We start from the raw sequence: 144179 nt of genomic DNA, 5'->3' as shown, positions 1-144179 counted from the left end.
TGGTGGATCCGGAAAAAAATGGATCCAACGGATGGCCATCCGTCGGTAATGCAACTCAATGGGAAAAAAAAAAGGATCTGCCAAGAAAAATGGCGGATCCGTTTTTTTTTTTTTTTTTTTTTGCAAAACGGCAGATTTTGACTGATGGACACAAATGGATGTGTGAAACAGGCCTTACCTGGTTATTGTTTTTTTTTTTAAAAGTATTTTTTTTTTTTAAGCCACGGGTGAAATTTAGATTATTATTTTTTTTTTTTAAACAACCACTTTCACCATCAATACCCAGTAAGGTCCCTGTATAAATCAACGCATGCTTTGTCTTAATTATGTTGCCCTTAGAACTATTGTAGAACACAATCACACTTATTAAAAGGTGGCTTCCATAGGTTTTCCATAATTTACTCGTACCTGAAAAATACTGCTCTAGATTGTATAAGGAGGTCTAGGAAACTAAGGATTTACTAAAACAACCAAAGCTTAATATATAGAGTATTATCAGCTTGTGACGGGAATATTCCATTCTCAGAATAGGCTGCAGCTCGTTGGAATCTGTTCGGAGGCTTCCTTCTGTGCCGATTGTGATGTGACTCTCGTAATTCATCCTGCGAGCCAGGAAATCCCCCCTTCCCGACTGATGCAGATTTCTACAGCTTCTATAGATTGGTATAAAAGAGCCATTCATTAAACAGGACTAAGCCTCTGAGGATGTAGGAACAATGGGGCATCCTTCCTTCTCAGTCCTCTTCCCCTACTCTCTTTTGGGCACTCACTATCAAGCACACGTATCCTGTGTATGTATGGATGGCTGCAGTTCTACTCCTGCTAGATCATTTATCCATACACTCAATGAGAGCGGACATGGCCTTATTGCGGAAATTCATTGTGGTTTGTCCTGATGAAGCTTTGCAGGCTTCGAAACGAGCTGACAAATAAACCCGAATATATTTTATTGTTCTTTCATCGCCTGATGGATCCACTTTTCCAACTAGTTTGCACTGTGGAGATTTAGGAAATCAATGACAATTTTTTTCAACTCACTGCCCACATAAGTACACACATGCTAGATTATCAGAAACAAAACATGTGTATAATGAAGAAAAATATCATCCTGGACAACAGGTGAATATAAATCACATTTGTTTTTTTTATTGATCGATACAAGGAATTTCTAAATCCAGAGTCATTGCTCAGTAAGAGATATGAAACTCTTCACATATAATTTTTGCAGTCAGTCTTTTTTCCATTAATTCAGCCATTCCTACACAGTTGCTTAATTACAAATGATAGAAAATTATTGCTGGAGCAATCAACATCAAAACAACGCATCCGTATAATTGCTGTGTGTTTGGGTTGGCTACGCGGGGCTTTCCCATTCCAGCCTTCAATACAACAGACAAAAAGCCAAAAATAGTGGCTGAAACATATCACAGCGCTTAAAATATGCCACCGAGCCGGTGCAGCAAGATACCGAGCCGAAAGTTCACGAGAGTGTGTCAGGGCTTGTTCAGCGAGGACAGAATTCTTCCATTCCCTCTCTTCTTACAGCGAGGATCTACAAATCATATCAGTACCTACACCACAGGAGCAACAGGAGGGTAAAGCCTTTATCAGATAAATGGAGAGCTGACCCTTAAGGGGGTTTTACACATAGCGATATCGCTATAACGTCACCGGTTTTGTGACGTTATAGCGATATTGCTAGCGATATCGCTATGTGTGATACTTACCTCTGACGAGGAAGCGTTCATTCATCAGCCACAGGTATTTCAGTCCCACGAACAGTCTACAAGGCTATCAGCACTCACTATGGCTTGTCTACCCGCATTTCCCGCTTTTGATGTGCATCAGTCCCAAGCAAACCTGGCAGTATCTTGGGATAAATGGCTAAAGCGATTCGAAATATTTCTGCAAGCCATGAATGTCTCTGATGATACCCGGAAAAAAGCCATGCTGTTACACTACGCAGGGGAGCAGGTTTACGATATATTCATTACTCTGCCGAATACAGGGGAGGACAAGGACTATGAGCTCAGCAAAGCTGCGTTAAGCAAGCACTTCTCCCCTCACAGAAATCCGGCATTTGAAATTTTTAAGTTCAGGCAGTCAAAGCAGTCGCCAACAGAAAGCATGGCTGAGTATCATGTCCGGCTACAACACCTTGCAGCGCACTGTGAATTTGCGGAAGTAGACAAAGAAATCCAAATGCAGATCGTACAAGGATGTATTTCCTCCAAGTTAAGGAGACAAGCACTCAGAGACCCCACCATGACGTTAGCGAAGTTGCTAGATACAGCGCGTATAAATGATGCTGCAGACAAACAAGCTAAACTGATAGAGAACATCGAGCATGAGCCAGACGCGACATCTTCTATAGCAAAGCTTACACAGAAACCAAATGTGCCTCACACGCAGGCAGCCACATGTTACAACTGCGGTGGATCGTATCCTCACCAGAATGTCTGCCCAGCAAAGGGAGGAACTTGTCATAATTGCGGAAAGCAAAATCATTTTGCAAAGGTGTGTAGATCCAAGCCACAATCTCCTCATACCACCGCACAACCTAGGCCACCGAAGATCCAAACACTGCAGATTAATGACGAGTCCCACAGCACCTATTTATTCTCCGTGACGGAAGAGGGATCTAATACTGTGCACGCAGCTACTAATCCAAAACGAGTAATCCTAGTGAATGGCAATCCAATAGAAGCCGTGGTGGACACGGGGGCATCAGTCAACGTCATCAGTCATACAGTCTACAACCAGCTCCTAAACAAACCTACTCTACAAAGTACTAATATAAAGATTTTTCCTTATGGCTCAGCAGCTGCACTGCCCCTGTGTGGAAAATTTCAGTCAGAAGTTGCAGCTGAAGGAAAGTCCATCACTGACACCTTTTATGTGGTAGAATGCTCTGCGGACACACTTCTCAGCTGTACCAGTGCAATATCTCTGGGCCTTGTGAACCTTGTCAACAGCATTACAGGTCCTTCGGCCCACCACATTATGCAGAAGTACCCAAATCTCTTTAAAGGCCTAGGTAAGCTAAAGGATGTTCAAATAAAATTGCATATAGATCCGTCAGTACAGCCCTCTATTCAGCCCCACAGGCGCATTCCATTCCATGTCCGCAAGCTTGTGGAGCAAGAACTGCAAGACCTGGAGGCGTCCGATGTCGACGAACGCGTTGAAGGCCCGACCCCCTGGGCTTCACCAATCGTTGTTGCACCTAAACCGAAGCAGCCAGGTAAAATCCGACTATGTGTGGATATGCGCCACGCCAATCGGGCGATCCAGAGAGAAAGGCACATCACGCCCACTATTGATGACATTCTCGCAGACCTGAATGGTGCGAAGGTATTTTCAAAAATTGACCTAAACTCAGGCTATCATCAACTTGAATTGCATCCAGACTCCAGGTACATTACAACTTTTAGCACGCATGTGGGCCTGCGCAGATTTAAGAGATCGAACTTTGGCATCTCATCGGCCGCAGAAATTTTTCAGAATATCGTCAGCCAGGTTCTGTCTGGCATTGCAGGAGTCCTCAACGTCAGTGATGACATTCTCATTTATGGCACAACCCAAGAGGAACATGACAATCGCCTAGAACAAGTGTTTCAAAGACTCCAAGCCTGCAATCTCACTGTCAATCCGTCGAAATGTGAATTTAACCAAAAATCATTAACTTTTTTTGGATACATCTTTTCTGAACAAGGAGTTTCAGCTGACCCACAGAAAGTGGCTGCCATAAAATCGGCTAGCCCACCGCAAAATGTGTCAGATGTTCGCAGCTTCCTAGGACTGGTCACATACTGTGGGCGATTTATACCTGACCTAGCCACTGTTTCAGAACCTCTGCGAAAGCTCACAAAGAAAGACTCTCTGTGGACATGGGGTACTGAGCAGCAAGCAGCTTTTGACGCATTGAAAACCAACCTAACCAGCGACACGGTCATGGCCTATTTTGACCCGTCAAAACCCACACAGCTACTGGTGGATGCTAGTCCAGTAGGCCTAGGGGCAATTCCTCAGGCCAACGGTGAAGTCGAACGATTCATGCAATCGCTCAACAAGACCCTAAGGATTGCTACCATGGAGCACAAGGACTTGCAGCAAGAGTTGAACGCATTCCTCAGACAGTACAGGGCTACACCCCACTCTACAACGGGAATACCACCTGCAACGGCACTGTTCAACAGGCCCTTACGGGTCAAACTTCCAAGCATTCCAGCAATCTCCGTCCAGACCCTGATTTCTATCAATGACTCCATATCAAAGGAAAAGATGAAACGGTATGCAGATAAGCGCAACCATCGAGGCAGACAGCCGGCAATACAGGTGGGCGATTGGGTCCTGGCACAAAGGTTAAAAGCGACTAGCAAGTTTGTGTCACCGTACTATCCGGAACCCTTTCAAGTTATAGACGTTAAGGGCACCATGGTTACTGCCCGGAATCAAAGTCGTCAGGTCACACGGAATGTGTCCCACTTTAAAAAACTCCGGGGCCACGTCCCAAAAACCACGCCTAGTGAGGAAGCGGAGAGCGACGACTCCCTGCCAGAGACTGGAGATGTCGTAAGCCTAACAGGGGATGTCTCCGGGGATACTCAGGGCTCATCTGGTGATGGGCTGTCTCACCGCTATCCGACTAGGACCTATCGAAGACCACCTGCCCACCTTACAGACTATGTTCTGCAGTGAGACTTAATGTTTGAACGACAATATTCTTCAAATGTTTGTTTTTTTTTTGTTATGAGAAAAGAAGAGGTGTGATGTTGTCACATCTCCTGCTGTTTGTGGGCTGTTGCCCTTGTTTGCATTCTTTGCCTAGTAACAGTGATGTAGGGGAGAGGAGGAGTCGGGGGAGGGACGAGGAGAGGAAGGAGGAAGTAAAGAAAAGAAAAGCACGGCCTGGCAGCCAAGCACTAGCACATCCGTGTATGTCTCTGAATTCTTTATCACCGACATCACGACACTACAACCGGCTCCCCCGCTGTCCATCGCTGATCGCGCGAGAATGTCTGGCTCCGTTTCTCGTCGTCAGCTTCCTGCTGGGGCTTCCTGCTGTGACGACGAGCGACACGTGCGGGAGGACGCAGGATCGCTGTGTGTGAAAGGTGAGTATCGTGCGCTGCGTCCCTGCTGCATCGCTGTGAGGTCTGCCTGTGTGACAGCTCACTAGCGATCATTTAGAGATGCACCAGTGATCCTGACCGGGTCGGATCGCTGGTGCATCGCTAAATGTAAAGGGGCCTTTAGGGCCCCGTCACACATAGCGACTCACCAGCGATCCCGACAACGATATCAACGTGTCAGGATCGCTGGTGAGTCGCTACATGATTGCTGGTGAGCTGTCACACAGACCGCTTCACCAGCGATCAGGACCAGCGACGCCAAGCGTGCGGCATTGCTGTGTACTCTAGTTACCAGCGCGCTGATGCAGGGAGCTGGTAACTAAGGTACACATCGGGTTTCTAAGGGGCATGCATCACTTAGAAACCCGATGTGTACCTTAGCTACCAGCTCCCTGCATCAGCGTGCTGGTAACTAAGGTACACATCGGATAACAATACTCCTGGGGTTTGGGCCCTTGATTTGCCAAAATGGACTGTAGTCTCTTAACATGCAGATTAAATTTCAAAAGTTGCTGCAGAAATTAGATACTGCTTACACTGCCAACTAATAGTTGGCATAGATGAAAAAATGGTGCTCAGAAAACTATTAGAGCCAACTCAGATGTGGTCACTGTAGGAAAAACCTAATGTTGGTTAAATCAGTGTTTTCTAAGCATGCAGTGTATGTTCACACTCTTTCCAATAGCAACAAAAAGACCAACAATGCCACATTTCAAATGTGACAAAAAACGCTGCATGATGTTGCCCAAAAGAACTTATAACCCCATCATTAACCACGTGTATAAAATGGAAGTGGTTTCTAAGCATGCAGACTGTGGTCAAAAAACTGCTGCAATAGATACTGCTTTTTAATGCCAATTGTTAATAACACAGATGAGTAACAATGCTAAACCAACTTATAACTACAATGAGGTCAATGAAGGACCCGAAATACAGCACATTCATGGCAAGGAAAAAAAAAAAAAAAAAAAAAAAAAAAAAAAAGAGTGGTTTGCATACATAGATATAATTAGCAGGTTTTTACTGCAGACTGTGATCCAATCTATACTCTGTATTGTAGTGGCACAGATACCAACATATCCTGACACGGTGTGTAACCCCACAACTGATAATCAGGAAAGAAAAACAGCCACATATAACCAGGGCTGTGGCGTCAGTAAGCCAAACCTGCGACTCCGACTCCTCAATTTCCCTTACACCAACTCCGACTCCACGACTCCCACATATATTGCTTATATTTAAGTGAAAAATTTATTGTGGTACAATGTGAACATCAGACATTTAATCATTTCTATGATCCAATAATCAAGATATTTAGATAGAACATAATATCTATTTATTGGAATACAACTTTAGAACACAAAAACTGTAATAAATTGTAAATATGTAATACAATGTATAATATCGATTACATATATACAGTACAGACCAAAGTTTGGACACACCTTCTCATTCAAAGAGTTTTCTTTATTTTCATGACTATGAAAATTGTAGATTCACTCTGAAGGCATCAAAACTATGAATTAACACATGTGGAATTATATAATTAACAAAAAAGTGTGAAACAACTGAAAACACGGGTATTACATACCTGGTAATGTGTTTTTTCATGAGACATGACGGCACCACGAGAGAGGGGATCCGCCCAGCAAGGACAGGAAACCTTCAAGATAAAAGGGGCGGCTCCTCTCTCCGCATCAGTTGTTTTACAGAGCACGAGAGGAACTCCGCAGGTTAGTGTACACATAAATAATACAACTTTAATACTGTTAAATTTCCGACACCAAGGGAGTGTATAATACTAATAATGCACCCAAATAATGACGTGATCAATAGGGCGGGAATATAAGGGTGCCGTCATGTCTCATGAAAAAACACATTACCAGGTATGTAATACCCGTGTTTTTCCATTCTACATGACGGCACCACGAGAGAGTTACAGAGATTTGTATTCTCTTTAGGGGGGGATCACTGCTTGTAACACTCTTCTCCCGAATGTGAGATCAGAGGTAGCAGATAGGTCTAATCTGTAATGTCTGAAAAAGGTAGATGGAGAGGACCAAGTGGCCGCCTTACAGATTTGGTCGATGGAGGCGTCTGCTCTCTCCGCCCAGGATGTTGCCATGGCCCTCGTGGAATGGGCTTTTAGGCCCTCTGGAACAGCCCTGCCTGCACTACTATATGCTAGTATGATGGCCTCTCTCACCCATCTAGCTATAGTTTGCTTAGAGGCTTGAAGGCCCTTCCTTGCCCCCTGATATGAAACAAACAGGGCCCTCTGTTTCCTCCAGGGTTTTGTCATCTCTAAATATTGTAGGATACATCTCCTAACATCTAAGCAATGTAGCCTCTCCTCTTTCTTGTTACCGGGGTTAGGACAAAAGGATGGCAAGACTATTTCCTGAGCTCTGTGGAATTTCGACACTACCTTAGGGAGGTATGCTGGGTCTAATCCTAAGACAACTCTATCGTCCATAACCTGAGTGTATGGCGGGTCTGCTGACAGTGCGTGTAAGTCCCCCACCCTACGTGCCGATGTAAGTGCCACTAATAAGGCTGTTTTTAAAGTTAACACTTTATCTGATGTCACGTCTAGTGGTTCAAATGGACTTTCTGTTAGAGATGATAGGACTAAGTTTAGATCCCAGGGAGGAGGTTTAGGAGATGGGACAGAGTTAGCTCTAGTACAGGCCTGGATAAACCTGGCCACCCATCTATCATTTGCTAGGTCATAGTTGAATAATGCTGCCAGGGCTGAAACGTGTACTTTGAGGGTGCTGACAGCTAAGCCCAAGTCTAAACCCCTTTGCAGAAACTCTAGCACTGCCCTCACCGGTACTTCTCCCTCCCGTATTGGGCCTGAGGTGGACAAAAATTTTCTCCATATTCTCCCGTATATTTTTGTAGTCACTGGCTTTCTGCTGCTGATTAGGGTGGAAATTAACCTTTGTGAAAACCCTTTTTTCTCTAACAGTGACCTTTCAAATTCCAGGCTGTCAAATGCAACCTGGAGTTCGGAGGGTGATTGAAGGGACCCTGTGTTAGGAGGTCGTAGTCCTCTGGGAGTACCCATGGGTCCGTCACTGACATCACTCTTAGGCCTGTTTCACACTTCCGTTTTTTCAAATCCGTCAAAATCCGTTGTTTTCCGTAAAAAAACGGATCCGCCATTTTTTGCAGGATCCGTTTTTTTTGTCCCATAGACTTCCATTACGGTTACCGCGGATCCGTCAAAAAAACGGATCCGTTTTTAAAAAACGGATCCGTTTGCATCAGTTTCCGTCAAAAAAACGGAAACGGATCCGTTTGGCGGACACAAAAACGGAAGTGTGAAACAGGCCTTAGCCAGTAGAACCACGGCCTTTTTGGCCAAAAGGGAGCTATCATAATTACTCTGGCTCGGTCCTCCCTGATCTTCTCCAGGACTAATGGAATGAGGCATATCGGAGGGAAGGCGTACAGGAGACCTGATGTCCATTTTATCCTGAAGGCGTCTACCGCCAGTGGCATGTCTGCTGGACTTAGAGAGCAGAACTTTTGAACCTTTGTTGGTTTTTGAGGCGAAGAGATCTATTATGGGTTTCCCCCACATAAGCATAATCTGTTGAAAAATGGACTCTTTTAGGCACCATTCGCCTTGCTTCAACCGGTTCCTGCTCAGAAAGTCTGCCTTCAGGTTGTCCACACCTCGGATATGCAGGGCCGATAATAAGAGAAACTGACGTTCCGCTAGAGTCAGGATTCTTCCCGCTATTTTCATTAATGACCGAGAATGGGTGCCCCCCTGATGGTTCACATATGCTACTGCTGTACGATTGTCTGATAGGACTTTCACGTGATGTCCTGTCAGGTGTGTCAGTAAACCTTCCAGCGCCCTTTCGATGGCTAGCAGCTCCCACTCGTTTGAGGATAGATCTTTTTCGTCCTGAGCCCAAGGATCTTGAAGCCATAGGGTGTCTAGATGGGCTCCCCAGCCCCAAGGGCTGGCATCTGTCGTGACTACTCTTGAGGCTGTATATGTCCAGGGTACTCCCCTTGGAGAGGACTCTATCTGTAACCACCACCTGAGTGACTGGAGTACAGGGTCCGGGATGGTGAGTTTTTGCTCTAACTGCCCCTGTAGCCTCAGATCGTTTTGTAACACACACCACTGAAGTTCCCTTGTGTGAAACTGAGCCCATTTTATTGCTGGTATGCAGGAAGTTAGGGATCCCAACACTGACATGGCTTTCCTCAGAGTCATTACTGGCTTTCTTAATGTTGTCCTGATTAGGTTTTTGATTTTTTCTTCTTTTTCCTCTGGGAGGCGACATTCCTGCACCACTGAGTCTATTGTTAGGCCCAAAAAATTCTGGATCATTGTTGGTTCCAATTTGGATTTTTTGAGGTTCAGTTGCCAACCCAGAGTCTGAAGTGTCTCCATCACTATCTTGACTTGTTCCTGACAGTGAGAGAAATCTCTCCCCACTATCAGGAAGTCGTCCAGATATGGTATTACCAGAGCATCTTTTTCCCTGAGATGTGCCGAGACCTCCGCAATTAATTTCGTGAAGACCCGGGGGGGGGGCTATTGCTACCCCAAAGGGCAGAGCCCTGTATTGAAAGTGATGCCACTGAGATTTTATCTGGACTGCCACCCTGAGATATTTGCGGTCTTGCTGCCGGATCAGGACATGATAGTAAGCATCCTTGAGATCCAGGACCGCCATGTAACACCGAGGAAAGAGGAGTTTCACTGCAGATCTTATGGTTTCCATCTTGAATGATGGGACTATCAAATATCTGTTGAGGCCTTTCAGATTTATAATTGTCCTCCAGGAATTGTCTGGTTTCTTTATTAGAAATAGGGGGGAGTAAAAGCCTTCCTTTTTTTCTTTTTCTGGAACTTCTTCCAGTACGAGTTTCTGTATGAATGACAATACCTCCTCTTCCAGACTCTCTTGTCTTTCTTGAGAAGATTGCACTGGAGTCTGAATGAATTTTTGTGGTGGCCAATGGTGGAACTTTAATTCCAGACCTGACCCTACTATCTGTCGGATCCAGGTGGTGGATGAGATTCTCTCCCAGGCTGGGAGGAAGTGAGAGAGCCTTCCCCCCACCTGAGAAGGACCGTCACTGGGAGGGTTCTTTGGCTTCCCTGGAGGGCTTGCAGAAATAGAAGCCTCTCCCTCCTCTGTATCGCCTGTCAGAATTGTTTTTGTCTCGATCTCTGAATTGTTGCTTTCTGAATTTTCGGCCCCTCTGAAAGGAGCGCCGAAACGCTTGAAATGGTTGTTTTGGAAAATTTTTCTTTGTATCACCCGCTTTTTCCAACACGTCATCCAATGCTGGTCCGAACAAGAAATTTCCCTCACATGGCAGAGAGCACAGTTTCATCTTTGCCTGAGTGTCCCCCGGCCAGCATTTTAGCCATACTGCGCGCCGTCCTACATTGGTTAAGGCTGCTGACTTTGCTGCTAGTCTGGCCGAGTCTGCAGAAGCCTCTGCGAGAAAGTCTGCCGCCGCTCTAATAGCCGGTAATGCTTCCAGAATTGACTCTCTGGGAACTCCATGTTCTAGTTGATCCTCCAAGTTGTCTACCCATATCTTTAGAGACCTAGCCACACACGTAGCCGAGATAGCCGGTCTTAGTGCCCCAGCCGAGGTTTCCCAGGCTGTCTTAAGGCAATTGTCCGTCTTCCGGTCCAGCGGTTCTTTCAGAAACCCCAGATCCTCAAAGGGTAGGGAGGTTTTCCTGGCCACTTTTGATATCGCTACATCGATTTTGGAAGCCCTATCCCAGGATGAGGATGCCTCTTCCTCAAAGGGATACCTCCTCTTCAGAGAATTAGATATCTGGGACTTTTTCTCTGGTTTTTCCCATTCGCGTTTTATGAGCTCTTCTATTTGCGCATTAATAGGGAAGGTCTTACGCTTTTTCTTTTGTAGTCCACTGAACATGAGTTCTTGGGCTGTCTTTTTTGCTCGCTCCTCTACCAGCCCCATGGTAGATCTGATTGCTTTAATAAGTTCATCCGTAGATTCTACTGGGAACGTATCTTCCCCATCTGAGCTACTATCTGAATAGTGCGTTTTATCCGAGTCCTCCTCTGATCCTGTATAGTCTTCTTGAGAGACCCCTGAGGGGCTGGATCTATCCCTAGTTTTCCTATCTGCATCCGCAGATTGTAATGCACTTACTGACTTACAAACCTCTGTTTGAATTAGGGACCTCAGACTATCCGAGAATGAGGGAGTCTCCTCCGCTATTGTTTTGTTAATACACTCCTGGCATAACTTTTTATTCCAGGCTGTTCCTACGGGACTTTTGCATAAAGCACATTCTTTATTCTTAGATTTTCCCCTACTTTTCTTAGGGACTTCCTATACTCCACCCCGCCAATGTATGTAAGAGAGGGAGGAGAGGGAAGAGAGGAGACAAGAGAAAGAGAACAGACATTAGAGTACTGGACTTTCTCGTAGTTCACTCACCACTCGGACGCTTTCACAAAACGGGTACCGGATCTGGAGGCTGACTGGTCTTCTCAGTCTCCTAAGGAGACTAGGGACCCCTCCTTCTTGCGTTGACGATCCGCCCGTGCGCTGCCCGAGCGGCTTCCACTGCTGCTGCGGCGTGTCTGGCTCTTTTCGTGTGAGCGTGACCGCCTTTCCTTCGCTTCCTGGCGTGGTTGTATATGCTCTGGCGAGGGGCTCTCCATCCTGCCGTATATGTCTGCTGCTATCCTGTGCTGAGAGCAGTCACACCTGACCATGTAATGGAGTAGTGACGCCAGCCACTACCGGTTTAAATAGCAGCCCCCAGCTTCCAGCTGCTTAGCAGGAGCCTAATGAGAGCGTTTTTTTTTTTTTTAAATTGGACCGCCTGGGCCCCGTACCCCGCTTGCGCCACTACCTGTGTCCGCGCGCCCCCTAGTGACTGCGCACACCCTCCTGTGTCTCTGCTGTGCGCGCCACCTCTACTTCCGGGTCGCCGCTTACCACTTCCGGTTTAGCGTCGGCTTCCTCCCAGCAAGGCCCCGCCATGCGCGCTCCAATGCGCGTGTCCTTGCCGCCCTGGTGTGCTCAGCGGCGCGAACCCGGGTCTTCCGGTGAGCGCCTGGGCCCCATACCGGTCACCTGCGCTCTCCCTCTTACCTGAGGAGAAAGGATGGACGATCCACTATACCACCAACGTATACACAAGGTAAACCTTCCAGAGCCGGATTCTGCGGGGACTGGCGTCTGGTCTCAACAGGGCGGGTACACCAATGTGGCACCCCCGAGGAGCAATATCTTCGCCCAGGCACCGATGTGTCACATGGGCTGCATGGCCACCATACGTCGACCGGGAGGGAGCACTGAAAGTGGCCTCCGTGGACGTTTTACAGGGTACATTTACATCTTGGAGGGTACACCGCCTGTGGTCTCCAAGGTATCCAGCTTCACCCGGGCATCTGCCCCCTGGGCTGTGGCCATGCACTCGCTCAGGGGGGACATAGGAATATATGACCCCCGAGGCGACTACCGGTACCTGGTATCAGGTGTAGCAGACCGGTGCCTGCTATTTGATCACCCGACCCAGGCCTCCTCTTCTTTCTTCCAATCATCAAGAGGTTTTCATCTTGAGGGTTTCCCATCGAGGACAGGAAACCAACTGATGCGGAGAGAGGAGCCGCCCCTTTTATCTTGAAGGTTTCCTGTCCTCGCTGGGCGGATCCCCTCTCTCGTGGTGCCGTCATGTAGAATGGAAAAATATATGTCTTATATTCTAGGTTCTTCAAAGTAGCCACCTTTTGCTTTGATTACTGCTTTGTACACTCTTGGCATTCTCTTGATGAGCTTCAAGAGGTAGTCACTGGAAATGGTCTTCCAACAGTCTTGAAGGAGTTCCCAGAGATGCTTAGCACTTGTTGGCTCTTTTGCCTTCACTCTGCGGTCCAGCTCACCCCAAACCATCTCGATTGGGTTCAGGTCTGGTGACTGTGGAGGCCAGGTCATCTGGCATAGCACCCCATCACTCTCCTTCTTGGTCAAATAGCCCTTACACAGCCTGGAGGTGTGTTTGGGGTCATTGTCCTGTTGAAAAATAAATGAGACGGTCCAACTAAACACAAACCGGATGGAATAGCATGCCGCTGCAAGATGCTGTGGTAGCCATGCTGGTTCAGTATGCCTTCAATTTTGAATAAATCTCCAACAGTGTCACCAGCAAAGCACCCCCACCCCATCACACCACCTCCTCCATGCTTCACGGTGGGAACCAGGCATGCAGAGTCCATCCGTTCACCTTTTCTGTGTCACACAAAGACATGGTGGTTGGAGCCAAAGATCTCAAATTTGGACTCATCAGACCAAAGCACAGATTTCCACTGGTCTAATGTCCATTCCTTGTGTTCTTTAGCCCAAACAAGTCTCTTCTGCTTGTTGCCTGTCGTTAGCAGTGGTTTCCTAGCAGCTATTTTACCATGAAGGCCTGCTGCACAAAGTCTCCTCTTAACAGTTGTTGTAGAGATGTGTCTGCTGCTAGAACTCTGTGTGGCATTGACCTGGTCTCTAATCTGAGCTGCTGTTAACCTGCAATTTCTGAGGCTGGTGACTCGGATGAACTTATCCTCCGCAGCAGAGGTGACTCTTGGTCTTCCTTTCCTGGGGCGGTCCTCATGTGAGCCAGTTTCTTTGTAGCGCTTGATGCTTTTTGCCACTGCACTTGGGGACACTTTCAAAGTTTTCCCAATTTTTTGGACTGACTGACCTTCATTTCTTAAAGTAATGATGGCCACTCGTTTTTCTTTACTCAGCTGCTTTTTTTCTTGCCATAATACAAATTCTAACAGTCTATTCAGTAGGACTATCACCTGTGTATCCACCAGACTTCAGCACAACACAACTGATGGTCCCAACCCCATTTATAAGGCAAGAAATCCAACTTATTAAACCTGACAGGGCACACCTGTGAAGTGAAAACCATTTCCGGTGACTACCTCTTGAAGCTCATCAAGAGAATGCCAAGAGTGTGCAAAGCAGAAATCAACGCAAAAGGTGGCTACTTTGAAGAACCTAGAATATAAGACACACAGAATTTTCAGTTGCTTCACACTTTTTTGTTAATTATATAATTCCACATGTGATAATTCATAGTTATGATGCCTTGAGAGTGAATCTACAATTTTCATAGTCATGAAAATAAAGAAAACGCTTTGATTGAGGAGGTGTGTCCAAACTTTTGGTCTATACTGTGTATATATATATATATATATATATATATATATATATATATATATATATACATACACACACATATACACTGTGACTTATCTCGGCTAAGTTACAGCCTAGATCCTCAGGCTACATTCACACTATGGGCGTAGCCAGGATAAAACCTAGAGGGGGGGGGGGGGGCAGAATCTCATACTGTTCCGCAGAATTTCATACTGCACACCTCAGCTGCTGCAGAACCTCATACTGTACACCCCTACACTTGAAAATAAAGCCTGCACCTTAAGAAGATGTGGTGATGTATGCAGTTTATTTATTCCAACTATCAATTGATGTGTTACTGAAGACAAGCAATGCCTGTCCTGGGCGTCCTTTTGGGCAGCTATGAGGTGTACCTGACTGGTGCTAAAAAAAAAAAAAAAAAAAAAAAAAAAAAAGTTTGTGTGCTATCCGGCTTTCATTCTTTTTGGTACAGATAAGATATGGATAGACAGATATGGATAAATGGATATATAGATAGAGCAGATTTCTAATCTGCTTTTGCTATTGAAAACATTATCTATGAGCTCAAAAATCTTTCAGGTGATGCGTTTTTTAAAAAGCTGATCTGCTTTTGCAACTGAAAAACGTATCCTCAAAAAACGCAGGAAAAACGCTGTGTGTGAATGTAGCCTTAGATCAGGAATAGAACAGTCATTTATAGGACATTTCATAACATTCCCAAATTCCTATGAAAAAATATTCAGCACATTCTGCATTGAACTACTGTACCCAATTTATTATATATTTTAGTTGTCGGAGTCGGTCCATTTTATACCAACTCCACCAAAATGAGCACCGACTGACTCCACGACTCCGACTCCACAGCCCTGCATATAACCGATATGATAAAGAATGCTGCATATTGCTGCCAAAAGAATGATGGTATTGGAAGTGGTTTCTAAGCATACAGACTGTGTTCAAAAAACTGCTGCAATAGATACTGCTTTTTAATGCCAATTGTTAACACCACAGATGAGTAACAATGCTAAACCAACTTCAAACTACAATCAGGTCAATGAAGGACCCGAGATGCAACACATTCATGGCAGGAGAAAAAAAAATGGTTTGCATATATATAGATATAATTAGCAGGTTTACTGCAGACTATGATCCAATCTATACTCTGTATTGTAGTGGCACAGATACCAACATATCCTGACACGGTATATAACCCCACAACTGATAATCAGGAAAGAGAAACAGCCACATATAACAGATATGATGAGGAATGCTGCATATTGTTGCCACAAGAATGATGGTACTCATCTGGTTAACTGCCACCAGCCATAGAGAATTAAACGCCTTGACGCGTTTCACCCATTAGGGCTTAAATATTGTTTAAAAACAGTCAGTGAAATATTTTACCTCACAAAATGTATCCTCTGTGATCTCCTGCTGTAATGTCAGTCTTGTCTTTTGCTTCTTCCCCTGCCTAGGAGATGTGGTATGCTCCGTACACGGTCAGACACAGAAAATGTTTAAAAGGAACTTTCGTTCGTGGGATAACCCCTTTAATGTGACTGGCTTCCTCTGCCTGTAGACACGTTGCGCATCTGCCGCCGGGATCAGTCGAATGACTTACTGCGCCTGCGTGGAATTCGCACAGGCGCAGCGTGACGGTGTTCTGATGGTGGTAGTTCGCAAAAGGCAACGTGAGTGTGAGAGTGTGTGTGAGTGTGGTGCGTACGGCGTATAGAGTGTGTGTGTGTGTGGTGCGACAGTGTTCCGCTGGTGGTACTGCGCAATAGGTTGTGTCCAGCAGCAGTTTCCATATTGAGACACCCATCACTTGGGTGTCCCAAAATGGCGGTCGGTGAACTTCCTCCGCTTGGAATTCTGAGATACGGTGACATCTGGACAGAACAGGAAATGAAAACATTACAAGGCAATGATATAAATGGATTATACATGTGCATGTGCCACTGACAACACCTGCCTGTTTCAGGTGATTATTTTTTTTTTTTTTTTACAATATATGAGGGATCAGTGACCTGTCATAAGCCATACAGATGAATACCTAATCAGAGCACCACATGAAGACCCCCCAACAGGCTGCCTTGGAGCATGAGCTTATCATTAACCCAAAACTGAAATTAAAGATTAAACAACAACCACAAGACGGATTTCATTATCCAAGGTATCATTGTAATCAGTATAACGGCGCCGACCTGACAGTGTCTGTAGGTTACTGTGCACAATCCTGCTGACAGGTTCCCTTTAACTAGCCTTGTCACTGAGGTGGCATAATGGATGGAAATACAATTAGGACAATGAAATATTCCAGTGAAATTCAATCTTAAAAATTATAAAACTATGAAGGTAGCCTTCAGTCCATCAAGTTCAACCAATAGCCCAACATACTGTACATGTTGATAAAGAAGAAGGCAAAAACCCCATAGGGCAAACGCCAATTGCCCCATATTAGGGGAACCTTTCTTCCAGACTCCACATAAAGCAATCAGAATAAGTCCCATCACAGAATCTAGTGCCCATAACCTGAAATATCATTTTTCAAGAAAGGCGTCCATGTCTCTCTAGAATTTTAGTTGTGAACCAAATAAAAAACATAATTTATGTTATAGCAGGGCCGATTCCTGTACAGCTACTTTTTCTATAAGGGACTGATGCCAAATCTCTATATATGGCGTTACAGTGGTGGGCTCCATAACAGCACTATTATATTTGTGTATGAGATGGAGCTGTAATAAGGTCATGTGAATGAAACCCAAACATTTCTTAGGGTCTGTTCACACTGACTTTTCGTTGTGTTTATCAAATGCATGCAAAGCTTCTGGCACATTGGTTACACGGGTATTCCAACTCCACTCCCTTCCACATTGGGAGGCGTATAGAGCCGAATACACACATCTTTCGTACCTGCAATGTCACATATACAATTGGGAAGTATTGTGTTACTATTCATCAGGAGAATAAGACGGCCCCTAATAACTGAAGAATTGGACCACCAGCAAATATGTACTTAGCATAGCTTTAATCTGGTTGTATAGCAAAATGTACATGTTCCCATCGGCTGGGAGAATGGCACCGGTGAAGATATACGTATGCATGGATTGTTGGAAATATAGCCAACCAAACTTAAACTACATATAATGTGCTTTCTGGTTGACTACAGATACACAGGGGAGTTACTGATTACTCATATGAGGAGACTAAACCACGGTACCAGAATATGGCACAAAACTGGTGGTCAAGATTCTATCATCGTCTTCTGCTGTCAGCGTCTGCTACAGACAGCAAAGATGATGTGACAGAGAAGTTACCTTGACTCTTGCAATGCCCAGACAAAGATGACAGCTACGTGGGACAAACAAAAGCACCAGAATCAAAGCTTTTTTGATAAAAAGCCGCCACTCCTAACCGGGAAATTCATTGCTCTCTGTCTGATATACGACACTACACTATTGCTTTCTTTCTGCATAATTACATATGAACATGGTAACGTGATATTTATTTAATAATTTGTACACAATTAGAATAAACCACATGTGAGCAACCTTCATAGATGGGAAAGGGGAGAGGGGGAAAGGGGAGAGGGGGAAAGGGGAGAGGGGGAAAGGGGAGAGGGGGAAAGGGGAGAGGGGGAAAGGGGAGAGGGGGAGAGGGGGAAAGGGGAGAGGGGGAAAGGGGAGAGGGGGAAAGGGGAGAGGGGGAAAGGGGAGAGGGGGAAAGGGGAGAGGGGGAGAGGGGAGAGGGGGAGAGGGGAGAGGGGGAGAGGGGAGAGGGGGAGAGGGGGAAAGGGGAGAGGGGGAAAGGGGAGAGGGGGAAAGGGGAGAGGGGGAAAGGGGAGAGGGGGAAAGGGGGAAAGGGGGAAAGGGGGAGAGGGGGAAAGGGGAAAGGGGAGAGGAAATAAAAAAAAAAATAAAATGGTGAAAAACAAAATCCACACCTGCTCGTCGATGCAAGGCTACCTATTTTAAAGTAAAAATGGGCTGAAGTCTTCCTTGCATTCATACAATAAGATCAGTCTAGCAACACATAAAAAAACCAGTAAACCAGCTCAATAGCCCATCTGAAAAGTAATCATCATTAATTGAGGAGTCACACTGTGTCTTCAGTCAGTTTCTCCAGGAGTGCAGCAGGCGCAATGCTAATATGAAGATAATGCCAGAGCTAGCAAGAATGTTACCAATGAAGACAAGTGTATTAAAATGTCATTGGAGAGAAGTGCTTAACAACCAATATACTGGGAGCGACGTAAACACCAATGTAAAGCGCAAGGAAGACTGGGGGGAGGTCAAGTGCTACCTTTAGAGGTTGTTAGAGAGCTGAAGTGACAGCTAATATCCTCTATTTTACAATATGTCTTCGGCTCCTTCCCTGAATTACAGCAGCATTATTCTAGAGAAATTTGATGCCGACATGAGGACACTATTGAATGAGAGTGTGATATAATCCTGTTATGTAGGCCATTGACTTCAGCTTCACTGCTGACTCTTCTCGTTCATTTCGATAGGTCTGGATGACTTCTGTTACAATGTTACTTTCCATAAGAAAACAGCGAGTCACACAATTATGTACTGTTCAATCCGACAGCAGCTGCGATAAACTGAACAGAGCCGTAGAGCTTGTGTGATCCAGAAAGTCAATCACAACGACCGGGCACTGACATTCATGCCACATTTACCAGCTTGACCAACCCTTAAAGTGAGAAATATTAAGAAGAAACTGTAAGCCCGATAGGGGGTGAGCTGGAAAAGGGAGAAATGTGCAGTATGGGCAATTCTAACAATAAGCTTTCATGTTGTAGATTTTTCTTTGCATTGCCCACAGCGCTAACTCACAACTCTAGTGACAAGAATAGAATATATAATATTTCAGCATTGCTGGCGACATTCCTGACTGATGACATCCACTGACTGTCAGGGATTCTGTCTCCATACCGCCCATAAATACAGAGGAGCAGATATAGCGCCTTTAAAAGGTCGTTGTCGGCACCCTGCAACATATCCAGTCCATGTCCTAAGGCCCCATTCACATGCAGGTCTGTCACGTTCGTGTTCTTCATGGTTCGAACACAAACTCATGGAAGCCTATGGGCATGTTCACATGTCAAGTCTTCTTTTATGGACTAATTTTTTGCAAAACAAAATAAACATGAAAAAACGAAGACATGGCTGTTTACAATCTAATTTGTGGAACAAAAATGATCCATCAGAAAAACACATCACATTGAGGAAAAGCCTTTTTTACTCTTCTGCAAAATAAAAAATAAAAATAAAACAGGACGTCTAATTGAGACACAACGGGTAGATTACCAGATGTTCACTGTAGGTAAAGGAACACTCCGGAAACAATTGGCATGGTGGTTCGCCCAGTGCAACACCTGAGAGGCCGATACGTGGGAATTGTATGCGTGCTCTGAATAACCCAAACGTTCCACACTTGGCGAAACAGTAGTAGTTTTGCCTGAACTGTTTCTACACAGGGGTTGTCCGGGGCTTTTATACTGTTGGCCTATCCTCGGGATGTGTCATCAATCTCTGACCGGTGGGAGAGCGACCCATACATTTTTTTGTACTTATTTTTCCGTTTTTATAGAGGATGTTAACCTGTGATTCCTTTGATTAGTCATACTATGTAATGATATGCTCAGTATTGCAGGATATAGTAAAATGATGGTCCTCTATGAAAGCCACAGGCTAGGAATCACAGCAGGACTAACATGGCAGCGATGTGAGCCTTCAGCAGGCCCCTCCAGCTGACAGGGCACCCATCTGCACTCAGAGGATGCGTGGCTGATGGGCGCTTGGGACAGATGCCCGGGAAGAGGACATCATCACATGAAGATGGGAGGCGCCGGACCTGCGATACCCATCGGACCAGACCGCACCAGACCGCCCCCCCAGGTGAGAATAATCTAACGTGATTTTCTTATATTTTAGGTTACATCAGGGGCTTATCTACAGCATTACAGAATGCTGTAGATAAGTTCCTAATGGCTGTGGCCGCAGCTTATATGCGAAAAATGAGGTGACAGATTTCCTTTAGTCAATGGGTGTGGAAACGCTTCAGAAAAGCAAAAAGAATTGACATGCTGCAGAAAAAAAAAAAAAAACGCACTGCAAATACGCACGGAAATTTACTGATCATGTGCACAACACTTCAGGATTGTCATTGAATTACCTTGCATAAGGATTCCATTTTTGTTTCTGGATCATTTCCGTGCGGAAAAGAATGCTGCGAAAACACATCAAAGATGCACTGTGTGCACATAGCCTAACAGTTTCTCCCAAAAAGTAAAGTATACTGAAATGCAGGCAAAAAAACCCTAAACATGGAGATAAAAGACAAGGGCTGCAGTTGCCTTATAGAACTTCCAGCATTATAAATGGTGTTACGGTACATAGTGACCAATCCCCATTACCCAGAGGAATGCTTGGCTCGGTCTCACACCCTGAGTCATTTCCAATGATGATATAATTGGTGTTGGGAACGCTTTCTTTCCAAGAGGCCGACGTGCTTTCTATTGCAGTGTTCATTTTTGAGCGAGTCTCACAGTATTTGCATATTCCTTTCTAATAGCCTTAAGGGCCCGTCACACTAAGGCCTGTTTCACACTTCCGTTTTTTCAAATCCGTCAAAATCCGTTGGCTTCCGTAATAAAACGGATCCGCCATTTTTTGCAGGATCCGTTTTTTTTGTCCCATAGACTTCCATTACGGTTACCGCAGATCCGTCAAAAAAACGGATCCGTTTTTTTTAAAACGGATCCGTTTGCATCCGTTTCCGTCAAAAAAACGGAAACGGATCCGTTTGGCGGACACAAAAACGGAAGTGTGAAACAGGCCTAAGCGATATCGCTAGCAATATCGCTATAACGTCACTGTTTTTTGTGATGTTATAGCGATATTGCTAGCGATATCGCTGTGTGTCTGATACTTACCTCCGACCGCTCCCCCGCTGGTTATCGCTGATCGCGAGAGAACGTCCTGGACTGTTTCTCGTCGTCAGCTTCCTGCTGTGACGACGAGCGACGCGTGGAGCCGGGCGGGAGGACGCAGGATCGCCTAGCTTGACAGGTAAGTAGCGACCCCCGACCCCTGCGATGTCGCTGGTGAGAGCTGCCTGTGTGGCAGCTCACTAGCGACCACTTAGCGATGTACCAGCGATCCTGACCGCGTCATATCGCTAGTCGGGATCGCTGGTACATCGCTAAGTGTGACAGAACCCTTAAACACTGAGCAATGAATTATTTAGCCCTATTTAAATCAACTACGTCCCCCTGGAACAATTTTGCAAGGCATAGCAGATAAGTACAATTGTGAGCTATAAACACTTAACTATTGCTAGAACTTGTAACAAACTAGTACCAAGTGCATATTACATCTATGCTAACAATAATGCACTGACCGCAGAAGAAGAGTGGACTCCCGACTGGCTTGGAGTCCACAACAAAGATTTGTTCCGTTGATTCTCATTGTCGGCAACCATGACCCAAGTGCCAAAAAGCATGAACCTGAAGACTGAATGACCATTACAGCTTAAAATGTCATGATGCCACTCGGACTGGTGTTAGTCAATGATTCTGTGTTCATCTGCTATTTTTTTTTTTTATCAGATCGGATCAGACTGCCACGAGTGGCCATGTATATCGGCCAAAACTAAGCAATGCAAGTCAATGGGTGCAAGAAAAAAAAATTGCATATCACATGGACCATGCGTGCGACGTACGATTTTTAAGCAACATTTCATAGGAAACCAAACATTTCATCAGCAGAGTACAGTAAATTCACAGCCTGAAATGTCAGACTAGAATAGATACATAGACAGAACAAAAAAAAAAAAAGTTTGTGTGGGGTCCCCCATATTTGTTCTTAACCAGCTTAGGGAAAGGAGACAGCTGGGGGCTGATGTTTATGGTCTGGGAGGGGGTAATAAATATGCAGCTTCCCAAGGTCACCGCTGTCTACTTCGCCTTTACTAATTATTAACAAGGGATGACCCCTGGGAGGAGAAAACATTAAAAAAAAAAACACACACTGAAAATCGCCAGTGGGTGAAGGGGTTAAAAAATAAATTATTCTTGTGCTGAGATAATCCTATAAATCAGGGTCCCCCAACTCCAGTCCTCAAGGCCCACCAACAGATCATGTTTTCAGGATTTCCTTTGTATTGCCCAGGTGAACCAATTATCACCGGAGCAATACTAAGGAAATCCTGAAAACATGACCTGTTGGTGGGCCTTGAGGACTGGAGTTGGGGAACCCTGCTATAAATGTTCCCCTGCTGTGCACTGTGTAATGGCTGTGTCTGACCGTACGGGAACATGGTCTGATTGTACCACATCTCCTGGCCAGAAAGCAGCCTTAGATACTTATCAGACTACCAAGTATAAGGTTGCACAAAAATGCCAGTCAAAAAAAATATATATATATATATATATATACAATCTGCTCTCACCTATAACACTATCTAGGAGGTGCAAATGTAACAATATTCATGGACTGTTATCTTCTTATAGGTTTGTTTTCTATTGATCCCAGCTTTCATCTCATTCTCCAACCTCTACCTCTATTGAGCCATATTCCCTGACGTTGCATTGATGAAGTCTGTCAGCCTGAATCAGTGTTACTCACACGGTACATAATGGCCCAATATTTCTTAGGCTGCAGCTATGCATGTGCACTAGTCATTAATTTCTGGGTGCACAGTTGGCCACTAGATGTGGCAAAAAGATTTTCTTTTCTCCACCCATTCAGAATATGAAATTACCTTGTTGTTTGAATACGTTTAGGATATGAGCAAGTAATTCATTTCTGTTTTAAGACGGTCTTGTAGTATGCTTACTAGTATAGAAAAAAAAGTTAACCAGTTTGGTAGCTACATAGAACATGGCAAATCTATACTGGTAAGTTTCAAGTCAGGCAGTACATACATACTAAATGTTCATTTACTGTTTGTACAACTTATGAATTAAGTTGATTCAGGGTTGAGGAACTAATTTTACATTAAAATGTCTTTTGCAAGGCCGTCCTCCCCGCCCAGGCACGGCAAGGCCGTCCTCCCCGCCCAGGCACGGCAAGGCCGTCCTCCTATCAGCGCAAGACTATCCTCATACCATAATGTTTCCAATAATTTCTTAAATACTTTATTCATTAAAACAATGTTTCGCACTTGAATAAGTCTACGAAAGTGTTGTGCAGGAATGCTGGACTTCTTACTTACATTCTTGCTAATTAAGTTTTTGACCCTTTCATGTACATTCATATTTTGAAATAAATTTCCCCCTCTTGTGTAGATTGTAACCAAGTATATCAGGAATGAGGCAATTTTTCACTTTTGCACCCTTCAAGGTGCTTCTTGAAAGGTCTGTGCAAGGCTACAATGTATCAGCAAAGCTAGAAGTGATTACAACTCCTGTTGTTAACCATGACACCATGATCTGATTAAGCGGAGCAGGGGATATACATCACGATGGAAAGAAAATAGCCTTGAGCGAGAAGAGTGTTCATCCACCAACTGTGAAGGTCATTGAGGAAGCTACGTCTGAGTGGGTCCAAATGGAAAGCAGCAGACTAGTCGCTAATGATCAGCAAGTGGCAGGGGCATGTCAGGTACTAAATCTTAAAATATCAAAATGTTAATAGAGAACAGTACTCCTTTATAGAACGGAGACGAAAGAGGGAAAAAAAATTCAGACAGGGCACGGAGTATTTTTGTCATGATGTTTGAGGTTGCTATATCATTTAGGAAAAAGGTACAACTGTATCTAGAGTCCTAACAGGAAAGTTGTGAACCCAAAACTCTACGGGCACATGTCTGATGATGGTGACCTCATAACACGCGCCTTGTCCCCGAGAACTGGCTACTGTCATGGGCATTACAGCACTTGGCGACAGTCCGACGAACGCTACTCCTGGAGGAAATGACTCCTATTGGTGTCTATGAGAACATCTGTGACTGCTTCTGCTATAAACAGTCCATCGGGATATTGTAACACAACAGACGCGTGTCCCTGAGTGAGTGACTGTTGTGTATGGCCCTGTTTTCTAGAGACGTTGGGATATATGAACATACTGTATATACACTGTCACATCCACTGCAGTCCTGGCGTCTGCAAATCCCAAGTATGAAAATCCTGCGGTTCTCGGAAGCCGCCCAGTATTATTAGAACTATAGCAATAATTATTAATGACGGCGAAAATGGAAAATGTCCAACATAAAGGGATCAGGGCTATGCCGGGTTCACACTAGAGTTCTGTCTGTGGGAAAATTCTACACTGGACATTATAATTCCATAGCCTTTCAATTCACGCTGTGGATTGTCCCAACTTAGGGTGAAAGCCAAATTCAGGGCAAGTCATCATGTAGATTTTGCGCTATGCTAATTAAAAGAATCTATCAGGTTTTTCCACCTAATTTACGAGCTAGAGACCCCGATTCCAGCGATGTGTCACGTACTGAGCTGTTTGCTGTAGTTTTGATAAATTCACTGTTGTATCAGCAGGAGATTATCAGTAAACCTGCTGCCATGTAGTGCTCCATATTAATAAGCACTGTATAAACTAGCCCCCATCACTGATTGGCAACTTTGTGTACACTCTGCATAGGCAGAAAGCGGCCAATCAGTGGTGTGAGCATCCGTGCGTCTATTTTTTTTTACATCCATGTGACATGCATGTGGGAAACATTTTCATGCAACCAAGTTAAAAAACGTACTTGACCAAATACAGTTTCCTAGCTTTACAGTAGAAATAAATCCGTAAAAATTGGATAACACTCAGATGCACCATGTTGGATCCGTTTTTTCTTTTTATGCACCCATAGACCGGAATGGGTGAGTTTCATCCGAGACTCAGACGTAGTGCATGCTGTGATTTTTTTCCTATGGACTGAAAGAAAAATTTGGCTCATCTTAACAGCCCTACTGAAAAGCATGGGTCAGTGCTGTCCGTGTGCGATCCAATCAGAAATCAAGCACCACATGTCCCATTTCTAATAAGCACCAGGGGTGTGCACACGCGTTTAGTATTTGCAGCAAAATTTTCTGCTGCATAAGCCAGAGTAATGGCAGTAAGAATGCTGAGCACAATGAGAACGTGTATGTGCGTTTTTTCCCTTTCTTTTGAATAGCTGAACTATGCTTGAAGAATTGACAGGTTGCAGACTTGAAGAAAAAAAAAAAAAAAAAAACACACTTTGAGGCTGTGTGCCCACGATGCGATTTTTAAGAGATTTTGCTGTGATTTTCGGCGTGAAAACGCTGCGAAAACGTTTAAAAATCGTGTACAGAACGCCCCCATGCATTCCTATGGTATTCCGCACATGCTGTGCTAATGCTGCGCTTTTTTCCGCGGCAGAATCGCATCGTGGAAAAAAAATCGCAGCATGCTCATTCTTTTGTGCGGAATCGCAAAGAATTGCCGCGATTCCGCACCCATAGGAATGCATGAGAATCGCTTACTTCCCGCATGTGGCTATGCCCACCATGTGCGAAGTAAGCGTCTCATCTGCGGTTGGTACCCACGGTGTGGAGGAGAGGAGACTGTCCTCCATGCACTGGGTACCATACCCCTGTAAAAAAAAGAATAAAAAATAAAAAAATCGGGGTATATTTACCTTCCGACGTCCCGCGCTGCATTCTCGGCCTAAGCGTTCCCAGTAATGCCTTGCGGCACGGTCCTGTGATGACGCGATCTCGCGAGATCGCTACAGTAACGCGAGACCAACGTCATCACAGGTCTTGCAAGGCATTACTGGGAACGCTGAGGCCTGGGATGGCAGCGCGGGACGTCGGAAGGTAAATATACCCCGATTTTTTATTTTTTTCTCTTTTTTAACATTCTATCTTTTACTACTGATGCCGCATAGGCGGCCTCAATAGTAAAAAGTTAGTCACACTTGTCAAAGACTATGTTTGACGAGTGTGACCAACCTGTCAATCACTTTCCAAGCGATGCTTCAAATCGCTTGGAAAGTGCTTGAATATCGCACACTAAAATCGCGGCAAAATCGCTAACATAATCGCGGTGAAATCGCGCAGAAAAAAACGCGCGATTTCTGGGAAGGAGTCCGGTTTTTAGTGTCCGGAATAAAACGCTACGTGGGCACATGGCCTGAAGGTTCATTTTTCAAGACAAATTGGCAGCATGTGCATGAGATTTCAGAAAAAAACATAAGAAAACAGCAACATGTGAACCAGCTCTAAGGAAACGGGAAAGGAGACGTCAACGAGGATCTACCTTGGAATTTTTATGCAATTTCACTGCACTTGGATTTTTTCCTCATTTTTCAGTGCACTATATGAGAAAATCAATGGTGTCATTCAAAAGTACAACTTGTCCGGCAAAAAACAAGCCCTCACTATAGGGATTATTGACAGAAATATAAAAACGTTATGGCTTAGGGATGAAGGGGAGGGAAAAAAAGAAAAACTAAAAAACGGAAAGTGGATGGGGAGTGAAGGGGCGGTCCGATCAGTGTGCATGCAGACATAGCTGTCAATCCCTGATCGCACCGCCCACTGGACCGACAATCCCAGAAAGAGCAGAGGCTTAAATGAATAACACACAGGTTATACTGAATCGTTTCTAGCAGAGTTATATATAAATATATTCCGTCCCCCGCTCTATAACATGGTGCCTGCAAATCCGGCTGCATTTTCACGGTGACAGGTTCCCTTTAATCTCTCACCAGTGTGGAGTAACAATTCTGGAGCAGCTATACACTCTTCTATATTATGAGGTTCCTCTATTATGCCTCCGGAATGCTTTTTAATAAACAGTGTGTAATTATTTGTGAAAAGGGTGTCTCCATACCCTGACAATAGCAGAATTGGCTGGGCACGGTGAAATTGTGCAGGACCACCAAGTTGTCAATTTATTTATACGTTTCACGTAGGAATGATGGAGGAACGGGACAATGCAGAGTTATATGAATATATTAGTATCTTAAAGAGAATAAGTACTACTAAACTAAATCCTTCTATTCCAGAAAAATTACCCCAAATTCTAATTATTACATTACACATAGGAGATACATATCAAAACCATCCAGCATCAGTTATCACAATGTTCTCCATTCCTTAAAATAAAAAAATCCAATTTCTTTTAGTAGATAATTTTTAGCGTTGGAATTAGTTGTCTGCAGGGTTCACGCTCACAAGTGCTTAAAGCCAACCGACTCTATAAAGCAAGCCTGCCGTCATTGCAGATGTGCGTCTCAATGCTTTCCATTAAAGTAGCAGAATGCAGGGAAATCGCCATCTCAGGCTATTTCATAGGAGCAAGAGGAGCCATCCCTTCCAGCATAACCTAAGAAGAAAGCTCAGACTCCGCTCACTAGGTATCTTACAATTGGGCTGCGAGTGCAAGAGATGAATAAATGGAAAAGGTTCCTTCACTTCTCCATCTCGCCACAATGAATCTCACTCTAGTTTAGAAATGAACAAGATGCCATCGGGACTCTGTGCCAGAAGAGAGCGAGAAGAGTCTCCGGCTGGCGCAGAAGCAGCCATGCTTAACTGGGATGGATATTTACTTGTGGCCTCCATGTAAGCAGGGCTGTGGAGTCGGAGTCCATTTTGGTGGAGTCAGAGTCATGGAAATTAAGGAGTCGGAGGTTTGGCTTACCAACTCCACAGCCCTGGTGGTGCTGTGGAGTCAGAGTCCATTTTGGTGGAGTTGATGTCACGGAAATTAAGGAGTCGGAGGTTTGGCTTACCGACTCCACAGCCCTGGTGGTGCTGTGGAGTCAGAGTCCATTTTGGTGAAGTCAGAGTCATGGAAATTAAGGAGTCGGAGGTTTGGCTTACCAACTCCACAGCCCTGGTGGTGCTGTGGAGTCAGAGTCCATTTTGGTGGAGTCAGAGTCATGGAAATTAAGGAGTCGGAGGTTTGGCTTACCAACTCCACAGCCCTGGTGGTGCTGTGGAGTCAGAGTCCATTTTGGTGGAGTCAGAGTCATGGAAATTAAGGAGTCGGAGGTTTGGCTTACCAACTCCACAGCCCTGGTGGTGCTGTGGAGTCAGAGTCCATTTTGGTGGAGTTGATGTCACGGAAATTAAGGAGTCGGAGGTTTGGCTTACCGACTCCACAGCCCTGGTGGTGCTGTGGAGTCAGAGTCCATTTTGGTGGAGTCAGAGTCATGGAAATTAAGGAGTCGGAGGTTTGGCTTACCAACTCCACAGCCCTGGTGGTGCTGTGGAGTCAGAGTCCATTTTGGTGGAGTTGATGTCACGGAAATTAAGGAGTCGGAGGTTTGGCTTACCGACTCCACAGCCCTGGTGGTGCTGTGGAGTCAGAGTCCATTTTGGTGGAGTCAGAGTCATGGAAATTAAGGAGTCGGAGGTTTGGCTTACCAACTCCACAGCCCTGGTGGTGCTGTGGAGTCAGAGTCCATTTTGGTGGAGTCAGAGTCATGGAAATTAAGGAGTCGGAGGTTTGGCTTACCAACTCCACAGCCCTGGTGGTGCTGTGGAGTCAGAGTCCATTTTGGTGGAGTTGATGTCACGGAAATTAAGGAGTCGGAGGTTTGGCTTACCGACTCCACAGCCCTGGTGGTGCTGTGGAGTCAGAGTCCATTTTGGTGGAGTCAGAGTCATGGAAATTAAGGAGTCGGAGGTTTGGCTTACCAACTCCACAGCCCTGGTGGTGCTGTGGAGTCAGAGTCCATTTTGGTGGAGTGAGAGTCATGGAAATTAAGGAGTCGGAGGTTTGGCTTACCAACTCCACAGCCCTGGTGGTGCTGTGGAGTCAGAGTCATGGAGTCAGAGTCCATTTTGGTGGAGTTGGTGTCACGGAAATTAAGGAGTCGGAGGTTTGGCTTACCGACTCCACAGCCCTGCATGTAAGGGAATGTTCACACTACAGCTTTTGTTTCTGGATGGGATATGGCCCATATTAGGTACTGTCCAATAAAAAGGCTGCAGAGAAAATGCTTCAGAAAAATTAACTTCGAAAATGCTTAAACCTGCTCCAAAAATTCACCAAATTAGGAGCGGTTTCCATTGGGTAACTTCACAGCTTCAAAAAAACTGGCGAGCGCGTACCTTAGAGCTGATCCCCACAACGGCTCCCATGTAAACAGGTTTGGTCTTCAAGAGACAACTGGGAATCCTGAAAAAATCTAAGATTTCATGACACAGACTGACCAGCGGCACAGTAAACGCCAGCCGGCGGTCGTATAATGGCCCGGTCACACAGGCAGACCGTGCTAGTGATGCACACTATGCAATCTCTAATAGATTGCTCAATTCGCATAGGCCGCCATTGTTGTCCTGTTTACACAGGGCGATGCACCGCCAAGAATAAGGATCTTTTTGCCCTGCACAAAAATGTTACCTGATGAATGAGTGTTTTGTTCATTCATCAGATTGGCAGCTTGTGTACACCAATAGATTGTTAACAATGCCCTTTCACAATAATCTATCAGTGTAAATGAAGCTTCATGCGCTCAGTGACAAAAACACGGCATTAATTTTTCCACTGGAACTTTACCCTATGAGATAGTCCAAAAAAGAATCTATAAACCGGTTTTATGTAGAGTTGTATGTAATCTGAGAGCAGGAAGACATAGGGGCAGAGAGCCTGACTGCACTGATGTATTACTTACTAGGCAGTGTTGCGGTTTCAATAAAATCTTAGTTTTATGAACAGGAGATTATGACTACAGGATTAGGAGTCAACTGCTCTGTGTTACCCCGCCCCTTGCACTGATTAGGAGCTCTCTGTCACTATACAGTGTACACAGAGAGCTGCCAATCAGTGGTGGGGTTGTATAGGGCTCAGCAGTCTGAGCACTGCTAGTTCTGTAGACGAGAAAACACTGATTGTATCAAAATGACAGTATGCAGACCAGAAAGTAACATCACTGGAATCAGGGTCTCAGCCCCTACATCATGCTGAGCTCAGATTACACAGAAAGAAAACCTGATTATGGATTTCCTTTAAAGTTTCGAAGCATGATAAAGACATTAGGAAACAGAAGTACAAGATCTTAATATAAACAGGACCCACACTGAATTTGCCTCTGAACGGAATCCTCCACTTTCAAGATCCAGAGAAATCAGTTACATTTAAAAAAAATAAATAATGTAACACACCAAGCCTAAATGGTTTTGTTTGCTGGTTTGCTTTCAGTTTTTCTCTCATAAGCCAAAAATGAGTAAAGACGAGTTTTCAAAGAGCTCATCTTCAGTCTCCAGATTAACCTCTGAACATGTGCGGGCAGGACTCCCAAATAGCTGACATCAAACAACGAAAAAGCAAAACAAGCGTCAAACAGAAATGTAACTCCTCTCTTCCAAACAATTCTCTATAGTGTCACCATTAGCAAAAAGTCACAAAAGTAAAACACGCAATATTTCACGCAATAACAAAAACTTAAAATCGATCGATGAGTAATGTACCAAAGAGCAGTAATCTTGTTATTGGTGCATAAAGGAATGCATATTTCATATCCTGGAAGTCATCCTGTGCACAAAGCAGAAAACTGAAGAGGTTGCCCACTACTTTTTAATTGAGGACCAAGCCTCAAAATGGGTCAATGTCCGATCAGCCAGGGTCCGACATCAGACACCCCCGCCGATCAGCTGTTATTGGTGTTAGCGGCTGCAGCCGCCGACTGGAAGTACTCACTTGCGGAGCTGGACTGGAAGTACGGTACTCATTTGAGGAGCTGCTCAGTCTTCTGGTAGTGGCCACAGCAGGTGCTACACATCCGCCCTCCCACTGATTTGAATAGTAGGCGGATGTATAGTGTAACGGGGTCTTCTGTGCTGTAATACCTCTTATATTACCACCCCGTGTTTCAGGAGGTCCACTCTGCTTTTCCTCACTTCTGGATGAAGGACGCTGGCTCAAAAGGCTTTCTAACATGGGAACATATAAAAGATCACTGCTTCTCCACGTATTTACAGTGTGACAACATTTTACTCACTGGTCTCAGAATGAATATTATATTTATATATATATATATATATATATATATATATATATATATATATATATATATATATATATATATATATATATATATATTACACATATACACACACACACACACACACACACACACAGAGGACAGGACAATCAATATGTGTCGGGCCAGTAGATAACAGGCTCCAATTAAGAAGCCAGACGTACATTACAATAGTTGCAGGTGGCCGGCGACCCCCGATCATTTACCGTGGGATTTACAAAGGTGGGGGGAGGTCAGAAGTGGGATATCTCGTTTACCTCTGCCCAGGGGTCGCAGCCGGTCGGTTGCTGCATTAGGGGTATGCATCTCACATTGCACCTATCATACATGCATCTCCTATTCGGGGTGCTGGGGGGGTTCTGTAACATATAGTACCAAGCCTATCGAAAGACAGCCAGCTCTGTAAGCAAGTAGCCACCGATAGAAGTTGATCGGCTGGGGTGACGGACCCTGGGCAATCAGACAACGATGACCTACCCTAAAGATAGGACACCAATCAAAAAGTAGTGGACAACTTCTTTAAAGAGATTATCCAGGATTCTGATATTGATACCCTAACCTTAGAATAGGCCATCAATATCAAGTTGATGGTGGTCTAACACCCAGCATCTCCACCAGTCAGACATTACCAGGTTCAGCAACCAGTAGATTTAACCATTAAATCTACGGAGGCAGAGCACCACAGCTCAGTATAGTCTCTAGTGGCCTATCTCAGATACTTTAGAATGGTTCCTAAAGAAGTGAATGACAGCTGAACTGCAGTAACCAAGAACGACCAATGCACACTCTACAAAGCTTTGATGTTCTAGCTTCACAGATTATGTATTTCTAGAGGCCATAAGATAAGAATACCAGCGAATCAGTGGGTGAGTGCCAGGTGTAGGACATTCTCCGTCATGGACAAATTCTTTAAAGTGTCAACCATTGATCACCATCTAAAAGGTCCAAATTCTAGTGCTGATAAATGTTCTCTACCGGAGAGGAGCATTTCAAATTCACGCTGTCGTGGTCTGGCGTCCAGTCCTCCGTGGCATCCTGGTGTGGACGCCGGACCAGGCAGGGCATTGAGAATTGTAATGCTCATCTCAAGTCTTTATATATATTTTTGTTGCAGTCAGAGTTCCACTTCTCTGATCTTCTAGAATGATAAAAGTTAATTCAACTTTTAGAAACGTTAGGATACGTTATAGCCACATTTTCAAGTACTGAGACCCTGACTAATTGCTCAAACTAATGGACACATGAGCTCAGATGATCTCTGGAGCACATGGAAAGTGAGGCATCGGCCCATACATGCCGATACCCTGTCCACCGAAAATGTGCAAAAACAAAAGAAATAAAGTTTCCTACGACGCATCAGCTCCAGCGGTCAGTGTGGGATCCACATTTTAACACATAGATGGAGGTTAAGTAGATTTTAACAGAAAGCTTTTGGAGCTGGTGAAAGCTGCGAGATATAAAGCGATCACAAGTGTTTAGTCTCTACGAGGTAATAGGTTACATTCACACAGAGGTCTCAGAAGCCTGGTTGTATAATTGCCTATTAATTACTACAGAAAACATGTACTGGACGAGCAATTAGATTAAAACTACAAGAAATTGGCTTAATAAGTAACCCAAAAGGTTATTTCAATGTATGACTGCAGAAGTCCTGAGACTCACATGAATGAGAGCGTGTCGAAATCAAAGCTTTTGCAATGTTACTCTGAAAACTGGTACTTAAAAATAAAGACCAGAGGATAAATCTTCTCTGGTCAAAAGAATTAAAAAAATAAAAATCTTTATGGCATAGAAAATAAAAAAGTCAATTAACATCATGCATAACACTCTGGTATGTTGATTGTATACCTAGGAGCCTTCAATTGTGAGACTATATCAGGAATTGTTCCTGACTTACGCCTACTATAGAAGGGTCTAATGTGATGTGGACAAAGCCTTAAAAAGTGCAAAATCAGATAAAAAAAAAAAAAAAAAAAGCAACGGTAGATTAGTTTACTATTCTTTTACTCATCTTCCTGTTATTGTCTACATAAAAAAAAACTCAACTATCTTTGGAAGTGTTCAAAATATTAAAGAGGTTTTCCATTATACAATTACTTTATTATATAATAGCTGAAGAGCCCGGCATTTAATTTGAGTGCTGCCTATTTTTTTACTTTTGTTAATTTGGCTGTTTGGACACTGCTGAATAGGTTTTGCACCAACTATTTAATTTTGGTAGTGCTGCCCTTTTTTTGATTTATATATATATATATATATATATATATATATATATATATATATATATATATATATATTCGCCCACGCCACATTCACTATAATATTCCACCTCATCCCGTCAGCCAGAGCCACCGGACTTCTACCCCTAATATCCCACATCATCCCGTCACAGCCGCCGGACTACTCCCCCTAATATCCCACATCATCCCGTCACAGCCGCTGGACTACTACCCCTAATATCCCACATCATCCTGTCAGCCAGAGCCACCAGACTACTACCCCTAATATCCCACATCATCCCATCAGCCAGAGCCACCAAACTACTAATATCCCACATCATCCCGTCAAAACCACTGGACTACTCCCCCTAATATCCCACATCATCCCGTCACAGCCGCTGGACTGCTACCCCTAATATCCCACATCATCCTGTCAGCCAAAGCCACCGGACTACTACCCCTAATATCCCACATCGTCCCATCAGCCAGAGCCACCGAACTACTAATATCCCACATCATCCCGTCAAAACCACCGGACTACTACCCCTAATATCCCACATCATCCCATCACAGCCGCCGGACTACTAACCCTAATACCAGGGATCCCTTTAATAGAAGCCTGGGGTGAGAATCAGAGCGCTGAGGGATTTTCCCTATCTTCCATACCAGAGATCCCTTTAAGAGAGGCCTGGGGTCTGTACCAAAGCGCAGAGTGGATTTTCCCTCACTTCCGTACCGGAGATCCCTTTAAGAGGGGCCTGGGATCAGAACCAGAGCGCTGAGTGGATTTGCCCTGACTTCCATACCAATGATCCCTTTAATAGAACCCTGGGGAGAGAATCAGAGCGCTGAGGGATTTGCCCTAACTTCCGTACAGGAGATCCCTTTAAGAGAGCTTGGGGTCAGAACCAGAACGTTGAGTGGAACTGCCCTAACTTCCATACTGGGGATCCCTTTAAGAGAGGCCCAGGGTCAGAATCAGAGCACTGAGGGATTTGCCCTGACTTCCATACCGGAGATCCCTTTAAGAGAGGCCTGGGGTCACTACCAAAGCGAAGGATGGATTTGCCCTGACTTCCATACCAATTCTCCCTTTAAGAGGGAAGATGTGCCTATTGGATGGAGGATGTGTGATGTGTATATGGGCACGGGAGGAGGTGGGATTCATATCTGTCATGTGCTCTGTGCTCCTTTCTGGGGGGCAGACAGTGGCTGGGAGCTTATGTTCCCAGGGATGCTAGATTTCTCTCACCATGTCAGTGTCTGCTGAGGTGTTGTCAAGTGGGAAAACTGTTGCTCATAGCAACCAATCACCGCTCATCATCTTGAAATGAAATGAAAGTTGCTTCGTGATTGGTTGGTGATACACACACACATTCATTTTTATCTATAGAGATGTTTTGGGGCAAATAAATAACATTTGCTCTGCTCACTTATTGCTGATTAACAATACCATTCTGGTGATTCTTAGAACTTTGTTGACGGGCTGCAGCAGTGACGTCACACCTACTGCTTATGTAACCACTGCAGCCAATCACTGGCCTTAGCGGTCTCTTCCCGTCTACATCAGTGTGACTACCAAATCTTAAGATTGGCTGAAGCCGTTACATACACTGTAGTCTTCATGTCACCACTGCAGAAACTCAAAGGCTAGAGACATCTCAGTATAGTTCATTTTGGCATTTTTAACCTCCCCAACCCTATATAATGAAAATCACTGAAATCTCCTTTAATACATGAAATGTAATAACATACTTATATTATCAAAAAAGTGTCATGATCCATAGATATTACAGGGGTACAAGCCCCAACCGTTCCGGCTCCTGTGAAGACCAGTCTGAAGCGGAGCTCCCGGGACCAACATTCATATTTGGAGAATGGTACACCTTTGTTAATTATTTTTATCCAAGTATATGATAAACGCATCTAAACCATTTTATTTAGGTGGACAACCTATTTGAAGACCATATGGCCCCAACAATGGAGAAAAATAAAACTTCCTTGCAACTTTTCAATCGGAGTTTGTAAGTAGGCTTTAGATGTAGGGATATGCTTGTACGCAGCTTTGTGTGGGTTCTGTAGTTAGGCGTTTTGCATGTGAATCAGATAAAACATTTCCATCATACTTAATAAAAATGCTCTCATTCAGACACTACCATCATGTACAGAAATATACTTCAGTAGTCACAACAAAGCCTTAGCAAAAGAATTAAGGAGTGTGCAAATTCATACACAAGAATATTTCATCCAGATAAAATGGATTTTGATGAAATAACCTGGTCCCAAATAGGACAGAAGCTTCTTCTAGATGCAGGTCACTAGGTCCTTCACTGTTCCTGTTCCGTAGCATGAATATTCCAGGATAACACAGTTTCATTCTCCAGATAATGACATACCTCACTTATTCTTTCAACCCAGCGGAGGATCTTTACTTTCTTTAGGGTGCCTTCTGTCTGCATTCGCTACGCTAAATTGACATGCCACATTACAAGGCTTTTATCCCAAGTCATATGGCAAGGCTCGTTAAAAGGATCGATATTGACTTTTAGGATTGCTACTTCTAATAGATGGCGCTAGGGTTCTAGCTTTCCTCTCTGTAGAGGCAATATGCATATTTAATTTCCCAGAGGATTATTCATGGTGTATAAAGGGCATGTCACACTAAGAGATATCGCTAGCAATATCGCTGTAACTAGTGACGTTATAGCGATATTGCTAGCGATATCGCTGTGTCTGATACTTACCTACGACCGCTCCCCCGCTGGTTATCGCTGATCGCGCGAGAACGTTCAGGACTGTTTCTCGTCGTCAGCTTCCTGTGGCGCTTCCTGCTGTGAGGACGAGCGACGCGTGGAGTCGGGCGGGAGGACGCAGGATCGCCTGGTGTGACTGGTAAGTAGCGACCCCCGACCCCTGCGATGTCGCTGGTGAGATCTGCCTGTGTGGCAGCTCACTAGCGACCACTTAGCGATGTACCAGCGATCCTGACCAGGTCATATCGCTGGTCGGGATCGCTGGTACATCGCTAAGTGTGACAGTACCTTAAGTCTCCTCACTCTGACATGCCAGGCCTGGCTTGTCAGGCTCCACAAGGAGAAATGTTACCCCCTTAGATTACCGGAGAGTGACACAAAATTCCTCCCTCCAATGAAAGAATAAAGGAACATTCTAAATCTGAAAAGTTCATAAACTGCAGCCCCTATGAGAACCAGTGGAAATGTTAGCACAAGGGAGCATTAATTTAACAGGGCTATTTTTACTATACATACACAACATTTACAGCTCACAAATATACAACATACAAAATGACTTATTGTATGGAACAATTCAGCTGTAGTTTTCAATATTCCAAATCAATAGGTTTAAAAAAAAAAAATTCAGGCCAGAAATTAATGAAGATTTTCAGACGCAGTTCCAAAATTTGTCATTAAACTTTCGAAGCATCTTCTAAGCACAACAGTCATAAGTGTGATACCAACTCACCTCTGGATAGGCAGTGTGGGGGAAGAGCAATACAGCAGACCCAACAGAGCTGAGAGAAGAGACTATAGAAAGGTATGTATTATGACGCAGCTAAACCTAGCTGTGCCTGCCATCTGTGCTCTAATCGCTCAACATTTTCTAATCATGCAGGAGGTTAGACCAGGAGATTAGATCTGTATCATTACATCATGCATACTAAGAAATGTAAGTTATGGTGGGGTCTTTTTCTGCTGTGTTGCAATCTGTTTATGACTGGGTAACACATACAGGAGGAAGAAGTGCACACCGCAGTGAAGACTATCTGGTAACACATACTTGGACTTCGCAATCAAATCAAAGAGTTTGGCACTTAAAGAGTTAACATATCTGCAAAGGAGGGGCAAAAAAAAGGAAAAAAACTATTCGGCAGCCAATGAAAAATACTGTGTCCAGTTCAACATGAAACATTTGGTGAAAGGTGGAAGGCAGGTGTAAGGAGCTGGCTCATGGTGTGAGCTTGCTCCGTACCTGGTGCCAGGCAATGGCTGTGTTACAGTCAGGACCTGCCTCCTGCATCGAAGGGTGGACTGAAGCTTCACCCTATTAACCTGCTAAATGCCACTGTCAAACTGACAGCGACAGTAACAGCTCTCCAACATGGAGACACGTCATTCTACATTCACGGGGACATTGTTTACCCATCGGTGCTCCCGTCACATAATTGCAGGGTGCAGATCGGTTGCTATGACAGGCGGCGGGAGGGGGATCTGTTCAAGACCTCCACATCTGTCATTAGGGAGCGCCCTTGAAATCCAGCTTCAAAGGAGACCATGATTCTTATTATGAGCAGCAATACTGAGGTAGTACAAACGATCAGGCGATCACAAATTCTGAACCCCTAAGAGGACAAATGAACACAAAAAAAAAAAAATATATTATATATATATATATATATATATATATATATATATATATATATATATATATATATATATATATATATTATATCTCTTGATCAAAATCTACAAATAATTCACCTGATAGGTAACCAGTAACCACCATAAAACAGAAAAAAAGTAAAAACCCCAAAACTGCAGATTTTTTAACTGCCATAAAACCACCAAAAATTATGTAAGAAGCAATTAAAATGTCATGTTTATTTCAAGATGCCAATAAAAATGTGCTCTCACTCTACCAAAAATAAGCCATCACACGGTTTTTCACGACTAAAATAAAAAAAAACAAAACAGGAAAAATATAGCATCACCATAATGGTACTCATGAGGGACATTATATTGGCAAGTCAGTTTTACCACAAAAAGTAAGCAGAATTTTTTTACCAAACAAAAAAAAAAAAAATAGAAAAGAAAAGCTGTTTCTTTTTTTGTTGTTTTTTTTGTTAAATTTCACACAGACGATAGAAGTACCCTGCTCCTTTAGGACAACCACAAATAAAATCTATATGAACAGAAACATAAAAAGGTTAGAGGAAAGAATAAAAAGGAAAAAAAAAAAAAATGTTAATTGGCCAGGTTGGGAAGGGGTTAGCAGCTACAAGTGTTTAGTGTCTTTATAATTTTGCTGCACATGCATAATTTTTCCTTATAAAAGGTTCAATGATTCCGGTCACACTTTCCTTAAACTAAACCATTATATTATGCTCTTTTTTTCCGTCAAGGTTGAGATCCTGAATCATTAAATGAAAAACAGTAATGAAGCAGCTGAGGAAGCCGTGGCACTGGCTGTACTCCGGGATAATGCAGCTATGCTTGTTAATGGTAATGCCAACGCTCTGTGTGCAAACACACTAATGTCACTTCCGCAGCAGCCTACCTGGGACACGTGGACTTTGGGGGGAAAAAAGAAATCAACTGGCAATTAGGCTGACGACAAAAAGGAAGCTAAGGAAATCTGGTGCTTAACACTGCACAAATGGCGACTCAAAAATACCATTTAGGCAAATCTTCAGAGAGAAAATCAAGTAGGTTAGAAAGTATTTAAAGCCTAGAGAAAATTCTGATTTATTCATATGTACTAAAAGTTCTAAAATACTGAAGCCTTGGACATTCCATGCTTTAAGATCTGTGGTATAAACTATATATATGTACATCTAGCAGGGCTGTAGAGTCGGTAAGCCAAACCTCCGACTCCTCAATTTCCATGACACGGACTCCGACATCTCGGCGCAAGAGCGTTTTCCACTAAATACATTAATCAGCATTTCCAGGTCCGGTGATATAGTTCTGATCACTAGGAGCCCAACAGATTACGAAAGAGGGAGTGATCAAAAATTACGAAAAGTGGGGGTGATCAAGTCCTCTGTGTAAAAAGAGCAGTGGTCAGGCATGCGCACCCTCTCCCCATTCATCCAGGGGAAGGACCGCAGAACCCCTTGTCCTTGGTGTTTGTCCATCTGGTAGGACTTTGAGCCATCGTGCGACAAGCAGTGTTGGCTTAAAGGGAATCTGTCACCCCATTTTTTGAGTATCAGCTGCCAGAACCGATATCAGGGGCTTATCTACAGCATTCTGTAATGCTGTAGATAAGCCCCTGATGTAACCTGAAAGAAAAAGGAGTTAGATTATAGTCACCGGGGAAGGGGCGCTCCGGTCTTGATCCGATGGGTGTCGCGGTCCGGCGCCTCCCATCTTCTAACGGTGACGTCCTCTTCTTTGCTGCCTGTCGTGGCTCCTGCGCGGGCGCACTGCTCTGCCCTGTTGAGGGCAGAGCAGAATACTGCAGTGAGCAGGGGGGGGGGCTTATCTACAGCATTACAGAATGCTGTAGATAAGCCTCTGATGGCGGTGCCGGCAGCTGATAGTCGAAAAAATAGGTGACAGATTCCCTGTAATACACTTTTCCTACGTTTCAGGAAATGTGTGGTGTTCCCAGGCATGATTTCTTCTATACATGTAACATCTCCCAAATTTAAAAAAAAAAAAAATTCAGATTTTAAGTAAAATTCAGCAGTTTCTCTCTATATTTTGAAAAAAATATATATATACATAATTACTAAAGCCATTATTTCTAAACGGCTAATATAGGAGACACAATCTCTGCTCTGAATCCACTCCTGTGTCTCCATTCAATGTCAGCAAGCAGTTAATCCTGAATGCTATCTATGTGTTTTCAACTCTGCAAGCTTATATCTGGTAACCAGCTTTTCCAATCTCTGCTCTGAATCCACTCCTGTGTCTCCATTCAATGTCAGCAAGCAGTTAATCCTGAATGCTATCTATGTGTTTTCAACTCTGCAAGCTTATATCTGGTAACCAGCTTTTCCAATCTCTGCTCTGAATCCACTCCTGTGTCTCCATTCAATGTCAGCAAGCAGTTAATCCTGAATGCTATCTATGTGTTTTCAACTCTGCAAGCTTATATCTGGTATATAGTTTTTTTCAACTTAATCTGCTTGTCCCCTTATGTTGTGAGGTCAAGAAACTTTTCAAAGTGCTTTATGATCCATGTAGTGCTGGACATGTGTTTATTTGACCACAACATTTTATTGGGTCCTGGTGTCTCAATTTAGTGTGATTGATTAACGAGCAGAGAGAGACACAAAAAAAAAAAAACAAAAAAAAAAACTTAGCCTTAACCTCCTATATATTCAGACCTAGCTAGGGGGAGCATTTATGCAGGGGTGGCATTTATGCACATGTAATCTAAGTACATGTATCAAAGTACTTCTGGCAGTTATAACATGGCAGTTGGGCAGGAGACAGGTAAGACATTTATATACATCTACTCTCTGTACATTTGGAGTACAACAAATATATACCATATGCATTTGTGTAATTTTTATCCTGGCCGCTGCATTCACACACATCCACCGCCCTGGCATTAACTCTCCACACTCCATCCATATTGGCCCCTCGCTTCTTTCCTCTCCTATGTATAGCACTCATGCTCTTTTCACATTGTTAAATTGCACAGATCCAGCCAGTCCCACCATTCAACACCAGAGACGCTCTCACAAATCACTTAACCATCTGCTCACTTTTTCTATCCTCCTTCTCCTAGTTGCAGGAGACATTGCTCCCAACCCTGGTCCTCCATGTTATAGAAAGTCAAACCCCCCCACTGCTACACTCTGAAACCCCTCTAATCTTATTAATATTCCCTGCATGCCATCTGTCTCTCTTAATTGTGCACTTTGGAATTCTCGCTCAGTGTGTAACAAACTCTCCTTCATTCATGACTTCTTCCTTTCTAATTCTCTTAACCTCCTGGCTCTTACTGAAACCTGGATCCAGCAGTCAGACACTACCGCTGCTGCTGCTCTTTCATACGGGGGGCTACACTTCTCTCATACCCCAAGATCAGACAATAGAGCTGGTGGAGGCGTTGGTCTGCTCCTATCACCAAAATGTACCTTTCAGGTTATCCCTCAAGTACCCTCACTTGTCTTCCCTTCTTTTGAGGTCCATGCCGTCAGACTCTACACCCCCTTCTCCATGCGAGTGGCGGTGGTGTATCGTCCTCCCGGCCCCTCCCATCAGTTCCTGGATCATTTTGCCACTTGGCTTCCACATTTTCTCTCCTGTGACATCCCTACCCTCATCATGGGAGATTTCAACATCCCCATTGCTCTTCCCCTCTCCCCATCTGCTACTCACCTTTTATCTCTAACCTCCTCATTTGGCCTTTCGCAGCTTACTAATTCTCCAACGCATGAAGACGGAAACTCCCTCGACTTGGTCTTCTCTCGGCTTTGTGCAGTGGATGATTTTGCAAACTCCCCTCTCCCGCTCTCTGACCACAATCTTCTTTCATTCTCTATAAAGAACTGCCAGGCTGCTCAGGTCACCCCCACTGTCCAGACTTATAGAAACATACAGGCCATTAACACCCAGAAACTTCTGAAGAACTTGCAGTCTTCATTGGCCCCTATCTCCTCCCTCTCATGTCCTGATTCTGCATTGAAGCATTACAATGAAACACTTCAAAGTGCCCTGGATGAATTTGCACCCCCTATAAATAGAACACCACAATGCAGACGGCGACAACCCTGGCACACGGTGCAAACACGTTTCCTGCAGCGGTGCTCCAGGTGCGCCGAACGTCTGTGGAGAAAATCCAATCTACACGAAGATTTCATCCATTTTAAGTTTATGCTTAGAACATACAACACTGCCCTTCACCTCTCCAAACAAACCTATTTCAACACCCTCATCATCTCACTGTCCAATAACCCGAAACGTCTCTTTGACACTTTTCATTCTCTACTCAATCCAAGAGTACAGGCCCCAACCACGGAGCTCCGAGCTGACGATCTGGCCAATTACTTCAAAGAAAAAATTGACCAGATCCGACAGGAAATTATCTCCAAATCCCCTCATACCATGCACTGTCCTCCCTCCCCCACTGCATCTAACTCACTCTCTGATTTTGAACCAGTCACAGAAGAAGAAGTAAGCAGGCTTCTTGCATCTTCTCGCCCAACTACTTGCACCAGTGACCCATTTCCGTCACATCTCCTCCAGTCCCTTTCCCCTGCTGTCACCCCTCACCTAACTAAAATATTTAACCTCTCTCTCTCTTCTGGTATTTTTCCCTCCTCATTTAAGCATGCCATCATACATCCACTACTTAAAAAACCATCCCTCGACCAAAACTGTGCCGCTAACTATAGACCTGTCTCTAATCTTCCCTTCATCTCTAAACTCCTGGAACGCCTGGTCCACTCCCGTCTTATCCGCTATCTCTCAGAAAACTCTGTTCTCGACCCTCTCCAATCCGGTTTCCGCTCTTTACACTCCACTGAAACTGCCCTCACTAAAGTCTCTAATGATCTGCTAACAGCTAAATCAAATGGTCATTACTCCATGCTAATTCTCTTGGATCTCTCTGCAGCATTCGACACTGTGGATCATCAGCTCCTCCTCACTATGCTCCATTCCATTGGCCTCAAGGACACCGTTCTCTCCTGGTTCTCCTCCTATCTCTCCGACCGCTCCTTTACTGTTTCTTTTGCCGGTTCCTCCTCCTCTCACCTTCCCCTTACTGTTGGGGTTCCTCAAGGATCGGTTCTAGGCCCCCTCCTCTTCTCCTTGTACACTGCCCCTATTGGTCAAACAATCAGTAGATTTGGTTTCCAGTACCATCTCTATGCTGATGACACCCAATTATACGCTTCTTCTCCTGACATCACAACAGCCTTTCTAGAAAACACTGGCGATTGTCTAAACGCTGTGTCTAATATCATGTCCTCACTATATCTGAAACTGAACCTGTCAAAGACTGAACTCCTTGTGTTTCCTCCCGCTACTAATGTACCTACACCCGACATTGCCATTTCCGTGTGTGGTTCCACTATTACTCCCCAGCAACATGCCCGCTGTCTTGGGGTCATACTTGATTCCGAGCTTTCCTTTGCCCCCCACATTCGATCACTGGCTCGCTCTTGTCATCTGCACCTCAAAAACATTTCTAGAATTCGACCTTTTCTTACTTTTGACTCTGCAAAAACTCTTACTGTTTCTCTTATTCATTCTCGTCTCGACTATTGTAACTCTCTTCTAATCGGTCTCCCTCTTACCAAACCCTCCCCTCTCCAATCTGTCTTGAATGCTGCAGCCAGGATCATATTCCTCACCAATCGTTACACCGATGCCTCTACCTTGTGCCAGTCATTACACTGGCTACCCATCCACTCCAGAATTCAGTATAAACTTATTACCCTCACCCACAAAGCCCTCCATGGCTCAGCACCACCCTACATCTCCTCCCTTGTTTCAGTATACCACCCTACCCGCGCCCTCCGTTCTGCTGATGACCTGAGGTTAGTATCCTCAATAGTCAGAACCTCCCACTCCCGTCTCCAAGACTTTACACGTGCCGCGTCAATTCTTTGGAATGCACTTCCCAGGTCAATACGATTAGTCCCCAATCCCCACAATTTTAAGCGTGTCCTGAAAACGCATTTATTCAGACTGGCCTATCGCCTCAACACATTAACCTAACCTATCCCTGTGTGGCAGAGCCAAAAGTTTTACCATAACCAGGTTCCCAGCATCATGTTCCCACATGCTTTATGCATCCATTAGCCCTCTGTGTCTGTACTGTTACACACTTAACATTATGGCTGGTCCATACAATCAGGGCAACTGTTACCACCCACCTTTCGTGTCTACCTCTTTCCTCATAGACTGTAAGCTTGCGAGCAGGGCCCTCACTCCTCTTGGTATTTGTTATAATCTACTGTATGTGATTATTGTTATGCTGTAATGTCTATTGTCTGTACAAATCCCCTCTGAAATGTAAAGTGCTGCGGAATATGTCGGCGCTATAAAAATAAAAATTATTATTATTATTATTAAAGCATATTCTACACTGTCTTCATTATACAACATGCTAAAAGTAGGACAACAGAAAAAAAAAAAGTTGTTCTTAGGCTAGTTTCACACTAGCGTTTTTTAGCTCTGCGCTTCGTGCGCAATAGAATCGCATGTAAAAAACGCATCATGCCTTTTGTATGCGTTCGCTTTTTTAGGCGTATGCGTTTTAACAAGTTTCTAGCCATGTTAACTATTAAAACGCATGCGATGTTAAACGCAGGCATGCGCATGTCCATGCGCACGCCTGCGTTCCCATAGACTGTAATGTGATTTTTTTTTTTGCGCATTCCGTGCGCAAGCGTGAGCATGCGTTTTTTAAAGACAAGTCGGACGGACCAAAAATGCAACAGGTTGCATCCGGCGCGCCAAGGCGCACACTACAAAAAAATGCATGCGCACGAAAACGCATACGAACGCGTGCACACGCAAGACCATGCACCCCCATGACGCATGGACGCGCACAAAGCACAGTGCTAAAAAAACGCTAGTGTGAAACCAGCCTAAGGGTGTGTGCACACGTTGTGGATTCTGCTGTGGAATTTTCCACGCGGATTTGTCTAAGGGTGTGTGCACACACTGCCGATTCTGCTGCGGATTCGCAGCAGTTTTTGCTGCGGTGTACAGTAGCATTATAACCTATGGAAAACGAAAACCGCTGTGCAGACGGTGCTGATTTTTCCGCGCGGTTTTCAATCCACAGAAAGAAATGACATGTCAATTCTTTCTGCGGATTCCGCTGCGATTTGCCATCTGCTCCGTTGTAGAGATGATAAACCGCAGGGCAAAACTGCAGGGTAATCCGCAGATAAACCGCAGGTCTTCTGACCTGCGGATTTTACTAAATCCACGTGGACAAATCCGCAGAACATTCCGCAGCGTGTGCACACACCCTTAAGGGTATGTGCACACGGTGCGGATTCTTCTGCAGTTCTGCAGCAGATTTGGCCCTGCAGAACTGCAGCAGAACTGCAAGTGATGTACATTACCATTTAGGGCTATGTAAAACAAAAAACGCTGTGCATATGCTGTATATTTTTCCGCGCAGATTTGGTGCGGATTTAAGTTCTGCTGCACATCTGCTCCATTTTAGAAATCCGCAGGTGTAAAACTGCAGGGGAAATCCGCACTAAAACTGCACTAAATCTGCAGGTATAACGCAGGTCATTTTACCTGCAGATTTAGAAAACTCTGCGTGGAAAATTCCACAGCAGAATCTGCAACGTGTGCACACACCCAAATCCGCAGGTCAAAAGACCTGTGGATTTCCTGCGGTTTTCCCCTGCGGTTTGACACCTGTCATGGAGCAGGTGCCAAACCGCTGCGGAATCCGCACAAAGAAGTGACATGCTGCGGATTTAAAACAGCAGCAAATACGCGCGGAAAATTCTGCACCGTGGGCACTGCGGTTTTCATTTTACATTGCTTAAATGGTACTGTAGACTACAGCAGAAACTGCTGCAGATCCGCAGGGACAATTCCAGCAGCAGAGTCCGCAACGTGTGCACACACCCCAACAGTTTTTGAGCCTCTTGGTAGTTTGCATGTACCCAAAATGTGACGTAATGTACATTAAACTATGGCTACCCTTACGGGTGTGAATGATGTGACTCACCCTCCATCTGCTTCTCGTTCCCTAGTATTTATATATCTTGTAGCCTCTCTCCCATGAATCACAAAGGCCTACATGACGCCCTGCTTCCACACGCTCACGTCCCCCTGCTGCCATAATTCATACGGCATTCCCAAATGGAAATCTCATAGCAGATACCAGCAATTTCTGAACTAATTGGCCATGACGAGTGCTCCACCACCATGAGCCATTTACATTTCATTTTCTATTAGAACCCAACGACAGTAATTGCAAGAACACCACAAACGCTTCCATAAAAGGTCTCCAGGCCATTGAAATAGATGTATGCAATTGAAAATATTATTAAACTGGCAGAACAGATTTCAGATATTACCTGGAAAGAAATGCACAAACTCATAAGGCTAAATTCATGCTCTACATAATAATGATAATCTTACTAGAAACACAAGCAGACATTAAACTCATCTGTGGTGTAAAGACATGGTTTGGGAGAACATACACGTTGGAATGTGTGTAGAATTAGGGATTTGTCACGGGAGAGGAATTGCTATACATGGATATAGAAAAAACTGCAAATACAGATGCAGACGTTTGGAGATGGTTTTATAGCCTTTATCTTTATCGTGTTTGTTTGTCTATAACGTCCTTTCTAATCTCCTGAGACAACGCTCTCCTTACGTTTCTTTTGTCCATTTTAAGTGTGGAACACATGATATCAAACAGCACAATAACTACTTTTCACTACTTAGAATAGACAATTTTCATCTTTGTAGACACCTGTGATGGTAATTACAGGACACACCTTGGTTTAATATGCCTCTATGCTCAAATTATTTACAATCTTTTCCAGGGGTGCTATCACTTTTGACCAGGCCATTTGCATTAGGGTTTTTTCTAACTTTTTTACGATCGTACAATTCAACATCAATTTCTCATTGTAAATATAAATTGAAAACTTTCTTTTGACAGTTTCAAGTTATTTCAGAGACCATTATAGTTTTGTTTTTTCTTTTTACTTTAACAGTAGTGTACTAAAAATGTTGCACACGTCTGTGCATGACAGAGGGATATACTCACTCAGTGCATATAGACAAAGGAATATCCCGGCAAGACAGAAGCCTTCAAAAAACCTGAGAGTGCTGAACATTGTGACGTTAACTGAAAGTGCCACGGAAAATCCAAAAATCAGATTGAAGATTACAGAAAACAGCAGCACAAGACGTCGGCCGATCCTACAAAAAAAACAAAAAAGACAAAGAAATAAATTGTAATAAAAGTGCACATATTCCAAAACGGCACAATTGAAGCTCCATAAATCAAAGATCAGCTTGAGCATATGCAATGCATTGTAACATAATAGCTCCATATATCCATCTGCTCTTCCTCTATTCCTACTTAAACCCATTCCTGGTGACAAAGTTAGGGTATGATGTGAAAATATTAAATTGGCGCACTGCTAATCATACAGAGTAATTACATGGGTGCAAGTCAATGGTCAAACGTAGTAACAACCAGAACAAGGAAAAAGAAGACCACTATGATGAATGCACACCACAATTGTAATTTGTGGATAGAAAAAGCTTTATTGACAACGCTGCATAAAAACATCTAAACAGTGGTAAGGAACAAACCCCATGTGCCCTGCTCCTATATACAATAGAGAATATACAAAATATGTAGCAGCCCTGTATAGACCAGCAACCTGCAAGAAAACATGTGCTAGAAGTTCATATATATACCCACAATAGGAATAGGGTCTAAACCAGAGAAACCATGTGATAACCTGGATATACAAAAAATTGTATATACAAGTACAATAGTCAAGCAAAATTAATTACATTGCAGTAGACCCAAGAATACAATATACCGCACATGTTGTCTGCAGTAATCGAGCGCTCCTGAAAGAACCAACACAGACTCAGTGTGGCAAGAAGTGCCATGTATACAGAAAATATGTGCACTAAATAGCGCCAATAATACCATGTCAAAAGTATACTAACATGGTGACAACAGCACAAGGAAAAAAATAAATAAACAAACACATGATACAACCCGCATGCATCAAGGGTAATCTGGTAGACAAAGATGAAAAGTAAAAGCACAGCAGTGCTTAAGGAGATGATGCGAGGTAGTCTGTGGGGCTCATGCGGAGTGCACCTCACATGTAAAGGAGTGAGTCACCAAGGTTCCATGCTGGAGGACCCAGATGAAGGAGACAGAAGCGGAAGGACCCAACGCGTGTCGCCGTTACACGGACGGCTTTGTCAGGGGAAGTATCAAAGTTAGGGTATGTGCACACGTTGTGGATTCCTGTGCGGATTTTTCTGCGCAGAATCCGCAGGTAAAATGACCTGTGTTTTACCTGCGGATTTACTGCAGATTGCGTCTGCGTTTTTACACCTGCGGATTCCTACAATGAAATAGGTGTAAAAACGCAGCGGAATCCGCACAAAGAATTGACATGCTGCGGAAAATAAACCGCTGCGTTTCCGCGCGGAATTTTCGGTAGCATGAGCACAGCGTTTTTTTTTTCCATAGGTTTACATGGTACTGTACATTCCTTGGAAAACTGCTGCGGATCCGCAGGGCCAAATCCGCTATGGATCTGCAGCCAAATACGCAACGTGTGCACATACCCTACCTCCGTTCAGCTAGAGTTGCAGACTACAGATATTTAGAAGAGTGTTCTGGTGGTTCATAGATAAATTACAGTGAAGTAAAAAGCGGCTTTCACACTCCATATTCTTTATCTGCAGGTGTAGGATGTAGTCACCAGACTGGTCGTCTCATCTGTACTGATGCACTTACAGTGCCTTGCGAAAGTATTTGGCCCCATGGAACTTTTCAACCTTTTCCCACATATCATGCTACAAACAAAGATACCAAATATAAATTTTTGTGATTTTTTTGCCAAGGAAGAATGTGCAAGAATTTCAGTCTCTTGATGTACAAAACTGATAGAGACATACCCCAAGCGACTTGCAGCTGTAATCGCAGCAAAAGGTGGCGCAACAAAGTATTAAGTTAAAGGGGCCGAATAATATTGAACGCCCCACTTTTCAGTTTTTGTATTTCCCAAAAAATATAAAATAACCAATAAATTTCAATGAACTTCACAACTGTGTCCCACTTGTTGCTGATTCTTCACCAAAAATTTACATTTGGTATCTTTATGTTTGAAGCATGATATGTGGGAAAAGGTTGAAGAGTTCCAGGGGGCCGAATACTTTCGCAAGGCACTGTATGGTGTCCCTTTAGGACCAGGATTAATGCAGTCAATTAAAACCACAACAGGGTGTGATCACCAGTACAAGGTACGACTTCATAATCGGGAGCCACTTTCATGTACAGTATTTAACAGTGTTCCGTCGCATTATCACTATATAATGATACAGCTTTTACCCAAGCTCTAATACTGTGGTCTAGAAATGGGACATCCTTGGTGTCAATTCTGTACACTTGTATCTGCAGGGAGCCATATGAAGCTCCCTATCTAATTGTTGTGCGACACAGACATCAACCCTGTAGGTAAGCTGTAACATAGCATTCTAGTTTATCACTACCATAATTTAATTACCAGATTAGACAAAGTATAAGTGAATTAGTTATATGTACTTTTTCTATTGCGCTAATTTTTCATCAGAAAAAGTCAATCTTGTAGTCATCGTTACACCAACGTCATGGTCCTTTCTGGACATTCAAGAACGGATGTAAATGTGTCCTCCGATTTTACAGCTTTCAAGGTTCTGGTGTTTGAAAGATTTATTTTACATTAAAGATGCTTTCTCTTGCGGTTATACAAGATATATGTAGTGCCTTGAATAAGTATTTATACCACATGAAGTATTTATACCACATGAAGTTTTCCACATTACTCCCACAAACTTCAAGGGAATCTGTCACCCTTTTTTTCCACTATGAGCTGCCGCCACTGACATCAGGGGCTTATCTATAGCATTCTGTAATGTTGTAGGATAAGCCCCCGATATAACCTGAAAGAGAAGAAAAAAAAGAGTTAAGGCCCCGTTACACATAACGATGTCCCAGCTATCCCACCAACGATCCGACATGGATGGGATCGCTGGGACATCGTTAGACAGCCCCTTCAGCGATCAGGACCAGTGAGCAAGCTGGTATCCAATGCAAACATCGGGTTTCTAAGAGCCGCGCGGCTCTTAGAAACCCGATGTTTACGTTGGATACCAGCGTGCAGCATCGGTGAACGCTCGCTCCCGCTGCCACACGCAGCGATGCGTGCTGGCCAGCGGGAGACCAGCGATGAAAAACCGGCCCAGCACGATCAGCGATACCCGGCAGGGGGGCTGGTCGCTGCTGGATGTCACACACAGCAATATCGCTGATGTGTCACAAAATCAGCGAGATCGCTGTGTGTAACGGGGCCTTTAGATTTTACTCACCCCGGCGTTCGGTCCGGTCCGATGGGTGTCGCCGTCCGGTACGGTGCTTCCCATCTTCTAACAGCGACGTCCTCTTCTTTCCTGCCCGTCGCGGCTCCTGTGCAGGCACACTGCTCTGCCCTGTTGAGGGCAGAGCAGAGTCCTGCAGTGACGCCATCTTGGTGGAGGAAAGTTTTTTCTCCTCTCTACAAAGATGGTGCCACCGACGCCTGCACAACAGCAGCTATTGGATCACCTCTATATACATGGAAAGCTGCTATCTTTGTAGAGAAAAAAAAATAAAAATCCTCCTCCAAGAAGACGCTGCCTGCAGAAGGGGATTTTTTTTCCCCAAGAGATAAATATGCATGTAAAGGGCTGAAAACTAATGCAAGTCACAATTTTCAGATTTAGGTTTTAAAAATAATTTAAAAACCATGTATCATTTCTTTTACACTTCCCAAACACCTGCTACTTTGCGCTGACCCATCACATAAAATCCATTTAAGTTTGTGGCTGTAACGTGAAAAACATGTGGAAAAGTTCCCAAGGCACTTGCGCGTTATACAGCTATATAAATACAAATGAACAGCCTTAGAGATGGCTACTGATCAGTGGACCTGCCCATGCCAACAACTATGAAACCAGGCGTTGTTTACCATGCTGGCCCGTATTCAAAGAGCTGAAAAATGATGCACAATGGAAAATGCCTATTACAAAGATACTTTTATATCTACTAGTCAAACAAACAGCAAAGCCAAAATGATTCGGAGGCCGCTTCCTACAAGCTTTGTCTTTTGTTTGTAAGGTTGGAGGAGGCACGTGCATCTCCTCAATGAACCATATGTTGGATCCTTTTTCCCCCACAAGGTAAGCATTCAATGGAGTCTGTCCTGGTCACAATGTCACTTCTCTAAGTGCACCGCACCATCCTGTGCGGCGTGATGCTCCGGCACGCTCACCATTGTAATGGCCGGACGACACTCAGACGGTATCATGCATGGGCTCAATAAGATAGAAATGGACCAGTGCACAGTACTCTGCTGCCTATGGTTAGTAGTGTAACTAAAATACAAAGTATTCCTAAAGAAACAGGTCTAACATATAGGAAAAACATGAAAACTAAGACTGCCGCCGTTCCCAAGTTAACCAAAGGTTTAGTCCGGTTCTTGGAAAAGTCATAGGAGTCATTGTTTCCAAGAAGATCCAGCGATGACACTGAACACAAGTCTTCACCTCTTTCATTATCTTCATGTTGCGCTCCTACACAATTACAATGCTTGACATTATAATTTTAAATAAAATTATGGGCTTCTTGGTAAAAAAAAAAAAAGCCTACAATCATGTTGTCCGGTGACATTTCTTAAGTGTTACTTAACGTGACTATTCCTTTAAGCGTCTTGTGGAAGAATGTGTTTATTTGCATCTTTAACTTAAAAGCTATCTTATGTTCTTGTTAAATCCGGTGTTTTTCCTAGGTCGAGTCATTTTCTGGTTGCCTAGTAACCGTTAGAATACTGTACATGCGTACTGCGGAACAACTGCAGTCCTGCTTCCCTTCATCTCCGGGCAGCAAGGCGATGCTAGGATTACGAAGAACATCTTCAAGGTCAAAGGGAACAGGGACATGACCCCAGTGAGGACCTGATGCCCAGTTCCCAAACAATGCTAATTTATGTAACCAATCACTAAAATCTGTCACACTGAAGCACTGAGCAATGTGCCTGGAGATTCGGGGCTAGAAAACCTCCTCTGTAGCAGCAACAACAATCTGGACCACAGCAGGATTTGGGACAATGCTGGCGAGCATTTGGATGGTTAAGACAATGAAAGTGGCCTTCGATTACTACAGTGGTGCTCCAGATGTGCCGAACATCTGGAGAAAATCAGACTTCATCCACTAGAACTTTATGCTCAAGACACATCTCTGCCCTTCACCTTGTTAAACAAGCCTATTCCCCCGTTTCACCACCTTTGTCTCCTTACTACCTGACAAGCCAAAATGACTGACACTTCACTTGCTCCTCAGTCCTGAAGTACAGGTCCCCCATCTCCAGCCTCAGCGCTGATGATCTGACCACCTATTGTATAGAACAAAAGTAACCATACAAAACAGTAAATTCCCCTCCCACCCACCCCCTCGTCCTCTAATAGCATGGATGCCCTTCCCTCCCACATCAACCACTTCAGTTTCTACCTTTTGAATCAGTCACTGAAGTAGTTACCAGGCTCCTCGCATCTTCTCAGCTTACAACCTGCACCAGTGACCCTTTTCTCAGATAAATTCCAGTATCCAGAGTTGTAAGCATACCCTAAAAACAAATCTCTTTACACTGACCTATCACCTCACATATAGAATTTTTCCATTTTCCCCCTTCCTAGATTTTCCTCAAAATCTGGTCCTTCAATCATCTGTTCCCAGACCCTCCATTCACTCACTCAATAGAACTATGTATCGGTGCTTCTACAGATACCGGCTGATGGCAGATCTAATTGAATGCCCTGATTTATTAGAGATTGACCATATACTGGCAGGCATTTTCACCTTGGGCGTGTCTCCATATTTCCTTATAGATTGTAAGCTCTTCTGAGAAGCGCCCTCACTCCCTCTTATTAAAACTGTACTGTAGTATGTGTTACTCAGTATGTTCTGATGAAGGGATTGACAAGTCTGCAGTCTCTCTATGTGACTGCAGACTTGCGAGTCCTCACATTGCACGCACTGTGCGTTGCGGGGGCTAGTCAGTGTCAGTAATGACGGTTACGTAACCACAAGTATACGATATGCATACTCCCGGACAGACTGATTCCGGCACACCAGGGCTGTGGAGTCGGTAAGCCAAACCTCTGACTCAGACTCCTCAATTTCCATGACACCGACTCCACGACTCCAACTCCACAGCCCTGCGGCACACTCAATACGAGGCTGGAAACAGTCTGACCGGGTTCTGGCATATCGCATATTTGCATCGACGCAAGTGTAATTCATGGCGAACGACAAATTCTCACAGCACACAGTGTCCGCTACGTGAGAATTCACAAGTCTGCAGTCATATAGAGCGAATGCAGAATTGCATTTTAGACCGGATAAGCTCTTTAAGTGCTGCGGAATATATTAGAATTATGTAAATAAAATTACTATTTATTATTAAACAGGACTCTCTGGATATGTGCATGTTAGGAAATAATAGTAATTCACATAAGCCAATAATTCAGGATAATTTTTTCTTTATATTCCGTGTTAAACTGTTGCTTTGTTCCTTCAAGAAATGCATCAATAAATTGACAATTGGGTGTGACACACCCCTTTGGCAAAGAGAGAAAAATACCACCCAGTTGTCAATTTATTTATATAATTCTTGCAGCAACATAGAAACAACACAATGCAGATTCCTAATAGAAGATTATTAATTTATGGGGAGTGTAAACATTTATTAATACAGAAATGATGAGAGCTAAAGTCTTTCAATAAGTCATCTGATTGATACATCTGGTCTACGACCTGAGGTCACAGTGTACATTTATGTAAGTGTCATGGTGACCATGTACAATCAGACACGCTGCTCACAAAAGAAATCCTCAATTTATCCTCTTGTTTTAGGGTTCATTAGATTCCAAATATTAAAGGCAACCTGTCAGGTCCCCTGTGCTCCCTGAAGCACAGGCAGTTGTGTCTACATATGTAAATTCCCTGCCCAACAGTCCCTGTATTACATTACACACACAAACAGATCTTTAGAAAAAGTATTTCTAAAGTTTGTTTATGATATGTAAATGAGGTCTTTGACTAGTTGAGGGGGCGTTAGCATACCCAAACTAATCGACCCACTTAGGCTACGTTCACATTTCTGGCTTTTTTAATCTGGCGGCCTGCGGCGAAAATGTGCAAAACTGGATCCGGCGATATGTGATGCTGGATCCGTTTTTTTTTTTCCCATTGACATACATTAGTGCCACATGGATACGCGGAGGGTCCGGCTTTTGCCGAAAACGGCAACAAGTGACGGGGCGGCGTCCTGAAAAAACATTCCATGCAACGCCTTTTTCCTGTGCCGGATCGGTTTTTTCCACTGTGCATGGCCGGCAAATTTCCTCTGGCCTGAATGATAACCATAGAATATCTCTCTCTCTCCTGCAGCGCAAGGTCTCCGGATCACTGTTCCTTTAAATTTCTAGTGCGCCATATCCATCCAAACACCGATTGTTGCAACAATGAAATGGATCCGTTATTTCACACTCTGCCGGCAAAAACCTGAAGTGTGAAAGTAGCCATAGAGACTTCCGATCATGTGCAGTGCCCCTCTCTGAAGCCGGGACACATACAGGTACTTCTCACTAAATGTTAATATCATCAAAAAGTTAATTTATTTCAGTTCAAAACGTGTATTATATAAAGTCACAGAGTGATCTATTTCAAGTGTTTACACTCAACTTTCCATTACTATGCTTGGATACAGCACTGTGAACAGCCAGCTTCTTTAGCAATGACCTTTTGTGCCTTACCCTCCTTGTGGAGTGTGTCAATGACTGCCTTCTGGACACCTGTCACGTCAGCAGTCTTCCCCATGATTGTGGAGCCTACTGAAACAGACTAAGGGACCTTTTAAATGCTTAGGAAGCCTTTGAAGGTGTTTTTTGTTAATTAATCTAGTTTACTGAGATGACTTTTGGGTTTTCATTGGCAGTAAGCCATAATCATCAACATTAACAGAAATAAACACCTGAAATGGATCACTGTTTGTAATGACTATATAATATGAGCTTTATTTTTGTATTGAAGAACTGAAATAAATTAACTTTTTGATGATATTCTAGTTTAGTGAGAAGCACCTGTACACACGGCTTCAGAGGATCAATGACGAGCGGCGAAGGCAAGTATAGTGCTTGCGATGTCACTGGCGCTTGTAAGTTAGGTTATGATGCCCACAGGGGTGTGATGACATGTTTAGTCAGTCAATTAGTCTGGGGACACTAACGCCCTATTGACTAGTCAAAGGCCTCATTTGCATATGATAAACAGATCCTTAGAAATACTTTTCCTAAAAATCTGTATATGTGCCTTAATGTAATAAAGGGACTGTTAGGCGGGGACACCACTGCTGGTGGTTGTAGGGGCACAGGGGACCTGACAGGTTCCCTTTAATGTTATTGGTATAGTGAGTGGACTTAGGTGTACAGTCAGTAAACCTTGACGTCCTGGGTGACGAAAAGCAATATGGACCAATCCTGGCTCACTGTAAAAGGTTAGGGGATTATTTCAGAAGGTACAGAGAACAGTCATTATCTCAATCACAAGCAGGATATATTGAGGACATTGTCAATGGATTTGCATTTAACACGGAAGACTTCACAGCTACCACTTAGCATGATACAAAACCCATTGCCTAAGGGCCCCGTTACATTTAGCAATACACCAGCGATCCCGACAAGGATATGACCCGGTCAGGATCGCTGGTGCATCGCTAAATGGTCACTAGTGAGCTGCCAAACAGGGAGATCTCACCAGCGACATAGCAGCGGTCGTTACTTACCTGTCAGACGCGGCGATGATGACGTCCTCCGCCCGCGTCCACGCGTCGCTAGTCGGCGCCAGCTGGAAGCCGCCAATGAGAAATGGCCCAGGACATTCTCGCGCGATCAGAGGTAGCCAGCGGGGGAGCCAGTCGGAGGTATCACACATAGCGATATCGCTAGCAATATCGCTGCTGTGTCACAAAATCGGTGACGCTTTAGCGATACTGCTAGTGATATCGCTATGTGTAAAGCCCCCTTTACGGTACTGTCACACTTGGCGATGCACCAGCGATCCCGACCAGCAATATGACGCGGTCAGGATCGCTGGTGCATCGCTAAGTGGTTGCTAGTGAGCTGCCAAACAGGCAGATCTCACCAGCGACATAGCAGGGGTCACTACTTACCTGTCAGACGCGGTGATCCTGACATCCTCCCGCCCGCGTCCACGCGTCGCTCGTCTCCACAGCAGGAAGCCCCAGCAGGAAGCTGACGACGAGAAACGGTCCAGGACGTTCTTGCGCGATCAGCGATAACCAGCGGGGGAGCGGTCGGAGGTGAGTATCAGACATAGTGATATCGCTATAACGTCACAAAAACCAGTGACGTTATAGCGATATTGCTAGCGATATCGCTTAGTGTGACAGGCCCTTTATACTGTTTGGCCACTCATATCTATTAGGGGGATTAGTCTTCACTAATGTAAAACAATTGTATCTAAGTGGCTCCTAAACTGTTTTTTTCCCCAATCTGTTTGCCTACCATTTAGCTGCATTGATATCAGATTTGGAGTACAGATAATGGCAGTGAAAGGGGGTAGTACCTGGGCCTTCTCCCTAGGCTGCGTTCCCACGATGAGCATTTGGTGAATTTTTGATATTGCAGATATTCTGCAGTATTAAATAAACTAGTTTTTTTCATTGCACTTTTGAGTAATATATATCCTTTAATCGGGTTTTAACGGTGTGGTTTTGGTCTTTTTTTGTGTCCGGCTTTAAATAAAGCCGCTTTGTTTCGGAACCTTCCTGGTATTTGGCTTTAACAGAACTATTGCTAGTCATATGTGGTTTACATGCGTTTTTAACCTGCAGGTTTTCTGTATCTAATGTAATTCTATGACGAAAATCTGCACTTACAGCGTCCTCGCAAGAGAAATAGACAGGTTGTGGATGTGAAACACGCACCGAAGGTCAGTTTATGCTGCACAGTGGGCGTGACATTTGTATAAATCCCATCCGTGTTGCTGAAACTGCAAGATGCTGCGTTTTAGAAGCAGCAAAAACATGCAACATAAAAAAAAAAAATGTACTTCTCCTCAGCACTCAGAGGTACTGACGCATGCATCCAAATGCTGATGTATGCATCCAAACAACTACATTCTGATATCAATGCAGGGGAAAACCGGTTTTAGGAGCCAGTCAAATACAATTTTTTTTAATATATATAAAAGTTTAGTTAAAGGAATCTTTTAAAGGGAAACTGTCAGCATGTTTTTGCTACGTAATCTGAAGACAGCACAGATTAGGGGTTAAAACACAGATGTCAGCGATGGCTCTCTTACCAAGCTCAGTTTTGTTTTCTTACAATGATTGTTTTAGCACCAGTAACTTATTGCTGTGACCAGCCGCCTCCTGTTGACAGGCAGTTCACTGTCTATGGACTTGGTACATGGAGAGCCTGGTGTGGGCTGCGAGCAGCTCTGATGTGGGGCGGGGCAGCTCTGATGTGGGGCGGGGTTAGCTTTCTCAGCTCTGCTTAATTGTTAAATCTAAAAACTCTGATTGTGCGAGAATGGCTACACTCAGTAATCTAAGTGATACATTGTTGGATTCAGATTTTCTTTGCCTACATAATGCTGCTCTCAGATGAGGTAGCAAAAACCTGCTGACAGATTCCCTTTAAGTACAGCTCTAGGCTTGGCGTCTGAATCTTGCGGCAAATTATTGCACATTTTTGGACAAGGTTGGAGTAGCACTAGGTGGCAACAAGGCGTACAAAATTAAATTGTTCAGAAAGGGATAAACAATTTTACATAAATATCTAAAAAGATAATTTAAACATTGTTAGATTTTTCATAAAGTTAACTCTTACCAGTCAGCAATACATCCTGTAATCAAGTATCCAAAAATCAAGCCCACAACCAGAGAGAACTTGGCTATATGAACTTTCCAGGACGAGTCACAAACCAGATCCCACTGCAAGACAAAAGCAGAAGCAGCATGGTAAGCGGGGCAGGGTGCAGCCATTGTGTTACGGCAGACGGCGTCCTACACGGTCTTATACCTGATAGGAGGGAACATACAGTTTGTACAGTATGTGGGACATATGAATCAGACATAAAACCAAAAGGTTAGATACAATACAGTTGGTGTGCGAGCTTAGATTGATTAGGAAAGTGTTTCATGCCGTACAGTGGGTGGCGTCCAGAAGGGATATTAAGAGACCATAAAAGCTAGAAACCCTCCCACAATTAAAGGGCAGGCTGAGCATGCTGCAATGTGGCCTATGAACAAAGTATAATTCAGCCCAGGCAGGTCCATTGTGCTGCCGACAGCCTCGACCATCATGAGTCACAGCTCCATAATGCTTTACAGTCTCTCTGTGAGAAGAGACAATACCTGATGGTATACTAAATCCATGATGGCACAAATGGAACCAAAAAGGAAAATCTATGCATAAAGAATGACTTTTAGGCTGATTATTAATATTTTAGAAGGAAAAAGAGCTGATAACATGAACCTATCCATTATCACCAATAGTAAAAGGAACTGACGAAGCAGTATACGAAAATCCCAAATAAGCCTCCTCTCACTGTGTCATGCAGTATGGGTACCAGGTTCCCATCAGGTGAATTTCCAGAAAGAAAAAAAAAAAAAAAAAAAATCAGCCGTATGCAGCTACTGGTTGCCAATGTCATATATAGCCTTTAGGGTTTTTTTTTGTTTTTAAATCGACTGCTGAAAAAAAAAGGGACACTCAAAACATCCCGACAGAAAAACTAACATACAGTAAATGGAAATCTGCATCTTCACCTATTCTGATTCCTTCTTCCCTTTATAAGATGAATGACACTTAGCTGTGATCGTGCACATTGGACCTTTCGGCATATGAACAATTTGGACATGCATTTAAATTGATTTTTTTTACTGCATTGTTTGAAATCAAGCTTAGGAAGTGAACAGAAGACAGCACTCAGTCTTTTTCTGTCAGACCGAGGGGGCCGCGAAATGACGTACTAATGGGAAGTGAACAGGTGCCGCTAAAAGGCAATCACTGTCCGCTATATCCGGGCCATAAGACGCTCACGAGAGAAGGGGGCCACATAGCTTTCATACTATTTACATGCACATACTAGCGACCACTCCTTTTTCAAATAACCATTGAAAATTTTATGTCAATAAAATAGGATAAATGGGGTAGGGAAGGGCAGCGACCACTCCTGACACTGGTATAGGTACAATAACTGGACAACAAGCCATAATTTATTATAGAGGTTGTGTCACGAGGATTCTTCAGGAGCATACCACTCCTCAGCCTCTTGGCTTCCTGCTCGCTGGAGACCGTGCGCTCCTGAGTGATTGGCAACACTGCAGTTCCCCCTGGAACTTTTCCACCTTTTCCCACGTATCATGCTTCAAACAAAGATACCAAATGTAACTTTTTGGTGAAGAATCAACAAGTGGGACACAATTGTGAAGTTGAATGAAATTTATTGGTTATTTAAAATTTTTGTGGAAATTTAAAAACTGAAAAGTGGGGCGTGCAACATTATTCGGCCCCTTTACTTTCAGTGCAGCAAACTCACTCCAGAAGTTCATTGTGGATCTCTGAATGATCCAATGTTGTCCTAAATGACTAATGATGATAAATATCCCCCTGTGTGTAATCAAGTCTCCGTATAAATGCACCTGCTCTGTGATAGTCTCAGGGTTCTGTTTGATGCACAGAGAGCATCATAAAGACCAAGGAACACAACAGGCAGGTCCGTGATACTGTTGTGGAGAAGTTTAAAGCCGGATTTGGATACAAAATGATTTCCAAAACTTTTGTTTTGATTGACTATTGTTAACATACATCATAAACCTACATGGTTACTTTCTTGCACCGTTGTGCCTTTTTTCATCATCTTCTGCTGCTCTGTGCATCCAACGTCAGAGCTTAATGGGTAGCATTATTATTATCTGATAAAAATGTAATTTCCCTGCATTACGCGGCTTCTTCTCAGTGCTTCAGGTCCCTCCCTCTGCTCTCCTGTGTGCATCTTGACAGTGTCTGGGAGATGTTTTATTTGACAAGGTGGTTAGGTGCAATTGCAGCTTCAGTGTCGGACATTGACTTGGGGGGGCACTTTTCACCTGCATACAAATATTACACTGCCCTCAGTCGCAAATTTACCTATATCTCTATATAATGAACTGGGTAGTTTGGTTAATGAATGTAATGAATGATGAGATGCTGCTTTTTTTCGAATCAAGTGGATTATGTCAAGTACTAACCATATAGTAGGGTTGCAGGCCCAGATCTGCTGAACAGGGGCCCATCGTGGGATTTCCCTGTTCCTCTATGGATCAGTCTGAGCCTATGCAGCTTGTATCAGTGGGATCCCTAGCATTTCATAGCTAAGGCCTGTTTCACACATCCGTTTTTTGGCGTCCGCCAAAGTGTGAAAAAACGGATCCGTTTCCGTTTTGCCACAAACGGATGCTAACGGATCCATCTTTTGGATGGATCCGCTTTAGCCACTAATGCAAGTCTATGGGGGGGGGAAAAAACGGATCCGCCCAAAAAAATGTCGGATCCGTTTTGTTTGCAAAACGGCGGCTTTTGACAGACGTCTAAAAACGGGTGTGTGATCCAGGCCTAAGATAAATATTTTATTAAACAGTCATTAGGTCCCTCTGAGCCTGCTTGACCAACAGCATTAGCATTACCGGAGGACAGTATGACTTTTCCTTGAAGCAGTAAAACTTTGGCTATTTATATAAGTGCAGTGAAGAAAAAAAAGGAACTTGGGATTTAACGTTATATGTATTTTTTTCTCCATTTTTAATACACAAATCTGTAAACACTGAAATCAGTTGGTCTGACCTTTCCGCTTTCCAAACCTCTCACAGATAAACTAAGGACAATTTAATAAGAATTAAACTAAATTCTTATTATTTTTTTAGGCAGAGTAGATGGCTGCTGAGAAGCTCGATTAAGGGAGGTCACAAGTTATGAATTAGAAAACAAAAAATGATCTTTATGAAGTTCTCTCACTGAATAGTCCAAATATGATCTAAATCTAGAATACAATACAGTACGATATGTCAAGGAAGATTAATCTGAAATTGTAAGCAGCTGCACCATTCAGGACTGGCAGCCATTACCTGGTAGGCGGTGAGATGATACCGCAGTATATTAAGCTTTAGATTAGTTACAATAAAATTCTACCCGACTGATATTTATTGGTGTAGCATTGCCATCGACTGATAAAACTACTCCGGCTTTGCCAATTCTTTGTGGTTAGAATTATATAGTGCGAATAGATGCTTCCAAGAGGATTTGTCTTGAACAGTCAATATCCCATGCGAGGCATCATTAAATTACAAGCCATTCTGTTATCCAGCTATTAAGTATTTAACATAAGTTGAAGTTTCAGTAAATCCAGCACAATCCAATTCTCACATAAATGCTCCCAATACCAATTAGAGTCATCACCATAAATTAACATTTGCCAGGATGACCGTGGACTAGACATGCCTTCCCCTTCAGACTTTTATGACATAAAGCCATAAATTTTTTTAATTTATTTTACGGGATTATATAGCTCCACTAATTCCACCATTTTTTACTGACATCAGCATCGCTGTCCCCGATGGGGCTCACAATCTAGATTCCCTATCAGTATGCCTTTGGCATGTTGGAGGAAACCGGAGAACCCGGAGGAATCCCACACAAACACGGCGAGAACATTCAAACTCCGTGCAGATGTTGTCCCTGGTGGAATTTGACGCACAACATAATTCAACAAAGTCAGAATATTATTGCATGCTTTTATCCCTATTCACAGCATGTTTTCTGATTTATTTTTTTTTTTTTTTAAGTACAGGATAGTAAAACCTCCTGTTGGATATGTTAAACCGTGGTTGTGCTGGATGTCACCCATAGACTACAATGGTGTTTTTATTCTAGGCTATGGCCGTTGTCATTGTGGGGTTTTTTTTTTGTTTTTTTTTTTACAATTACTACTACTGACTATTTACTTACATTCTAGGTTGTTTGTCAGTTTGTGCACCTACACATTATAAACTTATACCAACAGGTGTTCTGCCCCATGTTTTTGGTTTTGCTACAATAGTATTCATCTGATGGCACATCATGACTTTTTTTTATATATATATACACACACACACACACAAAGGATGTCATAACCTGTGGGTGACATATCACAGTTAGGCTACATTCCCAAGAATAATCTTTGATTCTATTTTTTATTCTGCATATTTGCGTTGCGCAATAAAATGTAGTGTCTTACCGTATCAGCAATTGCTCATTTTGCCTTTCTACCCAGCTCATTGTTCTCTTTATTGTAGAAGCAGGAAGTCTCTTGTCCCTGCAAAAATCATCCCACTCTTCAACTCCTGACCAAGCTGCTCCGCCCCTCACCCCAGAACGTTTGCAGTGACTCATGACTCACACCCCTAGGGAAAATTGACCTTCTGTGTCTACATAGAGCTTCGAAGGATTCAGCTAGTCAGTTTTTAATCACGTGAGGTCATAGACCTAATGGAAAAAATAGGAATTACCTGGGTAGAAAGGCAAAATGAGCTATTGTAAGTACACAGTGCTGTATAATATGATGACTGCAATATAGTAAGAGGATAAAAATGTTGATGTGATGGCTTCGTTAAGGGAAAAGTCATGACTAGCTCATTACAGTTCTGTAGATGGCAGCTCCTAGAGCATGCTGTGAAGCGGTGCTTACATTCCCAGCTCCATAGGTGCAGTGCATATCTACGCAAGGCTCTGGAAGCAGAGGCAATTGACGTCCTCCTACCCAGCGGCACTGTGCATGCTGTGGGAGCCTGCAGCCATCGCACCTGCGAAAGATTAGCATAGAAATCTATGTGATGTCAGAAACTGTTGGGTCTAGCAATCAATCCATGATGGACGTCATTAGAGCCTCTGAAGCATGACAGTTTTGGGATTCAGCATCTCCCACTTGACTGGAAACCAGATATCACAGTAAACATTTTGTAGCATAACTGGACGAGTACTTTAGCGCTTTGTTAGCATGTCAAGAACACCATTTACAGTTAATAGCTTAAGTCTTGGAGAAGTTCAGGTGAAAACCCAAGAAGAAAAACAAAATGAACAAATAGTAATAGCAAATAAGTGAATAGTCATAGTACATGTAAATAACAGTGTACTCTGTTAAAGGGAACCTGTCACCTCTGCCCCCGGAAGAAGCCATTGCGAAACGCGCGTTGGGGTGGAGAAGGAGGACACGCAGCTCTTGTGATCTGGACCCCGCCGACTTAGGTGAATAATATATTTGTGTGGTCCTTTTCCCCTTTGGTAATAGTCCAGTTACGGGTAATCGGTATGTGCACAGCAGTCACTTTAGAAGGTAATTTTGTTATATTTGCACATTAGCGGTATTAACCCTTTATACATATGGCAATCATCCTGAAAATACTGCAGTCTTTTGTTCACATTGTTTATTTTGCACATTGTCCGTTTATGATTAATTGATATAAAAAAAAAAAAATTGTATACAAGCCGTATTATAATGGTTTTGGACTATTACAATAATTGTGAATTGGATGTTCCTAACCTTATGAGGAATTAGACACATTGTGTCATTTTCGGTCCAGTATTTTTATTTTATATATAATTTTTGTCAGCGTGTCTTATTCTTCTACTGGGTTATTTTGTTGTTTTATCAAATGTTTTTTAAAAAAATGTAATAAATATATATTTTAATTATTTTTCTGGATCTCTATCGGCAACTATATGATGTAAGTCCGTTTTTGGCAGGTATTTCTATATGTAGATTGGTAATACAATAATTTGTTTTGATAAGTAGAGGCCAAAAAATGTCTTCCGGTTGAAGTGCCACCTGTAGGTCATTGTGTAATTCTGCAGGTTTATGAAAATGAATGTTTAGACTGTATTTTGTGATCAAATCGTGGATGTGTGGTTTATTTGGCTGTTTTCTTGCTGAAGGGAGCAAATTTACCTTTCAAATGGTGTATCGTGTGTGTGTGGGTGCAGTATGAACGGGGATACAAAGGAATCACCGAAACACAGTATTTAGAAATTACAGAATAGATTATACTCACCCGGAGGGCAGTCCGATCAGATGGATGTCGCAGGTCCGGCGCCTCCCATCTTCTTGCGGCACCGGCCTCCTGCTTCTTTATCGCTCCCCAGCAGCTTACTTCTCTGCCTTGTTGAGGGCAAAGCAAATTCCCGCAGTGCGCAGGCGCTCTCTGACCTTTCCCGATGCCTGAGCACTGCAGTACTTTCCTTTTCCCTCAACAGGGCAGGGAAGTACGCCTGCACAGGAGCGCGATGCCTTGGAGTGATGAAGCAAGCAGAAGGCCGGCATCACAAGAAGATAGGAGGTGACGGACCCGGACCTGCGACACCCATCGGACCGGACTGCCCCCCAGGTGAGTACAATGAAACTTATTTTTCTTATCTTTCAGGTCGGATTGGGGACTTATCTACAACATTATAGAATGGCTGTAGATAAGCCCTGAAAGGCAGTGGCCGCATCTTATAGTGGCCAAAACAGCTGACTGGTTCACTTTAAAACTATTTTAATAAAAAATGTGCAAATGCCATATTTACTTATATGCCAATTTTTTTTTTTTGTCTTGCATTTTGTCTGAAATGCCCAGTGTGAACATACACGTCCACATTGCACGTATAACAACTTATGCTCCGGCTCATTTCTTTGGTATTGAGAAGTTTAGGGCAGGGGTCCCCAACCACCGGTCCGCGGCCCAGCACCGGGCCGTTGCAGTGCCCTTGCCGGTCCGCGGACAGAAGAGGAGCCGGCGGCGGTGCAGCAGCGCCTGATACTCACCCTGCATCCCGCGGCGGCTTCATCCAGCGCTGAGCGGTCACGTGTACCGCTCATCTAAGGTCATGAATATGGACGCCACTCATCTCCCACAGGCGTGGCGTCCATATTCATAGACCTTAATGAGCGGTAGCACGTGACCGCTCCGCACAGGAGCTGAAGAACCGCGAGATGCAGGGACGTGCAGCGACGGGAAGGAAGGTCAGCGATGTGAGGGTAAGTATGATGGGGGAGCCATATATACAAGGGAGGGAGAGTGGGAGCGGAGCCATATATACAAGGGAGGGAGAGTGGGAGCGGAGCCATAAATACAAGGGAGGGAGAGTGGGAGCGGAGCCATATATACAGGGGAGGGAGAGTGGGAGCGGAGCCATATATACAAGGGAGGAAGAGTGGGAGCGGAGCCATAAATACAAGGGAGGGAGAGTGGGAGCGGAGCCATATATACAAGGGAGGGAGAGTGGGAGCGGAGCCACAAATGCAAGGGAGGCCGGGAGACTGGGAGCGGAGCCATAAATGCAAGGGAGGCCGGGAGAGTGGGAGCGGAGCCATATATACAGGGGAGGGAGAGTGGGAGCAGAGCCATATATACAAGGGAGGGAGAGTGGGAGCGGAGCCATATATACAGGGGAGGGAGAGTGGGAGCGGAGCCATATATACAAGGGAGGGAGAGTGGGAGCGGAGCCATATATACAAGGGAGGGAGAGTGGGAGCGGAGCCATATATACAAGGGAGGGAGAGTGGGAGGGGAGCCATGCATACAGGGGAGAAAGAGTGGGAGCAGAGCCATGTATACAGGATGGGACAGGGGAGCCATGCATACAACAGGGGGAGCCACACAGAGCTGGACAGGACGGGGGGAACCACACATACATTTTCTGATGATTAGAAAATAATCAGCAAGTACAGAACTCCAGTACAATTTTTCTTAAGTGCTCAATGCTCCATTTCCGTGTAGGTTCCAATCATCATTAGCAGTGACGGTCATCAGTAGAAGTAGCCCAGTGCTCCCACTGAAACAGAGAAACAAGCCAGGTGCTCCCACTCATTCAAAACCTATGGTGAGCTGAGTCACATTAAAAATGTTATAATTATAAGTATGCACTGCTAAACTACAACCACGTCCATAGCCCTGCCCCCTTATGACCAAAGCCCCACCCCTGTCACACCTCCATCCCCGCCCTGCCGGGCCATGGAAGAATGGTCTTGCTTCAAGCCGGTCCCTGGTGCAAAAAAGGTTGGGGACCACTGGTTTAGGGGGCCAAATTAGGCGACAGGCTCCTTTCAAGAACTTATAATACATCTGCATAACTACGGTAAGTCTTTGTAATACAAAGAGGTCACTATCTATATAGGTAGAGCAGAAGACTGAACACCGAAGGAAAGAAAAGCCAAACCCTTTTCTTTTTCTTCCCCTGCTGATTCCAAGTGCATTACAGAATATGGGTATGTTGAGTGCAGATGTAAACAACGCATGGACTTTTTCCTCACGTATTTCCGCAGCTTGCGTGACATTTTAGGATCATATTTGGCAGTGAATAGTAACAATACCATGCACCCAGAATAAGGCAGTGTACTCCCCTGCACGCTACAAAGCGTCTCTGCTAAAGCAATTGTCTTCCCACAGACAATCCCCTCGTGGCATTCTACATGTGTGCAAGTAAAGCAGCAGATAGAACAGAAACAAACTGGGTAATACATCACAAATGCAAAGTTGATTTGACACACAATAAAACACAAATACAAGTAATGTTTAACTACCTCAACTCAAGTAATATTTCTCTTTCCAATAAAACAGCTCTACACTCCAGGGATTAACTAAAAGGATCACTAACACTACAAAAAATCTCATTCTACATGCAGAATAAGAAAATACACAATGAAAACATTTATTTAACTTAATCCCAAAGTCTAATAAATTTGTGAACTATCGATTAGGCTGAAGCATCTTCATGAAATACAACGCTCATGTATCTTTATCCTGGTACAATACTATGTGTAATATGATAATGCAAGTCAAAATCCATGATCAACCTCCACTGATTGCACAATAGGAGTCCACTCACTTCTCAGTAGCTTTCGTCACCCCCACTGAATCAGGATGTCATCATGGGGCTGAGCTCCAGTCACTAAACTCACTAGACACAGTTTCAGTTAGCTCTGTCCATAGATGACATCCCTTTTTTTTTTGGGGGGGGGGGGGGGGCTTGATGTAGAAGAGACTACAGGTTCTGTCCCCGCTGCCTGCACCTTCATTCACAACTACCACAGTCTTCTTTTTTGCCTCCTGTTTCCCTGGAATGAATCATCATGAGGGCGTGGTGACAGAAGCAGTGTGAGTGATAGCACTGCTCTAGAGCTTTTATCAGCGTCCTGAAACGAATGGTGATCAGAGAACGGCACTGCTGTCATTCACACTCCCTATGCTATTAATGTCCCCTGATGATTTGTTTGTGCAGAAGATTCCTTAAAATCTCATACACAACTGTAATAGGCACATTTTCTGTCCAGATTTTCCATGGCATATGCACCCTGTGGAACTGAACCCTAAGGATATGTGCACACGTAGTAAAATCTGCTGCATTTCCGCAGCAGTTTTGGCTCTGCGGAAACGCAGCAGATTCTGCTGCATTGTACAGTACCTTTATTTTCAATGGAAAAAAAAAACCGCAGTGCACATGCTGCAGATTTTTCCACGCGGTTTTGCTGCGGTTTACAATCCGCAGCATGTCAATTGTTTGGTGCAGAAACGCTGCAGTTTTACACCTCATCCATTATGAGGCGTAAAACCGCAGATCTACCGCAGGACTTTTACCTGCGGTTTTCTCTCCAAAATCCGCACTCCCAAAAAACTACGTGTGCACATACCCTAAAAACTCAACAACACCAACAGAATGAGCCAGACGGCAGAATAGGGAATTTTCTAAGATATAACATTCTTAATATTCAACCTATATTGTAGGATAATTAGTCTCCTTAAAAAGATTTAACATGTCATTCCCCATTATTATCTACTATTTTACCATCTATAAATACACACACATCATAAATCACCAAAACTAGAGTTCTGTGTTACCCACCATGGACATAAAGTTTAATATGTGGCACCGTGGCGAGCTTTGTGGTTCAATATTGCTGCTTGTTTATGCCACTCGCTGCAGCTCCACAACATGGTTTATTGTTCCAATTCTTCAGTTAATTTTCAGCTTTAGGCCATTAATTGAGGATTTGTACAAGTAAATGTAAAAAAAAAAAAAAAAAAAAAAAAAAAAAAATAGAAAAGGTCCTCTGAGCAATTTATCAAGAAAAATACGTACTGTTTACACAGACCCAAAGGGCTTCTTATGGTGTAGGAACGATGATGGTGTAAGGAGGTGGCGGAGATCCCCATTGCTCTCCCCCTCTCCTACCTGATGGTCCCGTGCACTTGGTGTGCTACCCGGACGGTGTACCCGTTTAATAGCAATGTTTGTATTTTTATTGCCTTGTATATCTGTGTTAACTTATCATGTACTGTAATGCATGTGCTGTTATTCTTTATTGTCAGAGTCCTGTGTAATATTCTTGTATTCCCCCATTGTATGCACTGTGCATGCCATGCCCTAAAGTTGCGCCATTATAATGTTCCTATGCATGTTAGCATAAGGGATATCAAAGAGTTAACTTTGTGAGCTGCGTTAGCAGGCTCAAGGGAACAGGAAGCTCCTGTTTCCTGTCAGCAGCCCGGGCACGTTCGCCCTGGGCAGGTGTGCAGCCGAGGCATTGCCAGACCCCAGGAGGGGGAAATAATCTGTTGCCCCGAATTTAAAGACAGCAGCGCAGGCATTGCTAAACCCCAGGAGGGGAATAGAATCTGTTGCCCTGGACTTAAGGACTGCAACACAGGCCCCGGACTTTGTAAGGGTCCAGATTCCGATGTAAGGACTACAGACTCTTCTGGCCGCTGTGGCTGTTGTGGGTACGGCTATGGTCATCCTAGGGAGAGACCAGAAGCGTCCTCTTAATTTTCTGCAACTACATTTTTCCCATTCCTACTCTTTGTTCTTCAATAAACCGTTTTTTCCCTGTTGGAATCTTAACTGCGTCCCTGGACCCCGTTTACTGGCGCTGCAGCGAGTGAGAAGGTAAATCACTTGGGATCACACCTTTTCTGTCTATTTATGTACGAGGTGCCGGGTGTACACCGACCGCTGCTTAGTTGACTCGGCTGGGACCACCCCGTGCCACCTCGTTACAATACCATGCAAGAGAACATGTATCAACTGAGAGGTTTTCGTACCATTTAAAAATCAACACTTGAGAGGACGTCAAAACATTACAAGTAAACAGGTAGTCTAGGAATAACGTTGTATACTGCCGCAAATTGCCGATCCTGAGCTTCTTTCCTAGACTCACATGAGAGCCAAGTCTATTATACAGGTGTACTGTCTCCAATACAAACCCATCTGAGCAACAGGATCTTGTCTGGGAAGTGGGCTCACACAGATTGATCACAATGTGCCCTCAAAACCCCAAACCTAACCTAGAGTATAGTAAATATAGCAGTAATGCAAATTTAATATAAAAATATGACATGCTTGCAGAAATCTTAGCATCCCCATGGAGCTGATGAATCAATCCTTGTGCTTGTTTGTTGGGTTTTCCATTGAACAGACAGGCTTTTGTGTTGTAGCCACGTGTGTAAAGGTGAAATAATAAGCAATGTTTTGCTGCAATCGTCATATTGTCCAAGTTTCTAACATAGAACATTCCTGACAGTGTCAGACGGTCACATCCTACTGACAATGCCCAGCTGGCAACTCATTCACACATTTCCAAGGGCAATAACACAGGGATGGCAGACAGGAGAAAAGATTGGCCAGGATTGTTTTCATTTATGGGGAATACAAGTGTTTGCTAAAACAAAAGGACAAAACCTCTTTAACCCCTTAGTGACAGAGCCAATTTGCAGCTTAATGACCAGGCCAATTTTTACAATTCTGACCACTGTCACTTTATGAGGTTATAACTCTGGAACGCTTCAACGGATGCCACTGTTCTGCGACTGTTTTTTCATGACATTTTACTTCATGTTAGTGCTAAAATTTCTTTGATATGACTTGCGTTTATTAAAAAAAAACAACTGAAATTTGGCAACATTTTTTAAAATTTAGCAATTTTCAAACTTTTAGTTTTTGAGCCCTTAAATCAGAGAGTGGTGTCACACAATATAGTTAATAAACAACATTTCCCACATGTCTACTTTACATCAGCACAATTTTGGAAACTTGTTTTGTTAGGAAAAAATAAGGGTTAAAAGTTGACCAGCGATTTCTCATTTTTACAACAAAATCATTTTTTTTTTTTGGGGGGGGGGGGGGGACGACGGGACCACATCACATTTCAAGTGACTGAGGGGTCAATATAACAGAACATACCCAAAAGTGACACCATTCTAGAAACTGCACCCCTCAAGGTGCTCAAAACCACATTCAAGAAGTTTATTTACCCTTCAGGTGCTTCATGAGAACTAAAGCAATGTAGAAGGAAAAAAAATGAACATTTTACTTTTTTCACAAAACAATTTACTTTGGAACCAAACTTTTTTATTTTCACAAGGGTATCAGGAGAAAATGGACAAACATAATTTGTTGTGCAATTTCTCCTGAGTTTGCCGATACCCCATATGTGGAGGAAAACCACTGTTTGGGCACATGGCCGGGCTTAGAAGGGAAGGAGCACCATTTGACTTTTTTAACGCAAAATTGGCTGGAATCAATGGCAGGCACCGTGTCACGTTTGGAGACCCCTGTTGTACCTAAACAGTGGAAACCCCCCAATTCCAACTTCAACCCCAACCATAACAATAACCCTAGCTATAACCACAACCCTAACTAGAACGCCAACTATAACCCTAACCCCAACCCTAACTCTAACCCTAGCTCTAACCCCAACCCTAACAGTAACACCAAAACTAACCTTAATGGAAAAATGGAAATACTTTTTTTATTTTATTATTTTTACCTAACGAAGGGGGGTGATAAAGGGGGGTTCATTTGCTATTTTTTTTTTTTATTTTGCTCACTGTGATAGGGCCCATCACAGTGATCAAAATGAAGTAATAGGAAAAATTTACTATTGTGGCCGTGTGGCGGTCGGCGGATATCAACGGGCGCACTGCGCAGGTCCCTGCCATTTTCTCCCCAGAAGACGACAACCGGGGGACATCACTGGGGGATGCAGGAGGGTCCAGGGACACTGGAGGTACCGGGGGGGGGCTCGGGGACCCCATTTCTCTCTCCTCTGATGTGCTAGATCACATCAGAGGAGAAAAAGAGAAATTAAATGGGAAATCTGACCTTTTTTTTGCGGTCACAGTTATTCCATTAATAACATCGATCGCAACACTGAGGTCGGCAAAAACCTACCCGAATGTTTTCCGGGGTTTCAGCTACCCCTGGTAGCAGAGACCCTGGAGAATTTCTGGTGCTGGGGGGCACTTTACACTTATTTCTAAGTGCCGTTAAAAAGCGGCGCTGAGGAATAAGTAGCCTTAACTGCCACCGTTAAAAGGCGTATTGGCAGTCGTTAAGGGGTTAAACGGGAACTCGTCGTGTGCCCAAATGTTATTAACCTGCGGTTTAAGACCAATATTGTTATTACTGCCATATAGCATAGCATAGTAATTAAGGTTGAAGGGAGACTTTAAGTCCATCTAGTTCAACCCATATCCTATCCTAACTTGCCCTAACATGTTGATCCAGAGGAAGGCAAAAAAAACCCATGTGGCAACAGTAAGCTTCACATTGGGGAAAAAAATTCCTTCCCGACTCCACATACGGCAATCAGACTAGCTCCCTGGATCAACGCAATATTAAGGAGACTAGTGTATATACCCTGTAATATTATACTTTTCAAGAAAGGCATCCAGTCCCTTCTTAAATTTTAGTAGGGAATCACTCATTACAACATCATATGGCAGAGAGTTCCATAGTCTCACTGCTCTTACAGTAAAGAATCCGCGTCTGTGAGTATGCTTAAACCTTCTTTCCTCCAGACGTAGAGGATGCCCCCTTGTCCCCGTCACAGGTCTAAGAGTAAAAAGATCATTAGAAAGGTCTTTGTACTGTCCCCACATATATTTATACATTGTAATAAGATCACCCCTAAGCCTTCGATTCTCCAAACTAAATAACCCCAAGTGTAATAACCTGTCTTGGTATTGCAGACCCCCTAGTTCCCTAATAACCTTGGTCGCTCTTCTCTGCACCCGCTCCAGTTCAGCTATGTCTTTCTTATACACCGGAGACCAGAACTGTACACAGTATTCTAAGTGTGGTCGCACTAGTGACTTATATAGAGGTAAAATTATGTTCTCCTCATGAGCATCTATCATTACAGTGTTGTCCGGCCACCTTACTAAGGTTGGGTCCACATTGCGTTAGGGGGCTGCGTTTAGGGCATCCGTTACATAGCGGCATTAACGCTAACAGATGCGTTAACGCACCCATAGACGGCCATAACGTAGCGCATCACTAACGCATGTAATAATCAGCATGCGTTAGCGATGTGCCGTCCCGCGTTAGGGAGTAGCGTTAGCGCAGTCCGTTTAACGCATGCGTTGAACGGACTGCTCTAACGCAATATGAACCTGGCCTAACAGCGTGGCTAATGGTAGAAAATTAATTTTTTTGTTCTGAGTAGTCACTAGCTTTAGGAGGAGAGTTCAGAGCAGCTATAGTCACAGCTCACAACATTGTGAGCGGTGGCTGTAAGCACTCCCCAGCACTTTATCAGCTTGCTCTGCACACATGCGCTTCAGAGCGAGTTGTCAAAGTGACAGGTCTTGCGCACAGCCACCGCACACCTCTGTGACTGAAAGCTGGCGGCTCCCAGAAGGAATATAGTTAAATTCCCCCTGGTAGCTGGACTTCAATTCTGTATCCCTATTAAAGAGGTTGTCCACTACTCAGATAACCCCTTCTCAATCTCTATATTTCACCATAGTAAAACAATAAGGGCGCAGTATTAATCGCGCGAGGATCCTCAGACTGCCCGTCAACTCTCCTGATCTGAACGTGACAGCATGTATTTGTATGCAGCCGTCATGCTCAGGTCAGGAGAGGATTGTTTGATATGATGCAATGCAATGCTATCGTGAGTAATACAGCAGTCTGACTACGCCCTTAAACTTACACTCTCCTTTGGTGTCAGTGTCATTCCAGTGATGTTGGAACAGGCTTTCCCTGGGCTCGCGTGACATTGTTGCGTCATGCAATCACTGAGACTGTGCTGGCCTCAGTCTCCTCTACTGCAGACTTAATTGACATTTATAGCACGTGTGCCAAACTCTGGCCCACAGGGTGAATATATTTGGCCCACTGCGCTAGCACTGACCGCCTCCCTCTCCGGCATTGTAATTTCAACTGTACTGGCATCCTGCATACCGATGCAGTTGAAAGCATTAATGGAGGAGGGAACATAAGCTAACACTCTCTCTGCCATCATTATCCCTCTGCATCTGACATCTCAGTGCAGTGAGTGTGATGACCTCATTACAACGCATCCACTGTGCTGAGCAGTGCAGAACTTCAGAGTGCTCACTGGCGAGACCAGAGCAGCAAGGGAATGAGGAGAGGATATTTTCCTTTATATGGGGCCTTGTTATACTGCATGGAGCACTATGTGAGGCCATTATACTGTATGGCGCACTATGTGGGCTATTATACTATATGGAGCACTATGTGGGGCCATTATACCTTATGGAATACTATGTGGGCTATTATACTATATGGAGCACTATGTGGGGCCATTATACCTTATGGAATACTATGTGGGGCCATTATACTGTATGGAATACTATGTGGGGCCATTATACCAAATGGAATACTATGTGGGGCCAATATACTGTGTGGAGCAATATATGGGGCCATTACACTGTATGGAAGGCAATGCAAGGCCCATTATACTGTATGGAGGATTATGTGAGGCCATTATACCTTGCCGCCGGGGTTGATAGGAGGTACGGTAGGGACATCATACCTTGCGTGTAGAGGGTACTGTGGAGGAATTCAATGTGGGGGCATCTTATGGTGTTTGGGGGGACACTTGTTGGCCTCATACTTTATTATCTGTATTATTCAAGTTTTTTATCCTTTCATATTACAAATTTAAATTAAGCTACTAGGCCATATGGTTTTTACTGCTATTACATGACATGTTATTCCAATATTTTAGTCTATGATCTATTAATTAAAATGTACTTTGTTCATGGGACAACCCCTTTAAGTTTGCTCTCATATGAAAAAGTTCATTGTTATATTTGATGATTAGGAAAAAAGTCCTTAATTGTAGACTTTTTTTTTTTTATAAATATCAAGGTTGGTCTGCAATTTGTCCAAGCTTTTAATTTTGGCTGTGTATTTGAGTTGGAAGTCCCTGGTCTAGAGGGAGTTTGCAGCACCAGCTCTGACTTCCCCTGAATGTCTGAATTTTCAGAAAGAAAGGAGTTTTAAGCCAGCGTTGATTGGTTGCAGGGCCAATGTCATGTGATCCCCGGGAGGGCCAGTGCTAACACCGCTGGAACGGTGCCCGTACCGGAGCGGAGTATAGGTGTTAGTTTTACTGGGGGAAATATAGGGATTGACGAATAGTGGACAACCCACTTAACCATCAGATTAACCCTATATCTGGTGGCTTATAGCGTTTGGCGACACATGATGGGGACTAAATCCCACTATGTAAAATGTCTCACATTTTTTCAGCAGGAACCCACACCTTACACCATATTTACCAGGTGTGATAAGCCATGTAGACGATCTCATTTCCAGAGCCTTCGCCCAATCCCAGCGAGCTGCTACATAATTACAGGAACACTCTCACAGTGGTGAGCTCTGCTTCTCATTAAATGCCCGGCTAAACACTTTCTGAACATAAAATCCTTCTGTGAGCGGGTTGCGTCTTTAGGAAAGGCTGCACGCTTTCAGAGTAACCACTTCACAGCGTATTAACAGATCGTTTCCATAGGAGATGAAAAAGTCAGAAATGGGAAATGAAAACCCTGAGAGCAAGCCGAATCTTCAGCTGTCATCACACACAACCGTTGGTTTCCCATGGACTTCATTGGTTATTTGGAGAAGAATTTCCCCGAATTGAACATTCTCCACCACGTAGACCGACGTCTGCTCCTGAAGAGTTAAACATGACGTGATCATGGAAGCGCTCTGTTCCTAGGCTTGTTAGGCAAGAAGGATTAACAAAAAGAATTCCCCAGCGTACGTCGTGTATGCTCAAGGACAGATCCTCCTAACGTCATATAGCATGACATGCATATTAATGTCTCCCAAGGCTATGTGTGAGAAACACTGAAGAGAGACCAAGACGCACACAAAGGGCTGCTGGGGATATTCCACTGACACTATAGCCTCGGAGGATATTCATTTCTTTACGAGTGACACCCAATATATATTCTGCTGCAGGTGTTAGGAGTAACCTGCACACATTTGCTAGGATGCCTACAAGGTTCGTTCTAACAAGACATTTTTGGCTTATGATTTAATGAAAGTGAACATCGTAAACATGTATAGCGCAAACCATCAACATGACGCCGTTGATGGGGCAGATTTATCAACTATTATTGCACAGTTTTAGTAAAAGGCGCACACCCTTTTACTGCGATTTTAGACTGTCCTAAAGTAAGAAAATGAAATCTACTTTATGTCCACTTCAATGATTGGAAAGCATGCTGAAAAAAAAATCAAAGATCTGGAGACAATTTGCAAGTTTTTGAGCAAATTTTTAATTCTTGAGACAAGTTATGCCAATCGCTAATGTAATATGCTGTGTAAACGTGGATCAATGTATCAAAATCAAGGTGGTTTGATATATTGGCATAACTGGCATGACGTGTGCTCTTCATTTTTCTATATACGGCTGTTGTACATATTTCCCAGAAAAGAGTGTGCATGTACAGGATTTGCACCTGGCACCCTACGAGCAGAAGTGTGTAAGTTTGCAAACATGCCTCTCCGATATCAAACAAAAGAAAAACTCTGGATGACATTTATGAAAGCAAACTGCCTCTTAAGAGATGAAGAGGACCAGAACTCTATAGCGCAACTTGTTGGAAGCAACAATCCTACAAGTCACTATTGACCCTTTAGGCCTGTTTCACACTTCAGTTTTTGTCCATCAGTCAAGATCCGCTGTTTTGTTTGGCGGATCCGTTTTTTTCCCATTGAGTTGCATTACCGGCGGATCTTGACGGACGGCCATCCGTTGGATCCGTTTTTTTGCGGATCCGCCAAAATTTTGCCGTCCGCCGACATGCCCGAATGGAGCATGTAATGTTTTTTCAGGCAGTAGGATCCGCACTTTACACTGCGCATGCCCGAAAGACTTCACTCAGCCTGAAATTTAACCCTAAAGTTTGTTCTGGCGCCTGGGGAAAAAAAAAAAAATCTCTCTCTCTCTCCTCCCCGGGCTGCAGTTCCTTTAAAATTCTTCATTCATCGGATCCATCAAAAAAAACGGTCCGGTGGCATCCGTTCACATCAGTTAGCAACGGATCCACTTTCCGCCATTTTGGCGGATTGTAACTGACACAAAAAAACTGACGTGTGAAACAGGCCTTATCAGACCTTGAAATCTGACTTAGGATGGATAAAAGCCAAATCAGAATCTCAAATTGCAGACACGGTGTTTCGGGTGTATTGCCCCTCATCAGTGCAAAGTATGAGAACGGATTTGGCTAGGTTCGAGAAAATTACACATTTTGCAGTGTTAGTTTCAATGGCATATTGAACATTTCGCCTTCTTGTAAATGGTTGGCTAGCCTACCCGCCAACTCTGCAACCAACCATACCTGTGAATGCTAGGGCAACGGCTGCTGAACGTAACCAATAAGCCTTCAAATATCTGGAAGGCAACAACAGAGGGAGTAGAACAAGTGTATGTACATGTAGATGGGGATAGGTAAATGCGCTATATCAAAAGGGGTTTTCAGTTCTTATGATGACTAAGATCTAATTCTCATTTCTAAAAGATAATAAATATAGGTTTCATAGAGTTCTTACTGCCAGCTAATACACGGAAGAATAAACAAGAAATACCGGTAAGACGGTCATTTTCGTTCACTCGGCATACGAGGGTCTGACTCAGCATTTACAGCAATCAAAAAAACTAAATCACTGGGTAATAGACCTCATTGGCAAGATACACTGGCACGACATGTAGATGAGGGCACGACGTGCATGCACCGGGTGCTCCTCTATGGAGAGGAGTACATGAAAGTCCCCTACAGCTAATCCGATGTAACAGCTTCCTACAAGTGCTGGATGGCTCGGGTGGAAGCAGCCCTTTCAGAGTTTGTGAAATATGCAACATAAAAACAAGAGGTTATTTTGTGAAGACAGATTGCCTTTAAGTGTTCTCTCAATCCATTTTAATACAAAAACCCTGAAAGATTTATAAAGCAAACTTACCCAGCATGGTAACATGGTAAAATGATGCCCTGGTATAATTTGGTCTGTTATCAAAGTTCTTTTTCTAGTTTGTGCTGCATCAGCCTCACTACCATTATTATGATGTTTCTTAAAAAAAAAATAAGAAAAACAAAGAAAAAAAACAGTTTAGCATCATTTCTGGCTATCTATGTGAAAGGGAATCTGTTGCCAGGTTTTTGCTGTGTAATCTGAGCATAGAATGATGCGATTCCAGCGATGTGTCACTTACTGTTCTGCTTTGTACAGTTTTGATTTCCCTGCTGAAGATCTAGCAGTTCTCGAAATGTTGAGCTCTGTATAACCTCTCCCACACCACTGATTGGCAGCTTTCTATCTACTGTGCATAGTCAGAAAGCTGCTCATCAGCGGTGAGTTACACAGAGAAGGACGACTACATGGCACGAGGCAACTAGTCTTTTAGTGATTATCTCTCTTAAAAATAGTGATTTTATTGAAACTACAACAAGCAGCCCATACAAGTCTCTAAAATCAGGGTCCCTGCCCATACATTATGGTGCTCTCAGATTAAAAAGCAAAAACCTGCTAACAGATTCCCTTTAAGGCCACTTTCACATTAGCGTGTTTTAGCACTGCGCTTCGTGCGCAATAGAAACGCATGCAAAAAACGCATGGTGTTTTGCATACATTTGCGTTTTTTAGGCGCATGCGTTTTAACCAGTTTCTAGTCATGTTAACTCTTTAAACGCATGCGTTTTCTAACGCCTGCGTTCCCATGGAGTGTAATGCGTTATTTTGTCGCATTCCGTGCGCAAGTGGTTTTTTTACGCCGTTGGACGAACCCAAAAATGCAGCAGGTTGCGTCTGGCGCGCCTAGTCGCACACCTTAAAAAAAACGCATGCGCACGAAAATGCATACAAACGCGTGCAAACACTAGACCATGCGCACGCCATGTTAAAGATAGGAGCGCATGACGCATGGACGCGCACAATGTGCTGCGCAAAAAACACACTAATGTGAAACCAGCCTAAGACTGCTATAATATGTGCTGCTGGGGGCAGAATCTGGACAGAAGCAATCTCCTTCCCCCTCTGGCAGCTGAAAAGTCTTTCCCCTGGTAAGACAAGTCTTCTCAACTTTGTGCTCATATCTACTGAGGCTCTGCCACAAGGCAGAAAGATCTTTTTTGTCTGCTTTGCAGTAAAAAGAGGATCAGTTGGAAGAAAACTGGTTGTAGAGTGACTGAGCATGCACATCCACAAGCACTTCGCTCATCAGGTGGACTGCAGATTGCAGTCCTCCCTTCAGTCACTTTTCTTTAAATAGCATGTAAGGGCACACGGTTAGGTTCACTTTACATATCTCAGCTGCATAATCATTAAAAAAAAAACTGTCATTGGAAGAATGCTGCTGGAACCGTGGGCAGCATGCATTAAAGTCTGGCTGTGTTACTGCAGCAGTGTTCATTTACTATGCCACAGCGTTTCACAGAAAGCATACTTTGAGAAGTCAGCCGGGAACTGTGAGTAGTCCAAGGCAGATGGCCGGTGACTTTTCCCCACCCCACCAGACTGACAGGTTTCTCCCTGTGTGCACTGACGGTCAAAGGGATTAAGATCAGGAGATGGTGCCAAGACACAGTCCCAGGCTGGCTTTTCTGTTCAAGTAGGTTTAGGTAGGTTTGGATAAAAGGCTGCAAAGCAAGAATGCTTTAAAAAATAGAAGTGTTAATAGTTAATTTGATTTGGTAAGATTTTGCAAATTATGGTGGAAAATACCGTATTTGGTCACCTAAAAACATGCAAGATTTCTGGCTCTCAGACCTGTAACTTCTGCTTTGAGGGTATGTGCACACGAAAGCGTTTTTTTCACGTTTTTACCAAATAAAACGCTTAAAAGAAGCTTTTCATTTTAATGAATTCTGCACTTTTTGTGCAGATGTATGCATTTTTTTCCGCGAAAAAAAAAAAAACCGCTTTGCGGTAAAAAACGCAGTATGCTCATTAATTTTGCGGAAAATTCTGACTTTCTAGCTATTTTTATCAGCCTGGGGACTCTACGGAAAAAATGCAAAAAAAAAAAAGGGGTTTTTGCGCAAAAAACGCACGGAAAAAAACCCACGCATTTTCTGGGAAGTTGACCGGGTTTTCATGCAGAAATTTTCTGCTTACATGTGCACATAGCCTAAGAGGCTCCTCTGTCCTCCCATTCATTACCTGTAGTAATGGCACCTGTTTAAACTTGTTATCAGTATAAAAAGAAACCTGTGCACACCCTCAAACAGTCTGACTCCAAACTCCACTATGGTGAAGACCAGAGAGCTGTCGAAAGACACCAGAAACAAAAATTGTAGCCCTGCACCAGGCTGGGAAGACTGAATCTACAATAGGCAAGCAGCTAGATGTGATGAAATCAACTGTGGGAGCAATAATAAGAAAATGGAAGACATACAAGACCACTGATAATCTACCTCGATCTAGGGCTCCATGCAAGATCCCAACCTGTGGGATCAAAATGATCACAAGAACAGTGAACAAAAATCCAAGAACCACAAAGGGGGGATCTAGTGAATGACCTGCATACAGCTGGGACCAATGTAACAAAGGCTAACATCTTTTCTACACTACGCTGCCAGGGACTCAGATCCTGCAGTGCCAGACTGATTATAAGAAAAACGAGTTATATTATACTCACCCGAGGGTCCGGTCCGGTCCGATGGGTGTCGCGGCCTGGTCAGGCGCCTCCCATCTTCTAGCAATGACGTCCTCCTCCTTACTTCTGCTGCGGCTCCTGTGCAGGTTTACTATATCTACCCTGTTGAAGGCAGAGCAGAGTACTGCAGGCACAGGGAAAGGTCACAGAGGTCCGGCGCCTGCGCACTGCAGTACTTTACTCTGCCCTCAATAGGGCAGATAAAGAACGCCTGCGCAGGAGTCGCGGTAGAAGTAAGGAGGAGGAAGTCATCGCTAGAAGATGGGAGGCGCCGGACCAGACCGCGACACCCATCGGACCGGACCAGACTCCCAGGTGAGTATAATGTAACTCGTTTTTCTTTTCTTTCAGTTTACATCGGGGGCTTATCTACAGCATTACAGAATGCTGTAGATAAGCCCCTGATGGCGGTGGCTGCATCTAATAGGGCAAAAATGAGGTGACAGATTCCCTTTAAGCCAGTACATGTCCAGGCCCGTCTGAAGTTTGCTAGAGAGCAGTTGGATTATCCAGAAGAGTATTAGGAGAATGTCATATGGTCTGATGAAACCAATGTAGAACTGTTTGGTAGAAACTAAACTTGTCATGTTTGGAGGAGACAGAATGCTGAGTTGCATCCAAAGAACACCATACTTACTGTGCAGAATGGGGGTGGCAACATCATGCTTTGGGGGTGTTTCTCTGCAAAGGTACCAGGACGACTGATCCGTGTACATGAAAGAATGAATGGGGCCATGTATGATGGGATTTTTAGTGCAAACCTTATTCCATCAGCAAGGTCATTGAAGATGAAACGTGGATGGGTCTTTCAGCATGATAATGATCCCAAGCGCACCGCCAGGGCAACGAATGAGTGTCTTCGTAAGAATTATATGAAGGTCCTGGAGTGGCCTAGCCAGTCTCCAGATCTCAACCCCATAGAAATCCTTTGGAGGGATTTGAAAGTCCGTGTTGCCCAGCGACAGGCCCAAAACATCACTGCTCTAGAGGAGATCAGCATGGAGGAATGGGCCAACATACCACCAACAGTGTGTGCCAACCTTGTGAAGACTTACAGAAAACGTTTGACCTCTGTCATTGCCAACAAAGGATATGTAACAAAATATTGAGATGAACTTTTCTTGATGTCCAAATACTTATTTTCCACCATAATTTGCAGAATAAATGTTGCCAAATCAGACAAGGTGAATTTCTGGATTTGTTTTCTCATTTTGACTCTCATAGTTGTGGTCTACCTATGATGTCAATTACAGGCCTCTCATCTTTTTAAGTGGTAGAACTTGAACAATTGGTGGCTGACTAAATACTTTTTTTCCCCACTGTATGCCTCCAGATAATCTCTGTGAGCACTGCCTCCTTGTTAAATAAGTCCATATCTCAAAAACAGAATGGTGGCTTTATAAAAAACAGCTATAATGAACCTGAATACAGCGGAAATAAAATAAGAGCAAGCCTTTTGACCTGGTGACAGGTCTTCATTAAATGCAAAACATTACAAAAAGTAGGGTACTACTGCTAAAATTTGTTAACCAAATCCAGAATTAGGAAACGTAGCAATTTACTAAACTCAAGCCAGTGATGTGGTTCCATTTATTTTTAGTGTATGAGAAACAGCCAACCCAATATGAATACATAGACGCCACAGACCTCATAAAAGCAGTTCTGTGGTTTTCCTCCCAAACAACCATGTATCCAAGTCGCGAGCGAACAAAGCAGAGTTGATGAATCACAGTTAATGAGTGCGACCTTCACGAAAACTCTTTAATTGAAGCCCTTGCATGAGCTTGGCTATTTTAGGTACAGCAATGTCTTAACCCAGCATTTTATTTTAAATACTGCACTTGTTTCTTGGCCATAAAAGACCTATATTATATCCAGGTGGTTAGTAATGGCGATGGCATAGTGTTTAGTAGGTTTTGTTTGCCGTAGTTTACATTCAACAGTCATTCTCCTAAATGTTCCATCATCACTCTTCTAAGCCACCAACTTTGTGCGAATTCCATCTCATGCTTTCATAGCTGAGCGGGACTACCTCCGTCCACCTCCTAATTATGGAGGCGAGGCTACGCAACAGCGGAAAGTGGTTGTACTGTGCCATTTCCGTAACTCCCATAGAAAGGAATAGAAACGATTTCTCAAAGAGAGCTTGTTTCTAGTGAGGATTAATTCATTCTTAAAATCTTACAAATGGAGACACAAATGTAAAAGTGCTTTAAAAAAAAAAAAAAAAAAAAAAAAAGGAAGCTAGCCTGGCCGGAATTGTAAGCTTGTCTAGCGATCATATTCCCAGAACGTGCTACAGTGTCAGCTTCTCTTGCCGCCATCAGTCATTTATGCTGTCCCATTTGGTTCTCTGCCATATGTGATCATATTAATTGGCCTGTTGTTCTTGCTTCTCTACCGATTTCATCATGTAACCCTGATGGTTTGGAAAAGAAAGTCTGATCCCACAGGAAACTGACACACAATAGAAGAAAGTAATAGTGTATTAATCAGATCTATTAAAAAGTAACTAATGCACATAAAAGCAAGTATTTCTAAAAAAAAAAGCATGCTCAAAGAATGTATCAATTAAAGCTAAAAGGTTTGTGAAAAATGCAGGGAATTCATTTTTATAAGGCACTACCTGAAGAGCCCGGCGTTGCCCAGGCATAATAACTAACTGTGGGTCCCGCTCTCTCCCTTAACAGCCCCGCTCTCCACCTGCCATCACACGCTCTTCTGCAGCCCCGCTCTCCACCCGCCGTCCCATTCTCTCCCTCCGCAGCCCCGCTCTCCCTCCACAGCCCCATTCTCTCCCTCCGCAGCCCCGCTCTCCCTCCACAGCCCCACTCTCCATCAGTGTCCTGCTCTCTCCCTCCACAGCCCCCCTCTCCATCCGTGTCCTGCGCTCTCCCTCCACAGCCCCGCTCTCCACGCGCCGTCCCACTCTCCATCCGTGTCCCGTTCCCTCCCTCGCAGCTCCACACTCCACCCGCGTCCTGCACTTTCCTTCTGCAACCCCGCTCCCCAGCTGTCAGTGGGCGGGGCTATGTGTAGTGGGTGTGGCTTGATACATTCACATACATACACTCAGCTTTATATACAGACGGTAGTATTCTTGGGGATCAATGACATGATATTTGCCTTGCAAATCAACACAGATACCATGTTCTACTCAGATTTATAGGGTTAATGCTACATTAAACTTGCCTTACTTGCTCAGATCTGGTATACTTGTTTCACCTTAATGCCAATAATCAACACAGGGACAATATTAGGAATTTACACCACTGTCATTGCCCAAGTGACTAACACAAGCCAGCACGTTGATGCGATTAAAATAAATTGGATCACTGTTTGGTATGTCTATAATCCAGTTAGCCCCTTCTCATTGTCAGCCAAAGTGTAATATCATCTGCCAAATACACTAGCTGGCCCCTGATCGTTCCCACCCAAAGGAAGAGAAGGCTTGGGGGCCACCAGTGGTCAGCATCCTGTGTGCCAGCAAACAGCCAAAACATTATATGATTTATAAGACCGCTCTATGGACAGGAAAAAGGTAGAATGGTATGCATTTCGGTGTAGCTGCACATTGAGTACATCAGATTATACCTTCAATGACTTGATCTGTGATCCTGTCCATATGAATGACCAGTGTATATTTATAATTCTGATCCATAGGAATGTACAGATTTATGAAAGTATTTCTATGACATTCCAGTTATGTATACATTTATTTCTTGTTTTGTATCAGTCACACGGGTCTATTCTTTAAAAGCGAATCTGTCAGATGGTTAGTATCAAGTATGGACATTATCCTCTATCTATTGAATAGAGCATAACGTTCTGGAGTATTAAAGGGAATCTGTCACCCCTTTTTTCGAATATGAGCTGCCGGCACCGACATCAGGGGCTTATCTACAGCATTCTGTAATGCTGTAGATAAGACCCCGATGTAACCTGAAAGATAAGAAAAAAAGAGTAAAGCCCCCGTCACACATAGCGATCTCGCTAGCGAGATCGCTGCTGAGTCACAATTTTTGTGATGCAACAGCGATCTCACCAGCTAGATCGCTGTGTGTGACACCTATCAGCGACCGGCCCCCCTGCCGTTTATCGCTGATCGTCCTGGAATAGCCAGGACATTTTTTTGATCGCTGGTCTCCCACTGGCCAGCACGTATCGCTGCGTGTGACAGGCGGGAGACCAGCGATCAGCGCGCTGGTAACTAGGGTAAACGCAGGGTTTCTAAGCAGCGCGCGTCTCTTAGTAACACGATGTGTACCTTAGTTACCATCTCCCTGCATCAGCGCACTGGTAACTAACGTACACAGCGACGCCGGTGCTGATCGCTGGTGAAGCTGCCTGTTTGACAGCTCACCAGCGATCATGTAGCGACACACCAGCGATCCTGACAAGTTGATATCGTTGTCAGGATCGCTTGTGAGTCGCTATGTGTGACGGGGCCCTTAGATTATAATCACTCAGGGGGCGGTCTGGTCCGATGGGTGTCGCGGTCCGGTGCCTCCCATCTTCATACGATGCCGTCCTCTTCTTTCCTTCCTGTCGTGGCTTCTGCGTAGGCGCAACGCTCTGCCCTGTTGAGGGCAGAGCCCTGCAGTGTGCAGGCGCCGGGAGAGGTCCGGCGCCTGCGCACTGCAGTATTCTGCTCTGCCCTTCAACAGAGCAGAGCATCAGTGCGCCTGCGCCAGAGCCACGACAGGCAGCAAAGAAGAGGACGCCGCCGTTAGAAGGGAGGCGCCGGACCAGACCGCAACACCCATCGGACCGGACCGCCCCCCCGGTGAATATAATTAACCCTTTTTTCTTATCTTTCAGGTTACATCGGGGGCTTATCTACAGCATTACAGAATGCTGTAGATAAGCCCCTGATGTCGGTGCCGGCAGCTCGTATTCGAAAAAAGGGGTGACAGATTCCATTTTAATGGTCAATGAGACTGCCAGAGATAGAGCGGTGTACCAAGCTCCTCTGACTTCTGCTCCAAACACATCAGATCTACATTCTTATCATGGGTGAGGGTCCCACAGTTGGCTCCACAGCCGTCAGAACCAGGACAGCATAAATCAGGCACTGGCTGTATGCTCACAGCCAGGTATGTTTGACTCTGGAATGGCGTTTTAGAGGGACACACACTTTAAAATCCGCAGAGGACTGAGCCACGCTGGAGTCTAGTTGGATAGGTGCATCCCCAGTAGCTTCCCATGCCCGCTACCCTAGAGTGACAGGTCTCTCCATATGTAGCTAGAAACCTCTCACCCCAGGGGATTGGTTAGGGAGAACCAGCCAGGGATCCTTCTGTCCAACTAATCTCTTGTATGGCTCAGTCCCTGGTGGCCTTTAAGGTATGTTTCTCTGTGAAACGTTGCAGCGTTTCAGAGTCAAACACACCTGGGCTGAGACTGTACAGACGATGCCTGATCAGCAGGCTCACTTTAACAGCTGATACATAAGTGATGCCTTACACACAACCATTCCTCAAGCCATTATATCAGGTCTGGATCTTACAAGGTAGAGAAATATACAATTTTACTTCTCTTTTTCACTATACTCCTAGTATGACTTTGCAAAACAGCACATGTAAAAGCACCCAATTCAATGTATAAAAAACAAAACCTGGGCTTAAAGCTGGAGTCACACATAGCGACTTACCAGCGATCCCGACAACTATATCAACGTGTCAGGATCGCACAGACAGCTTCACCAGCGATCAGCACAGCGACGCCGAGCGCGCGGCGTCGCTGTGTTCGTTAGTTACCAGCGCGCTGATGCAGGGAGCTGGTAACTAACGTACACATCGGGTATCTAAGGGACGCGCGTCCCTTGGATACCCGATGTGTACGTTAGTTACCAGCTGATCGCTGGTCTCCTGCCTGTCACCAGCAGCGAAACGTGCTGGCCAGCGGGAGATCAGCGACGAAAGAAATGTCGAGAGGTTTCTTGCAGCGATTAGCGATACCGGCAGGGGGGGGGGGGGGGCGGTCGCTGATCGCTGTCACAAAATTTGTGACTCAGCAGCGATCTCGCTAGCGAGATTGCTATGTGTGACCGGGGCCTTAACGCAACTTCCCTTCCTCCAGCGCTGTGCCTTGGGCGTCTTATCTGAAGTCATGTCAACACTGCTGCAGCCAAACACTGAGCTCAGTGGCTGTGTTAGTGTTGACAAGAAAACTCAAAACTCAAGGATTGGCTGCAGCGCTATCAACATAACGCTGCACCCAAGGAAGGCGAGTGAAGCAGGTTTTTTTCTTACTACAACAAACTGCACTTGGGATACAACATTCCTTAATACAGAAAAACCCCATTTAACACCATTTCTGTGATTATGGCTTGCATCCTGCATATTTTACTGGTTTTCCCTTTTGCAGGCTCGATCTCAGATTTTCAGTTTTCTCTGAGCAAGTGGATGGAGACTAGTTGCTACGATGTCTCGTATGCACAATATACACACACAGATGGATTCATTCTATTCTCTCTCTGTTAGACAGAAGAATGAGCAACATGGAAGACCTTATACAGCATCACTGAGCTGTGCGTCTGTGAATTCAGCTCTGCAGTTAAATAAATCTGATAGGCACAAGTCGATCCTGTCTTGCCTCTCACTGTGCAGAGTGTTCTTTACACCACCCCCTCAGAGTTTAAAAAGCACAGACACTTCTGAAAGCTAGCAGTCCTAATTGCTTTGACCAAGACAGATTTGAGTTGTGGACGGAGGTGGAGGGTGCGGTGGAGTTCTGAGTGGATTAGGAGTTCAGGTCATAGCAGAAAAAGTGGCTCATAGGTGGAAAAAGATTTACATTTCTCTGATAAGATACAATTATTACAAAGTTTCTTATATTCATTTTTACTATGCCTTTAGAAACAAGACAGAAGAATCAACACCTTCAAAAGGTGATGCTGGAGAAAGATGCTATCAATAACATGGATGACAAGAAGAACAAACAATTTTGGAACAAATCAAGCCAGACATGTCACTCGAAGCAAGGATCACCAAGCTACAACTTGCCTAACTTGGACACATCATAAGAAGACAGCAATCACTGGAGAAGGACACCATGGTCAGAAGAACAGAAGGAACAAGCAACCTGATGGCTTAGGAGACTCTTGTGGACCCATCTAGGCTTGCACAAGAATGATCTTCCTACAGAGAGATCATCCATCAAGTCGCCATGGCTCGAGATCGAGCTGAAGGCCGTTGATAATACTATTCATTTATGCAACATTTGTTAAAAATAATCCAGACAAGTGTCATCTAAAGTGGATGGTATGTTCAATAGAAACATGAACCCCTTGACACATTTTCCTTGTTCAAAAAGGAAAGTTGAGAAGGCTCCGCTCACCTGTCTGCAGCTAGGCGGGGACGGTAAACAGCAAGAGTTGCTATGAGCACAAGGGGTAGGACAACTAATAACACGAAACAATGAAAGTGCATTCGTATGGAGAGATGCGGGGCAGGGGTTCTGAAGGGACAAGGTCAGAAAATACTTCTCTCCAAGGGAGTTTGAGTTTCTTCATGCTTTCAAGTATATTGGCGATTAAATGCAAAGCTTTTTCCAGCGAGTCGGTTTCCAAATAGACGTCAACACTCAGCTTCTTTTGGGAAATGTTAAATATCCAGAACAAATTAGAATTATTTGGATTAAAATCTACTATGTATTAAGGAAACTTGTGTTTCTAGACAAATGCACAAATTACTTTTTTGCACATGTACCTCTTACAAAAAGGACAATGACGCATATACTGAAGGTAACGTTATTAGCATACTAGAATATTTGACTCAGCAAAGCAATCAACATCGCATAGGTCCTAATCTAAGTCCTATTCGGAGTTTAACGTCACATGCGTTTTACAGGCGCTGTCAAGTGTCCAGGACCTGACTAGGCACCTTGTAACAGGTTAAAAATTAACAAAAAGGTATTAACTATACCTATACAACAGCTGTGACGGAGGGCAAAGAGCAGGATACGCAAGAGCACATCTGTACTTATGGTGCATATGGTAAAATCAACAAGGAAGCTGTAAAATAAGGTAACCTACGCACAACCTACCACTAAAATTGAAACAAAATGCAAAAAATAATTTCAAATTATAGTTGCACACTGAAAACAATAAAAGATACACATAGGCTAGCTGATGGTGTGAAGCTTTGTAATATACAACCTGACTTATCTCAGCTTGTGCCGAGGGTGGGCGGCATCGCTCTAACGGCACATCTGTCGGGATCCAATCTCCAATGGTCCTCACATTCCCTAAGATCGGCATTGGGAGACGAGAGATGTGGTGCATATGAAGAAAGTAGCTCTCTACCCCAAATCTAGACTCGTGTTTAGTGCCCACTATGAGCCTTTGACACTGCATATTTTCACTGTGAAAAAAACCCACTGCCTTACAGTACCAGCAAAGTGGAAGACATTTATACAGCGCTTACGCCCACTGTGCTTTTGCGTTATGTTGTGTACACCTACGGAGTGCGTCTTTGAAATCCACAATGTCATCTTCTCTTCCGGTAATGTGAGTTTTATGTGCGGATTTTCCCTATAGCATTGCAATAGGTAAAAAAAATTCATGCAATCCACACATGACTGAGGCTATGTGCCCACGATCTGGAAGCAGCAGCGCTTTGGACTCAACGTATGTTTGCTGCGTCCAACTCGCTGTGTTCTATTGAAGGCAGGTGAATCCAAATGTGTTCACCGAACCCTACAGAGATACCTCATCAAATACATTCTATTGATTACCTGTAGACTGTGAGCCCTTGCGGGCAGGGTCCCCTCTCCTTATGTACTTGTGTGTCCCTTGTCTTACACATGTTTACTATACTTGTCTATACTTCCCCTTTTCACATGTAAAGCGCCATGGAATAAATGGCACTATATAAATGCATAATAATAATAACACATTTCTTTTGCGGAGACTAGAGTCAGTCAACGCAAGAAAAAATGATTTGCTGCAGTCTTGAAAGACGAGCCGCATGTCCGTCTCCACGGGTGATCCACAGGTGCAGATGCACGCATAGTGGGCATGGGATTTCTTGAAATCCCATCCACTATGCTGTAACATCTGCCCGCTGTGGGTTTGACGCTGCATAAATACCAAGTGTCAAACCTGCAGCAATTCCTGATCATGGGAACACACCCTGAAAGTTTTGCCAAAGCCAAGAACTAGGGAGTATCAAAAACAAAGCAGCTTTATTTTAAGAATGACATAGCAAAAAGTCAAAAAAAATTGTCAAAAATACAAAAAAAAAGAAGCTCTAAAAAAAATGCAAGTAACTCAATTTACCTAATTGGTACAGAAAACCTGCAATATCAAAAGCTCACTAAATACTCATTGTGGGAACGTAGCCTTGTGCTCAAGGTTTTAAGAGCGAGACTAACTGGCAAGAAAAATAGATCACACTCAAACAGAATAAGAAAGTGGACATAAAAAAGGCTGCAACAGTCATTGTAACTGCGTTCCTGTCAATTTTGTTACATAGAACAAGAGCATGAGCATGAAAATTCTCATCAATGCTCATATCGCGTGGCAACACATCAGTGGTTCTCCAGTAGACAGTGGGAAGTATTCCACCCTACAAAGAATGGAGAGGGCTGTAATTTTTATTGTAGCTACACTTCAACTGTGAGACATAATCTAAAAATAAAAAAACAGGAAGTCACATTGTACGATTTTTAAATAATTAAATTGCATTTTATTGCATGAAATCAGTATTTGATCATTTACCAGTCAGCATGTATTCTGGCTCACAGACCTGTTAGTTTTTCTTTAAGAAGCCTTTCATCTCTGCATTCATTACCTGTATTAAATGCACTTGTTTGAGCTGGTTACCTGGATAAAAGACACCTGTCGACACAATCACATTCCAATCTCTCCACCATGGCCAAAACCAAAGAGCTGTCTAAACACACCAGGGGCAAAGTTCTAGACCTGCACAAGGCTGGGATGGGCTACAGGACATTAGGCAAGCAGCTTGGTGAGAAGGCAACAACCGTTGGAACAATTATTAGAAAATGGAAGAAACGGAAGCTCAGTCAATCTTCCTTGTCGGTCTGGGGCTCCATGCAAGATCTCGCCTCGTGAAATAAGGATGATTATGAGAGAGGTCAGGAATCAGCCCAGAACTATACGGGAGAATCTGGTCAATGACCTGAAGAGAGCTGGGACCACAGTCTCAAACATTATTGTTAGTAACACACTACACCGTCATTAATAAAAATCCTGCAGGGTACGCAAGGTCCCCCTGCTCACACCAGCACATGTCCAGGAATGTTTGAAGTTCGCCAATGACCATCTGGATGATCTAGAGGAGGCATAAGAGAAGATCATGTGGTCAGGGGAGACCAAAACAGAACTTTTTGGCATCAACTCCACACGCCGTATTTGGAGCAAGAAGAAGGATTAGTAGATCCCCAAGAAAACTTTCCCAACCATGAAGCATGGTGGGGGATACAACATACTTTGGGGGTGCTTTTATATGCCAAGGGGAATAGACAACTTCACTGTATTGAAGTGAGGATGGATGGGGTCACGTATCGCAAGATTTTGACTAACAACCTCCTTCCCTCAGTAAGAGCGTTGAAGATGGGTCTTCCAGCACGACAATGACCTGAAACACACAGCCAGAGCAACTAAGGATGGCTCCGTGAGAAGCATTTCAAGGTCCTGAACTGGTCTAGCCAGTCTCTAAGCCTGAACCCAATAGAAAATCTTTGAAGGGAGCTGAAACTCAAAAGTTGCCCAGCGACAGCCCCAAAACCTGAAAGATCTGGATTAGATCTGTATGGAGGAAAGGGCCAAAATCCCTGCTACAGTGTGTGCAAATTTGGTCAAGAACTACAGGAAATGTCTGACCATTGTAACTGCAAACAAAGGTTTCTGTACCAAATATTAAGTTCTATTTTCTATTATATGAAATACTTATTTAATGCAATAAAATGCAAATTAATGCAAAAATCATACAATGTGATTTTCTGGATTTTAGTTTTAGATTCTGTCTTTCACCGGTGAAGTGTACCAACAATAAAAATTACAGACCTCTCCATTGTTTGCAGGTGGGAAAACTTGCAAAATCATCAGTGTATCAAATACTTATTTTGCCCACTGTACGTAGAATTACTGTGGCAACTGCTAGCCCTACACACAGACGGAGTGCAGGCCGCTGTAGATGGCGTACAGGCTCCGTGCACACTTCTGACATGTATATGCACTTTCATTCTGACCTACGCAAGCAATGTGTAAGGCAACAGTTTGGGGCTGATTAAGTTTCTCATGTAAAAGCATTCCAGACGCTTAGATCATCATCAACTAGAAACAGAAATGCACAAAACACGATTCTTTGATGCTAGATAAGAACAATATACAACATACAGGGTTTCTCTGGAGCATCAAGTGTGAAAGACAAGACCTGTAAGTTACAGTTTAGCACAACTTTACTCAGACTAGAATAGATGTACAAAACTGGAAACTTCACGTCTCGTGACATATGAAGGTCCAACTGAACGTACAGTCATGAAAATAAGTACACCCTCTATGAATTCTATAGCTTTACGTATCCGGACATTAAAATGACTGGTCCTTATAGAAGGTTTTAAAATTAGATAAACACAACCACAAATTAACACAAATATACACTGTAATTTGTTATAAAAAACTAGGTCAAACTGCAGAAGCAGTGAACAAAAAATGAAGCACACCCCATGATTCAAAAGCTTGTGAAGCCACTCTTAGTACCAATAGCATGAAGTGACTGCAAACTTACAAATTCCCCCAGTGTGCACACTGTGCGCTGTGGAGATTTGCCGGTTTCTGAGCCAGCACTGGAGGGAATGTATTTAAGGCCGGGGGTCACACTTGCAAGTGCAAGGCGAGTCTCTCGCCTCAATACCCGGCACTGCCGCCGGCACTCGGGACCGAAGTGTGCGGCAGCATGTCTTTCTATGCAGCTGAACCCTCTGCTCTGAACCGCTGGCGGCAGTGCCGGGTATTGATGTGCGAGATTCCGCATTGAACTCGCAAGTGTGATCCCAGCCTAATATACATACTCCCGGATAGTGGGCACAGCCTCACTGTATACACTTGTCCTGAGCGAGGCGGCGCCCTGACTAGTGACGCGGCTGTCCAGTGGTCGTGGCCAACTAGAGGCCGCGGCCTCACCCCATACAAATGTATGGAGTGAGCCCGCGCTCACTGGACAGGCTCTGTCCAGGAATATATATAACGCATACATACACTCTGGTCCCAGGTTGGAAAACGGCGAATCCTCGCAGCACAGTGTGTGCGCTGAGGGGAGTCATAAGTCTGAGGTCACACAAAGTGACTGCAGACTTATTGATTTTGACCGGACAACCCCTTCATTTGTGCACCCATCACCATGTTAATAGTTGCCAGTTTTCCATTTTATTCCGATTGGATTTATTTTGATTTTAAATTCATCAAACTGTTCTGAGAGATTTGGGCAATTTTATTTAGTTATCATTTTTATGGTTTCAACCAAGGGGGTCGATGCTCACAGATTTCTCTAGGTCATTGTCTTTAGGCTGCTCAATATTATCCCACAAAGAAAATCAATACCATAGGTGCCTACTATATTACTACAATTATATTATTACCCAGTAGGCAATGTTCCCTTGGTGAAACTCATAAAAAGTAGCACTAAATTTATTGAAAAATAAAATAAAAATATATAGAACATTCCGCTATTGGATAGCAGGCTTCACATTTTATCATGGAATCCTACATGGTTATAGACAACATCCACAAACAAAATCAAGTATCCAAGATCGGTGTACAAAATGAAGTAGAAATGTAATTTTCGATATATATAATTTGATGTTTCGATCTAACCATGGTATTTATCAAGCTACACCTCCATTAGGTTGACACATCAAATTATGAATATGGCACAATAAATTTCTGCTTATATATCTAAACCCACTTTGGAAGCTGTCAGTTTGTTGGTGGAGTGTTTTTTTTTTTTTGTTTTTTTTAACATTACAGACATGAACTTTTAACATGCTGAGGCCTTTAGAGTCTGAGCTGTAGCTCTTGAATGTTTTGGAATTTCTCTGAGGATTGCACAGTCTGTTCTTGTAGTGAATTTGCTAGCACAGACACCAACTCCTAGGAGAATTGACAACTGTTTTGAACGTTTTCCACTTAACATGAGCCTGAATTGCTCCAGACCAGCAAACTGCCAAAACTTCTGCTTTTATAGAGATGGTCACCACTGTTGTTGAACAAATAATTAAGGGCATCTGAAGAGCAGCACCTGGCTGCTATTTGTCCTCTAAATTCCTATGAAACCATTAAGGGTGTAGCTAATTTCTCACATACTTTCTGATAAAATTTCTGACAATTGTATGGTGTAATTTGTTATGTGTTGTTGTTCATACTTTTAAGACCTTCTAAGGAAAATATTTGCTATGTGTGTCCTGATATGTATAACCATGTCATTGAAAGAGGGTGCACTTAGTTTTTCTCATGGTCATATAATATGTTACACAGATATATCATCAGAATTCTTCCACGTAGTGAAAAAAGTCCTCCAGAATTTCTGCTCCATTTTACATAAAAGTAGCGCCCGAGACATGAGTCGACACCAGCAGATTTGAAAGAAGACTATCGCTGCACAGATACCGTAAATATTCATAAAAATAAAATTCTCTGAAGCCAAAATACTAGTCAATTTTTTTTTTTTTTAACTATTTACTCACCAGTCATACATGCCCCAGTCCATTCTCTACAGCACTCAGCATAAATTGGCATGCTATGTAACTAAAATCCACATGGAAGGTTAATTACCGCTTCGGATTTTAGCGTCAGCCACTTTGAGAATACTGTAATACACTGCAGTTTTCTACCTGCAATCCCGCAGCATACCTGCCATGCCGATGCATATACCGCAGCTTGGCAAAGCAGGTATAACCGCCTTGTGCAAAGCAAGAGACAGTCCCAGGTGAAGAGATTTCGGAATTGAAACAGATCTAGGGAAAAAAAATGCTTTCAACCAAGAGGTTTCAAAGCACATTGAACAGCCCGGAGAGGACAGAATAGGCTTACAAAGCTCCTTTTTTTGGAAAACGAATGGGTGGGCACAGCGAGTGACAGGCAGACAATAGTCCTACACAATAGTCCTATGGCGTTAGGGTTATGAAATAAAGGCGAGAGGGGGAAATGAGATTAAATTCCAAGCTTTTCACATATGAAAAGTGACTTGATGATTTATATTGTTCTGAAGCAGCCAAAAGGTCACATACTTGTTGGTGTGTGATGTCAAAGACCTTAGGGTTAATAAACCAAGTAATGCGCTGAAGACCATAAAAAGGTATGAAATACCTAAACGACCAGATGACACATCAGGACAATGCGCGGTCATGGCATGTCATAAATGTGTAGATCACGCACCGTGCCAATAATACAGTGAATGGCCCCAAACATCAAAGCCAGGGCAGACAAGAACTGGAGGTGTCGGCCACCGCAACCAACCAAATAACAGCTTTTATTTTTACAAAGCAGGCCGGAAAATAAAAGCAGTGATCATATTGGTTAAAACAGGCAACATCTCCGGCTCATGTCTACAATTGGGATCATCCATGAGATCCAATCTGGCAAAGAAACTAATTGAAGAATGTAATCCCATAACATACCTAGGGCAAGTAGCTGGGATTTCATCACAAATATAACGAAGGGAAAGGAATCTTGTTTAGATGCCAAACAAGTTTATATATTGACATAAGCCATATAAAAAGTTGAGTAAACTTGGAAATATTTATATTGTGCTGCTTCTGCTCAGCCTATATACTTTATGCTTTAGCTAACAATAGTCGTCATAGTTACCAGTCAACAGGATTCCTTCAGCAGATTCCGGTAAAGTGCCTGATCTAAAGAGGACACTTCTAAGGATGCAAAGCAACAAAGTAAGCCAGAGAAGTCAGTATTTCAGGGAGTTCAGCACATTTGTGAATGCAGCCTGAGCAATAATACAGTTTGTGCTGCTACATGGCACAGCATCACCCTGGGGCAGAGATAAAGGTTGCTATAAGCATACGGCGGGCTCATGGCATGTTCGATAACCCACCTGGGGCACCACAATGCCAGATTTTTTTTTTTTTTTTTTTTTTTTAACCTTTAGCCTGCACTCCCAGAAAGCTCTGAGATGTATCTTATAGGGGTAGATTAGTCAGACAGTGGCAAAAGTTGTGTCCTTTAAAGACAATCTGCCCCATCTAAGGCTGGTTTCACATTAGCGCTTTTTAAGCGCACGCACGGCCGGGGGTAGCTCCGCCCCCGAGCCGGCTCTCTGCCCGGCGTGCCCGCCCCTTGCTTGTAGCGCCGCCTCCTAGCGCACAGAGGCGCCTGCGATCGGCGCACCCTATCTTTAGCATAGGGTGCGCAGATCGTGCGCAGGCCGTGCGCTAGTTGCGCTTTGACCTGCGCACTTTTGACGGTGCGCCAAAAATCAAACTTTTCGGATTTTGGCGCGCACGGCGCACCGTCAAAAATGCGCAGCACAGGTCAAAGCGCAACTAGCGCACGGCCTGCGCACGATCTGCGCACCCTATGCTAAAGATAGGGTGCGCCGATCGCAGGCGCCGCTGTGCGCTAGGAGGCGGCGCTAAAAGCAAGGGGCGGGCACGCCGGGCAGAGAGCCGGCTCGGGGGCGGAGCTACCCCCGGCCGTGCGTGCGCTTAAAAAGCGCTAATGTGAAACCAGCCTAAGAGTAGCATGAAGGCGAGGAAGAGAATCTGAATCAAGTGGGTCATTCACGGAGTTTTTTGCTGCAGTTTTGTCAAAACAGTTTTTGCTGCAGATTTGCTAGTCCTTTCAATAATGAGCTTCTGCCACGCAAACCTTGATATTCGTGAGCTCTGTCTAACCCTGCCTTCCACCACTGATTGGCAGCTTTCTGTACACACTGTGCATAGGCAGAAAACTGCCAGTCAGTGGTGTGGGCAACATTATACGGAGCACATTAAGAGGACTTGCTCTATACAAGTGCAAGGAGCGAGGCCGCATCCACTGGAGGGGCTCTGGCTGGGAATATGTATAACGTATATATACCGGCTGGTCCTGGGCCAGAAAACTGAATCCCCACAGCGCATGCACGGGGGGCATAAGTCTAAGGCCACAGAGAGTGACTGCAGACTTACCGATTTGGAATGCACAACCCCTTTAACTTTTGACATTAAAATTGCTGTGATTTTCATTTTACGGCTTTTTTCATGTGTGATTTGTCTACTGTACTGTTATGATTGGGTCACCGAGGAGGAAAGTAAGACCAAGCTAAGCCACAGAAAACCAGAGAGGTTGGTAACTAAGCGGATTGCAGACCCCTGATCCTATCCACACAACTAGCAGTAGCCGTGGAGCATACCTACGATGATCCTAGACGCCTCGACACAGCCGGAGAACTAAATAAGCCTAAAGCAAGAAAGGGGAAATCTAAACTGCCCCAGTGCAGACCCCAAAGGAATAGATAGCCCCCAAACATATATTGTCGGTGAGACAAGATGAAAACACAAACGCAGGTAGGAAAATAGGCTGAGCAAACAATGGGGCCCAAACTAACTAGACAGGACAGGAAAGGAAAGACACTGTCTGCAACCACGCAAAAAACCCTGCAAAAAATGCCCAACACATCTGATAGAAAAAATACTGAAGTCACTAGACTTCGCCCACTATATCAGCACTCTGGTATATTCTGAAAACAGAGCAAAGAGAGGCCAATCTAATAAGGGACAAAAACAAACTGGCACAAACAGTAACATAAGGATGGAAATTCAGCACAGCCCCAGCCGGGACTGGCAGACCATACAGAACTGAATAGACAACACCAAGTCAAATGTGGACAATAGCAAAGAACACTTAGCTTGAGCATGCAGGGACTGAGCTGGAAACTAAGACCTCAGGAGGAAGGAAAAATCACCAGCAGGGATAGAGGGAGTCGGTTATCTTAAAGCCAGTCAGAAACTCCCAGTGTCCAATCGTCCTCCTCATATCAGGTGGCAGGCCTCTGTTAATTAGATCAGCTCCATTACCTCCTGTAACCACCAGAGGGAGCCCGGAAAGAGAACTCGCGACCCCTCTATCAATACAACCATCTCCACTACCTTCACCAGCAACCAGAGGTAGGCCAGAAAGTGAATTCACAACACTGTACTTTAAAGTTAGTTTTAACCCCTTAGAGACCTTGCGCTTTTTCGTTTTTGAGTTTGTTTTTCGCTCCCCTTCTTCCCAGAGCCATAACTTTTTTATTTTTCTGTCAATATGGCCAGGTGAGGACTAGTTTGTTGCGGGACGAGTTGTACTTTTGAACGACACCATTGGTTTTACTATATTGTGTTCTCAAAAACGGAAAAAACAATTCCAAGTGCGGTGAAACTGCCAAAAAGTGCAATTCCACGACTATTTTTGGATTTTATTTTTACCATAGTCACCAAATGCTAAAACTGACCTGCCATTATGATTCTCCAGGTCATTACAAGTTCATAGACACCAAACATGTAAACATGTCTAGGTTCTTTTTATTTAAATGGTGAAAAAAAAATCCAAAGTTTGTTAAAAAAAAAAAAGTGCCAATTTCTGATACTCGTAGCATCTCCATTTTTCATGTTCTCGGGTTGGGTGAGGGCTTATTTTTTGCGTGCCGAGCTGATGTTTTTATTGATACCATTTGGGTGCAGATACAATCTTTTGATCGCCCATTATTGCATTTTAATGCAATGTCACGGTGACCAAAAAAAACATAATTCTGGCGTTTTGACTTTTGCTTGCTACGCCGTTTAGCGATTAGGTTTTCTTTTTTTTTTTCCTTATTGATGGATCGGGAGATACCATATATGACTAAGTTTGATTTTTTTAATTGTTTTATTTTGAATGGGGCGAAGGGGGGGGGGGGGGCGATTTAATTTTTTTATTATTATTTTTAAAACCTTTGTTTTTTTACTTTTTGGCATGCTTCAATAGTCTCCATGGGAGACTAGAAGCTGCCATAACTCGATCGGCTCTGCTACATAAAGGCAATGATCAGATCGCCTGTACGTAGCAGAATTACTCACTTGCTATGAGTGCCAACCACTGGGCAGGGCTCATAGCAATCTGGCACTGACAACCATAGAGGTCTGCTGGAGACCTCTGGTTGTCATGCCAGCCCATCGGTGACCAGCGATCATGTGATGGTGGTCACTGGTGGGCGGATCTCCGGCCCGATGGCCAGAGGTGCGCTTTAAAATGCCACTGTCAGAGTTTGACAGCGACATTTAACGAGTTAATAACCACGGGTGGATCACGATTCCACCGAGGCTGTTTGTGGGCACATGTCAGCTGTTCAAAACAGCTGACATATACAGAGAATGATGTGGGCTCACCGCCGGAGCCCACATCAAAGGGGGGAGGAGCGGCACGCACAGTTCTAGTACGGCAGAGGTTGCAAAGGGGTTAATTACCAAAAATGCTTCAAAACCCACACAAATGTTAAGTTGCTTTTTTGCAGTCTCTCATTGCTTTCTATGAGTGAAAGAACACTGCACAAACGCTGAAAGAACTGACATGATGCAGATTTCGAAAACGCAGAATTTCAGTCAGGAAAAAACAAACTGCGTGACATTTCTGAAATCTCATAGCTGATGATGTAAAAACACAGCTTATTCTCTGCAGGAAGAAACGCTGCATGTGAACATAGCCTTACTACTACCAGTTGTCATACAATCAATATGGCAAGCACTTCTGCGGGAATACAGCACATTGGGAACAGGACAAGCACCCTGCGCTCCGGACACCGCAGACCGCGTGTCGTCTAGCTGCTGACACATGTAACTATGATGGGGAGGAATGGCATTTTACTTTGTTACATAAATGGGAGAAGTTGTGCAATGTTGTTGCAATTGAAACAAAGTAAATTTACATTTTTGCTTCCTACTCAGCTTAGTAATCAAAATCTTCCTTCCCCCGAGACGACCAAAGCTACGACTCAATTGCAACAAATGAGCAAATCTCCATATACGAGGCTTCTACACAAATCTGCTCATTAGCTATGCCAACCGTAGTCAGTCACTGTGGCTCCAGCCGCTGCCAAACATGTCCTCATCTCTTCCCAGAGAGCGATGGAAAAGATTCTGTTACTTGTGCAAAGAGAAAGATCCTGAGTAAGGCGATGTGCACACACTGCAGATTCACCTGAGGGTTTTTTTCCCGCGGAACCGCAGGTAAAGTGACCTGCGGCTGCGGTTTGTCCTGCGGTTTCACACCGCTACTATGTTAAAGGTGTGAAACCGCAGCAGAATCCGCAGAAACAATTGACATGCTGCGGAAAAAACCCGCGGAAAAAAACGCAGCGTGAGCACTGCGGTTTTGAAAACCCATAGGCTAACATGGTAAAGTACCATGTCTGTGGAACTGCTGCGGTTCCGCAGGGCCAAAACCGCAGCGGAACCGCAGCGTGTGCACATAGCCTTAGAGTTCAGCAAGAGGAAGAAGAGAGTAGCACATCTCAAGCAAAGGGGAACAGGGCTTGGTGCTGGCGAGAGGAGGCAGAACATGACAGCAGGTTACATCTGCACTGGAGGTTTTCATAGGAGGCCTCTTCGAAGATGGGCACCATGGTGGATCCCAAAATAAGCCCATGGGGTCCATCATGTGCCATGGCCTTTGAAATCCATTTATTTGCTCTCATTTTGGAACAGAAAAACTAACTTATCACAGATGTGAACTCAGCTTAAGTCTAAAGGGCATGTCACACTAAGAGATATCGCTAGCAATATCGCTATAACTAGTGACGTTATAGCGATATTGCTAGCGATATCGCTGTGTGTGATACTTACCTACGACCGGCTCCCCGCTGCTTATCGCTGATCGCGCGAGAACGTTCAGGACTGTTTCTCGTCGTCAGCTTCCTGTGGTGCTTCCTGCTGTGAGGACGAGCGACGCGTGGAGCCGGGCGGGAGGACGCAGGATCGCCTAGTATGACAGGTAAGTAGCGACCCCCGTCCCCAGCGATGTCGCTGGTGAGATCTGCCTGTGTGGCAGCTCACTAGCGACCACTTAGCGATGTACCAGCGATCCTGACCGCGTCATATCGCTGGTCGGCATCGCTGGTACATCGCTAAGTGTGACAGTACCTTAAGGGGTCACAAGATCGTACACTCTCTCATCCGAGAGAATCGGGTCAATTATGCAAATCAGAATCTTCTCCATTCTATTAGTCGGTGGAAATCGGACTGCACCCAGTTGTCATCCGACTCATTGACTTGCATGGCCGAGTGTGATCTAAAGAAAATCGCATGTGATTTTTTCGTCGGATAGACTCTGTTCGAGGGAAAAAAAAAAAAATGGACATGTGCACTACCCTATAGCATAACAAAGCGGATTAAAGTTTTGGTGGCTCACACTAGGACCGAAAACACAGCCATGTGTAAATTCAGCTTAATCTTCAGTCTTCCGCTTACTAACAAGAGTTCAGCCAAGATAGGCAAGGCTTTATTATCATGCAGGCTATGGGTACTGCGGAGATTTGGGGTGTAATGCCATATATCCTTCATGAAGATTTTATACAACTGTTTTTTTAATTTTTTTTTTTTATAGGATTTTCTGACCATGAGAGTTCATTCAGACAGCAGTGATTTTTCTCATATGCAAAAATTGGAATGTCTATCATCAGGATTGGTCAGTGCCAGTTTTTATCAGAGTTGGTCAGAAGTTCAGTTTTTCAAAAATAAGAAAAATAAAAACTAATGGAGGTTCCCCGAGCTTTTCTTCTCAAACTGTCTGTGAAAAACTGACCGCACATGAATGGCAGTGACGGCATGTTCCTTCTTTTTAATAGTACTCGCCAATAGCAAGAATTTTATTTTATGTCCATGAATGGGGGTGAGGGCTTCATAGCATAAATGTTTAAACTTTAAGTTATATTCACACACCAGCTTTGAAATCTAAGCGCCTACTTCATCATTTGCGGATTTTTCACTTCACTTCATCTTGGGCATTCATTCACGCTTCCTTGCACAAATACTTCAGAATGGCACATATGGTTCAAGAATTTGGCGTAAAAATAAGAAAATGCTACTTAACCTTTATTGCGACTTTTTGTTAGAGCGATAATTTGCAAGTTCACCTAAAATACTGAAACTTGAACAGATATTTCCAATGTCCATAAATTCATTCTGGAGGATGAGGAGCTGGAGTACATACGCACAAAAAAAAAAAAAAATTGTGGCTAAAAATTTACCATAGATAAAACAGCAAAAAACATCTGGAAACCTCAAACTTCATCCACGATGTCGAAAATTGGGGAAAAAAAAAAAACAGAACACTTTTTTTAAAAAAGGTGCAAAATAGAAGCATGAGGTGGGTATAATCCAAGCTGGGAATAAGCAGAAGATCCTCACAAGGATTAGCCTCATCGGCATTCAACAGAGCGAATCCATGGACGGTTATTGGCAGAATTCTCCTCTGCACTTAATTGGGGGGTTGAGGAAACCCTTTCACACGCACGGGATGCAGACCATTGTTGGACCTGATGAGGACTTCGGCGCGGAATCCACTCAGTAATCAGTGTCAAATGTGAGGAGTGACAGGAGCCTTATTATTCAGAAGAAACGACGTAGGACTTTTAAAGCTAATGGCATCGTAGATATAAATACTAAGCCTTTGTAGCTGAAAGTTAAATGCATCATTAAAGTGCTGAACCTCAGAGCCACCGATCCAAAGATTCTGAGGCTGTGTGCACACGCTGCGGATTTTGCTGCGGTTCCGCAGCGGTTTTGGCCGCTGCGGACCCGCAGCAGTTTTTGCTGCGGTGTACAGTACAATGATTCCCTATGGGAATCAAAAACCGCAGTGCAGACGGTGCGGAATTTTCCGCGCGGATTATCTGCGGTTTTCAATCCGCAGAAAGAATTGACATGTCAATTCTTTCTGCGGATTCCCCTGCGGTTTGCCATCTCCTCCATTGAGGAGATGAAAAACCGCAGGGCAAAACCGCAGAGCAATTCGCAGGTAAAACCGCAGGTCTTTTGACCTGCGGTTTCACCTGCGGATTGTACAAAATCCGCGCGGATGAATCCGCACCTAATCCGCAGCGTGTGCACACAGCCTTATAGAGGAGATCAGAAAGTGGATGACAAGATGTCGGCTTAATTGTCAGCCCCTAATGGTTACCTGCACTTTACTCAGCGTCAGCGGCTCGGCTCCATTAGGACACCCACTATCTAAGATCAGTGACTGCAGCTCAGTTCTATTGTGGAAAAGGAGTGCGAGATCCTCGAAAATTCACCTCTTCTTAGAAGACTATGAGCTAAAGGGAACCTGTTTCTCGATTCATGCTGTTCAAACAACGGACAATATGAATCAGAGCCAGGCTGCACAATTGCAGACGAGTAAAGGTTACTCTGAAACGCTGCAGTGCTTCACAGAAAACATTGCTTGAAAAGCTGGAGTGATGAGAGGAGAGACCTGTCAATCAAATAGAGTGGGGCGGGAATAAGGGTTCAGGTTGATTGACAGGTCTCTCCTCGCAACACTACAGCTCAATGTTTTCTCTGAAACTAGTCAGGTTTCTACCTATTTTAAAACTATATTTTTTTTGCAATTGTGCAAACAGTTTCCAATTCATGAATTGCAGCATGAATCGAGGGAATAGTTATTTTGAAGAGTTATTGCCATCGCTAAGTGATGTCCTATTCTAGAGTAGGACAGCAAGTATGTACTTTGGGTAGCCAACCAATGCAGCCCCTTATTTCACAGGATGAGTCTATGACTAGTGATGGGCGATCGTGCTCAGATAATGCGTTATCCGACCATGCTCGGGTGTTATCTGAGTATCGTGGGCGTGCTCGGATAATATGTTCAAGTCCCTGCGGCTGCATGTTTTGCGGCTGTTAGAGGGTATTGCCTAACGAACAGCCAATTCTCGCATGTGTTGATGAGGTCTAACAGCCGCAAAACATGCAACGGCAGGGACTCGAACATATTATCTGAGCTCGCCCGAGATACTCAGATAACACGTCATCTCATCACTAGCCATGATCCTATAGATTCGACCCCTACAGATGGTGATATGCCATCATGTAATGATAGAGATAACCCTCTAATTTCCACATGCATACCAAGACATATGAAACCTCCACTTGGAAATCTATCATCACTATAATGTAGAAAAAGCTTTGATATGTAAAAAATATTAAATTTGTACACGAACATTACTATTAAATTAGAAAACTAAAGCAACTTTGTATATAGGAACAGGTTGTAGTAACTGCTCCCTCGCTTTAGTAGAATTGGAGGTATTGACCAACACACGTAATCTAGGTAACTAGCCCCCAATTTCCATAATCTGTGGACGTTTTATATACAGATAAAGTGAACCGCTAACTGAAGACCACTTCTGTCTAATAAGGTTTTTCTCAAACTGTTTTAAAATCAAGCTGCTCCGAGATAAATTGTTTTCCTGCAAAACTCAGGGGAGACATCTACTGTACTTAATTCATTCAAAAGGTCAAGCTAGAAGGGGCCAGGTCCCGACAACACAATGAAAAGGGTAAAAATAAAAAAATGGAAAATATTCCCATATGTAGCACAAACGGTCTAAATTACAGGTGCATCTCACAAAATTAGAATATCCAGCCCCCAATTTCCATAATCTGAGGACATTTTATATACATAGATAGTGAACCATTAGGTGTTATGGAAGCCCAGATTGCTTTGATAACAGCCTTCAGCTCGTCTGCATTGTTGGGTCTGGTGTCTCTCATCTTCCTCTTGACAATACCCCATAGAGTCTCTATGGGGTTAAGGTCAGGCGAGTTTGCTGGCCAATCAAGCACAGTGATACTGTTGTTTTTAAAGGGAATCCGTCACTTTTTTTTGCCTATCAGCTGCCGCCACTGACATCAGGGGCTTATCTACAGCATTCTGTAATGCTTAGATAAGCCCCCGATGTAACCTGAAAGATAAGAAAAACACGTTAGATTATACTCACCGGAGGGGGCGGTCCGGTCTGATGGGTTTTGCGGTCCAGTCCGACGCCTCCCATCTTCATACAATGCCGTCCTCTTCTTCCCGTCCGGTAGTGGCTCCGGCGCAGACGCACTGCTCTGCTCTGTTCTGTTGAGGGCAGAGCAGAATACTGCAGTGCGCAGGCGCCAGACCTCTCCCGACACCTGCGCACTGCAGGACTCTGCTCTGCCCTCAACAGGGCAGAGCAGTGCGCCTGCGCCGGATCCACTTCAGGACGGGAAGAAGAGGACGGCATCGTATGAAGATCAGAGGCGTCGGACCAGACGGTGACACCCATCGGACCGGACCAGATGCAGGGGTGAATATAATCTAACGTGTTTTTCTTATCTTTCAGGTTACATCGGGGGCTTATCTAAGTATTACAGAATGCTGTAGATAAACCCCTGATGTCAGTGGCGGCAGCTGATAGTAAAAAAAAAGGGTGGCAGATTCCCTTTAAACCAGGTATTGGTACTTTTGACAGTGTGGACAGGTGCCAAGTCCTGCTGGAGAATGACATTTCCATCTCCAAAAAGCTTGTCGGCAGAGGGAAGAATGAAGTGCTCTAAAATTTCCTGGTAGACAGCTGCGCTGACTTCGGTCTTCATAAAACACAGTGGACCTATACCAGCAGATGACATGGATCCCCAAACCATCACTGATTGTGAATTCTATTCTAATTTACTGAGATAATGACTTTTGGGTTTTCATCGGCTGTAAGCCATAATCATCAACATTACCAGAAATAAACACATGAAATAGATCACTCTGTTTGTAATGACATATATATATATATATATATATATATATGTGAATGCATGTATATCACCAATCACGAAGCATCTTTCATTTCACCTGAGCTGTTCAAAAGAAGCTCAGCTGTGATTGGTTGCTATGCGCAACAGTTTTCCTTGCAACCAATCACTAAACATCTTTCATTTCACCAGAGCTGGTTAAAAGAAGGTGAGCTGTGATTGGTTGCTATGAGCAAGTTTTCCCACTTGACAACACCTCAGCAGACACTGACATGGTGGGAGAAATCTAGCATCCCCGGGAACATAAGCTCCTAGCCATTGTCTGACCCCCAGAAAGGAGCAGAGAGCACATGACAGAAATGAAACCCCCCACCCCCCCCGTGGATCACTGGTATGCAAGTTAGGGCAAATCCACTCAGCGTCTTGGTACTGACCCCAGGCCTCTCTTAAAGGGATCTCCAGTATGGAAGGCAGGGCAAATCCATCCAGTGCATTGGTTCTGACCCCATGCCTCTCTTAAAGGGATCCTCAGTATGGAAGTCAGGGCAATTGCCTTCAAATGCTCTGGTACTGACCACAGGCCTCTCTTAAAGGGATCTCCTGTATGGAAGTTAGGGCAAATCCCTCAGCGCTCTGATTCTCTCCCCTGGGTTCTATTAAAAGGATCATTGGTATGGAAGTCAGGGAAAATCCCTCAGCGCTCTGGTTCTGACCCAAGGCCTCTCAAAGGGATCCCCGGTATGGAAGTTAGGACTGTTCCATTCAGCGCTGTGGTTCGGTGCAGAAGTTCTCGAAGGTGCTGCGGATTTTTCCACGCAGATTTGCCTAAATCCGCAGGTAAAAAGACCTGCGGATTTTGTGCATATTTGCCCTGCGGATTTCCCCCTGCAGATTCCTAGAATGGAGCAGGTGGAAAACTGCAGGAAATCCGCACAAAAGAAGTGACATACTGCAGTTTTCAATACGCAGCAAATCTGCGCAGAAAAATCCGCAGCATGTGCACAGCGGATTTGAAGTACATAGCCAATAATGGTACTGTACTTGACCTGCAGTTCCGCAGCAAATCCACAGGACCAAATCCACTGCGGATCCTCAGCAAAATCTGCACCGTGTGCACATAGCCTAAAGGGATCATTGGTATGGAAGTTAGGGCAATTACACTAAGTGCTCTGGTTCTGATCCCAGGCCTCTCTTAAAGGGATCCCCGGTATGGAAATTAGGACCTTTCCACTCAGCGCTCTGGTTCTGACCCCAGGCTGAGGGGATGATGTGGGATATTAGTAGTAGTCCGGTGGGTATGGCTGTCGAGATGATGTGGGATAATAGGAGTAGTAGTCCGGTAGCTCTCGCTGTCAGGATGATGTGGGATATTAGGGGTAGTAGTCCGGTAGCTCTGGCTGTCAGGATGATGTGGGATATTAGGGGTAGTAGTCTGGTGGCTCTGGCTGTCGAGATGATGTGGGATATTAGGGGTAGTAGTCTGGAGGCTCTGGCTGTCGAGATGATGTGGGATATTAGGGGTAGTAGTCCGGTAGCTCTGGGTGTCAGGATAATGTGGGATATTAGGGGGAGTAGTCCGGTGGCTATGGCTGTCGAGATGAAGTGGGATATTAGGGGTAGTAGTCCGGCAGCTCTGGCTGACGGGATGATGTGGGATATTAGGGGTAGTAGTCCGGTAGCTCTGGCTGACGGGATGATGTGGGATATTAGGGGTAGTAGTCCGGTAGCTCTGGCTGACGGGACAATGTGGGATATTACAGTGAATGTGGCTATGCTGAATGGCGGGGCTCTATATATTATATATACACACACATACACACACATTATAATTTGTTATAACCGTAGTTAGTTACTATACCTGGGCAGCGCCGGGCTCTTCAGCTAGTATAATATAAGAGTTTCACTTTTTGTATTGAAGAACTGAAATAAACTAACTTTTTGATATTCTAATTTTGTGAGAAGCACTTGTAGTAGATTATAGGACCACAGATATATTACTTGTCTACTATTTTTTTTTTGTTGCTGTCTTGGATGCAGTAACCCATCTTCAGCAAAAGCTATCGTACATACGGCCAGACCCCTGGACTTGCAGTTTCAAATGTTGAGTTTGTTTAAAAAAAAAAAAAAAACTGTAGGTTTTTCTGATGGCTCCATTCTATCCTTTTCCAACTTGTTTTTTTTTTTTTTAGATTGCAGTTTATTTACCGTATTTTGATTAAATAGCAAGAATAAAAAAAGGACATCAAACAGGATGGTGCCGCCGATCAATACTAGATGCCTCTCCGGGAGCCACAATGCCATAAGACAGTGTTCACTTGTCTGCTGAAAAACAGGATCCTGATGGAGACTGGTTAAAGGTAGGCTGACAGACACATTAGAGATTGTGGAGGCATTACTGTACATCTACAAATCCTGTAGTGGGGCCAGCTGCAGTTTGGAAAAGAAATTAATAAAATAAAAGATGGACGTTTCATTGTGCTAGCCAAACAGAGTGTGAACAGGCCCATAGTTGAGTTGCTAAATAAAACCTGTTGTCCTAACAGTGATATATTCATTACCTACAGTATATGCAATAGTGAGAGGAAGACCATTCTCACACCACGGCACTTCACTGGAGATATTGTTTTAGGGTTAAAAATCAAAGAAATAAAAACTACCGGTATATGAATAGATCCATAGCTTGTACGTGTGAACATTACATGCTGTCTGTACAGTAACAGGTCAGATACATCCATAGAAATGACTTCTCGCTGAGCTACAGAACCTTTCAGGCTCATATGATGGGGCTTGTAGAAATGGGGGCACTTGCTGCATCATGTGTCCAGCAGGACAGGAGGAATCTTACTGATAACCAGCATGATGGAGGAATACTTCTGTCCAACGTAGGGACTGGAAATCTAGCAAATGAGCCCATTTACACCAAGCAATATTATCCCCACAGAGTAAGCTACTGCCAGATCAATATGCACATCAGAATAACTGTGCTGAGTGACAGGTATAGTATTCCAGCCCCTCTACAGAGCTGACCCCATGCCAAATACGCACCTACCAGCTCAGCTGTGATGGACCATCATAGAGATGACCTACTGTAAATGGAGGCAGCCCTGATGGCATGGTGTGGCACTACCTATGATGGTGAATATACTCCATATACAGTATACCACCATCTGCATGGCATCTGGCCACATACCCACAATAGCCACTGTCCATCACAGCAGCGATTACAGTCAATAAACTGTCATTCTAAGGCCTCTTTCACACATCAGTTTTTTGCCGTCAGGCGCGATCTGGCTTTTTTTTGTAAAACCGAATCCGGTAAAATGCCATGCCGGATCCAGTTTTTCCCCATTGACTTGCATTAGTGCCGGATCGCGCCGGATGGCATTGCGTTTCATCCGTTTTTTGCCGGATCCGGCTACTTGTCTCATTCCGGCATCTGGAAAAAACGGCTACTGTAACGTTTTTTGTCTCCGGCGAAAAAGCCTGAAGCGCCGGATCCGGCGCTTCCAGCTTTTTGCTACAAAGAAAGTCTATGGGCGCCGGATCCAGAAAAAGACGGATCCAGCCACCGGATCCGTTTTTTAAGTCTGCGCATGCTCAGATCCAATTGGCCTGCCCCCAGGAAACAGATATAACCTGCTAGACGGATCCAGCAAAAAAACGGATCCGTTTCTACAGTTCTCCAAAATTTATGCCGGATCCGTTTTTTCTAAAAATAGCCGGATCCTGCCTGACGGCAAAAAACTGATGTGTGAAAGTAGCCTTAATGAGAAGTTAGCCATACCCTAAAGGACAAATTGTAATGTCTATCTGCCCCACTAAATGGATGGGCAGCCCTGGCACTCAGGAATTAGGGAAAGATTGGTGATAATTTCTACATACACAAACTATCAAACTGCAAAGTCAGAAAGTCCCTAGGTTTTTAGTACACTATGTAGGGGAAATTAAGTCAGGACATCTCACAGGGGGATGAAGTGACCTGGAATATGACAGGAGATCTCTCTACAATCAGCAGTTTACCAGGAGAGCTCCCCATGGGCTGGTGACCCGGAGTGTGCCAGGAGAGCTCCCCATGAGCGGGTGACCCGGAGAGTGCCAGGAGAGCTCCCCATGAGCGGGTGACCCGGAGAGTGCCAGGAGAGCTCCCCATGAGCGGGTGACGCAGAGTGTGCCAGGAGGTCTCCCCTAGAGCGGGTGACGCAGAGTGTGCCAGGAGGTCTCCCCTAGAGCTGGTGACGCAGAGTGTGCCAGGAGGTCTCCCCTAGAGCTGGTGACGCAGAGTGTGCCAGGAGGTCTCCCCTAGAGCTGGTGACGCAGAGTGTGCCAGGAGGTCTCCCCTAGAGCTGGTGACGCAGAGTGTGCCAGGAGGTCTCCCCTAGAGCTGGTGACGCAGAGTGTGCCAGGAGGTCTCCCCTAGAGCTGGTGACGCAGAGTGTGCCAGGAGGTCTCCCCTAGAGCTGGTGACGCAGAGTGTGCCAGGAGGTCTCCCCTAGAGCTGGTGACGCAGAGTGTGCCAGGAGGTCTCCCCTAGAGCTGGTGACGCAGAGTGTGCCAGGAGGTCTCCCCTAGAGCTGGTGACGCAGAGTGTGCCAGGAGGTCTCCCCTAGAGCTGGTGACGCAGAGTGTGCCAGGAGGTCTCCCCTAGAGCTGGTGACGCAGAGTGTGCCAGGAGGTCTCCCCTAGAGCTGGTGACGCAGAGTGTGCCAGGAGGTCTCCCCTAGAGCTGGTGACGCAGAGTGTGCCAGGAGGTCTCCCCTAGAGCTGGTGACGCAGAGTGTGCCAGGAGGTCTCCCCTAGAGCTGGTGACGCAGAGTGTGCCAGGAGGTCTCCCCTAGAGCTGGTGACGCAGAGTGTGCCAGGAGGTCTCCCCTAGAGCTGGTGACGCAGAGTGTGCCAGGAGGTCTCCCCTAGAGCTGGTGACGCAGAGTGTGCCAGGAGGTCTCCCCTAGAGCTGGTGACGCAGAGTGTGCCAGGAGGTCTCCCCTAGAGCTGGTGACGCAGAGTGTGCCAGGAGGTCTCCCCTAGAGCTGGTGACGCAGAGTGTGCCAGGAGGTCTCCCCTAGAGCTGGTGACGCAGAGTGTGCCAGGAGGTCTCCCCTAGAGCTGGTGACGCAGAGTGTGCCAGGAGGTCTCCCCTAGAGCTGGTGACGCAGAGTGTGCCAGGAGGTCTCCCCTAGAGCTGGTGACGCAGAGTGTGCCAGGAGGTCTCCCCTAGAGCTGGTGACGCAGAGTGTGCCAGGAGGTCTCCCCTAGAGCTGGTGACGCAGAGTGTGCCAGGAGGTCTCCCCTAGAGCTGGTGACGCAGAGTGTGCCAGGAGGTCTCCCCTAGAGCTGGTGACGCAGAGTGTGCCAGGAGGTCTCCCCTAGAGCTGGTGACGCAGAGTGTGCCAGGAGGTCTCCCCTAGAGCTGGTGACGCAGAGTGTGCCAGGAGGTCTCCCCTAGAGCTGGTGACGCAGAGTGTGCCAGGAGGTCTCCCCTAGAGCTGGTGACGCAGAGTGTGCCAGGAGGTCTCCCCTAGAGCTGGTGACGCAGAGTGTGCCAGGAGGTCTCCCCTAGAGCTGGTGACGCAGAGTGTGCCAGGAGGTCTCCCCTAGAGCTGGTGACGCAGAGTGTGCCAGGAGGTCTCCCCTAGAGCTGGTGACGCAGAGTGTGCCAGGAGGTCTCCCCTAGAGCTGGTGACGCAGAGTGTGCCAGGAGGTCTCCCCTAGAGCTGGTGACGCAGAGTGTGCCAGGAGGTCTCCCCTAGAGCTGGTGACGCAGAGTGTGCCAGGAGGTCTCCCCTAGAGCTGGTGACGCAGAGTGTGCCAGGAGATCTCCCCATGAGCTGGTGACGCAGAGTGTGCCAGGAGATCTCCCCATGAGCTGGTGACGCAGAGTGTGCCAGGAGATCTCCCCATGAGCTGGTGACGCAGAGTGTGCCAGGAGATCTCCCCTAGAGCTGGTGACGCAGAGTGTGCCAGGAGATCTCCCCTAGAGCTGGTGACGCAGAGTGTGCCAGGAGATCTCCCCTAGAGCTGGTGACGCAGAGTGTGCCAGGAGATCTCCCCTAGAGCTGGTGACGCAGAGTGTGCCAGGAGATCTCCCCTAGAGCTGGTGACGCAGAGTGTGCCAGGAGATCTCCCCTAGAGCTGGTGACGCAGAGTGTGCCAGGAGATCTCCCCTAGAGCTGGTGACGCAGAGTGTGCCAGGAGATCTCCCCTAGAGCTGGTGACGCAGAGTGTGCCAGGAGATCTCCCCTAGAGCTGGTGACGCAGAGTGTGCCAGGAGATCTCCCCTAGAGCTGGTGACGCAGAGTGTGCCAGGAGATCTCCCCTAGAGCTGGTGACGCAGAGTGTGCCAGGAGATCTCCCCTAGAGCTGGTGACGCAGAGTGTGCCAGGAGATCTCCCCTAGAGCTGGTGACGCAGAGTGTGCCAGGAGATCTCCCCTAGAGCTGGTGACGCAGAGTGTGCCAGGAGATCTCCCCTAGAGCTGGTGACGCAGAGTGTGCCAGGAGATCTCCCCTAGAGCTGGTGACGCAGAGTGTGCCAGGAGATCTCCCCTAGAGCTGGTGACGCAGAGTGTGCCAGGAGATCTCCCCTAGAGCTGGTGACGCAGAGTGTGCCAGGAGATCTCCCCATGAGCTGGTGACCCGGAATGTGCCAGGAGATTTCCCCATGAGCTGGTGACCCGGAATGTGCCAGGGGATCTCCCCATGAGCTGGTGACGCTGAATGTGCCAGGAGATCTCCCCATGAGCTGGCGACGTGTAGTGTGCCAGGAAAGCATCCTGTGAGCTGGTAAACTGCTGTGTGCCAGATCTCCCTGTGAGCTGGTGACCCAGAGTATGCCAGTATATCTCCCTATGATCAGGTAATCTGCTGTGTGCCAGGAGGTCTCCCCATGAGCTGGAGTGTGCAAGGAAATCTCCCTGAGCAGGCAATCTGGTGTGTGCCAGGAGATTTCTCTATGAGCTGGTGACCTGGAGTGTGCCAGGAGGTCTCTCCACAAGCAGCAGTTTGTCAGTAGAACTTTGTATGAGCTAGCAAACTGGAAGGTGCCAGGACAGCTGTTTATGAACTGATAAATTGCTGAGTGCTAGCATTTTTCTCTATAAACAGTGTGGCAGGAGATCTCCCCATGAGCTGGTAATCTGGTGTGCGGCAGGAGATCTCCCCATGAGCTGGTAATCTGGTGTGCGGCAGGAGATCTCCCCATGAGCTGGTAATCTGGTGTGCGGCAGGAGATCTCCCCATGAGCTGGTAATCTGGTGTGCGGCAGGAGATCTCCCCATGAGCTGGTAATCTGGTGTGCGGCAGGAGATCTCCCCATGAGCTGGTAATCTGGTGTGCGGCAGGAGATCTCCCCATGAGCTGGTAATCTGGTGTGCCCCAGGAGATCTCCCCATGAGCTGGTAATCTGGTGTGCACCAGGAGATCTCCCTTGGTAGTGAATATCCAGGAGGATGGCCATCCTGACCTTGCCCCCAGGTCCATGTAGTGAGTGCGGGACAGCCATTGGCTGCTGCTCTGCCATTAGCCCCTCTCCAGCGATCAGCCTGGCAGCTCCGGCCACCCACATCCCAGACATATGTCGCATCGCTCACACATCTGCGCCTTCTTACCTTGCTGACCACGTTCTGCACGAGTCCCGCGTGGATCTGGTAGGACCACTCGTGGCACAGGCAGGAATCGTTGTGGGGGGCCCGGACGCCGGGTGCGGGGGTGGTGGGCAGCTGTGGCGGCAGGAGCATCACCTCGGGGGCCGGCGAGCTGTGGTTGTGCGGGGGGCTCCGGGTGCCGGGCAGGCTGCTGCCGTTCGTCTTGCACCACCTGTCGGGTTGGTCCAGCATGAAGAAGTCCGAGAACTGGCTGAAGGCGAGGAGCAGCGCGGGGATCCAGGTGAGCAGCACCAGCCGCCACTGGAAGGAGCCCAGCCCGCCCAGGAAGGGCAGCACGGTGCCATCGTAGTCCAGCAGCAGGTGGCTGCACCGGGAGCCCTGCTGGGCCGGGGATGCGGGGGCTTCAGGCAGCTCTTCGGACGGGGGCAGCGCCGTGCAGGAGGCCGGCAGCACGGAGCCATTCTCCTCGGCCTCCCGTGCTCTCATCCAACCGGGTTCAGGATCTCGGTCTGTGGCCATGATGCCGCCTCCTTCCCGGGGCTGTCAGTGGCCGCATGCGACCATCACCCTGCGGTCGGTCAGCACATCGCCCAACGCTGCCAGGTGGGGCTGCCCGCAGTGGGCGCAGGTAAGGAACTCACCGCCTCCTGGCAGCCTGATGCCGGGCGCTGCGCCGCCACTGTCCTCACACCAAGGATCCGGGAATAGTCGCCTGGACACACGTGATCCGCAGAAAATGTGGCGTCGTCCTCAGCGGCTGTGACTGAGGGCAGTGGAGGACGGACGGGAGCTCGAAGGTAGCGCGCACAATAGAGCCTCCTCCCGGGAGACAACGTGTATCATCCGACCGGTCCAGTCAGCGCTGCCGAGCCGCCGCCGCATTACAGCTCTGCCCTCTCCTCCCTAATTACCGCCCCCCGGAAGTATCCAAGAAAGCCAACCTGCAGCGCCGGCTCCAGGCGACACCTCCCCCGGGACTGGCATCAGGTAGCGGCGGCACGGGGACGGGGCATGCACGGGGAGCCCTGGGGATCGGGACGGGGCGTGCACGGGGAGCCCTGGGGATCGGGACGGGGCGTGCACGGGGAGCCCTGGGGATCGGGACGGGGCGTGCACGGGGAGCCCTGGGGACGGGGCGTGCACGGGGAGCCCCGGGGATCGGGACGGGGCGTGCACGGGGAGCCGGCGGCACAGGGACGGGGCATGCACGGGGAGCCCTGGGGATCGGGACGGGGCGTGCACGGGGAGCCGGCGGCACAGGGACGGGGCGTGCACGGGGAGCCCTGGGGATCGGGACGGGGCGTGCACGGGGAGCCGGCGGCACAGGGACGGGGCATGCACGGGGAGCCCTGGGGATCGGGACGGGGCGTGCACGGGGAGCCGGCGGCACAGGGACGGGGCGTGCACGGGGAGCCCTGGGGATCGGGACGGGGCGTGCACGGGGAGCCCTGGGGATCGGGACGGGGACGGGGCGTGCACGGGGAGCCCCGGGGATCGGGACGGGGCGTGCACGGGGAGCCGGCGGCACAGGGACGGGGCGTGCACGGGGAGCCCTGGGGATCGGGACGGCGCGTGCACGGGGAGCCGGCGGCACAGGGACGGGGCATGCACGGGGAGCCCTGGGGATCGGGACGGGGCATGCACGGGGAGCCGGCGGCACAGGGACGGGGCGTGCACGGGGAGCCCTGGGGATCGGGACGGGGCGTGCACGGGGAGCCCTGGGGATCGGGACGGGGACGGGGCGTGCACGGGGAGCCCCGGGGATCGGGACGGGGCGTGCACGGGGAGCCGGCGGCACAGGGACGGGGCATGCACGGGGAGCCCTGGGGATCGGGACGGGGCGTGCACGGGGAGCCCTGGGGATCGGGACGGGGCGTGCACGGGGAGCCGGCGGCACAGGGACGGGGCGTGCACGGGGAGCCCTGGGGATCGGGACGGGGCGTGCACGGGGAGCCGGCGGCACAGGGACGGGGCATGCACGGGGAGCCCTGGGGATCGGGACGGGGCATGCACGGGGAGCCGGCGGCACAGGGACGGGGCGTGCACGGGGAGCCCTGGGGATCGGGACGGGGCGTGCACGGGGAGCCGGCGGCACAGGGACGGGGCGTGCACGGGGAGCCCTGGGGTCGGCACAGGGACGGGGCGTGCACAGGGAGCCGGCACAGGGACGGGGCGTGCACGGGGAGCCCTGGGGATCGGGACGGGGCGTGCACGGGGAGCCCTGGGGTCGGCACAGGGACGGGGCGTGCACGGGGAGCCCTGGGGATCGGGGCGTGCACGGGGAGCCCTGGGGTCGGCACAGCGCCCCCTCCACACCCTGTGCGGCCGGGACAATACCGGGCTATCCCGGCGCCGCCATGCATTGGAGTAATGGGTGACAGAACAGTTCCCATAGGAATGGCGGCATATGGGGCTCAGACTGTGGAGTGCCCGGGTCACAGTCATATGAAGCGTCATGTGTATTTATGTGGTGTAATACTGAATATAATCTTCAGCCACTGCAGTATATACTGTATAATAATCTATGCACCATATTAATGATGGTTCTTTATATAGTTTTATGGACTGATGATCTCTGGCTGTGAATAAGGTATGGGTATTTATGTGAGTTTAACTTCTTGAATATTATATATAGGCACTTGCTCTTTAATTGTTTACAAACAGTGTACTCACATATATATCCCATATGTTATGTGCATACTGACACTCTAATTATCTTATATATACTCACCTATACCTAAGTTCATGGGTTTGACTATTTCTTATGTAGCTGTGGAGGTTCTGGCCTATATGCCCTTTAGTGTGTGACTACTTATTGTGCACAATACATTTGCTCCCATTCTATTTGTTTTTAATTTTTTGTCCTAATAAAAGAATTTTTTATGGGACTGTTTGACTGCTTTCCATTTTTTGTATAGCTTGCTTCTTTGCAGTTTTGTCCGGTGACTGTCCTCTTACTGTACACATGGTGAATAGATATTTGGCAATTTGCCCTATTATTGTTATAATTATTCTCCATCTACATGTGTTATGTTTACTACTATTTTTTCAACAAATTTTGCAGCATAATGTAGGGCCCAGTGTGAGAAAGATGGGTGTCCCTCAGAGGTCATGGGTCTTCCAGCAGGACAATGACCCAAAACACACTTCAAAAAGCACTAGAAAATGGTTTGAGAGAAAGCACTGGAGACTTCTATGGTGGCCAGCAATGAGTCCAGACCTGAATCCCATAGAACACCTGTGGAGAGATCTAAAAATGGCAGTTTGGAGAAGGCACCCTTCTAATATCAGGGACCTGGAGCAGTTTGCCAAAGAAGAATGGTCTAAAATTCCAGCAGAGCATTGTAAGAAACTCTTTGATGGTTACCGGAAGCGGTTGGTCGCAGTTATTTTGGCTAAAGGTTGTGCAACCAAGTATTAGGCTGAGGGTGCCAATACTTTTGTCTGGCCCATTTTTGGAGTTGTGTGTGAAATGATCAATGTTTTGCTTTTTGCTTCATTCTCTTTTGTGTTTTTTCATTTAAGACAAATTAAATGAAGATAATACCAAAGAATTTGTGATTGCAATCATTTTCAGGAAGAAACTGAGTATTATCTGACAAAATTGCAGGGTGGATAAAAATCAATGTTTTTTTTAAAAAAAAATAAAAAATCGGATTTTTTTTATTTAAATCGGATTTTTCGATTTAAATCGGTTTTTTTTCAATAAACTGCTTTTTGAGGAAAATATTTTACCATCCAAAGGTTCTTCCATCATGAGATAAAGCTGAGTTGTTTAACTCAGTAGAATAAAGGCTGTATATGAGTAACATTCACAATACCATGCTGTTCCAGAGGTTTCTGTAGGATTAGTGGGCAGTTTCTCTCCTATATTATCACAGACGCTCGCTTTACTTACGCAGTTCTCAAAACTGAATTTGACTCCGCAGAGGTCCCAGCCTCTTCACGGCAAAAATGTTACAACATGAACAGAGTTGAGAAAAAGACCTTAATCCTATTGTTCTACAAACCTATGAATACAGAATCAACCCCTTCAGTGCCAAGTCCAAGAAGTTAGACAATATGTTTCTGGTTGTTTGGAGTGGAATAGATCTGCACAACACAAGAAGAATGTGAATCTAAGTGTGAGGAGGAGGAAGGGCAAGCAGACAAGAAAATGAAAGTGAAACTTTGAGCACAATACTGCAGCATAGCCACAGACAGACAAGTCTGGATCTGTTTGTGTGTACGATCTGAGGTTTATTACATTCTTTCCTTATAATGGCAGCAGGCCGTAAAAGAGACCCAGTTTGGGAATATTTTAATGAAGCTCCTTCGCCTATCGGTAAGGCAGGCATGCGTGCAAAATGCAAACGATGCAACAAAGAGATGCAAGGCCTGGTAGCGCGAATGAGGCAACATCATGAGAAGTGCAGTGATGAAGATGACCAAAGAAACACTTCTGAACAGGCAGGATCTTCAGGTTGGTAAACATTTTTATTGAATCCTATTTCTAAAGACTGAACTGTCATGTGTGAGAAAAATTATATTTCTTATTATTACTGCATGTTACTGTCATTTGGTACAGTTATGAAGAAAAACAAATATTCCTTTTGGGGCAGGGGCAGTGATGTGTTGTGTACAATAAGCAGAAATTGTATAAACAATAAAATAACAGCATTGACTTTTTTTGTTTAGGGGAATTCATGGATTCTGGAAACTATCCACCTCCAAGATCACCATCATCCTGTTCTACAGTTTCAGAGTTATCCATCCAGGATAGTGCTTCATTAGCAGCATCATCATCAGACACCCACAGCCACATATCACCATCACCCAAAAGGAAGAAAAAACCTTTACCTCCTGGAACCACCATAGATAGGTTTGTGATAAGAACTAGCAGATTAGAAAAAGAGTTGATTGATGAAAAAATTGCCCAGTTTATTTATGCAACGAACTCTTCTTTCCGTCTGACTGAGAACCCACATTTCATTAATATGGTTCAGTCACTGAGACCAGGATACAGTCCACCCAGCAGAGCTGATGTTGCAGGGAAACTGCTGGATCAAGTGTATGACAGAAATGGAGCAATGTGCAACAGCTCTGGAGGGTAAAATTGTTAACCTAAGTATTGATGGGTGGAGTAATGTCCACCATGATCCTCTTGTATGTGCTTGTATAACAACAGAAGAAGGTAAAGTCTTCCTTGCACAAACAACTGATACGTCAGGAAATGAACACACAGCAGAATACTTACAAGAAGTGGCAGTAAAAGCTATAACGACGTGAACAAAAATTCAAATGTCTAGTACGCAGTTTGGTCACTGACAATGCTGCAAACGTATCCAAGATGAGAAGAGATTTGAAGAGCAGGGAGGGAATACAAAGCTGCTAATAACATATGGTTGCAGTGCTCATTTGCTGCACCTCTTAGCCAAAGACTTAAGTGTTCCAGAAATAAAGGCTAATGTTGTTGAAATTGCTAAATACTTCCGTAATAATCATTTTGCTGCAGCAGCTCTGAAAAGGATGGGTGGAACCAAGCTAACGCTCCCACAAGATGTTAGATGGAACTCTGTGGTGGACTGTTTTGAGCAGTATATCAAAAACTGGCCTATTCTGATGACACTTTGTGAAGAAAATCGAGATAAAATAGATGGCACTGTCACGGCCAAAATCCTCAACATTGGGCTTAAGAGAAATGTTGAACATATGCTGAGCTTCCTGGAACCCATCTCTCAAGCTTTAAACAAAATACAGAAAAATAGCTGTTTAATTGCGGATGCTGTTGAAATTTGGAAGGAACTGAGTGAACACTTAAAAACAGAACTAAACATGGACAGAATTAAATTACAAGCAGTAAACAAACGAATGGGACAAGCACTGACTCCAGCTCATTTTTTGGCAAATATTGTCAATATCCAATATCAGGGTCATATCCTAAGTGCTGAGGAAGAGGAGTTAGCTATGACATGGGTATCCAGCAATCATCCATCTTTAATGCCAACTATAATAAACTTCAGAGCTAAGGGGGAACCATTCAAGAAATATATGTTTGCTGAAGATATTTTAAGGAAGGTCACACCAGTAAACTGGTGGAAGTCACTTAAGCGCTTGGATTTAGAGACTGTTCAAGTAATGATTTCACTTTTAACAGCAGTAGCTTCTTCTGCAGGCGTTGAAAGAATATTCTCTTCCTTTGGACTCATTCATTCTAAATTGAGAAATCGGTTGGGACCCAATAAAGCAGGAAAGCTTGTTTTTCTTTTCCAGATTATGAATAGAAACAAAGAAGAAGATGATGATGAAGATGGTGACAAGTGAGCTACAGAGGACAGCAGGGACAGTAGTATTTAAGTTTTTCATGTGTCGGCTGGGCTGACAGTCTAAGTTTCTTAAAATATATATATATTTTGTTTAGCCAAATTAGTTAACAAACATGGATGTTTGTTTAAGCAAATAACTTATGCTGTAATGTTGTTATTGTTTCAGTTGAATAAATCTATTTAAATTGTTATTAAGATCAGGATTATTTTTCTCCTTCCTAAATACAACAGAACAGTGGTGTCCAAATATGAATGATTAACCCATTAAACTGGGGAGAAAAAAGTAATATAAAAAGTGATTCTAAAAATCTTCATCTACTTGCATGTTAAAGTAGCAAGAACTAGTTTAGGTAGAAACTTTGATTTAAATCACTGATTTAAATCAAGCCTTACTGACTAGTGATTTAAATCGTGATTTAAATCAAATCCACCCTGCAAAATTGCAGGGGTGTCAATACTTTTGGCCACAACTGTACATGCCAGAAATGACAGCTGAATTTGTAACATTTGTTCCCATTTTTTCTGATTTCGGTTTTATATTATGCTAATTTAAATAATTACAATATTTCTGTTATTTTTGCTATAACATAGCTTTGACTCAAGCAAATTTATTACAGTCAGTATCCATGGCATGATGTGAAATGAAGTGAAACCACCCCAGTCATCAATTTTTACTTTTCCTAAGTTCACTAGGGTTTTTAAGGTCGGACATTTATGTTTGTGGTTTTTTTGTGCAGACTTGTTAACAAGATCTTTCAGCATCAGTAAACCACATTCCCTTGTGGCATCATGAGATTACAGAATGCTGACTCTACGTATGTGGATGTGTCCAGCACTTTTGTATCACAGATTCCATAATATGCCAAATGCAAAAGACGTCAGTGAAGATTGGGAACCCAGTGCACTGTGTGAACATCAAGCACCAGAGGTCTGGATTACGCCATGATTAAACCAACCTTGTGATAATTATATTGCAATTGCGCGGCTCTTAGGTACCCGCTGTTTACATTGGAAACCAGCTTGCTCGCTGGTCCTGATCCCTGGAGGGGCTATCTATGTGACAGCTCACCAGCGATCAGTCTAACGATGTCCCAGCGATCCCATCCATGTCGGATCGTTGGTGGGATCGCTGGGACATCGTTATGTGTAACGGGGCCTTTACTCGTTTTTCTTATCTTTCAGGTTACATCGGGGGCTTATCCTACAACATTACAGAATGCTGTAGATAAGCCCCTGATGGCAGTAGTCGCAGCTCATAGAGCAGAAATGGGGTGACAGATTCCCTTTAAAGGGGTTTTGCACCTCTTTCTTTTACATTAGAAATGACCCAAGTGTGCTATCAAAGTTCTTAACAGCATCAACTCATTTGCCAATCCTTCACGGCTTGCTCCTCCATCGTGGTGGCCAGGACCCCCGCCGGTCTCTTCTCCTTTTCTTCTGGCATTTTTGACACATTGCCATTGCAGCCAATCAATGATTTTCAAAAAATAAAAGCTTATGTGATATTGTTGTGCCTATATAAGTTTGATATGTCAAAATCTAAAATTATTTTATTCAAAAGGTAAACATCGCAAAGAAAGAAGAAAAAAAAATCAAAAGAGCAGAATTGCCATTTTCTTGGTCGCCACACCTCCTCTAAAACATGTAGTACAAAACATCCCATGTAAACACAAATGGTACTATCAACCAAACTACTGCTCGGCACACAAGGAAAAGTCCTCACACAGGTTCATCAAAGGAAAAATAATTAAGTTGTGGATCTCAGAACATATCAACATATCAAATTTTTGTTTTTAAACTTCAGAAGTTTGTAAGCCTTTCTAAAATTAAAAAAAAATATTATGTAAGTTTGGTATCACCGTAATCCTACTGACCTGAAGAACTGTGTTGTCAGCTCATTTTTACTGTAAAATTAACTCTGTAGAGACAATAGCGGAGTTGTTTTTTTTTTCACCATTTCGTGTGACTTGAAATGAATGGTGTCATTCTAAGGTACAACTTGTCCCACAAGAAACAAGTCCTCAAAAGTCTATGTTGGCAGACAAATGACTAGAACAGGAAAAAATGAAAGCACAAAGACAAAAATTGGCTCCTACTGGAAGGGGTACATATTACAGCTATGTACTAAAAGGAAGCACAATATGACCATGCACATGGGCCTACTACCACATTCACACATCAGTGTGTCAGTCTGAGTTCGGGATGAACTGCACAAATCGGCCATGGCTATCCCACCCCAAACTCATCGACCTCATAGGCATATGTGAGGATGTTCAGGTCGTCCAGTCTCTGCATTGTGGTCTGTACTCAGCCTGGGACACATGGATGTGTAAGGCTATGTGCACACGTACCGGAACTCTCGCGGAAATTACCGCGAGAATTCCGGAATTCCATTCCGCTGGAAAATCGCATTTTAAATTCCCGCGGAAAAAATAGCATTTTGCAAGCGTATTTAGCTTGCAAAATGCTAGCATTTTCCAAGCGATCTGTAGCATCGCTTGGAGAACTGATTGACAGGTTCGTCACACTCGTCAAACATAGTGTTTGACAAGTGTGACCAACTTTTTACTACTGAGGCCGCCTATGCAGCATCAGTAGTAAAAGATAAAATTAAAAAAAATGGTGTTCTTACCTTCCGACGTCCCGCGCAGCCGTTCCCAGTAATCCTTTGCGAAAATGCCCGCGATGACGTCAGTTCTCGCGGGATCGCGATGTCTCGCGAATGACCGCGAGACTTCGCAATCCCGCGAGAACGGACGTCATCGCAGGCATTTTCGCAAAGGATTACTGGGAACGAGAGCGTGGAGAGAGGCGGGAAGGCTGCGCGGGACGTCGGAAGGTAAGAATAACAATATTTTTTATTTTAAATTCTATTTTTTACAGGGATATGGTACCCAAAGCCCAGAGGACAGTCTCCTCTCCTCCGGACCGTGGGTACCATCCGCAAATGTTCTGCTTACTTTCCGCATGGTGTGCACAGCCACATGCGGGAAGTAAGAGGAACAATGCATTCCTATGGGTGCGGGATCGCCGCGATTCCGCAAAATTAATGAGCATGCTGCGGTTTTTACCGCGAAGCGATTCCGCCGCGGTAAAAACCGCAGCATTAGCACAGCATTGCGGAATCCCATAGGAATGCATGGGATGCTTATTTTTCGCGGCAAAATCGCGTGGTTAAAACCGCCGCGGAAACGCAAAAAAAAGCCACGTGTGAACTCAGCCTTAATGTGGCTTAAGGCAAAGTGCTTTCCTTTCCTTGTGTTACTTATACAGTATAAGAAAAAACACCTTCAGAATGGAATCATTGAATCAAATGCAGAAAAAAACACCACAGAACATGTCCTGACATGTTATTCAGACACAAAAGATGTCATTGCTGGGAATGTCAGAGCTAAGACCCTTCCCCCACCCAAATTCCTAGAATAGTGGTGCTCCTTTGAGCACTGTGCCCCTTCTGCTTTTAGCACCCAATCCTCTGGCTTCTGTGGACCGTTTTAGTTGTGTTGTGGACTCTCTTGTGGTAATGAACTTGGAATCCTATCTGAGGAACCACCATTGTCCTCCATGAAGTCTCCTAACATGTGTCCATTACAAGGCAAAAACCATACTCATGTAAAAGTTAGCGTATTAGTCCACCATGGACCTTACTGTACCATCCTCACATCTGTGTTGGGCCTACATGTATATCATTGCCATTGCCCTACCTGATTGCCCTTGTTCATACATAGGACACTGTATGTACATAAGTAGAATGCTGGATTGGCTGTCTGGGGGGAAAGAGAAAGTATAGCGGCAGCTGTTGGTAGCTCAGTATTGGAGGCGCTCAGTTCCAGGTCATGCCGATGATAGGGACGTTTGCTCTCTAATACAGTGATATGCTTCTACATGAGCTGATAGAGAATGCTTTTACGTTATCTATGTTTTATGCTTTTTTATCATGTAGGTGTCCATAATATTGTACTATGCTGGCTTCTATGAGGTGTATAAATCTCATTTATTTTAGGGGCCTTCCTGCTATAGCAAGTGATATCGCTAATGGTGTCCATGCACATTAGATACTGTAGCTGTTTGGCTGAAAGCTTGTTCGTCTGTCACCTATCTTCCCTGACCTTCCCATACACATGAACCTAAGCATGCACGTTTTTTATGGGGAGAGCATAAGTTCAAATAGCTAGAACCTTCTCGGCTGATAGATGATGGTACCATCCAAATCAATGGGTTTGGACAAACTTAATGTGCAGTGCACCTTAGTATTTGCTGTTAGTCACTGATCAGTCATGAGGAAGTCTACCAGGACCCATACTACACAATTTTCATTTTGAGGATGGTTAAAGGAGTATTCCCATCATGTACATTAATGACATATCTTCAGGATATACCATGAATATATAGTAGATGCAATTCCAACACATAGGACTTACGGTAGATTTATTCAATGAAAAGGAATTCCTACCACTTCTCCACTGATGGAAGCACGCATCAGGGCTTCATTCTCCAAATAGATGCAGGTTCTATTGGTTGGATCCACATCTACTATACATTCACTGCACATGCCATAACTGTACTAGATGAGACAATCCCTTGAAGTGTGGCTGCTGTGCAGGAAACTATAATAGTGCTTGATTTACTTACCTCTGTCCTGTCATTCTCATGATCACCACCTATTCTAATGTTATGACATACCTTTGTGATGTGTCATAACGTTGCTAGAGGACAATACTTTAACTTTTTGAGTCTTTTTAATGTTAGTGATTTTCATAATCTGCTGTTTGCATGGTGTGGCATATATAGTTACTACATTGAATATATAACTTCTAAATTAGCATGTATAGGTGTTTTTTTTTTCGGAGGGGAGGGGTTGTAATTGTTCTTGTTTAATAATCTCCTTTGTATTGTTTTTTTTCTGTAAATGTTTAGAAACTAATAAAAATGTTCCGTACTTGATAAATAAAAGAAGGGTATAAATACGTCTAAGGCCTGTTTCACATTTCCGTTTTTTGACATCAGTCAAAATCCGCCACTTTTAGAAAAAAAACGGATCCACCGCTTTTTTGGCGGATCCGTTTTTTTCACCCATAGACTTACATTAGCGGCGGATTTTGACTGACGGTCGTCCGTCTCATCCGTTTTTTGACGGATCCATCAGAATTCTAGCGGCTCCCGGGCGGAGAAGACAGACTCTGAAACGTTTTTTTCTGAGAGACGGTCCGCTATTTTTTATTGCACATGTCCGGCAGATCTGCTCTGGCAGGGATTTTAACCCTAAATAGCGTTCCGGGAAGGCCGTGAAGAAAGAGGAAAAAAACTCTCTCTCTCTTTCTCTCTTATCTCTTCCAGCCCGCGGTTGCTTTAAATTTCACCCTCTTCCCGGCTGCAGCAGATCCGTATACAAAACGGATCCAGTGGCATCAGTTCGGCCCATGACGGAGACGGATCCATTTTTTGACCACCTGGCGGATTTTGACTGACCTTGAAAGACGGAAATGTGAAACATGCCTAAGCAGAATCATGAATATCATAGATCAGATTGGCTGCTCCTTGAGATGACGAACATTGATGTGTGTGGTTCTAAGTATCACTTATATGACAAGAAGGATGCACTAGAACATATTCCATCTACCGTAATCAGACTGATTAATCACTATTTCCCACAAGTTGTTATTCACTAATAGCTAATATGTGTCTGTCAGCAATGATGCAACTGCACCTGTTTGGCAAACCCATGAATATGCAGCATGTCAAAAGCTTATTGGAAACAGGAAGATATTCCAGAGTGGAAACCAAGGAGATAATTCACGTAAGGAGACAATAAGACCAGAAAAGGTACATTCGAACACTGCCGAATATGGAGTCTCAAATGAATGTAGCTGATTTATATAGTTTTTGCTTTTAAAGGGAATCTGTCACTCCTTTTTTGAGATATCATATAATGATATCATTCAGTTGTGTGTCACATAAGGATTCTCTTAGTACTTTTGCTTCCCCCTGACCCCGCACCTTTCATGCATAAATACCTTTTTTATATCGGTTCAGATGTATGTAAACTGCCGCTGTCCGGTCCGCTGGGCGGGGCTTATTCACCTGCTCCCCCCCATCCCTGTCTGGCTCTGCACAAGAAGAAATGCGTAGAGCAAGACGGAGGGAGCAGTTGAATAAGCCCCGCCCAGCGGACCGGACAGCGGCAGTTTACATACATCTGAACCGATATAAAAAAGGTATTTATGCATGAAAGGTGCGGGGTCAGGGGGAAGCAAAAGTACTAAGAGAATCCTTATGTGACACACAATTGAATGATATCATTATATGATATCTCAAAAAGGGGTGACAGATTCCCTTTAATGTTTTAGTATAAAAAATATTCATTATAAGGTGCTGTTAGACACACAATGGATGGGATTGAGTTCTAAAAACATATTCTGCATATAGAACTGAAAGAGGCTAAATGAACATGATAGTTTGAGTGTGAGCTGCTGAAGAGTTGGGAGAGACAGCTGCTCACTAGTGATGGGCGAGTAGTATCGTTGCTCGGGTCTCCCCGAGCACACTCGAGTGATCTCCGAGTATTTGGCATTCTCGGAGATTTAGTTTTCATCGTCTAAGCTGCATGATTTGCGACTTGTAGACAGCCTGAATACATGTGGGAATTCCCTAAGAAACAGGCATTCCACTCATGTATTCAAGCTGTCTAGCAGTCGCAAATCATATAGCTAAGGCGATGAAAACTAAATCTACAAGCACGCCAAAATACTCGGAGACCACCCGAACGAGTATACTCGCTCATCACTACTGCTCACCATATCTCCACCGCTGGGTGTGGTTCACTTGGTAAAATGAGACCTGTTTGTCTCTCACATGCTGTGTGTATGGAGGTGTGCAGATCTCCTGGATTGAGTGCCTTTGCTAAAGGACTAAGAAGCTGGACTCTAAAGGCCCCGTCTCACATAGCGAGATCGCTGATGCGTCACCGATTTTGTGACGCAACAGCGATCTCGGCTGCGATCTCGCTACATGTGACACATATCGGTGACCAGCCCCCCTGCTGGATATCGCTGATTGTGCTCGAATGTCCTGGGCCATTTTTGTATCGTCGGCGTCCCCCTGACCAGCACGCATCTCTGTGTTTGACACCGATGAGCGACCTCGTTCGCGACACAAAACTCAGGGACACAGGCTGGAATTGTTCAGAATAGCTGCTGTGTGCCAACGCACCAGCGATCCTTACCAAGTCGCATCGTTGTCGGGATTGCTGTTGCGTCGTTGAAGAGGACTGCCTGTTTGGCAGCTTACTAGCGAGCATGTAGCAACGCACCAGCGATCCCTACCAGGTCGTATCGTTGTCGGGATCACTGGTGCGTCGCTATGTGAATCGGGACCCTAAGCCAGGCAAGCTAACCAGCACTATTGTTTGGACTTGTTACGTTATGTTTCACTTTGTTCCGGACAAGGGCTGTATTTCAGTTTTCAAGTGATGTGGTTTTTGAAGAGTGAAATAAATCAGGACTTTATATAGAAATGGTTCCTGTGATGTCTCAGATCGCTCCCAAGTGAGTAGCATTGCTACAACATATTAATTATACAACCTACATGAGAATACAAAGTGTCCAGAATAACACCACTCATGGAAAAATAAAATTAAATACAATTTTATTGCACAAAAATTTATGTCAAAAAACACAGATCACAGCATAAATGATGCACATTAGGAGATTCAAAAAAAGGTACGGTAAGTAAATCAAGTGTGGAAAAGGAGATGGTAAGTAAAGTCTGACCACTAGTAACAGTAGATTATTGTGCAATGTTAAGCCTGAAGATACTGATCAAATTAAAAAATACATGTAAAGTATAAATAACTGTAAATGAAGTTGGTCAGCCCATATAATAATAATGATCTTTATATAGCACCAACATATTCCGCAGCGCTTTACAGTTTAACAGTTTCAAAACACAAGTCATAAGCAACAACGTTAACAATACAATAATTAAAGCAAAATAAGAACCCTGCTCGTGAGAGCTTACAATGTACAATGAGATTGGGGAGATACAAAGTACAGGTGTGTATTTACAATAGTGTATTTACAATGAAGGTCCAGCCATCTTGAGGGAGTGAGAGATGGATGGAGATAGTGAATGGGCTACACACGCACACTTACACATAGAATGACTTTGATTAGTGAACGTGATAGGCCGCTCTGAACAAATGTGTTTTGAGGGAGCGCCTGAATCTATGCAAATTGTGGATAGTCCTGATGTCTTGGGGTAGAGCATTCCAGAGATAGGAGCAGCACGGAAGAAGTCTTGGAGTCGGGAGTGGGAGGTACGGATTAGTGCAGAGGTTAGTTGAAAGTCGTTTGCAGAGCGCAGCGGTCGGTTAGGCCGATGGACAGAAATGAGGGAGGAGATGTAGGGGGGTGCTGCACTGTGGAGAGCTTTGTGGGTGAGAACAAGTACTTTGAATTGGATCCTATAATGAATGGGCAGCCAATGTAAGGACTGGCGAAGAGCGGACGCGTCCGAGTACCGATTAGTTAGATAGATGACCCTGGCTGCTGCATTAAGTATGGACTGGAGAGGGGATAGTCGAGTGATGGGGAGGCCAATTAATAGAGCGTTGCAGTAATCCAGGCGGGAGTGGATCAATGCTACAGTGAGGGTTTTTGTTTCCATGGTGAGAAAAGAGCGGATTCTAGAGATGTTCTTTAGGTGTAAGCGGCAAGAGCGGGCAAGAGATTGTATATGGGATGTGAAGGAGAGATTGGTGTTAAACATAACACCCAGACAGCACGCCTGCTGCCGGGGTGTAATTGTGGTACTACCCACGGAGAGGGAAATGTCAGATTTAGGGAGGTTAGTAGACGGGAGCAGAAGAAGTTCTGTTTTGGAGAGGTTGAGTTTCAGATAGAGAGCGGACATGATGTTGGAGACTGTGGACAGACAGTCACTGGCGTTCTGTAGTACAGCGGGGGTAAGGTCGGGGGAAGACGTATAAAGTTGTGTGTCATCAGCATAAAGATGGTACTGAATGCCAAATCTGCTGATGGTCTGTCCAATTGGGGCCGTGTAGAGAGAGAAAAGAAGGGGGCCAAGGTACCCCGAGGTACCCCGACTGCAAGAGGAAGAGGAGATGACGTGGATCCAGAGAACAAAACACTGAAGGAGCGGTCAGAGAGATAGGAAGAGAACCAGGAGAGCAGTGTCCTTAATGCCTAGTGACTGGAGCCTAGAGAGTAGGAGATGGTGGTCAACAGTATCGAAAGCTGCAGATAGGTCAAGAAGAATGAGCAGAGAGTGGTCACCATTACGTTTTGCTGTCAGAAGGTCATTGGTCACTTTGATGAGTGCAGTTTCAGTCGAATGTAGGGGGTGGAAGCCGGACTGTGAAGGGTCTAGAAGGGAGTGAGTGGAGGGGTAACGGGTAAGGTGGGAGCAAACTAGGTGCTCCAAAAGTTTAGAGATGAAGGGGAGATTGGAGACTGGTATGTAGTTGTTTGTGCAGGGTGGGTCGAGAGCGGGTTTCTTTAGTAATGGTGAGGCGATGGCATGTTTGAAGGAAGATGGGAAAATGCCCAAGGAGAGGGAGAAAATAAAGATTGTAGTTAGGTGGGTTGTGGCGACTGGAGAGAGAGACTGGAGGAGATGTGAGGGAATGTGGTCGGTAGTGCATGTAGTCGGACGAGAAGAAGAGAGGAGTCTGGAGACTTCTTCTGTGATGGGATCAAATGTGGAAAGTGAGCCAGGGGAGAAGCAGGAAGGGATGGGAGTCACAGCACTTGGTGGTTGGGAGCAGATTTCCTGACGGATATTGTCTATTTGTTCTATAAAGTGGGAGGCCAGGTCATCAGCACAAATGTCTGTGATAGGGGCTTGTGCTTTTGGCCTGAGGAGGGAGTGAAAAGTGTCAAAAAGTTTCTTGGGGTTGTTGGCTAGTGAGAAGATCAGGGTGGTGAAGTAGGTCTGTTTGGCGAGGTGAAGGGCAGCGTTATAGGTTCTTAACATAAATTTGAAATGGATGAAGTCTTCTGGTGTGCGGGTTTTTCTCCATAGGCGTTCAGCACTCCTAGAGCATCGCTGGAGAAGTTGAGTTTGCGATGTGAGCCAGGGCTGTTTTACTCTCTGCTTATAAGTTCTGAGGGTGAGGGGAGCTACTTGTTCAAGGGTGCTTCTAAGAGTGTCATTTTAGTGATGAACAGCCAGATTAGGACAGGAAAAAGAGGAGATTGGGGACAGTGATGAGTGTAGAGAGTCTGAAAATGTCTGAGGGTTAATGGCTTGTAGATTTATGATTGTGTGGTAGGTAGGAGTGAGCTGGGATGGGCGACGATTTGTGAGCGTGAAGGAGAGAATGTTGTGGTCAGAGAGTGGAAGCGGTGAGTTATTTAGGTGGGAGATTGAACAGAGACGGACGAAGACCAGATCAAGGGTGTTACCGTCCTTGTGTGTCTCAGAGGTTGAAAGCTTCGAGAGGCCTAGAGAGGTGGTTATTGATAGAAGTTGGGATGCAGATGTGGAAGTAGGACTGTTATTGGGGATGTTGAAGTCTCCCAGGATAAGAGTTGGTAGTTCTGAGGACATGAAGTGCGGCAGCCAGGCTGAAAAGTGGTCAAGGAAGTGGGTGGGTGAGCCTGGGGGCCAGTATATGACCGATACTCTGAGGGAGAGGGGACGGAAGAGCCTGATGGTGTGGACCTCAAAAGAAGTGAATATGAGTGGTGTAATTGGGGGGATGACCTGGAAAGTACTTTGTGGGGACAGGAGTATGCCGACTCCACCACGTCTGTTTGTGGGTCTCGGGGAATGAGAGAATTGTAAGCCACCATAGGAAATGGCAGCAGGAGAGATAGTGTCAGAATCCTGAATCCTGGTTTCAGTAAGGGCCAACAGATTAAGAGAGTTGTTCAGAAAGTAGTTGTGCAGGAAAGGAAGCTTGTTACAAACAGACCGTGGATTCCAGAGGGCACAATTAAAAGATGGAGATGAGGGAGTGCAAGTAATATAAATAAGATTATTATGGTTTTGATATGAGGTAGGGTAGGGATTGAGGTTGGGGGATGGTAGACCAGGGTTGAGGGAGATGTCCCCTGAAATCAGTAGGAGTAGGAAGATAAAGAGCAAATAGTTGTTGGAACTGTAAGTAGTTTTTTTCTGCGATGTGTTTGGGCAAGATGGGCTGAGGTTTCTCAGGAAGGTGAGGAGTGCAAGGGAGCTGTACATGGGAGAGGGAAGTATAGAGGGGTTGATGTGTATGAGTCGTGAAGGAGGGGGGATGGGGTGGTGAATGTGAATGGCAAGGGACACAGGAGGATAGAAATAAAGCACATGGATAAAAGAGAGAGCAAAGTGTGGGTTACCTGATTCCTGCCCTGATTACCTGTCATGTATAACTACCGTTTTCTTGATGCTTAGCTTCTGTGATGCTTTGCTTATGGGAGGCTTGCGTGCTGCACCCCACACTGCGTGCTTCCCCTTAGGAACTACTACATATATAGGCCACACTACAGGGTCAGGAGAGAGGGATTGTGGGAGCTGGTTGGGTATAATTTGGCAGCTGGGGCCAGCACACCAGGGGGTGGTTACAGTAGATGATCAGAGGCACTAGACCAGGTGTGTCGATATGCTATAGCACCTTCCACCTGATAAGATCTAGAGAGGCCCAAGTCACGGATCTAAAGCAGTAAGTATTACATACAGTGCAACAAATGAATTATACCAAAGCTTTAGCAGGCACATTAAAATATGCAGCAAAATGGTAAAGCAGCAGAAGACAGCAAGCAGAAGTATGGAGTTGTACCATTTGGATATATTGCAGCAGAAAATAGAGGCAGCAGAGGTGGGAAGTTGTACCATTCAGGCTGCTTGCTAGCAGTGAAAGGAGTAAATACATGCAGGGTGGTTCAGTTGATTACCATTTGGATATATTGCAGCAGAAAATAGAGGCAGCAGAGGTGGGAAGTTGTACCATTCAGGCTGCTTGCTAGCAGTGAATGGAGTAAATACATGCAGGGTGGTTCAGTTGGTTACCATTTGGATATATTGCAGCAGAAAATAGAGGCAGCAGAGGTGGGAAGTTGTACCATTCAGGCTGCTTGCTAGCAGTGAATGGAGTAAATACATGCAGGGTGGCTCAGTTGATTACCTGTGTGAAGAGAGAAGATGAATGTTAATTCCATACCATGTATAACTGCCGTTTTCTTGATGCTTAGCTTCTGTGATGCTTCGCTTATGGGATGCTTGCATGCTTCAAGACCCCACAGTGCGTCTGCACCCCACTTATAGAAACAAATACAGTATATTGCTTACACATGGTGAAGTCAGTAGACCATAAACGTTACCACAACCACCCCAAGACGCGTTTAGCAGTTTTGCTTTCTCAAGGGGAGTGTCAATAAATAAAACCAGTGAAATAAACCAGCGTGACTTTAAATATAAATGGTTCCTGTGATATCTCAGATCGCTCCCAAGTGAGTAGGATTGCTGGAGCTTATATATTACACTTCTAATGAAACTTTTTTATAACATAAATTTACATCTTGACAGTGTTTGTCATTTTTAGTTGTGCACAAAAATGAGGCACACCACTTTTTGTGCAGATCTGAAATTGACATATACTGCTAAGGACAGAGGCAAGAGAGTGTCTAAAGTGACTCCTTCAACCTTATAAGAGTGAATTGCTCCACTAGAGCTCTGCTGAGTTTACCAGTAGAGTTGAGCGAATATGTTCCTGGATCTGCTGCATGTACCCCGGTTGTGTCACAGTCACAGCACATGCATGGAGAGCCCGTTTGTTGGGGTCCCCAGGGCCGTAACTACAACTTGGGCAGCCGGGGGAACTGCCCCAGGGCCCCAACCACCCAAGGGGCCCCAAATGGATGGTAAAAAATTGTATTTTAATACTTTAATTTCTCATAAATTACCCAGCTCCTATATTATTCGAGTTTAAAGTTAATAAAAATAACGAAAAGATCCATGAAAGTGCAAGCGTAAATGTTTTTTGTTCATTTATACTTTAAACGGGGAAACGCTATTTCGTTTAGTATTAGGAGCTCTATGGCAGACAGTATACTGCTAGCTTATCGTGTGGAGTCGCGCCAGGCGGTGACTCAGCCAATAGTTCAGGCAGCGGACGCGACGTGCACTGACACTGAGGTCTTGTTTACCCCAACTGCTGAACTGCTCATTGGCCATTGCTCATCGGTCAGCGGCCAGTGTCGGATCGTCAGTGCAGTCAGTCTGTGTCATACTGTTTAAAACTACTTAATATTTAATAAACATATACAGTTATTTGAAAATTGTGCAATATTTGGAATTATTCACCTTATTAATTTTCCAAACATATTCACTGAATATTTAACTTCTAAAACTTGCATCATAAACAAAATCTATTAAAGGTCTTGCGGAACGTGGTGAAGCCTGTGTGTTGTATACAGCAATGCGTAGCAGGCTTCACCACGTTCCGCACAACCTCTAGTAATTAAAATGTTGAGGGGCCCCACTATGAAGTTTTGCCCCGGGGCCCCGAAGTTTATAGTTACGTCACTGGGGGTCCCTCTGCAGCTTATTCGGTAAACGCTAAAGCTTGCCGAATAAGTAAGAACCCGAACATATTCGGTCAACTTTATCCACCAGGATCCTTGTTTTCGAGGATTGCGACTGAAACCCTGATCCAGTGCTCAATAGTGAGCAATGTATATTTGTGAGCCGAACCTTATAAATTATTTCATTGCCTACAGATGTTGTTGTAAAATCTGTCGGTATTTTCAAAATTGTTATTTCACTGAGCATTGCTGCCTTTTTGATGCCTCTTCTGAATCTCATTTTGGGTATCAGGCATAGTATACAACTCCCACAGAGTTCCTTAACTCCCTTTCATGGCAATGGAAATTAAAGGGATTTTCCTTTTTTTTTTTTTCTGAATTAGTAGAAATTCTAGAGAAGCCAGCCAGAGTTTACTGTATTTAACATATTAAATAAAAAATTCTAGTATTTTGTTTTACTTTGATATGTATGTTAATTCTACATGCTAAACAGTTAAATATGAGCATGGGTTAGTCAGTGAACTGACAGCTTCCGTGTCTAACATGACTAGTGTGTCTTTGTGCGATCATTCATGATCTGTACTTTCTGTCTTTCTGAACATCACCTGAGCTCTATAAGTCTGGGTTTCTCCCAGTGACTGTTGCTGGCACTCCCTGTGATAAATCAAAAAGTATTTAGCAGAGAAACTTTCACAGTGTGACATAATCACCTGCATTTACATTTTACTGGATGCGATACCATTGCTGTGAGAACTGGCTCTGTAAGTTTCTGTATGTGTCTTTGTCACCTTTCTCTGATGTCTTGAGGGTGAATACAATGGGGATATTTAATGCAGTAAATCTCTTGCATTACTCATTCATTAGCCCTTTAATATTATTATTTACTTTCATCAGATTCCCATTTTAACCACTTTAATGGCTCCTTTTTATATGGCAAGTAGCTACCATTTATACATTTTCACTACAGTTACCTCATTAGTAGAAAATTAATGGCCGCCGTATAATGGATGGAAGGTCGAGGTAAATAGTTATAATCTATTAAATTGATTATATTGATTGATCTTTTCTTAGGGTGCATTTACACTGCACAATTATCCTGTTTCTTGTTAAGTCAGTGTAACCATACTGCTGATCACCCTATGTGCCTGCAGAACTCTCATTTGTTGGGTGAAATACACAGCGTTCCAATGTAGATCAGCGTATCTGTTATCTTGTACTTTCTGGTAACATCTAGATTTTTGATCATGCGATATTCTTTTCATGTACTGTAACGGCCCACAGTCACATGCAGATGTTAATGGAGATAGAAATTTCCAGTTTTTCTCTAAATGACCAAGTGTTTAGAGAAAAAAAAGCACTGATTATCATAATTGTGCAATATGGCATTAGAAAAGTCTGTTTTTCTCCAGTAGTATTAATATAGAGATGTGTGGAGTTTGCATTCTCAGTCACAGTCACTTCTGCTCCTGAAGGCCATGGATCTGGCATGCTACATCAGAAATACAACAGCATGCAACTTAGTAAGGATATAGGAGTAATGACTTATTCTTGATATTGTTTAATGTTTTCGTGCTGTATAGAAACCATTCTAAATCACTAAAAATACATTAGTCTGTCCAAGAACCTGCAGTCATTTTGAAATACAGGAACATAGAAATAGCTGCTGGAATGACAAACCGATCATAATAACATTTGATCACTTGGCTGATCCTGCTGAATTTAGAGGAATTGGTCAACTATCTGTGTATATAGGCTACTCAACCCTCCTTGATGGTACATAGCAGGAGAAGGAAGGCTTTGTCAAGCATCAACTGGAATACTGTTCAGCTCTGGGTACCACATTTTAAAAAAAGACATAGAAAAAACAGAGCAAGTTCAGAGAAGAGCTACCAGGATGGTGAGTGGACTGCAAAGTATGTCCTACGAGGAACGGTTAAAGGATCTGGCAATGTTTAGCTTGCAAAAAAGAAGGCTAAGAAGAGACTTAATAGCTGTCTACAAATATCTGAAGGGATGTCACAGTTTGGATTAATCATCGTTAGTTTCATTTGCACATGGAAACATGAGAAGCAATGGAATTAAACAAAGGGAGAAGATACATATTAGAAAAAAACATTTTGACAGTGAGGGTGATCAATGAGTGGAACAGGCTGCCACGAGAGGTGGCGAGTTCTCCTTCAATGGAAGTCTTCAAACGGGGGCTGAAGAAACATCTGTCTGGGATGGCTTAGTGAACCCTGCATTTTGCTATCATCTGCTGGGGCAGCGGTGTGCGAGTAGCTGACGCTAATAAGCTCAACAAACTTATCAAGAAGGCAAGCGCGGCTGTTGGCCTCCATCTTGACTCTTTTGAGGAGGCAGTGGAAGATAGGATTCAGAAGAAGTGTAGGGCTATAATGCACAATAATACACACCCACTATACGGGCAGTTCTTGAATCAGAAGAGCACATTCAGCAGCCATCTAATCCTACTAAAGTGCAAGAAGGAGAAATTCAGGAAATCATTTGTGCCTACTGCTATGGGGAAAACTGGGTAGTTAGCGTGCACTCTAGTCAAATATAGACGAGGTGCAGGTGCAACGGACCAGTAGGTCCTAATTACAAGTTAATTAAATTCACCGCACACTCAAACAGACTTTATGCAAATAGGTGTTCATTTTATTACATGTGGGAGCCAAACAGGAATATAGCACACAGTGGAAGCGATATAAATAAAAGACGTTTCGGCTCAGCCCGAGCCTTTATCATATTATCGCTTATTACAATATTGGACGCCACCTCTGACAGGCACGGGAGCGCTTCCTTCTCTCAGCACACATCAGCCATTTATCTTGGTATTTCTTCTTGAGAGATTCTCCTCTCCTTCTGCACCCTATACAAACCTCCAATATTGGAATAAGCGATAATATGATAAAGGCTCGGGCTGAGCCGAAACGTCTTTTATTTATATCGCTTCCACTGTGTGCTATATTCCTGTTTGGCTCCCACATGTAATAAAATGAACACCTATTTGCATAACGTCTGTTTGAGTGTGCGGTGAATTTAATTAACTTACTGCTATGGGGATGCATAACAATTCACTATGGGTGAAAGATGGCTATGACCTAGGGCTGGCACACTAATGGAAATGATCAGAGGTTTGTGTACCTTTGTTTGTTACGTATTGTGGTTAGTCATGTGCAAGATCTGTGTCTGGTAATTACTCTATGTAATGCTGTTTGTAATGTAGTAATGCTGTTCTTAATGTTTTGTTTGTAGCGCTGCTGTGATACCATAATTTCCCTCGGGATCAATAAATTGTATCTTATCGTATTGAGCAGGGGGTTGGACACGATGACCTTGAGGTCCCTTCCAACGCTAACTTTCTATGACTCTATGTTCAGTAGTGGCCTTTTACCCTCTACCCACTGAATGATGTATATATATACTCAGCCATAATGAGTTCATGTGAGCAGATTTACACTGTTGACTTCCTCCAAAATAGGTAAACTGCACAGCCATGAGATTTCACACCCAATGTATCACTTAGGGTACCGTCACACTTAGCGATGCACCAGCGATCCCGAAAATGATACGACCCGGTCAGGATCACTGGTGCATCGCTAAGTGGTCGCTAGTGAGCTGCCAAACAGGCAGATCTCACCAGCGACGTAGCAGCGGTCGGCGGTCGTTACTTACCTGTCAGACGCGGCGATGAAGACGTCCTCCCGCCTGCGTCCATGGCTCGCTCGTCGGCGCCACAGGAAGCCCAGCAGGAAGTCACCGACAAGAAACGGCCCAGGACGTTCTCGCGCAATCAGCGATAACCAGCGGGGGAGCCGGTCGGAGGTAAGTATCAAACATAGCGATATCGCTAGCAATATCGCTGCTGCGTCACAAAATCGGTGACCTTATAGCGATATTGCTAGCGATATCGCTTAGTGTGACGGGCCCTTTACTCTTCCTAAGTTTGCTTACCTAAATTATTCTGTTTCTTTCTCTTGAAATGTACAGTTTGTGGTTTACCCACTTGTGTTTGCTGCATGTTTTAGACTACTATCCAGTGCAAATGTGCAAACATTTTCAACAAACAACCAAGTCTTAGGGTCCTGTTTCACTTAGTGATGCACCAGCGATCCCGACAACGATACGATCTGGTAGGGATCACTGGTGCATCGCTAAATGATCGCTAGTAAGCTGCCAAACAGGCAGATCTCTCCAGCGATGCAGCAACGATCCAGTAATCAAACACAGCGATGCATGCTGGCCAACGGGACGCTGACGACGAAAAAATGGCCCAGAACATTCGAGCACGATCAGCGATATCCAGCAGGGGGGCGGGTCCCTGCTGCGTGTCACATATAGCGAGATCGCTGTTGCTTCACAAAATCCGTGACGCATTAGCGATCTCGCTATGTGAGACGGGGCCTTTACTTCCTAAAATCCTGAGGTGGGAGGGCTGATGCCTCCTAAAGATAAGCCACCTCATGAACAAATGTCCTGCTATAATATCCCTTAAATGTTGTGCCTTTTTCTTATTAATTTATTTGTAATCCTGCCCAGGGGCGGACACAGACTGTAGTGGGCCCCTGTGCAAGAAATTTTTATGTAAACATATAGATAGGTAATATATATAGGCACCCCCGTTTCACTTTGTTTCATAATGCTCTCCCCCATATGCGGTCTACTTTTGGCATAGTGCTTCTCACCCTAGGTGCCCCCTACAGTTTATGCTGCTTCTCCCCATGTGGCCCCCCAGTTTATGCTGCTTCTCCCCCTATGTGGGCCGCCCGATTCATGTTTCTTCCCCTCATGAGCCGTCCCATTCATGAGCAGCCAAGCATCTCCCCAGGGGCCTTCCCCATTCATGAGCAGCCATGCTTCTCCCCAGGTGCCCCCCCATTTATGAGCAGCCAAGGCCATGCTTTCCTTCTCCCCAGGCCAGGGCCCCCCCATTCATGAGCAGCCAGGCCATCATGCTTCAGTTCTCCCCCAGGACGGAGCCCCCCCCAAATCATGCCTGCGCCTCGGTCCCAGTCCCTCAGTCCTGCTCAGCTCTGGTAGTACTCTTACCTGGAGCAGGCAGGGCAGGCCAGACCAAGAGGATCCATCCATTCCACACTGTCCGGTGTCCGCACTCCGCACATTCCTGAACTGCTGCAGCATATGGGCAGGGGCAGGGCTGCCACTAGGAATTTCAGGCCCCATACTGGGAAAATTTTCGTGGCCCCCGTAAGACTCCGCCCAGGTTCCACCCCAGCTCAACCTCCGCCCTTCAAACTGTCCACAGTCCCACCGCCCTCTCTTGGAAAACTCCACTTCTCACCAATCACACATTAACAGTTCCCATCACCAGATCACACATATAGCCGGCAGATTTTTTTTTTCCGCCAAAATATTTTTTAAGCCGCCATCACAACACTGTAGACACTTTTGGCTGAGCTCTACTCTACTGTAACCTATTAAATGTTTGTTAAAATATGCAATACAATTTAGGTACATTTGTATTTATTTTTCAATTTTTAAAATGACCATTAATATCACATACAATGGACAAATACCACCGCACCATGACCAGACACAATATTACCACCACATAGGGACCTATAATTAATACCACATACAACAAATACCGCCACACCAGGACCAGACTATATATTACTACCACAGTGACCGAATAATATCACATACAAGGAACAAATACCACCGCACCATGTCCAGACCACATAGTACCACCACATAATGACTGAATACTACAATACTGATCAGTAATAAAAAAAACAATACTATCACCATAAGTGCCCTTATACACAGGGGATCTGTACTTACTATCCAGTGTCTGTGTACGGTAATACAGTGATTAATGACATTATACACAGGAACTCTGTATATAACGTACAGGTAATACAGTGATCACTGGTGACATTATACACAGGACCTCTGTATATAGTATACAGTATATAGTGTCAGTGTATAGGTAACACACTAACTCAGTGACATCTCTAGGTAAAGTCCTTCATCCTTGCTTTTCATCTTTCATCCAGCACATATCGCCATCACTTCTTCCAGTCAGGGCTCGTCTCTGCAGGAAATAACACAGTTATCTAGAGCTCCACTTGCAGAACACATTACTTATTTTTTCCCAACTTCTACATTACATCGCATGAAGAAAGAAAGGCAGCATAGTATCACTCTACACAGTAACAGGACTGCACCCCCATTTAAAACAGTATACTCAAAAAATAAAATAAATACATCACTGCAGTAATAATATCCTTTAATTAGCCCCTATGGTAATAATATCCCCCATCCTGGCCCCCGTGTGTCTCATTCCTGGCTTCAGCCATATGTTCTCCCATACCACCCTCATGAGTATCCGTTGTGCCCCATATGATCTCCCCATCTGTCTCCATCATATCCATCCTGCTCCATTATCCTGCCCCATCTGTCTCCAATCCTGCCCCCTGTGTCTCCAGTCCTGCCCCTTGTGTCTTTCATCCTGCCCCCTGTGTCTGCAATCATGCCCCCTGTGTCTGCAATCATGCCCCCTGTACCTGCAGGCCTGCCCCATGTCTTATCCTGCCCCCTTTGTCTTCCATCCTGCCCCCAGTGTCTGCCATCCTGCCCCCTGTATCCAATCCTGCCCCGTCTCCACCCTGCCCCAATGTTTCCACCCTGCCCCCTATGTCTCCATCCTGCCCCCAATGTCTACAATCCTGCCCTGTCTCCATCTTGCCCCCAATGTCTCCAATCCTGCCCCGTCTGCATTCTGCCCCATCTCCATCCTGCCCCCAATGTCTCCAATCCTGCCCTGTCTCCATCTTGCCCCGTCTCCAATCCTGCCCCCAATGTCTCCCATCCTGCCCCCAATGTCTCCCATCCTGCCCCCAATGTCTCCCATGCTGCCCCCAATGTCTCCCTTCCTGCCCCGTCTCCAATCCTGCCCCCGTCTCCAATCCTGCCCCCGTCTCCAATCCTGCCCCGTCTCCAATCCTGCCCTGTCTCCAATCCTGCCCCATCTCCATCCTGCCCCCAATGTCTCCAATCCTGCCCCCAATGTCTCCAATCCTGCCCCAATGTCTCCAATCCTGCCCAAGTCTCCAATCCTGCCCCGTCTCCATCCTGCCCCCGTCTCCATCCTGCCCCGCCTCCATCCTGCCCCAGTCTCCAATCCTGCCCCAGTCTCCAATCCTGCCCCGTCTCCAATCCTGCCCCCGTCTCCAATCCTGTCCCGTCTCCAATCCTGCCCCATCTCCATCTTGCCCCCAATGTCTCCAATCCTGCCCCCAATCCTGCCCCCAATGTCTCCATCCTGCCCCATCTCCATCCTGCCCCCAATGTCTCCAATCCTGCCCCCAATGTCTCCAATCCTGCCCCAATGTCTCCAATCCTGCCCAAGTCTCCAATCCTGCCCCGTCTTCATCCTGCCCCGTCTCCAACCTGCCCCCAATGTCTCCATCCTGCCCCCAATGTCTCCATCCTGCCCCATCTCCATCCTGCCCCCAATGTCTCCAATCATGGCCTGTCTTCAATCCTGACCCCATCTCCATCCTGCCCCATCTCCATCCTGCCCCATCTCCAACCTGCCCCAATGTCTCCAATCATGACCCGTCTCCAATCCTGCCCCTGTCTCCATCCTGCCCCTGCCTCCAATCCTGCCTCATCTCCATCCTGTCCCGTCTCCATCCTGACCCCAATGTCTCCAATCCTACCCGTCTCCATCTTGCCTCCCCCCTGTCTCCAATCTGCCCTGGCAGGATGGAGACACATGGTCCATGTGTCTCCATCCTGCGGGGAAACAATAATTAAATTTAAAAAAAAAACTTTCTTCTTACCTGGCCACGCTCCTGCTGGAAGATGCAGCTCCTGTGTGAGCTCAGCTAAAAGGACCTGTGGTGATGTCATCATCATGTGATCAGGGGGCGGAGATGATCAATGGTGAAGGCCTGTGATCAGCTCCGCCCCCTGATCACATGACGATGACGTCAGCACAGGTCCTCCAACGCTTCGGCGCTGCTCTCATCTCCTCCTGCGCACCACATGGCTAATTTGAAAATTGAATAATTAGCCATGCGGTGCAGGAGGCTGGAGGGGCCCCCCTCTCCCCCGGGGCCCCCGTTCAATGTACCGGCTGCACGGGCGGTAGGTCTGCCCCTGATCCTGCCTTAAGAAGGAGCCTTTGTGCTCTGAAAGATGCAAACATATATTATTTTCTGGTTATCCAATAAAGGTATCTCTCCAAGAATACTTTTGTCATCATTGGGCAGAAAAGTATTCACATCGATTTTTCTGGCTAACATGGTACCACAATATCATTTGTTATTGTACATTGTGATGCAAAAAAAAAAAAAAAGCTATACAAATTGAAAAAAAGCTATTGTTATAGAGAACCAACACCTAAAATGCAATCAGAGTGAAAATACTCTAAAAAAAAAAAAAAAGAATGCTAAAGTTCCCAATTAACTTCCAGCAAGCATTAGTGCTTAAAAAAACACATAATAAGGGGATGTATTCCCCCGGGGCTGCGTTTCATATTAAAGTTGGGAATACACCATTTCCAGTTGCCGAGCAAAGCTCTCCATGTGTATAAAGGCCCCGTCTCACTAAGCAATCTCGGTAGCGAGATCGCTGCTGAGTCACAACTTTTGTGACGTAACAGCGATCTCACCAGCGAGATCGCTGTGTGTGACAGCGATCAGCAAGCGGCCCCCCTGCCGGTATCGCTGATCGCTGGAAGAAACCTCTGGACATTTCTTTGGTCGCTGGTCTCCCGCTGGCCAGCACGCATTGCTGTGTGTGACAGAGGGAGACCAGCGATCAGGTGTAAAAAAATAATAAAAAAAAATAAAAAATATAGTTATTCTCACCTTCCGACGTCCTGTTCAGCCATCCTGCCTCTCTCCACGCTCCGGTCCCAGTGATCCTTTGCATGAATGACCGCGAGACTTTGTTATCCCTCGAGACCGTGACATCTCGCTGTCATTCGTGCAAAGGATCACTGGGACCGGAGCGTGGAGAGAGGCAGGATGGCTGAACGGGACGTCGGAAGGTGAGAATAACTATATTTTTTATTTTGATACTATTTTCTACAGCGATAGCCAGCGATGCCGGGCGCTCGGCGTCGCTGTGCTGATCGCTGGTGAAGCTGTCTGTGTGACAGCTCACCAGCGATCACATAGCGACTTACCAGCGATCCTGACACCTTCATATCGGTGTCGGGATCGCTGGTGAGTCGCTTAGTGAGACGGGGCCTTTAGGTGCTTAAGACTCTTGCCCCACAGCAGATGTTCATACAAATTGGACTGTTTGACCCTTTTGTTCTTGAACAATCCTCCTTCCCTACAGAGAACAGATACAAGCTGAGCCGATCTGAGGATGAGTTCATGGAGAAGTTGCAAAAGGTAGATGTGCATATATAGTCCACCAGCCTCATAGAATCGAATGCCTTGCTTCACTGTTGAGCCACAAAAACTGATATCCTTAATCCAAAAATGCCAATCCTGAATTTAACAAAACTATAAAATCTTTTTTTATTCCATATAAAAAAAAACATCCCACAAAAAAAAAATCACAAGGCGGACAGACACATCTGGTGCACACATCAACTTTACTCATACACAACTGCACACTATATAACCATATACACAGCCCTACACTATATTCCATATACACACATGAACTACATGATCTACTATACAGTGGAGAAAAAAGTATTTAGTCAGCCACCGATTGTGCAAGTTCGCCCACTTAAAAAAATGAGAGGCCTGTAATTGACAACATAGGTAGACCACAACTATGAGAGTCAAAATGAGAAAACAAATCCAGAAAATCACCTTGTCTGATTTGGCAACATTTATTTTGCAAATTATGGTGGAAAATAAGTATTTGGTCATTAATAAAAGTTCATCTAAATATTTTTTTCTATATCCTTTGTTGTCAATGACAGAGGTCAAACGTTTTTTGTAAGTCTTCACAAGGTTGGCACACACTGTTGGTGGCATGTTGGCCCAATCCTCCATGCAGATCTCCTCTAGAGCAGTGATGTTTTGGGTCTGTCGCTGGGCAACACAGACTTTCAAATTCCTCCAAAGGTTTTCTATGGGGAGGAGATCTGGAGACGGCTAGGCCACTCCAGGACCTTCATGTGCTTCTTACAAAGCCACTCCTTCGTTGCCCTGACAGTGTACTTGGGATCAGTATCATGCTGAAAGACTCATCCACGCTTCATCTTCAATGCCCTTGCTGATTGAAGAAGGTTTGCACTCAAAGTATCACAATACATGGCCCCATTCATTCTTTCATGTATACAGATCAGTCGTGCTGGTCCCTTTGCAGAGAAACAACCCCATGCTTCACAGTAGGTATGATGTTCTTTGGATGCAACTCAGCATTCTGTCTCCTCCACACACGATGAGTTTTGTTTCTACCAAACAGTTCTACTTTGGTTTCATCAGACCATATGACATTCTCTCAATGCTCATATGGATAATCCAAATGCTCTCTAGCAAACTTCAGATGGGCTCGGACATGTACTGGCTTAAGGAGGGGGACACGTCTGGCACTGCAGGATCTGAGTCCCTGGCGGCGTAGTACGTTACTGATGGTAGCCTTTGTTACAGTGGTCCCAGCTCTATGCAGGTGATTCACTAAGTCCCCCCTTGTGGTTCTTCGATTTTTGCTCACCAATCTTGTGATCATTTTGACCCCATGGGGTGAGATCTTGCATGATCGAGGGATATTATCAGTGGTTTTGTATGTCTTCCATTTTCTTATTATTTCTCCCACAGTTGATTTCATCACACCAAGCTGCTTGCCTATTGCAGATTTAGTCTTCCCTGCCTGGTGCAGGGCTACAATTTTGTTTCTGGTGTCCTTCAACAGCTCTTTGGTCTTCACCATAGTGGAGTTTGGAGTGTGACTGAGGTTATGGACAGGTGTCTTTTAAACTGATAACAAGTTCAAACAAGTGCCATTATATTAGTATCACGCTGGGTTCCTGGCGTGTCAGTTCACTCATCCGCGCTGCAGTTGGTTCCTCTCTACCTCATGCTCCCAGCAGCACTTCCAGTTGGGTCTCTGGCCATGTTCTAAGGGCACATGCGTGCGGGCTCCCACCTTCTTAAAGGGCCAGCGCGGGTACTTGCTATTTCCTCCCCAGCCACTGGCTTAGAGGCATTATGCATTTATTGCTTCCTCTCCACTGGGGAGGTGCCTGAGCAACCTTCCTGTTTCAATCTATGCTATGTAAGGTCACGTACCAGTGCAAATCCTGCCTGTTGTACTCCAAGTACAAATCCTGCTTGCTGCACTCTAAAGCAAATCCTGCCTGCTGCACTCTAAAACTAATCCTGCCTGCTGCACTCTGAAGCAAATCCAGCTTGCTGCACTCTGAAGCAAATTCTGCCTGCTGCACTCTGATGCAAATCCTGCCTGCTGCACTCTGAAGCAAACCCTGCTTGCTGCACTCTGACAAAAACTCAGTCTCTGCACTCTGATACAAACTTGGTCAACTGCACTCTGATACGAGCTCTGTCTGCTGCTCCATCCAGTCTGCCCTTCGGGTCCAGCTGCTGCGCCACCATTGGTCTGCCCTGGAGTAGCACCTGGCGTTCATCGGGAGCCAAGTTTAACCTCACCACCAGAGGCTCTAGTTAATAGTCAGGTGTTTGCTTAGTCACGCCCCTCCAGGTTCTCCGCGGTTCATGGCACAGTGGTTCCACTAACCAGGACCGTGACACATTACTACAGGTAATGAGTGGAGGACAGAGAAGCCTCTTAAAGAAGAAGTTACAGGTCTGTGAGAGCCAGAGGTCTTGCATGTTTTTAAGTGACCAAATACTTATTTTCCACCATAATTTACAAAATAATTCTTGCCAAATCAGACAAGGTAAGTTTCTAGATTTGTTTTCTCATTTTGACTCTCATAGTTGTGGTCTACCTATAATGTCAGTTACAGGCCTCTCT

General features: G+C 44.8%; 1 protein-coding gene across 1 annotated transcript; it reads right to left on the bottom strand.

Moving 5' to 3' along the window:
- Positions 1–46919: 46919 nt before the first annotated feature.
- LOC141083384 (solute carrier family 22 member 23-like) lies at positions 46920–113363 on the bottom strand. The gene is made up of 3 exons (XM_073567607.1): positions 112406–113363; positions 57922–58025; positions 46920–47154 (listed from the first exon to the last, which is right to left on the bottom strand). Exons 1-3 carry the CDS (start codon positions 112919–112921, stop codon positions 46935–46937), a joined length of 840 nt encoding a protein of 279 aa, XP_073423708.1. The 5' UTR covers positions 112922–113363; the 3' UTR covers positions 46920–46934.
- Positions 113364–144179: the final 30816 nt, after the last annotated feature.

The sequence above is a fragment of the Dendrobates tinctorius genome, unplaced genomic scaffold (genome assembly GCF_039654945.1).
Source record: "Dendrobates tinctorius isolate UK_male_01 unplaced genomic scaffold, ASM3965494v1 ptg000004l, whole genome shotgun sequence".
NCBI lineage: Eukaryota > Metazoa > Chordata > Amphibia > Anura > Dendrobatidae > Dendrobates > Dendrobates tinctorius.
This window is presented reverse-complemented; position numbering and strand designations above follow the sequence as displayed.

Coding starts and splice junctions, on each gene's coding strand:
- LOC141083384 (XM_073567607.1), bottom strand. CDS start 112,921: ATGGCCACAGACCGAGATCCTGAACCCGGTTGGATGAGAGCACGGGAG. Junction 58,026..112,405: donor TGCAGAACGTGGTCAGCAAG/GTAAGAAGGCGC, acceptor TTTGTCTTGCAG/TGGGATCTGGTTTGTGACTC. Junction 47,155..57,921: donor ACAGGATGTATTGCTGACTG/GTAAGAGTTAAC, acceptor TTTTTTTTGTAG/GATCGGCCGACGTCTTGTGC.